Source organism: Podarcis melisellensis (assembly GCF_964234715.1).
Source record: "Podarcis melisellensis genome assembly, chromosome: 12".
NCBI lineage: Eukaryota > Metazoa > Chordata > Lepidosauria > Squamata > Lacertidae > Podarcis > Podarcis melisellensis.
This window is the reverse complement of record NC_138544.1, coordinates 8302998-8447176: the sequence shown is the minus strand read 5'-3', so window position 1 is coordinate 8447176 and position 144179 is coordinate 8302998. Positions and strand designations below refer to the sequence as shown.

The following is a 144179-nucleotide window of genomic DNA, read 5'->3' as shown; positions in this document are numbered from 1 at the left end:
CACCCAGCAGGGTTTGGTTTAAAAGAAACTGAAATATAGCTTTCCAGGTCTATATCAGAAGTACCACTTCAGATTTCATTTGCGGGTGGGTGGGCGGGCAGGGAGGGAGACAAATATATTTCATTTGGGGGAAGTTTCAAAGGAAAGTGTCCTGATCCAAATTGGAGCACTATACAGGCAGAACAACTGGATGCGGGTGGCGCTGTGGTCTAAACCACAGAGCCTCTTGGGCTTGCTGATCAGAAGGTCGGGGGTTCGAATCCCTGCGATGGGGGGAGCTCCGGTTGCTCTGTCCCAGCTCCTGCCAACCTAGCAGTTCAAAAGCATGCCTGTGCAAGTAGATAGATAGGTACCACTGTGGTGGGAAAATAAACAGCAATTCCGTGCACTCTGGCTTCCGTCACGGTGTTCCGTTACTCCAGAAGCTGTCTAGTCATGCTGGCCACATGACCTGGAAAAGCTGTCTGTGGACAAACACCGGCTCCCTAGGCCTGAAGCGAGATGAGCACTGCAACCCCATAGTTGCCTTTGACTGGACTTAACTGTCCAGGGGTCCTTAACAAACTGAAGCTCTCCCTGATACGGCAAATGGCATTTCACTGCTTAGATAGTTGGGCAGGGGAAAGGGCATTCATGCCACCCTGCTCCCCTTCCCCCGCCAAAAAAAAGGCCCACAGGACTTTCAACCTTTTAAAATGGCTCCATGTGCACAGAAAACATGGGCTCAGGACTTCAGCTCAAAGGATTCCAGGTAGCAGTTGATGCAAAAGTCCTCTGCCTGAGAACTTGGAGAGGTGCTGCCATTTAAGAGTAGGGTTAAATGGACTGAAAATCTGACCTGGTAATGGCATCTTTCTTATGTTTGAAGAGCACTTGTAACCACCAGAGATACTTGGGAAGATCTGCATGTGATCTGAAAAACTGAGTTTGAGTGAGTGCTCCCCCGATCCCAGTGCTAAGCTCTATTTTCGTGGGTAAAATGTGTTCATGTTGAGGTTTACCTTCTGGTTCTCCAGTTGTGGAGGGACCAGTGGCTTTGGTTATCCATAGTGGGAGGGAGGCCTGGGGCCTAACTTTTCCTCCTCAAAGTACCACAAATAGTTGCTGAACAGGATTCCAGAGTCTTTCCCCCAAGATCCCTCTTGAAGAGTATGCATAGAGCAAATTAGGATTGTGACCATGTTTTACAGCCATAAGCAAAACCCTTTCATTTTAATGGCGCTTGTGCAAGTGAGATTCTTAGCCAACTGAACCCCAAATTATTTCCATGAACAGAGCTGAATCTGCTGGTTTTCTATTCAAGCATGCAAGGGGCATCTTTTTCATGTTGTGCGGAGTCCTTCAATAAACAGATGGAAAGCTGGGCAATTTTTAGCTATATAAAGAAAAACATTTCATTGGAATCCATATATATATTCTCAACAGGGTGGTTGTCTTTGTTGTTTTAATGCCCAGAATGAAGACAGTGGCCGTTATGGAACTAATAAAGGCGCTCAGCTGCATTCTATGCAATGAGATACACAACAGCCTTAACTTCACCCAAGAGTGCAGGTCTCCTTAGCAGAGGCAGATTTAGGGGAGCACAACCTGTTCAGTCACACGGGGTGTGGAGCCTCAGGGATGTTGCAACTATGACATAGAATGGAAGGTGAGAGCGGCCCTCCCTGAATCTTGGTGTTGCACAGGGTGCTGCTGAAATTTCAGACTCCAGGGTCCTCCACCACCTTCAGGAGACAAAATCAAAGAAGAAGAAGAGGAGGAGGAGTTTGGGTTTGATATGCCGCTTTATCACTACCCAAAGAAGTCTTAAAGCGGCTAACATTCTCCTTTCCCTTTCTCCTCCACAACAAACACTCTGAGGTGAGTGAGGCTGAGAGACTTCAAAGAAGTGTGACTAGCCCAAGGTCACCCAGCAGCTGCATGTGGAGGAGCGGGGAAGCGAACCCAGTTCACCAGATTATGAGTCCACCGCTCTTAACCACTACAGCATGCTGGTGTAGTGGTGTATTCCTGGTGTAGAGAGGAACACAGAGGACTTCGGTCCAAGTGTCAGGTCCACAGTGCACATTTAGGAGCCCCCTTTGACCATAGACACTCTTAACCACTACACCACACTACCTCTCTCAGAGAAGCCCCCACTTCGCTTCCTTGCTTGGGTGACTCCACCTTGGCTACAAGGTGATCCACAGCTTTTCTTGCCTGCTCACCTTATATTTGTGCAACAGAAGCACCTGGTAGCCTCACACCACTGTAGCAAGTCAGCCTTAGACGATATAAAGTCAACAGGACCAAGGGGAGCTTCCCGCTCATATCGCCTTGAGCTGGTCAACTCTGAGAGGTCAGTTGGATAAATGAGACGCCACCATTAAGATGATAGTGGCTTGATGGCAGAATGTTCAGCCCTTCACTGCACATAAAATTATACAAGGATGGTTGGTTTACATCTGACTCAGTAGACAATGGGTGAGTGTGCCTTTTGGGCGTGAAGCCAACTGTTGGAAAGTTCTTTTTTACCTGTGCAGAAGTTCAGTCTGCTTGTTGAGTAATACTCTGCAGCTCACTGGAAGGACAGATTCTGAAGCTGAGGCTCCAATACTTTGGCCACCTCATGAGAAGAGAAGACTCCCTGGAAAAGACCCTGATGTTGGGAAAGATCGAGGGCACAAGAAGAAGGGGATGACAGAGGACAAGATGGTTGGACAGTGTTCTCGAAGCTACAAACATGAGTCTGGCCAGACTGTGGGAGGCAGTGGAAGACAGGAGTGCCTGGCGTGCTCTGGTCCATGGGGTCACGAAGAGTCAGACACGACTAAGCGACTAAACAACAACAACAATACTCTGCAATTGACAAAGTGACTCAATTAATAGCATCTTCTTCTGGACTTGAGTCCCAATCCAGTTTGAGGCTAGAGCTGGTGCTTTATCATTGAGAACAGAAGCTGAATTAACTAGGGGTACGCTGAGTCCTTTGCAAGGTAGATCTCTTGCGTTACTTCAGATTTAAGCAATTATTTTAATTTAATAATTTAAAGGCCACTTCAAAGAGCCAGCACAAAGCCCCTTCACTACCTAGTAGGTTTTAATTATTTATTAGGTACCTGTGGAGAATTGTCAAAACCCTTAAGTATTTGTTGTGAACTTGGAGGCTCTCGGAAAGAAATGTTTGCTAATCGCAGGCAAGGATCATGGTGGGGGGAGCAGTTAGAAGTGTAGAACAAACAGTTTGATTCCTAGTGGTGCTGTGTGCCTGTAAATCTGAAAAGAGCACAATGCCATCCAGCCTTTAAAACATATTCATTTGCATACCTGAATATCTAAATTCTGCTTGCATGCTAATGTCTTTTTCTCTGCTTTCTTCCGAAAACTCCACCTATACCACAGGGATGGGCATTTTTCAGGCTTGCAAGTTCTTCTTCACTAAAACCTCAAGACCCACCAGCTAGAGCCAGGTGCAAAAGACATGCAGAATTAAACAACCGGGTGTCTGAACACAGCACCAATTCAGTCATCCAAAACTTTTGGGGTGGGTTCATTTCTAATCAGTATCTATCAGGGATGTCCAACTCCCAAGAGACTGTGATCTACTCACAGAATAAAAAACTGGCAGTGATCTACCCAGGTGGTGGTGGGGGAGCAGGTTGAAGTTGTTAACCTTTTTTTAGGGGGGATAGGAAAAACTCGATCACAAGAAGATTGTTCAGGAAAAAATCAGCCTCAAAGCAAAAACTCTGTCTTCTGTTCTAGCGATTGTGCACAAATGGAGGATGGGGCAGGGCTGGCTATTCCTCTTCCCCCGCAACTAAAAAAAGAACCCGCGATCTATCAATAGCTACCAGGGATCAACCAGTCGATCGTGCTTGACCGGTTGGACATCCCTGGTGTATAGTATCTCAAAAGACATGCAGAATTAAACAACCGGGTGTCTGAACGCAGCACCAATTCAGTAATCCAAAACTTTTGGGTTGACTGCATTTCTAATCAGTATCTATCAGCGATGTCCAACTCCCAAGAGACTGCGATCTACTCACAGAATAAAAAACTGGCAGTGATCTACCTGCGGGGGGGGGGGGGGGAGCAGGTTGAAGTTGAGCTTTTTTTAGGAAAGAAAGTCAAAGTTGTTAACCTTTTTTTAGGGGGGATAGGAAAAACTTGATCACAAGAAAATCACGCAGGAAAAACTCAGCCTCTGTCTTCCGTTCTAGCACTTGTGCGCAAATGGAGGATGCGGAGAGGGGGCAGGGCTGGATGTTCTTCTTCCCCTGCAACTAAAAAGGAACCCGCGATTGATCAATAGCTACCAGGGATCGCGGTCTACTGGTTGGACATCCCTGGTGTATATCTCATAGCTTCCTGCTGAAACCCCGTAACTCTTTATACCACTAATGTTCTGGTTTATTTTTGTCCCCCTTTTGTTGTGCTATAGACCTTCCAGACAGCAATGATGTGGTAGCGTTGGGGGGAACAAACTGAAGGCGAATAAATACAGCTCTGATGTGCTATCATTGTGTCAAGAACATGTTGCAGCATACACCCACAGTAAAACACCAGTCTTATGCATTTTAGTAAGAATCTATGGTGAATTGGACGAAATAAGATTGAACTGATTTTTATTTGTATACGTGGACATACCATACACAAGAATGTTTTGTTATCAATTAATTCCAATAAAAAAAACCCAAAAAACCAAAACAAAACACCAGTCTGGAATATAAAAATGATGTTGCTAAAACTGGAAGTGAGAAGAAACTTTTGCTAATCTTCTGCAAATCGCCCAGAAATCCAACTGGCATAGTCAATTCAACCCATAGAAATCAATAGACTTAAGACATTTTAAAAAGTCGGTCTACTCTGTATATGAATTACTCCAGCATCAGTTATTCAAGTGCAGGCCCAGCAATCTCAGGTTCCTTCCAGACATCTACAAGAATGGTTTTTTCATTTGGGCTTTCAGGAGCTACCACCATATGAACTGTATTCTGGGAAGATGGGTGCCTGGATCTTATTTCAAGCAAATGATCCAAACTGAGCATTACATTGGAGATTAAGAAGGAAATTTCCCCAGGTTTGATTAGCCGCTAGCTGAATGGCAGGACCTTAGCATCTTGTACCTCCTTTGTTCTTCCTTCTTGTTTAAATTTCCTTCCTTCTCTTCATTGAAGGTTTCAATTATATGGGCTAAGGTTTTGGTTACGTGGGTAAATTAGGGAGTGGAGTCTATTGCACACCCACTCACAGTGAACAAGGCCTAACCTAGGAAGGTGAACAAACTAGGCAGGTCTACGTTCTGGGATTTAAAATAGTCCACAACTTTATTGATTCCAGATGTGGGTTGGGTTTGGCTTAGGCATTGACTTAGACATCCCTCTCAGCCCCCCATTGGAAGGCAGAGTCAAGCCCAGGATTAATGGGTCGTCAGCAAGACACAGATCTACACGGATGGCTCTCCCAAGCTGCTGAATAATAATAATATAATAATCATCATCATCATAATAATCCACCTATACCCCACCTATCTGGCTTTGTCTTCCCCAGCCACTCTGGGTGGCTCCCAACAGATTATTATTATTATTATTATTATTATTATTATTATTATTATTGAAATAAAACATCAAACATTAAAAACTTCCCAAAACAGGGCTGCCTTCAGATGTCTTCTAAAAGTCAGAAAGGAAGCTCTATGGCCCATCTACTGCATGCACGCCTGTTAGACTAAAAGGATTCCACCCAATGCCTTATCCTTCAAACTTGTGACTATTGCAATGGGGAAGGGAAAACCTGCAAGTGGGGCCAGTCCATAGGAAAATTCCTTCCTGGTTCTGAAAATAGCAACCATTATCAAACCACAGCAAAGCCAATAAACGCAGTGCCCTAGGAAGGAAAAGGTTAGCGTACAAAACACACAGCACTAATGAACAGGGCAGGAAGGGATGTTATTTGGCTGGTCCCTGTGATAGGGCACAGATGGCCTTTATAGGCTGGGGGCAGACAGAAGTGAAACCTGCGCCACCCTGGTCCTCTCTCAAGCTCCGCCCACTCAGCCTCACTGGATTGGCCAGAATTCAAATAGACGGATGGCAGGAAAGCCCACCAATCCAAGCGGCCAGCCTAGGGAATTCCCCATCTGCCAGCTGCCGACCCCAAACTTGCTCCCTAGGGGCTGGAACCCAGAACAATGGGCTGCAACAGTCACCCACCCTGGTAAGCAGCCATTTTGGAAATGTTTTAGCCATGGTTTCTTGTGGGTTTTTTTTTTTTTGTGTGTGTGTGTACTGTGTATACACACACACAAAACACACACACACACAAAAGTATATTGGGATGCGGGTGGCACTGTGGGTTAAACCACAGAGCCTAGGACTTGCTGATCAGAAGGTCGGCGGTTCGAATCCCTGCAATGTGGTGAGCTCCCGTTGCTCGGTCCCTGCTCCTGCCAGCCTAGCAGTTCGAAAGCACGTCAAAGTGCAAGTAGATAAATAGGTACCGCTCCGGCGGGAAGGTAAATGGCATTTCCATGCATTGCTCTGGTTCGCCAGAAGCAGCTTAGTCATGCTGGCCACATGACCTGGAAGCTGTACACTGGCCAGTAAAGCGAGATGAACGCCGCAACCCCAGAGTCGGTCACAACTGGACCGAATGGTCAGGGGTCCCTTTACGTTTATGTTTACCATACACAGTATATCAAGTTATATGTTATATAACTGGACAGCTTAGTTTATCAACTTTTATTTTATATGACTCAGTGGAACAGCTCTAACACTTAAACAAGATACATTTTACAGTTCCAAACTTTGGTCTGCTCCAGTGTAGAAATATTTGGGACTATTGCAATGCTTCTGCAAACCGATCAAGATGGTGTTAATATTGGCAAAGTTTCCTATTTATTAATAAGTTATTAATCCTATCCATTCAGTGTACAGATTGTGCTGGATGATCCCACAGAGTGCCAAAGGACCATTTATCATCCTCCTGCCATTTTAGCCTAATTCCCAAAGCATCTATTTAGTTGGGAGTTCTTCTTCCACATTTGAGCCTCTGAACAGGAGCAGGGACAAAGGACTGAGCCCAGATGAAGAGGGCAACAGTCATTTATCTATGGGACTGGATTCTTGGCTACTTACAGTTCATGACAGGCGAGTGCGATTGGTATCCACTTAGGTTTAGAGAATGCAAGGTTTGGTTCTGTGTGTTCATCTTCAGGCTTAGAAGTGTTTGCAGGGAAATGTGTGAACCCAGTGAGCTTGAAGTCACAGCCTGCAGCACGGCAAACTGGCTTTTTTCTGAAGCTCATAATGTGATAATTAAATTGCTAACAGGCACCTTAGTGATGGCATTTGCTGAAGATGTGGAAGCCTCTTCACAATGGTACCTATCTTTAGGAGACTCATCAGTAGCGGCATAGAGATTGGAATAGACTTTTAAATATATATTTTCTCCAATGAGTGCATTAAATTTTTATGTGGAGTGAAATGGGACAGGACTTGTTTCCTTTCCACTGCACAATGATTTATTACCCAAAAAGACCGCAGAACTAATTAGCAGAGTAATTAATTAATATAAATTTGCATATTTGCATTTGCAATTAGTGCAGCCGACTGATTAGTCTGAAAATGGGAAGTTTGACTCATTAGATGCTAGTGTCTGCTGGACCGGAAAGCGGCTGCCAGATGAGGCGAAAAAGGGTGGAATAAGCATGAGCATGTGTGTGTGTTCATTGTGTCTTTTGTTCGAAAAATGGAGGGTGCTTAAAATATCTCTTCTTAGACCTCTGAGCTTGGTATCAAATTCAGTTTGCTTCCATTTGTCCAACCCCGTAGTTTCGTTTCTCTTTCTCTCGCAGTGGAACGACACTGTCTCAAAGTTATCTATCTGTCTGTCTGTCTACCTATCCAAATGTCTCTTCTGCCTTTCCAAACAATGGTGTCCATGGCAGCTAACGACAAATAAGGTAATGTGCATAGAATCATAGAATTGTAGAGTTGGAAGGGACCATGAGGTTCATCTAGTCCAACGCAGGAATCCCAACAAGATAATACATAACAGATGGCCATCCAACCTCTGCTTTCAAATCTTTCACAATCAAACAGCTTTTATAGTCAGAACGTTCTTCATTTTTGGGTGCCAGCCTCCAGAGCAGGATAAAACAAGCTTGCTCCATCTTTCACATGACAGCCCTTTAAATATTTGATGATGGCTATCATATCTCCTATCAGTCTCCTCTTATCCAGACTAAACGTACCCAACTCCCTCAACTGTTCCTCATAAGGCTTGGTTTCCAGACCTTTGATCATCTAAGTCGTCCTCTGCACATATTCCAGACTGTCAACATCCCCCTTAAGTTGTGGTGCCCAGAATTTCACACAGTATTCCAGGTGTGGACTGACCAAGGCAGAACAGAGTAGTACTATCCCTTCCCTTGATTGTGACCAGGGCCGTAGCTAGGGGGGGGTGAGATGGGCCCCTGCCAGGGGCACTGGTGAGCTCCCCCCTGTGCAAAATTGGCTCAAAATATGTCTAGAAATAAAAATATTGATTACTGCCTCATTAGAAAAGGTTTTAAATAGAGGGTGAATTGAATGGGTGGCAGGGGTTGGGGTTGGAGGAGAGGTGGAAAGAAGAGCTAATTTGTCCATGGCTAGGGGGCGCAACCTGGACAGTTCTGCCAGGGGCGCAAATGTTAGAATTCCTGCTCCATGATTGCAGTCATGGGATTGTTGTCTTTCACATGACGGTATACGTTTTGACTCCACAGAGTGGGAAGTGATGGAGACAGGATGTTTGTGTTAAAGTGTTCCATGAAGTGGGACTATTGTCCTTTGTTCTTTTTATCTTTGCTGCCTGATGCTAGAGAGAGAGGGAGCCATGTTGCAGTGCTCCATGTGTGTTTATATGTAAATAAAGTAGATTAGCCAAAATGCCAGGGTCTCTACCAGGGTCCTTCTTGAGTGTAGGCTGAATTCCTGACAGCAAAATTACCTAGCTACAGCGCTGATTGTGACACTGGACTTCTGTTGATGGCTGCCTAGAATAGCATTCACATTTTTTGCTGTTGCATTCATGTTAAGTTTGTGCCTCTACCAAGACCCCCGGATCCCTTTCACACGTACTACTGGCAACCTGCATGTCCCCCATCTTATATCTGTGCAGCTGGTTCTTCCCACCTAAGTGTACATTTGTGCCTTCAAACACAACGAAGTTGTTTCCTTCATCTGTGTTTCAAGTTGCACACCAGAGAGATGACCAGGATGTTTTCATCTGATGTGCATTACCTGTGTGCTTGGCTCAAATGTACGCACCACAGCTTTACTCTGAACTGAATGTGGCTTAAGTTTCCCTTCCAGATTAAAGCTGTTTTGAAGGTAAATGCATAAAACAGCAGCATTTCTCAAGAAACTGCAATATAGCTCTGGATTTTGGGTAACATCATGTTGGGAGCACACTGAAGCCAGAGCAAATGGCAGTTTCTACACAGCCTAAGATAAAACGTAACCCTAAAACAATTTTACAAAATATAGAAACAGTACATAAAAATCTAGAAAGGTCTCCAAAACAGTAACATTCTACAAGAAGGAGTGCAATGCATTCATCCATCATTGCAACTCAAAATCCTTTGAGTTTGTCTCCGAGGGAATGTGAATGCTTGGTGTTATTTGACCGCAGGGTTTTAAAATTACAAAATCTAGGTACAGGTTTTATTCTCCCATTATCTCCTTCTCCTGAGGAAAATAGCCTCAATATTAATTTAAGCTTGCTGACGATTATTAGAGATAAGATACGTACTCAGTACATTATCAATCTCGTCATCTTTAGACCCTGCGAAAAACCATCACTTTGATTCAGGTGCTACCATTGTGCAGCTAAGGAATTGTTCAAAATATGTTACATTTTCTCTCTATCATTAAAGCGGAAATGTTTTACCAATAAAAATGACAGGGAAATCACAGGTTAGGAGTGGGGTGCGAAGCACAAAATATTATTAAATCACGGAGCAATGCAATTGGCAATATTAAGAGTACAGAATCATGTTTAAAGCCCTGGAAAATTCTCAGGGATGGAATATCCTCGTATACTTCATTCAGTTCATTTCCCCAAGAGCTTAGTCTCATAGCTGGACAAACAGAGTAAATGTTTAAAAGAATGATTTGGGCAATTGTTTGTAGCTTTTTAAAGCTACAATGGAAATGTTTGTGACTGATGATTCATTAGAAAAATTGCTTTGTGTTCGTTTTTTGCTCCCAAATTATTTACTCGGCTTGAATGAATGACTAGCTCCAATATGATGAATCAGGTTAATAAAAAGATACTTAGTGAATAATGTGCATTGTAAGACTTAGTTTTAACCTAAGAGGAAATTCAGGTTAAAAATGTATTTTTTTGTTGTTATGCCTTTGTTTAAGATACTGCTTTGTTGTACATATAAAGCTGTTCAAAATATGCATGGTTTGGGATGTATTGTTTTGACTTGGTACTTTTTCATTAAGGGATGTCACACATTTGACTGACTGAAAGTTCATATCAAGAAAAATGTGTGCGTTATGAGTGTGGGTAATAGGAAAAGATTATCCCTCTAACGTGGAATCAAATCCTTTTAAAAATAGGTGAATGGATTTGAGCCCCAGTTCCGTATGCTAGCCTGTGGTTTTGGAAGCAATTAGATCTTTTGTTTGTCGAAGTTTATTTCCCACTCCAATATGTTATCAGTTCGAAAGGATACATTTGGTGAAGTGATAAATCTCTCATCATGGATCACTCTTGTCTTCCCAGGGACCAACTTGCTCTGTAAAAAAAGCCCACTCTAGGTAATGCCAACCTGATGATGCATGCTGGAGGGTGAAAAAATATGTTAATATGTAGATGCCGTTGTTGTTTGTATATTTACAGTATTGTTGTGGCGCTCTTTGCAGTGCAGCACCCAGTGCTATCCTAAAACTGTCTCTGGACGGGCCTTGTTATTTGTCCCCAAGGTCACCTTGGGCACCATTTTCCTTATCCAGGGTCATGAGGCCACCTCCAGTTTCCCCTTTGCATTGGATCATATAACACCGCTCTTGAAAGACCTACACTGGCTCCCAGTATGTTTCCGAGCACAATTCAAAGTGTTGGTGCTGACCTTTAAAGCCCTAAATAGCCTCGGTCCAGTATACCTGGTCTCCACCTCCATCGTTCTGCCCGGACACTGAGGTCCAGCGCCAAGGGCCTTCTGGTGGTTCCCTCACTGTGAGAAGCCAAGTTACAGGGAACCAGGCAGAGGGCCTTCTCAGTAGTGGCACCCGCCCTGTGGAACCCCCTCCAACCAGTTGTCAAAAAGAAAAATAACTACCAAACTTTTAGGAGACATCTGAAGGCAGCCCTGCTTAGGGAAGCTTTTAATGTTTAATAGGTTATTGTATTTTGGTGTTCTGTTGGAAGCCGCCCAGAGTGGCTGGGGAAACCCAGCCAGATGGGCGGGGCATAAATAAATTATTATTATTATTATTATTATTATTATTATTATTATTATTATTATCCTGCATAATACTCTTGGATCTCTGCAAAAACCTACTGTGCACTTTGTGAAACAGTACGCACCTGTCCTTCAGTCCTGAGTTCTCCAACCAAAAAAAAATGTGTAGAAATATGTGTATTTGAAGGGAAAGTGTGCATATGAGGCATATGTTCACAAAAATGCATTGCGAGGGTTTGAAGTAGATGACTCTTGGGGTCCCTTCTGACTGTACGATTCTATGATTCTATGACATGCATCCCAAAATGAGGATTAAAAAAAAACACACCAGTTATTCACAAATGCGTTGAACTTAATTTAAGAATGGAAACTGAAGAACTGAAAAAGTTTCACTCAATCCTGCTGTCCACATTGCATACAGACAAGTCAAACATTGTAGCCCGTGAACTTTCATACTGGTGGAAAAATAAACTTTCCCACCACAGTGGGTGCAACAGACCTCAAATAGAGGCACCTGGAAAGTGTAGAAACATGAGTTTCAGACATATAACTTTCAGATTAGAGTCAATGCACCGTAGGGGTTGTTTGTTTGGCTCCCAGCTTCTCAACTCATTCCTGGACAAAAGCTTCATCAAAATGTCAAGCTTTTAAAGATACCAGCTGCATTCGCACACTGTCAAATGTCCTCCACACCCTAGGGAAAGCATTCCTCCATCAGCGCTGGGTTAGGTCACAGAAACAATTGCAGTGGCAAATCGACATACAGCTCTTCTTACTACCAAATAAGCTACAGTAGATTTTCCTAGCTGCAGCAGCAATATGAGAGCTATGGCTTTCCAGTCACATTCACAGGCTCATGCTTAACAGCCTTTGTCTCTGCCAAGCACCCTCTGTGTTTAGATCCCTACGGAAAACAACTTGCTAACAGGAATAAGTTGGAATCCTCCTCTTGCTTTGAGACTTACAACTTAATAGGAATCAGATTGTCACAGAAAACCCCTTGAAATTCATCAAGCCTAATTGCTTAAATATGAGAAAGGTGGGATGTTAGGAGAGGTGAATCTAGGTCACTGTTTGAAGAAGGAGAGAAAGTTGTGGTTTCCTTATTTTGAAAATTCGGTTAGGGGTGTTTCTGAATTTCCTTCCCCTTAATTCCCTCCCAAATTTAGTGGGTGTGTCTGATTTACCTCTGTGTACATATGTTTTCCTTCTGCCATTCTTCCAGCTTGGTTTTACGGATAGGCATTTGCCATTCCTTTTGCCCATATGAATTTCTTACCTAAGCTATGCGTACAACTGATTGATGGCTGTAAGTGGCTATGCTTTGCCTTCATGTTCAGAAACTGTAATTCTTGCATCTGGGAGGCCATTGTGACAACAGGATGGAGGACAAAATGGGCCATTGGCTCTTCTTATATTCTTGTGATCCTGTGCACTGAAGGAACGACTTTTTATCTTTGCTTCACCATGCAATTGTTTTCACTACTTACTTAACAGAAGGAAGTAGATCCACTGCTTCTCGATTTAATTTTAGAAATTCTCCACATAAAATCAGAAGACAGAGGGAACAGAAGAAGGAAGAAAACAGAATGGAGTGAATTTTGTCCACATTAATGTAACCACATTTACAGACAGTTGAATCTCTTGTGCTTTCTGTTTAGGTGCTCTGCGGGGACCTGAGGCAGCTGCGTGTAATGTTCAGTAGTCATGTTTTCCTAGAGGTTTTAGGATACTGAAATAATTCTGACTCAAGTTTTATTTTGCACTCAATCTTTCTCCCCCTACGAAGATAGACCATGGTTGGGCAGTCATGAAATATTCTGGTAGGCCTCAGTACTTGCTTGATACCATAATTTCGTAATCCTGGGGCTGGAAAACAGGGACACTTGGAGGATATGTAACTCTGATTGGACTGCTTCTGTGCTTTGCCCTGGGTCTCTGAAACACCCCACATTTGGGAGAATGAATGTGCGCATGGATCAGCTCCTTGAACCAGAAAGCCACTCCAGGCTGGAGTAACTCTTGAACACGGCTCAGATTACCTCCAACCAAAGCATACCACTGAGGCATTCATTGTGGTAGGTGGATCTTACATTAGGCTAATGTAGAGACTACACCCTTGTGCAAATTAATTGAAACAAACAATGAATTTAGTAGTACAAAACTCACATATATCTGTGCAAAACTCACATATACGTACATTTGTAACAGATATGATCTCCGCTATTTTTAAGCAGCATTTGAACACGGTTTGGGCATGGAGTCTACTCGTTTCGAACAGTCACTGTTGATTTTCGGATCCCTGGACCACACTTGAATCAGCTTCTCCATAGTCGTACAGTCCACAGCACAGAGGTGACTTTTGCATATAGCCCACAAATTCTCAATGGGATTTATCTCCGGGGAATTCCCTGGCCAATCAAGTACCTGTATTTGCTGCTCTGTCATGAATTTCTTCACCACTTTCAATGTGTGACAGGGGGCTAGGTCCTGCTGCGATATCCCACTACCATCAGGATAACTCTTTTCCAGCTCTGGAATAACTCTCTTTTGTAGAACCTCAATATATTGTGGTGAGCGCATCATTCCTTCTATTGACTGCAGGCTTCCGACACCATAATGATCAACTGCCTTTTCGTCTTTGTTTTGAGTACAGGATTACGAGTAAGATAGAAAACAAGCTTTGTTTCAATTAATTTGCACAAGGGTGTGAAACTCTACTAGTTTTGCATGAATGGTCTCCAAAAGGCCACTGCAATTCTCTCTCTATAAATGGACACATGATGTATCAAACTGGGTAAATTAAATATTGTGTTTGCTGTGTCAGTGCTTCCATGGGGCATTTGCCCCAAACCACTCGGAAATGTTCCTTTTTCCATTTTGGCTGGACCAGTCGTAGCAACTGGAAGAGAATTTGGTCTCCATTCTCAGAACTGGCATCCTTTAGGCTAGGCCTGCAAATCCTATTCCGCAGGAGGGAAGCACCACCTGATTGTTCAACATCCCTCAAATGTTAGAAGGGCATTTTCAAACTTTACAAAATAAGAGATAACCACAGCAGCATCAGTGAAGATGTACTGGAGGTGTCAAGGGCATGGCCTGATCTCATAGGTATTTTCCGTCTGTGTCATTTGTGTTTCTATAATGAGCATATTCAGCCAGGTATTATATTCTAAGCCACACAAAAAAAAAATATTCCCTGGTAATTGAAACTTTGCATCAGACAATCTTATGTTTCAATATGTCAAAAGTACACAAAACATAAAACTGCTGTAAAATCCAGACTGGAAAACCCCAGGCCAAACCATATTCCTCAAAATTGAAGCCAATTTAAATTCCAAGAATAAGTAGCTGACAAAGATAATTTTCATAGATTAACATTTTTCACCTGAGTTTTATATTTCTGGAAGAAATATACACCACATTGGTTATGCATTGATCAAACTTTTATTGTGCCAGCTGTACTTCACAGACCTGAAAAAGTGATTCAAGCAAAACAAAAGAGAACATAAAAGCACAAGTATAATGGTTTTAAATCCCAAAGAGGCAATTACAAGTTTGATTCCAGTGATGCAGCTGGACTACAATGGAAGCTAAACACTTTACACATATTAAGTAGATATGAAGGCTAAGACTAGGATTGTAAATAATGAATCTACTCTGCAATTATATTGGCAAAGTGCAGCCCTTTTAATAAGTTGGGAAAATATGGTGGCAAAACTGGCATAAATCCACATGCCAGAGAAAGTTTCCGATCTGCTAAAACAGGTAAAAGTAAAAAGCCCATACATTGTGCAATAATTAATCATTTATATAAAACAAGTAAAAGAGGGAAATCGCAATCGTGTAATTGAGGGATGCAATTCTTTGCTTGCAAAACCTTGGGAGTTCTACTGATTTTTAATCCAAAAATTGGATTTATATGACAAGATATGTTAAACAAGCCAATATGCAGGGATTTCAAAAGGTAAAGGTAAAGTTAGCCCTGGCCATTTGATTCAGTCGTGGACGACTCTGGGGTTGTGCACTCACCTCGCTCTATAGGCCAAAGGAGCCGTCGTTTGTCTGCAGACAGCTTCTGGGTCATGTGGCCAGCATGACTAAGCAGCTTCTGGCGAAACCAGAGCAGTGCACAGAAACGCCATTTACCTTCCTGCCGGATCGATACCTATTTATCTACTTTCACCTTGATGTGCTTTGGAACTGCTAGGTGGGCAGGAGCAGGGACCGAACAACAGGAGCTCACCCCGTCGCAGGGATTCGAACTCCTGACCTTCTGATTGGCAAGCCCTAGGCTCTGTCGTTTAGACCACAGCACCACCTGCGTCCCTTATCAAAAGGTAGAAAGACCTAATTCTTACATTCTGAAAGCCCCGTTTTCTGTTCTGCTGTTCTGCACATCCTTTACGTTCCTGCTGCAGTAGGAAGAGTCTTTAATGTGTACCACAACCCAACTGAAAGAAATAGCCCAAAAAAGAAAGTTTGGAGATCTTCATATATAGAGAAGGATGCTATGAGAGCTCATGCTTGATTCTGAAGAGTACCTGTGCAAATCGACTATGGTCTTTATGGAGCCATAGAGTTGGAGGAATGAAACCCAATGCAGCATCTAATTCAGCCCCTAAAACAAAATGTTAGATGCCCAGAAAGACAAACTATTCAATGTGGCAAACTGGTCCTGTGGTCAAGGATGCAGATGGAGGATCACGTGTCCCCAAGAGAAAGCAGAGTAAGACATTAGGAGGCCCACAAATCAGGAAAACTATCGGATCATATTTCTTTCAACGCCTTTTTCTTTCTGCTTACTCCCCTCTTTCCCCTTGTTATTGTTTGAAGTTGCTGTCCTAACAGGGTATAAGATCTGTTGCTCTTTCAAGCCAAATGCATAGTGTCAGGGAACTGACATCGGAGCCAGAAGTGGAGGCAGGGCTCCCAAGCAATGCTGGAGAAGGGCCAAGCAGGGAGAGAGGGGACTCATCAGCTGGGGAAGGAATCAGCGTAACACCAGGGATAAAGAGGGGCGGATGGGGGAATCGGAGAGAGGGCTCTAGGACTCTTCGCTGGAGACCAGCGGGGAGAGCACAGGTCCTCCGCTACCCACACCCACCCTGCGCAGAAGACTTCCGCGCAGGGAAAGTAGGCGGAGACTTGGCGTCAAAGAACTTCTTTGCTGGAAGAAGTTCAAGAAACGCCCACTGACGGATTCTGCTAGCGACTGAACAGCCACGAAGTGAAGGGCTGTCCAGCCAGGAAAGGTTTAACCAGGCTACCTAGCCAGGAGTGGTGGCAACTTACGCACGAGCAACCCCATATAACCATTACACATAGTTTTAGGTCTAGATATTGACTCTCCTTCAGTTCGCTTGGTCTGTTTGTGTTTGTGCATGTGTGGCATTCATCTCCACAGTTTAGGATGATAAAAAAAAACATTTTGTTTCTCTAATTCTCGGTGCATCTTATGTGCTTTGTGCATTGCCTGATGCTACTCTTTTATGTGGCAGATTAGAAAAGGGTCCTCTCAGGGTTTCTGGCAAGACAACAGAACCAATGTGACACACTTTTTGTGGGTTTTTGTGAACATGCTGTGCATTTTCTGCATTAGCTGCTCATACGCTGGAAATAATTTCGGTTCTGGTTTAGAAAATGCAGCCCGTTGTATCTGCTTGGCATTAGTCAGTGGCTAATAATGCACATCCAAATAATCTTTAAGTCTTTGGGTCCCTCAGTCTGTTCAGAAATCTTGTTGACTTTCTTTAATCCCCAAAAGCAACCTGAGCATGGGTTCAAGGCAAAGTTATTTCCATTAATTTCAGAGGTGGAATTCAGGGCTTGGTAGTGACTGACTTGTGCTGGACAGCCTACCTAGCTTTATTAATGGGGGGGGGAGGGGGAAGGCTAGCCTACCTAGGTGTTATAACATTTGAGTCTCAGTATTTGACCTTTGGATGCGGGTGGCACTGTGAGTTAAACTACAGAGCCTAGGACTTGCCAATCAGAAGGTCGGTGGTTCGAATCCCTGCGACAGGGTGAGCTCCCGTTGCTCGGTCCCTGCTCCTGCCAGCCTAGCAGTTTGAAAGCATGTCAAAGTGCAAGTAGATAAATAGGTATCGCTCTGGCGGGAAGGTAAATGGCATTTCTGTGCGCTGCTCTGGTTCGCCAGAAGCTGCTTAGTCATGCTGGCCACATGAGCTATACGCCGTCTCCCTCGGCCAATAAAGCGAGATGAGCGCCGCAACCCCAGAGCTGGCCACGACTGGACGTAATGGTCAGGGGTCCCTTTAGCCTTTACCTTATTTGACCTTTACTTGTGTTAGGTTAACAGAAAGCAACAGGAATGCTATGAAAATTAAATTTCACTTTATTTATCCAATTTTATTTTAAATGAAGGATGCATCAACCTTTTTTTAAACAGTAAAAACCGCCACTAGCCTAGAAGTTCTTTGGCTGAGGTTAATCCTTCTTCTGGCTCTTTACTAGTTGGTCTAAAGAGAAGGAAGAGGCTGTGAGGGGATCAAGCAAGCTCCCTGTTGACAAAGTCTGGACAGGGCAATTCCCTGCCTTCCTGCCAGTGGATTTTTTTGCAAGAAAATATTTTCAAAGCCATAACCTGAGGGAGGGAAGTAGCGTACTTGGGAGTGGAGGAATATTTTTTTTAGTGCTTTGAGCAGTTGTATCTAAAGGTTGGATGGAGGGTGTAATGGAACCTGAAGACAGGAATGCCATTTTCCATCAGCCCAGCCACCCATCCACCATTGCTGGGATTTTTTCTTTTGATGTGCACCAGATGCCTAAGACCAAAATCCTACCCTCGCTTACCTGGGTGTAAGCCACCAGGAACTCGATAAAGCATTTCCCCGAGTAGTTTCCCTTGTGCTGGACAAGGGATGGTTCTCTGTTCATATCATGAGCAGCAGTAGTACTTTCTCCTTTAATGAAAAAATTGTCAGAAGCAGAATATTTGATAGATTTTGTAAGAGTGCTATTCTGTCTCTTTTGGGGAGATTGAAATTTCTTCCAGCCTCTGAATAGCAGTGAAGAGTGTGTCTTGTACTCGTGTAAACTGTGGGAATAGTAAAAACATATCCGTAATCTTCTGCTCCAGTGGGGAGTGGCTTCCGTGTTGCGTTGTACTTGCTCCTTCATCCTTCCTTCACTGACGTGAATAAGTTCCCTGAACATTGTGACGTTAACATATGAGAGTGCTGGAGGTGAAATAGTTAAACAGGTTACCCAATCAGAACCCAGGGGGTGGAGTCAGAGGGACTATAAAACCAGCTCTGGGAGGGGGAGTTCATTGGGAGTTGGGTGGTTGGTTGGAGTGGGAGTGAATTGGGATAGAGTCTGTGGATAGGTTGAGTTAGTGTAGCAAAATAAGCTGAGTCAGGAACAGTTAAGGGCTAGGAAGACAAGTAAATATCTGAGAGGTGGTTTAGGGAGTGAGATGGGTAGTGGAAGTTATAGGTCTGGAGAGGCACCCCATTAATGTAATTGACTGATACCGTTTATGAAACCACATGTTTGTTAAACTGCAACAAATAAACAGAAGTTTATGTTCCAATTTAACCCTGACTGGACTCAGTATTGTACCAGGTAGGGCCTGGGTGGTGGCAGTGAGAAATAAAGTGGTGGCACAGGGATCAATAGACGGTGAAACGTCCAGGGACCCTGTGTGATTGCCACAAACATTTGCAAATAGCATTGCTTGATCTGTTTTTTAAAAAATGGGCATAAGTTGAGCAGCAGTTATTAAACACTGTCTTACATTGTGTTGCTCCTTTGTGGCTGTCGAGTAGAAGTTACAGGGGAGACACCCCCAGAGTCTGTCAATGGTGGGAGAGCCACATCCTGGGATGGTATAGAAGGGAACACCCAAGGGCTTGTCCCTGAGTGAGATGGTCTTTGATCTGCCCATATCAGGTAAAATGGTTCAATGAAAGTGGGGAGGCAAAGTGTTGCGTTTGGCCCAGCCCAAGCAAGCCTAGAGACATTTTGTTCTTAGATGAGAATAAAAAGAGCAGCAAGGGGGGAAGTAACATCATGGCATGCGACATTGTGTTCCTTTCCTTGATCTGCCAGAAACATGTCTGTTACTTACATAACAGTGTGAGTGTCTGGAGGCGGTTGGAGGAGGGATGGCAGCTAACAGATTGAGGTGAATCCTGACAAGACAGAAGTACTGTTCTTGGGGGACACGAGGCGGGCGGGTGTGGAGGACTCCGTGGTCCTGAATGGGGTAACTGTGCCCCTGAAGGACCAGGTGCGCAGCCTGGGAGTCATTCTAGACGCACAGCTGTCCATGGAAGTGCAGGTCAATTCTGTGTCCAGGGCAGCTGTCTACCAGCTCCATCTGGTACACAGGATGAGACCCTACCTGCCCGCAGTCTGTCTTGCCAGAGTGGTGCATGCTCTAGTTATCTCCCGCTTGGATTACTGCAATGTGCTCTACGTGGGGCTACCTTTGAAGGTGACCCGGAAACTACAAGTAATCCAGAGTGTGGCAGCTAGACTGGTGACTGGGAGTGGCCGCCGAGATCATATAATACCAGTCCTGAAAGATCTACATTGTCTCCCAGTACATTTCTGAGCACAATTCCAAGTGTTGGTGCTGACCTTTAAAGCCCTAAACAGCCTCGGCCCAGTATACCTGAAGGAGTATCTCCACCCCCATCATTCAGCCCGGACACTGAAATCCTCCTCCGAGGGCCTTCTGCTGTTTCTCTCACTGCAAGAATGGTGTTACAGGGAACCAGGCAGAGGGCCTTCTCGTTGGTGGCGCCCACCCTTTGGCACACCCTCCCATCAGCTGTCAAGGAAATAAACAACAATTTGACTTCTAGAAGACACCTGATGGCAGATGTATTTAATGTTTGATGTTTCATTGTGTGTTTAATCTGTTGGGAGCCGCCTAGAGTGGCTGGGGAAGCTCAGCCAGGTGGGCAGGGAATAAGTAATGTTATTATTATCACTATTATTATAACGAAACAGAATCACATTAAAGCCACATGCTCTTGCAGTTGCAGATATGCTGTTGCTCTGCTCCAGTTATTGGCTACAGGCATGAAAATCAGCATGCAGTTCCCAGCATCAAGGGCACCTCCATTATTTCAATGGGGTTGGGGAGCTGCACATACGTGTGAACATTTACTACCATTGGGGGTTGCCCGATGACAGGGCCTTCTTAGTGGTAGTTCCTCATTTGTGGATTGTCCTCGCTAGTGAGGTGCATCAGCCTCCCTTGCTATTAACTTTTAGGATAAATTTAAAACCATTCCTGTTTACGTAGACATTTGATGGCTGAAAGTCCTGTCCCTGGAAACCCTGAAATTATTAGTTTGCTAGTGAGTGATTGCTTTTAGAAGGTTGTTTTTAACTGTTTTTAGAAGTTCTAATTGTGTTGTATTAGTAGCGATGTGGTTGCTGGACTGGGCTCTTTTGGAGGCAGGATGGGAGCTAAATGAAACGAGCAAACAAACAACCTATTTCCATTAACAAGAAACAGGCATATCATATGCACAATCATTATCTAATTCATGGTACGCGAGTGGCGCTGTGGGTTAAACCACAGAGCCTAGGACTTGCCGATCAGAAGGTCAGCAGTTCGAATCCCTGCGACGGGGTGAGCTCCTGTTGCTCAGTCCCAGCTCCTGCCAACCTAGCAGTTCGAAAGCACGTCAAAGTGCAAGTAGATAAATAGGTACCACTCTGGCGGGAAGGTAAACGGCGTTTCCGTGCGTTGCTCTGGTTCGCCAGAAGCGGCTTAGTCATGCTGGCCACATGACCCAGAACTGGCTCCCTCGGTTAATAAAGCGAGATGAGTGCTGCAACCCCAGAGTCGGCCACGACTGGGCCTAATGGTCAGGGGTCCCTTTACCTTTATATAATTCGTACATCAAAATTATTAACAGAAACATTTTGAAACATCTCATAATTTGAAGGGACTAGCTCCTGATCGGGACGCGGGTGGTGTTGTGGGTTAACAAACCACTGTGCTGCTTGGGTTTGCCGATCGAAAGGTTGGCGGTTCGAATCCCTGCGACGGGGTGAGCTCCTGTTGTTCGGTCCCAGCTCCTGCCAACCTAGCAGTTCGAAAGCATGTCAAAGTGCAAGTAGATAAATAGGTACCACTCTGGCAGGAAGGTAAATGGCGTTTCCGCGCACTGCTCTGGTTTCGCCAGAAGCAGCTTAGTCATGCTGGCTGCATGACCCAGAAAAACTTTCTGTGGATAGATGCTGGCTCCCTTGGCCTGTAAAGCGAGATGAGAGCTGCAACCCCAAAGTCGTTTGCGACTGGACTTAATTGTCAGGGGTCCCTTTACCTTTTTTAGCTCCTGATCTCAAACTAGTCACTGATGCAACTATGTCACTCTTAAATTGATAAGCACACAGGACTACAACTCATCCTTGAAGCAGACATGCCCCCTAAATCACCATGTGGGTCTTTTGGCTCCAGTGGCTCCAGCTAGCCCAAAATTATCCCATGCTGGCCTCTGTAGGAGTGCTGGCCTCTTCCGAATAAATTGTGGCGCAGACTGGTTTCCCCCATTTGCTAGAGACAGTAGAGCTTCTTAGCTAAACACCTCAGCATCTAGAGTGGTGTTCTGCATAATAGAGCTTGCAGTGGATGAAAATAACAATATACCCTAGAAGTGCATATGCTCTTCAACATATGCTCTCCCGTTCTCCATACTTTGCAAGTGGAGTTTTGTAAGCAAGGTGTGTCAATAGTACTTAAGTAAAACTGAGGCCTAAAGCAATTAAATTAAAAGCTAAAAAGATCTGGAATCGTAAAAGCCAACACATTTTAATTGAACATAATTCTATTGAAGACTATTAAATTACCTCAGTGGAATAGAAGCACAAAACACATGCTAATGAGCTAGCGAGTGAAATTTTTAAATGGGCGAACTGAAAAATTGCAGGTACCCCCGTGTAAGACATGCCGAGTGCTGATGATATGAAAATATGAATAATTTATGTCTTCTTTAAATGTGGAATGTAAATTTGTTTGGAATTAATTTCTGTTGGGAAATCACTACACAGTAAACATGCCTCTCTCTTAGGGCGCCATCTCTCCCCCCCCCCTCGCTTTGCTAAATATTATTATTAGTATTGCTATTATTTTATTATGGTATTGTTTGGGGATGAAGGCGAAATGACAAGGGCGCCTGGCAATGCAGTATTACGCTAGGGGGATGCTAAAAAGTAAAGTAGATTTATTTCTTGGCTAAACGCATCACAGTCTGGATAACATTGAGCCAGATTCTCTGCTGTTGCTTGGCTTGTGTAGACCATGTTGAGAGCATTAAAAAAAAACCCTACCGAAATGCCAAGCCCTCCTCAGCTACCATAAGAACTGGCGTGGCTACTACTTTTCGATTCCCATAAGTAAGGGTTGGTTTAATGAAAAAGAAAAACAAAGAAACCCAGACTAGGCTCCAGTAATTCCTGGCCAGAAAATATATGATGACTTGGTATTTCTTTAACACAATCCTACTGTTCCTTATGAACATGGGTGCATTTATATTACAACAAACGTCAGAAACTTGGTTACTGTTGATCTCAGTGGGGAACTGGTGCATCTGAAGACCTTTGGTAAATGATTATATTTCATCTTCGGTTTCGTTATTTAGTGAGAAAGCATAGTATTGAATGGGACTGGTAGGGAAACATCTGAAACATGCCATGTGACATGACACAACGCTTTCTCTCGTTTAAATCTCAAAGCCAAGCCAATTAAGGGAACAGATTTCACCCTCATTTCCATCTTTCAGTGCAAAAAGGTTGCCATTTATCGTTGCTGATTTTTAAATGTCTGGAACAAATCGTGTTGTACAGACATTTCTCACAATGCCTGGTAAAGTCTATATAGGGCCAAGAGAATAGAAACCCATCTTTATTTCCATCATTTTCTGGTAAATGACATTCACCATCATGGAAGTCTCAAGGTCAAAAGCCTCCATTTTTCAACACAGACTTTGTTCCCTGCCCACCAGGGGGAGCCCTCATTGCTGGTGGGGCAGGGAGGCTGTGGGGAGGCTGAAACCCTTCCCAGCAGCGGCAGTTTGTGTGGACTGCTAGGCAATGTGGACTGGCTGCGCAGCAACTGGAAGACAACTGCAAGTAACTCCCTCCTTATTTAGTTTTTTGGAGGTGAGGCTTAGGAAGGGATCAGAGTGAAAACAGTTCCCACTGATCTACTAAAGTCTTGGTCCAGATGGCAGGGTTGCTAACCCACCCTTCCTTCCTTCCTTCCTTCCTTCCTTCCTTCCTTCCTTCCTTCCTTCCTTCCTTCCTCCCTCCCTCCCTCCCTCCCTCCCTCCCTCCCTCCCTCCCTCCCTCCCTCCCTCCTTCCTTCCTTCCTTCCTTCCTTCCTTCCTTCCTTTCTTTCTTTCTTTCTTTCTTCCCACCCTTATTTCCTTCTTCCTTCCTTCCTTCCTTCCTTCCTTCCTTCCTTCCTTCCTTCCTTCCTTCCTTCCTTCTTTCCTCCCTCCCTCCCTCCCTCCCTCCCTCCCTCCCTCCTTCCTTCCTTCCTTCCTTCCTTCCTTCCTTCCTTCCTTCCTTCCTTCCTTCCTTCCTTCCTTCCTTCCTTCCTTCCTTCCTTTCTTTCTTTCTTTCTTTCTTTCTTTCTTTCTTCCCACCCTTATTTCCTTCTTCCTTCCTTCCTTCCTTCCTTCCTTCCTTCCTTCCTTCCTTCCTTCCTTCCTTCCTTCCTTCCTTTTTCTTTTTTTACGTACACTCCACTTTTAAAGAAAAAGAAATCCAAGTGTCAGACATGCAATAACATAAATTTAGAACCCTATTAAAATACTCAACATCCCAAAAGCAAAGGAGGCCATCTAAAAATCATAATATGCAATTGCATAAATTGCAGTTTTCAAAACCAGGTCAAGGTATTAGTTCTATTAGTTCTGTGAACCGCCCTGAGACCTGCGGTTACAGGACCATACAGTCATACCTCGTCTTGCGTTCCGCTCTTGTTACGGACTTTCAGCTTATGAACGCAGCAAACCCAGAAGTATTTACTGTTCCCCACCCGCGCATGCGCGCTTCGCATATGCGCAAAAGAGGCGCTCTAGTTGCGGACTTTTCAGGGTGTGAACAGCACCCTGAAATGGATTAAGTCCACAACTAGAGGTACCACCATATATAAATTGAATACATAGTAAATAATAACAATAATCTGCAACCCACAGGGGATGAGGCTTGTCTGATATTTTTTGGGAATCGCTTTCCACTCTTGTGGAGGCGTCATTGAAACATTGTTGTTGTCTTACATTTACAAACTTGCTAGGTCACTGTTTTCTAGGGCTGGAATTTTATCCAATGTTCTCGATTGCCTTAAGTATTGTTGTTCCCTATAAGCAATGTCCTCTTGGTGTGTTCAATTACACCATCCTAACTTGATGGCGGTTGCCATAGGCACTGAGCAGGATCCATAGCTAAGGTTAGACGGGGTAGGCTTCTCCTTCCTCACTGGGGGAATGCAAAAAAACCTGAGGCTGATATGACTGTGACTCACAGACAAGCTGGCAATGGCAGCCCATGCTCTCGGCTCACATTGTGGTGGGCCAGATTTCATCTTCCTCCTCCTCACCTTTTTCCAGCGTGGGGGCAAAGTGATTACATCACTCAGTGGGCAGGCATTCCACTGTCTGGATCATTGACCTATGTTATGTAGTGATGTATGGAAGTGAAAGCTGGACCATAAAGAAGGCTGATCGCCGAAGAATGGATGCTTTTGAATTATGGTGCTGGAGGAGACTCTTGAGAGTCCCATGGACTGCAAGAAGATCAAACCGATCCATTTTGAAGGAAATCAGCCCTGAGTGCTCACTGGAAGGACAGATAATGAAGCTGAGGCGCCAATACTTTGGCCACCTCATGAGAAGAGAAGACTCCCTGGAAAAGACCCTGATGTTGGGAAAGATGGAGTGCACAAGGAGAAGGGGAGGACAGAGGATGGGATGGTGGGCCAGTGTTCTCGAATCTACCAGCATGAGTTTGACCAAACTGTGGGAGGCAGTGGAAGACTGGAGTGCCTGGTGTGCTCTGGTCCATGGGGTCACGAAGAGTCGGACATGACTAAATGACTAAACAACAACATGGCCAATGGTGTAGGCTGTTGCTAATAAAATGGTGTCCGTTTTTATCCCATCTACATGCCTGGTGAAAACCTTTCTGCTTTGACAATCCCTACACGTGATTTAGTTGCCTGCTTGTGGATGGACCCATTTTAGACTGCAAGTGGCGGCTCACAAAGCCAAATTCTCCTTCCACATAGAAGGATTTTGCCATGGCCTCTACCTCACATGCAATTTTTCTATATGTAGGAATGTATATGTGTGGTTTTTCTTCTTCACCTGCAATCTGAAGCGGCAAAGCCCAGAAACAGGCCTGCCAGTTCTATTTATGAGAACTGTCATGGAAAAAGAGTTATGGCTATACACGGAAGAAGGATTGCAAATCACTTGTCCTCTTCAGGCCGTCATTCTTCTTACTCACTTAATTTTACATGTACATGACACAGCTCCTTTCAAACCATGATTTTTCCGTTTGCCGGTCCCTGACAGCGACAGCACAGAGCCGACGAGCACAAAGACTTTCAATTCCTCCTTTTCATTATTTTGGAACAACTGTTCCCCCCTTTTCTGCTGTTTTCTGTTCATGGACCATTAGCAGCTTCCAAAGGCAATATCCTTTCCCTGTCACACTATGCCATGGGGGGCCGTTTGAACAACTTCAGACGAGGGCATTAAGTACAATTCTGGAAGGGAGTCAGAGCATAACCAAATAAAAATAATAAAAGAAAGCTTGTGCGAGCAATTTGGAATGCTGTCCCGGACTGAATTCATTTTCAGCATAGCAGAGAGCTACCAATAACTGATGATCAGCACTATTCTCCCAACTCCAAACCACCTTCCTTAATTGTAAAGCACTTCATACCCTAAGAAACCTCGCTTCTCATTTGATTTTCCTTTTTTGGAGCTCGACTTAGCCGAAAGCTGAGCCCGCTAACCAGTAGGAGGGGAAGAAAATTCATGTTTCTAATTCAAGGCAAATAAAAATGGCCTCCTTGGCGCTCTCCTTACCCTCTTGCACAATGGAATTGAAGTAACTCACGACTTAGGATTGCTGAAGGGAAGATCCAGAGGGGGGTGATAGTAGTTGTGAAAAACAACAGCTATTCAAACAGACTCTGAGGAGGGTGAAATCTTGGCCCTGCTGAAGTCATTGGAAGTTTTAGCTTCCACTGAGCCAGGATTCCATCTGCTTATCCAATGATCTCCTTCTGTTGGGAAAGGAGAAAGAGAGCTTCTCTCTTCTGGGCTTGATTCTCTCCATAGCAAAACTCTAGAAAGGTCTATATTTGTCTCAGGACCCCTTTTGAAGCTAGAGAGAGTAATTGTCCACAGGTATATATTCAAATCACCGCTGAGTTAGTGCTGGTTGTTGTAACGTCATCTTTCATTTTAATTTCCATCGTGCAACTTCTGTAATTTCCTAGCAGAGAGAAAGAATCCATAAGAATGCTATATGTTTATACTAGAACATAGAGTAGGGTGGGTATCTTTATCATTATTTATTGAATTTATATACCACCCTATATATATATATATATATATATATATATATATATATATATATATATATATATATATATGCTTTCGTAGATTTTCACGGGTACAGGAATGCAGGTTTTGGTGTCCTCGGGTGTCTTCCCGTGTAAAAGTTGGGGTGTCTAGGCGACGTTTCGACGAGGTCTCACTCGTCATCTTCAGGCTGGTGCTTTCGGCTTCTTGTTACTGGAACAGAGCAGGATCTCAGTGTTTGAGTTCCTATAAATACTGTTGAGGGGGTGTGGTGTATAGCCTCCAATGTTCTGGGCAGAGAGGAAGTTCCCAGGCTAGTGTGCCTTTTCTTCTTTTGTTCCTTAATTACTTGAGGGATATCTTGAGTGATTTCTTGAGTGATATCCTGAGTACCACTTAGGTGGGTCATTAGGTGTGGATTAGTTGCTAAAGTCTTTGTGTCTTGACCTCTTGAACTTTGTGAAGAGGGCTAATTTCCAGATGTCTGGCAAGCGGGATTAGCCCTCCCCACAAAAACTGACACCAGATCCAGAGGCACACAGAACGCCATCACCAATCAACCACACCAGACCCAAACCCAGACCCTCTCCACAGATAAATTACAGACACCATCCAGTAGCCAAACCATGGTGGCACCTCCGGATGCTGCACCCCCCTGCAATCCCTACACAGATCTGGCTGACACAGGCCACAAAACCACAGCTCGCCCCTATACACGAAGCCAAGCCAGAGCACAACTAAGTGCAGTACAGCCATCTTCTCAGAAAAACTCTTCACAAAGTTCAAGAGGTCAAGACACAAAGACTTTAGCAACTAATCCACACCTAATGACCCACCTAAGTGGTACTCAGGATATCACTCAAGAAATCACTCAAGATATCCCTCAAGTAATTAAGGAACAAAAGAAGAAAAGGCACACTAGCCTGGGAACTTCCTCTCTGCCCAGAACATTGGAGGCTATACACCACACCCCCTCAACAGTATTTATAGGAACTCAAACACTGAGATCCTGCTCTGTTCCAGTAACAAGAAGCCGAAAGCACCAGCCTGAAGATGACGAGTGAGACCTCGTCGAAACGTCGCCTAGACACCCCAACTTTTACACGGGAAGACACCCGAGGACACCAAAACCTGCATATATATATATATATATATATATATATATATATATATATATATATGGACATGGGTGGCACTGTGGTATATAAATTCTGTATCCAGGGCAGCTGTCTACCAGCTCCACCTGGTATGCAGGCTGAGACCCTCCCTGCCCGCGGGCTGTCTCGCCAGAGTGGTACATGCTCTCTAGTTATCCCTCGCTTGGACTACTGCAATGCGCTCTACGTGGAGCAACCTTTGAAGGTGACCCGGAAACTACAACTAATCCAGAATGCGGCAGCTAGACTGGTGACCGGGGGTGGCCGCCGAGACCACATAACACCCGTCTTGAAAGACCTACATTGGCTCCCAGGACATTTCCGAGCACAATTCAAAGTGTTGGTGATGACCTTTAAAGCCCTAAACGGCCTCAGCCCAGTATACCTGAAGGAGCGTCTCCACCCCCATCGTTCTGCCCAGACGCTGAGGTCCAGTGCCGAGGGCCTTCTGGTGGTTCCCTCATTGCAAGAAGCAAAGCTACAGGGAACCAGACAGAGGGCCTTCTCGGTAGTGGAACCCGCCCTGTGAAAAGCCCTTCCATCAGATGTCAAAGAGATAAACAACTACCTGACATTCATTTTTTTTTTTTGCGTTTTAAAAAAGATTTTATTAGTTTCAATTATTTGTACATTATATCCATATTTCAACACCTCTCATTCATTTTGAACTTCCTACAGCGTCGTTGACATTCATTCGTATTTAGATCTTTAAATCACATTCCATCCTTTCATATTGCCATTCCTACCACCCTTTATACATTATTTCAAATAAACAATACTTGTTGGTTCTTTACAGTGCCTCTTTAAATTCCACTAGCGTTGTATTAACAAAACATTTGTTCTCCAGATAACCCACAAATTTCCCCCAGTCTTCAATAAAGTTTTGGTCCTTTAAAAATCTTATTTTCCCTGTTAATTTGTCCAACTCAGCATATTCTGTCAGTTTTGCTCTCCATTCTGCAACCGTTGGGATTTCTTCCTGCTTCCACCTCTGGGCTATCACAATTCTGGCTGCCGTAACCGCGTACTGGAAAAGTTTACAATCCTTTCTCCTAATGTCCTTACCCACAATACCTAATAGAAAAGCTTCTGGCTTTTTTACAAAGGTATAACTTAACATTTTTTTCAGTTCGTTGTAGATTTCCTCCCAGAAGCTTTTAACTTTTTTACACTCCCACCATTGATGGTAAAAGGACCCTTCCTTTTGTTTACATTTCCAGCACTTGTTGTCTGTCTTATACATCTTAGCCAGTTTTACAGGTGTCATATACCACCTGTATAACATCTTCATCATGTTTTCCCTAAGTAGTGTACAGGCCGTAAATTTTATATTCACTCTCCATAACTTTTCCCAGTCCTCCATTTGAATGTTATACCCGAAATCCCTTGCCCATTGTACCATCACTGACTTCACTTCCTCATCCTTTGTGTTCCACTCCAGCAATATTTTATACATTTTTGAGAGATTTTTATATTCGTTGTTTATTATCTCTTTTTGGAATGTCGATTCTTTTCCCTCATATCCCCTTTCCTTCACCTCTTTTTTAAACATCTCGTTTATCTGGAAGTAATTTAACCAATCCCATGTGAATACTTTAATCTGTTCGTATGATTTAACTTTCCACTTCCCTCCTTCATTGATAACCATATCTTCATACTTCCCCCACTTTTCTTCCATATTAACTTTTTTTACGGTTATCATCTCCAACGGTGATAACCAGTGTGGTGTTTTCGGCTCTAGAATATTTTTGTATCTATCCCAAACCTCTATTAGTGGGCCCTTAAAAATATGACAGCAAAATCCCTTGTGCACTCTCTTTTTATCCCTCCAAAGGTACGCGTGCCACCCAAATTTGTTATTATACCCTTCAAGATCTAATAGTTTTTTATTCTCCAGCTTTACCCATTCTTTTATCCAGCACAAACATGCTGCTTCGTAGTACAGCCTCATGTCTGGTAGAGCGAAGCCCCCTCTTTCTGTTGCATCTGTTAACAATTTAAATTTGATTCTGGGCTTCTTCCCTTCCCAGACATATCTGGAGATCGCTTTTTGCCATTCTTTAAAATTTTTTATTCCTTTTAATATGGGTAGCGTTTGGAACAGAAATAACAACTTGGGGAGCAGCATCATTTTCACCATGGAGATTCTTCCCCAGAAAGATAATTTCATCCTGGCCCAGACCTCTAAGTCTTTTTTAATTTTCTTCCACACCGGGATGTAGTTATTTTGGTATAGGTCAATGTTTTTGTTGGTAATCCAAATACCCAGATATTTTACCTTTTTGACCACTTCTATTTCGGTTCTTTGTTGCATTATTTCAATTTTGTCTTGATCCATATTTTTTACAATCCTTTTTGTTTTACTCTTATTGAGTTTGAATCCTGCTAATTTCCCAAATTTCTCGATTTCATCCAGAACTACCTGACATTCAGAAGACATCTTCAGGCAGCCCTGTTCAGGGAAGATTTTAATGTGTGACATCTTAGTGTACATTTGGTCTTTGTGGAAGCCGCCCAGAGCGGCTGGGGAGACCCAGCCAGATGGGCGGGGTACAAATAATAAATTATTATTATTATTAAACCACAGAGCCTAGGGCTTGTTGATCAGAAGGTCAGTGGTTCGAATCCCCGCGATGGAGTGAGCTCCTGTTGCTCGGTCCCTGCTCCTGCCAACCCAGCAGTTCGAAAGGACGTCAAAGTGCAAGTAGATAAATAGGTACTGCTCCGGCAGGAAGGTAAACGACATTTCTGTGCACTGCTCTGGTTCGCCAGAAGTGGCTTAGTCATGCTGGCCACATAACCTGGAAGCTGTATTCCAGCTCCTTCAGCCAATAAATTGAGATGAGCGCTGCAACCCCAGAGTCGTCTGCGACTGGACCTAATGGTCAGGGGTCCCTTTACCTTTATCCCACCCTATACCCAGAGGTCTCAGGATGGTTCACAGAACAAAATAAAGAAATAAATCCACAAAATATATAATCAAAATAAAAACTACAATCCAATAACCAATAAATTTCCTGTCAAAGAACCAGCTAAGAAATATGTCCTCTGCTCGAGAGCCACAAGGTAAACAGCTCCTGCTAGGTCTCTGCATCTTTGTTCCAACATATTATTTGCATTCTGACAATCACCATGCTTTACTTCTATCCTTCCTTGTATCTGCTCATCCCATCCCAAAATGCCCATAGGTGCCTAAACTGCCTAAACTGCTGCTCCAACCACTGACTGTCTTCTCAGGGGCTCTCATCTGCCTTATTCTGGGTAAGGCCATTACTTGCATCTAGCCCCAGTATGTTTACTCTTGACTGTGTGTCTCCCCACAGTCTCAGAAAGAGGTCCTCTAACTAGAGATAGATGATATAGATAGATGATATAGATAGATAGATAGATGATAGATAGATAGATAGATAGATATAGATACATAGATAGATGATAGATAGATAGAGATAGATAGATAGATGATAGATAGATAGAGATAGATAGATAGATAGATAGATGATAGATAGATAGAGATAGATAGATAGATAGATGATAGATAGATAAAGATAGATAGATAGAGATAGATAGATGATAGATAAACTTTATTCGCATTAGCCAATGGCCATGGCAACATAAAACAAGCAATATATACAAATAAAAAGACAGCGATGGGTAAAAAGGGCAATCAAATGACCAAGATTATCGTTCAGATAGTGGCCCTTAATCTCATTGCACCCTCGATAAACCTAGCAACCTTTACTGTTGTCTGATCATTTTGATCTGATAAAAGAAAGAACAATGTGTGGCCTCAGATGGGCGGCCTGGGATGGTAAGTAAAAGTGGGGCAATGATCTCATTCCTCAGATCTTTATAAAGGGGACAGGACAGGAGAACATGAGCCACTGTTTCCAGATTGCCATCTCCACAGGGGCAGAGTCATTTCTCAGTTGGAATCTTCTGGTATCTGCCCTCAAGTTTGGCAGAGGGCATCACATCCAATCTGGCCAGTGTGAATCTAACTAGAGACATTGGGGAGTGGTGGCTTCTCCCCCATGAAGGGATGAAGGAGGAAACAAAATAAGGTCTATATGCCCCCCTTCAGAGTCTTCCACACTTTCACCATGTGTGGTCATACAGCTTTGGTCCTGGATGTCTTGGCTCTGTTTTTTGGCTTCATGTGTTTGTGCATCAAGTTCTGGACCACATACTCCACAAGATTTCGGGCCGAAAGAGAACCAACACCAAGAGACCAACACACAAACCAAAACCAATTATGGATCTTGAATTTACTGTCAGTTGGATTTTGGGTCTCTTTCTGACCCCCACATTGCAACAGGGGAAAGAGCTGGGGTTGCGGGTATCTACCACCTAGTCAGATGAACAATTTAGTGAAAGTAAGCTCTCTAGCAGAAAACAATAATACTAGAAATAGTTCTTGTCACCCACCCCCTAAAACACAGTATGCTCTAATGATTTTCCATATCCTTAGAGTTATATTTGAAATGAATTGTTTGCAACCACAACCTTCACATCAACATGTGGAAGAGTCTATGGCTGAGGAGTCTGCTAATGCCATATGCATAGGGTCTGTGACCTAAGTTCAATAAGAATCTGAACAGATAATTTGTTTTGGTAAAGGCGTAGATTCTGGTGACGGTCGCAATTTTGCACATATTCAAGCTGCAGTTTGATGTCAGGTTGAGGGGTTTTTAAACAATATTTTTAATCATAGTTCTGTATTTCATGCTGAGTTCCGTGCTTTATTAGCTGTTGTAGAAATGTCTGAGACTGTTTCGGTGATTTTTAAAATATATTCTCTCAGTGGATTCAGACAGTATTGCCATGTCACTGCATTGAGACCTGGCAGCCATTTTGGAAAAGCCATTTTTGACCCGGGGTTGTGATGATCTGAGATGGAGGTGAAATCCAGACATCTAGTGCTGCTTATGATCCTTTGATTCTGCAGCTCATAACCTGCTTGGGGCTGTCAAAAGTTTGAGCAAGACTTCCTTTTGAAGCAAGCTAAGCTATTTTTTTTGCTTCTGAGGAAGTAAGCAGCAACAGATCAAAATGCTTTCTTGACTCAGTGACATCACAACCACCCCTCCACGTAATTTGTTTAACGAATTTGCTAGCATACCTTCCAACATGATGTGGCCTAAATCCAGGATGCCATCTTGCAAGGCATGTGACCTGCAAGATGCAGGGTCCCCCCCAAAGAGCTTTTTTCAGACACAGTGCCCCCAAACACATGTTTGGGGGAACTGCACAATATCAATGCCCCCCAGCACAATTTTTTGGGGCAGAGATATTGCTTGGCACCCCAAAATGTGCATAGTTGGTTGCCATGCCCAAAAAAGGTGCAGCCTGAAACCGTGTGAGATTGTGGGTGTCCTCTTGTGAGAAAAAAAATGCAATGTACTGTTTTTTCTGGGGGAGTTGACAGGTATGTAATGATAGATTCTGGTAGTATTCCACTTACAACACAACTCAGATTGTATTGGTTCTGTTTCAGCACAACCCGTTTTCACTTACTACTTCTCTGTATCTTTGATTTTCCATGAAGTATACTACACCAAGCTTAGAGTATTCTAATCCAGAGGACTCAAACCAATCTAAAATAAAGGCAACATTTTCTTATTCTTACCCTGGATCATTCATTCTGACTCTAAGAGGAAACCCCAATCCTGTATTATTATTGTTATGTACTGAAGTTCTCACCCTGCGCCAGCAGGGGGATACTGTAGATACTTATGCAAATGAAGGATCGAAAGTGACGTTCAGTGATTGGATAGTTTGTATGCAAATGAAGGATTGAAAGTGACGTTCAGTGATTGGATAGTTTTAGAAAGTTGCTACAGTTATGTTGTTCTGGAGCTCTATATAAGCAGGCTGACTGAGCTCTTCAGTAAAGTTCTGTTCCAGCTTACAAATAAAGAGCTGCTTTGGAAGAATCACTGTGTCGTCTGATATGTTCACCCACAACTTATCAATTATTATTATTATTATTATTATTATTATTATTATTATTATTATTACCCTGCCCATCTGGCTGGGTTGCCCCAGCCACTCTGGGCAGCTCCCAACAGAATATTAATAACACGATAAAACATCAAACATTAAAAACTTCCCTAAACAGATGTCTTCTAAAAGTCAGATAGTTGTTTATTTCCTTGACACCTGATGGGAGGGCGTTCCACAGGGCAGGCATCATTACCAAGAAGGCCCTGTAGCTTTACTTCTTGCAGTGAGGGAACTGCCAGAAGGCCCTCGGAGCTGGACCTCAGTGTCCAGGCCTGACGATGGGGGTCGAGATGCTCCTTCAGGTATACAGGGCCGAGGCTGTTTAGGGCTTTAAAGGTCAGCACCAATACATTCAATTGTGCTCAGGAATGTACTGGGACACCAGACTGACAATATACACATGTGCCCATCTGCGAATCTAGAAAACGACTCTTTCCTTAATGCTTGTTGACCATCAGGAAGCCCTAAAGCAGCCTTTCCCACATGGTACCCTTCAGGGGGGTTGGACTATAACTCCCCTCTGCCACAGCCAGCATGCCCAATGGTTAGGGATAATGGGAGTTGCCATCCAAAACTATATATCTATGTGATTTTTGGCTCCGACTAGACAATACAGTCAAACCTCATTGAATGTAAATCCTTGACATTGTGGTAAGCAGCTGTGATGGGGAATAAATAATAGTGAGCCTGTCCTCACTACAGTGGTGCTGTGATTAATCTGTATCATCACTATACACACACACACACACACACACACACACACACACATAAACAAGGAGCGGTCAAAACCACTGCTGCGTCCTATGTCTTCTTCTGTTTTAGACCTTCACTTGCTGCACAACATGTCAGATTTTGTTGGATATCTTCAGTTATCCTCTTCTTATGATACATCTTTTGGAATGGAAAGAAAGAAAGAGCTGAAAATATTACACACACCCACACCCCAAGAAAAAAACCCTGTGTAAAACTGATGGACTGAAAATGAAATATGGCTCGGCTTCAGGCACTTCCCCCCTCCTTTGCCACGATAATTGTTTCTACAAAAAGAAACTACTACTCTGGCAAAAAAACAAAACAAAAACCCGAATCTCTGTTTGCTTGAACTTGCCATAAACTATTGCTAGTAATTAGAGAAGCCAATTGCACAGAAGCTCTGTTTGATTTAATTGGCGTTAAAAAAAAAAAAAGCTATAGCACAATAATAATAAAAAGTAAGACCATTTGGAACACAGGTTTTGGAGATCATAATTTCTTTTTTGTAAACCAAACTTAGAAGTTCATACAAGATTTTAACTTATTTTATTCAGTGCTATTTTTTTTTTTAAAAAAAACCCCACCCTCTAATTTGGTAGAATGTGTTGGGAAGTAGGACAAATTTTGTCTCGCTCCCTGGGTGCTGTTGCATCCTACAATGAAATATTTCATTGTTAAAGATGATTGTTTCGGGTACATTGTACAGTGGTACCTCAGGTTAAGTACTTAATTCATTCCGGAGGTCCGTTCTTAACCTGAAACTGTTCTTAACCTGAAGCACCACTTTAGCTAATGGGGCCTCCTGCTGCTGCCGAGCCGCCGAAGCATGAATTTTGTTTTCATCCTGAAGCAAAGTCCTTAACCTGAAGCACTATTTCTGGGTTAGCGGAGTCTGTAACCTGAAGCGTATGCAACCCAAGGTACCACTGTATATGTGTGTTGGACCTGCTGCCCAAGGAGTGTCTATGTAGTTCAAATCAAACAAGCATCTCACAACCTTTCCCCTAAACCAATGTGATATAGTAGTTAGAACTGGAGTCACCAACTTTTGGGTCCTTTGGGTACATCTGCAAACAGGAGGCATCAAACCATGCTGCATTCAAGCAGACTTCAGCCATTATGTTGCATACAAAAACAAAAAACTTGTTTCAAGCCGAATTTCATCTGGCGTGGCATGGGGGGGGCGGGCCTTTCAGGTACTTGGAAAGGTCTCTGCAGGCTTATGTACACCCATGGGTACCATGCTGGCAAACCCTGAGTGGAACTGGGACCTGAGAGATCTGGGTTCAAATCTCCACACAACCTTGAAACTCACTGGGCGACTTTGGGACAGTTACCTTCTCTCAGTCTAAGCCACCTCATGAGATTCGTGCGAGGATAAAGTGAGGAGGGGTAGAAGGGGTTTTTAAATAATACTAATACTAATAAATAATACTAATACTAATACTAAAATGTATGAATTCTGGTGCTGGAGGAGACTCTTGAGAGTCCCATGGACTGCAATAAGATCAAACCTATCCATTCTGAAGGAAATCAGCCCTGAGTGCTCACTGGAAGGACAGATCCTGAATCTGAGGCTCCAATACTTTGGCCACATCATGAGAAGAGAAGACTCCCTGGAAAAGACCCTGATGTTGGGAAAGATGGAGGGCACAAGGAGAAGGGGACGACAGAGGACGAGATGGTTGGACAGTGTTCTCGAAGCTACCAGCATGAGTTTGACCAAACTGCGGGAGGCAGTGGAAGACAGGAGTGCCTGGCATCCTCTGGTCCATGGGCTCATGAAGAGTCGGACATGACTAAACGACTAAACAACAACAGTACTAAAATACTAATACTACTAATAATACATCAATTAATAGCAGTACACAGCACCCCATTCCCCACTTTTCCTTGATCCCTCCATTCTTTAAAGTCAGCATGTACAAATATGTACTGAAAGAGAGAACATGATAGCAAAGAATTTTAATTCTAAAATATGAAGTTGCACTAACTGGGATTTAAGGTGACTTTGGATGTTATACATCAAAGATGGCCGTTTCCCTGAATTCTTCCCCCTCGTTGCATACTGTTTAGGCACTCATTCCTGTCTTGAGATGTTCTCACCCCCACTCTACATCATTGTCTGCTTCTTTATTTATTGCAAATTTTTTTATCTCATCCTTCCTGTAAGGAGCTCAGGGTGTCCTACAAGTCCCCCCCCCCCCACTTTATTCTCACAAAATCCTTATGATAGGCTGAATGAAAGCCTAAAGGCCACTCCATGAGCTTCCTGTCTGGGTGGCGGAATTTGATGTGTTGCCTCCTTGGGCCAACACAACACCACACTGACTCTTAGTGTAAAGGTAAAGGGACCCCTGACCATTAAGATCAGTCACAAATGACTCTGGGGTTGCAGCGCTCATCTCGCTATATTGGCCGAGGGAGCCAGCGTACAGCTTCCGGGTCATGTGGCCAGCATGACTAAGCCACTTCTGGCGAACCACAGCAGTGCACGGAAATGCTGTTTACCTTCCTACTTGTGCTTTGACGTGCTTTCGAACTGCTAGGTTGGCAGGAGCAGGGACCAAGCAACAGGAGCTCACCCCGTCGCGGGGATTCAAACCGCCGACTTTCTAATCTGCAAGTCCTAGGCTCTGTGGTTTAGACCACAGCACCACCCACATCCCTTGTAGGTGGTAGCAAACAATGGGATGTGGGTGGCACTTACCTGACCTCTTGACAGGTTAGGGTTAGTGTCACTGCTGCTTACCAGACAAAAGAGGGGGAAGGACAAGGTTGTGGGGAAGTTGGCAGTATGCAAACACATTTTGTACCATGCCAACCTTCCCGCCATCTGCTACTGAATATAGGGGAATGATGTGATTCGCCTAACAAAATATTACGGGGAGAGAAGGGAGAGTTTGACATGGAGGCTACCATGTTGTCTAGGTCCCTCCTCTGCTTTCAGCTATTTAAATGAAGGAACTTTTGCTACCATCTTTGACATGTCACTTGTTGAGTTAAAAATAAGCCGATCCGTGTTCCAATTCACCTCGACGAGCCTTGCATTTGCTCTGCTGTGCTTCTGTAAAAGTATCGGCGTTCATTATCTTGAAGACTGGAGCAAGGGGGGGATTTGATCCTGCAGTTGTCCAAGCGAAGTGTAATCTCAGTTTCAGAGGCACAAGTTATATTTGTCTGAATGTGGTTCTGTTACTACCAAGGTATTGACACAGTGCATCTGCCCCCGTCTGTCTCCATCTGTTAACATAGTTTGAGCAGTACACAAAGTGAGTGCAGACAAGCATTCTTATTCCATCTGTTAGCTGTGCAATTTGTACACACATTTTACCTGGGGGTGGGGGGAATCCTATTCTTTTGTTCCTTGCTAATAGTGTGATGGGGGGAAAAAACACCAGTGCCGTAATTTCCATTTATTCTGGAGTACATTTTTGTCGTATGTCGACCCTAGTCCATCTTACTCTATTGAGAGGGCTTTTATAAGAAGGCATATCTCATTCTTGCTAACGTTTGAACTCATAGCAATAAGGGAGTGGACTGACAGGCCAGAGTTTCAGTTACCGATAATGAGCTTGTGTTAGCTGAAGCATGCAAGAGAGGTTGCTGGTCTTAGAATATGCACATACTGTAGGCATATTGTGACATCATGTGGCGAAACAGACCCACATACATTATTGCTGATTTATGAAGGTGCTTTTCATTGGTAGCTACTCCGTAAGAGATTAACATATTGTATGTGATTATGTCCACTTCCTCCATTTTAGTATTGATAATACAGTCTAGCATTTTAAGAATGTAAATGAAGGACCTATTTAGGCTGCAATCCTAAAGTAGGAAACACATAGCATTGAAATCAGTTCATCAGATTTCCCCCTCTGCTACTGGAGCAATTTCTGTGGCTCTGACCTCAGTAGGGCTGAAAAGGGTGTGTGTTTGGTGCAGACGGGGAGAAGGAATGGATCGAGAGGGCCCATAACCCACGCAGTCCCCCCAAAACCACTCCCCAAACCAGTAGCTAAGCTACAGCAGTCCTGTGGCAAACAATACACCGAGCATTGTATTTTCTGCCAAGGAATCATGGACAGATTCTCTGTAGGAAATGATGTTCTTTCTTGGCGTCATTTCTGGCCCCCTGGATAGATCCCTGGAATCTTCCCGTCTTTGCTGAAGTTTCAGCTGGCTCCTGCTTCATCCCTCTTCACCAAAGTAGGGTTTTGCCTCCTTCAGTGATGAGGGAGAGGAATGGGTGAACAGCTGGTGGAGAGCCTTGCAATTGTCCTTTTTGTTGACGAATGTTTCGACAACCACCTTGAGGCTTTCTAGTCATTTGGCTTTGGTGTTCAGCTGAGTGGGGCAAGTGTAGAGCAGCTCATCTGGTTCAGCCCACCCACGTTATTGTGAGTCAAGCCCAAATTTCACCAAGGCAATAAGCCGGTCCTAGTACAATTCTGCCATGCCATCACAAATTGGGTCCTCCCTTAAAGAGGGCACGTGTTGTGGTGAGACCTGGCAACCCAACCCTGTGTTGTGGGTGGGAATGATTGGATAGCCACAACACCCAATTGGTATGTCCCTTGATGCAGGGTTTAATCAGGCCAATGGGATGCAGGCTAAATGGATCAAGGGACCTATTTATGCCCATGCACGTGACCCAGAGCTTCCTCTTTCGGCTCGGGCATCGGAACACCTGCCCACCTCTCCCTACTTTTAGGGCTTTGCTGTTGACCTTGCTATGCCATTGTGTGTCGTCTGTCGTTGGGACAGAGGCATGGCAGGAATTTTCCCCACTTGGCTGATTGGCTGGTGCCATTTGGGTTTCGCCTGCCGCGTAGCAGATCATCACAACTTGTAAGGTTGCGGATAGGCTCTGGTTCAGGTGATAGGGATGGGGGAACGCTCTCGCCATCCCTATGTGAAGGGTATTCCGTTAAAGGAATCCAGGGACTCACTGGTTTGGTCAACCCTGTGAGGGGGTTGTGCCCATGCCTGAGTCCAGGGGGACATCTGGGTGGTGGACATAGCCTGTTCCCAGCTTTCCACCTATCCAGGTGTTCACCCTAGGCTGACCTATGCTGGTGCCCTGGGTCAGCGCTACCTGCAACGGTGCAGGGAGCTAGTCGAACCAGAGCCTATGCAACCAGTCACTTTCTATAATCAATAAAGTTGTGGCCTAAATTCTGCCAAAAACCATACCAAAATTTGAGTCTTGTCTGAATTTATTTAAGGAGGAGGTTTAAAGGTCTGAACATGCGAATACTCATTGAGAGAGGGCCTATGTGTGGAGCCTCTGTTATTATCAGGAATACTGAAATGGTACTGTCCCAGTCACAAGAATCTCTGGGACCAGCAGCCCCCCCCCAACATTGAGTATTCAGCACATAGGCGCCGACTCCATGGGGCCTGAGGGGGCCCGAGCCCCCTCAAAAATTCGTTTGGGGGGGCTCTGCCCCCCCAATAATTTAAGAAAATTATTTTTTATTTTCCTTGTTTCACGATAGTTACCTTTTAAAATACATTCAGTAACGAGTTAAAACAAAGCCACTCCCGATCTAGAGAGGGGGTGGGGTTGCAGGCTCTCGACCCATCAACAATCTCGCGGGGCTGGCGTCAGCCCCGCGAGAAGCGGGGATTCCCCTAGCTCATTAATATTCACTGCCCACGGTGGCAGCCAATCGGCTGCCGCAAAGGGCGGGCCCTCACAGGTTCACTTAAGGTCGGGGCAGTCCGGGGCTCGCCCCTTTCGTTCCCCCAGCAGCAGCGGTTTGGAGGTCTTGGGCCCCCCCAATATTTTTTATAAGTCGGCACCCCTGATTCAGCAGGGATGTGAGGCAATCGAGATCAGGGATGGGGAAACGTTTTCACCCTGAGGGCTGTGATGCTGTCTGTAATTCACCTTCCAAGTGAAACATACCAGAGGAGCAGTGAGCCTATCCTCCACCCAGACAATTGAGGCATTAACAGAATTCCAGAATATGTAACAGGCTGGCAAAAACAGGGTGAGAAGCAGGAACAGGGAGGGGTGAGGGGGTGTGATCTGGGAAGTTTGTTTGTTTGTTTTATTTACACTATTTTTAGCCAGCTAAATGAAGTAATAATAATAATAATAATAATAATAATAATAATAATAATAATAACCTTTATATTTTACATGGTTTTATTTTGTTATAAAATGTTCCGTGACTATTTGTGGTGTAGGATGGTATGGAAATCTCTCAAGGCAAACAAGTAGAGTATTGTTCTAGATTGGGGAGTGACCCCCATCAACTCTAGAATTATTTTTTTAAAAAATATATATATGAGTAGGATTTTGATTAATTGGGATATGGATGAAAGTATAAGCTGCAGAACTGTGCCAGAAAAGGAATCCGTGGGCTGGCTTATGCAAACCAGCCAGGTTGGCCTAGTGAAGAGCAAATTTGTTAAACATGACAAAAGGAGTTGATGGACCACCTGAGAGGAATCCTTTGACCTAGAGAGACAGATGTTGCCATGGTAACTGGCTGTGAGGTGACAGGAAAAAAGAGTTTTTAGCAGGGTGTTCTGGGAAGAAGAAGGAAGAAGAAAGACATTCATCTTGGGCAGGTTGGCTGAAGGCTGGCTGCACTGCTTCTTGAAATGCCCATGCTGTAAGATCCTGGCTCAATCTCTCTCTGCATGTTTATAAAGTTTGAGTGAGGTACATACGAAACCATCTACTGAGCGAGTGCATGTTCAGGAAAGATATCGGAAACCCATCCAATTTTTGTACTGTTAAAGTTTTAAACTGCCCTTTTCTGATAAATTCTTTTTTATTGAGTCCAAAAGTCTATGAACTAGAGTGGTCTAGAGTGGTCTAGAGACTAGGACCAAGGAGATCTGGATTCAAGTCCCCAGTAAGTTATCAAGCTCATTGAGGCTGTAATTTGTACAGTCAAACCTGGGAGTGAGTCCTATTGGATTCTCTGGGACTTACTTCAGAGTAGATGTGCTTAGGATTGAACTGTGACTTGGGCTGGTCACCATTTTTTGGCCTAGCCTACCTCACATGTGAGGGTAGGGAGAATCTTGTGGAGGAAAGATGGAGTTGAAAGTGATGACAGTCAATAGTTCTGAATCATTCTGGTATATATAGACCATGCTTTAGCTTCGCTATTTCCTAAAGCTCGCATATTTAAACCAGCTTCTAGTCTAAAAAAATGTGGGTATCGTGACTCAGTGCCTGGTTTGAAATCGTCTGCAAAGGCGTATTGAAATACTGGTTTTGTAATGAAGCCTTAGGTATGAGGAATAAGACTCTGACACATTAAAGAGCTGCCTGGTGAATTATTTTGCTGCTTTGCAAGTTGCCATTACGCTGTAAACAGAAATAAAACTGCACTCGTAGAAGCTGTCATCATCAACAAATTCAACAACGAGGACAACAAAAACAACAGCAAAAAATTTGAATCGGAAGGGGGAAAATACTGCATGTTTTAGGCTAAATATAATAAGTGTTGTAACAGTATCACAATAATTTCAAAGTATGAGAAAACCAAATATTTCATAATGAATGCAGCATATAGCTTTTAAACAGGGCTAACATATGGGCCACTAATGTGAATGCAAATGCAAATGAGGTACTTTTGATTGCCTTGAAATAAAGTCAGCAGAATCGGAGCTTCAAAAAGCAAATTGTGCAGCTTTAACCACCTGAGTGCCACAAACGGAATCGTGCTCTTGCAGCATTTCCCCGTGAAATGAAGGCAATAAACAATAACCAAGGCCATTTATTTCAGGAAACCTGTTCTAGATTATAGGAAGCCTGCCTTTGTCCTCCCTTTCGAAATGACCTTTCCAAACCATTCTTGTAAGCTGTGCCGGAGTTACATTGCTGGGTCGTAGGGCAAACATGTGGCAATAGCAAGTTGCATCTGCCTGCCGATTCAGCCATCATTTTAAGGAGGCCATGAAGGGCACAGGGTGTTGGAGTATGAATTTCATACTGTACATTGGTATTCCGTTCACTGTTAGCTCCTCTAACTGGAGAACAATTTGGCAGATTTAGGGCCCAGTCCTCTTTTTTACTGGTACATAATGGCCTTCCATGAGCACTGACTTGGGCTATACATTTAACAAATGCTAGCATATAAAGTTCACTGACATGGAATCGGAAATGATGAATAGTAGGGATTTGTTCATTCTGTGGAGTGGCGTTATAGCACACATGGGGATAGTTGTGCCAAGGGTTTTGCTGGATAGATGGCGGCTAATGGATTGAGGTTGAATCCTGACAAGACAGAAGTACTGTTTCTGGCGGACAGAGGGCTGGTGGGTGTGGAGGACTCCCTGGTCCTGAATGGAGTAACTGTGCCCCTGAAAGACCAGGTGCGCAGCCTGGGGGTCATTTTGGACTCACAGCTGTCCATGGAAGCGCAGGTGTATTCTGTGTCCAGGGCAGCTGTCTACCAGCTCCATCTGCTACGCCAGCCAAGACCCTGCCTGCCTGCGCCCTGTCTCACCAGAGTGGTACATGCTCTAGTTATCTCCTGCTTGGCCTTCTGCAATGCACTCTACATGAGGCTACCTTTGAAGGTGACTTGGAAACTACAACTAATCCTGAATGCAGCAGCTAGACAGGTGACTGGGACTGGCCGCTGGGACCATTTAACACCAGTCCTAAAGGATCTACATTGGCTCCCAGTACGTTACAGCTCTGAGCACAATTCAAAGTGTTGGTGCTGACCTTTAAAGCCCTAAACAGCTTTGGCCCTGTATACATGAAGAAGTGTCTCCACCCCCATCATTCAGGTCCTTCTAGCAGTTCTCTCACTGCGAAAAGTGAAGTTACAGTACAGGGAACCACTCTAACGACGTTCTTGGTAAGTCACACCTTCTCTGTGGAATGCCATCCCATAGATGTCAAGGGAATAAACAACTACCTGACTTTTAGAAGACATCTGTATAGGGAAGTTTTTAATGTTTGATGTCTTAGTGTGTTTTTAATATTCTGTTGGGAGCTGCCCAGAGTGGCTGGGGCAACCCAGTCAGAGATGCTGCATATAAATAATAAAAAATATATTTTTAAAATTTATTATTTATTTTATTTATTAAATCTCTATACCACCCACCATCCAAGGATCACAGGGAGGTTTACGATATAAAAACACAAAAACACGTAACATAGTGCAGACTGTCATGTGGTCCATGAAGACCAGAGAATCCTGAATTTTTACTGCTCTGTCTTTTGCGTGGACAAGCGGAGTCCCCAGATCCCGAGCGCCCCCCCCCTGTCATGGGGAATAACGACTCTAGACAACGTGCTATGGGATTAAATTGGCCACAACTTTATTAAATTTCAAATGTGGGTAGACCTTGGCTCAGGCATTGGGCGTTCTCCCTCCCCAGTCCCCAGCCGGGGACCTAGGGAGCATCAGGGTTATCCAGTGTGTATGGGGGGGATGGGCCGGCTCTGGAGAACATATGTTCAAGCAGAGATAGCCGCCCCCGTTACGCCGCCGCCGCAGGGGAGAGCAATGATGACCTTTTGTCGTACGGTCAAATCCTCCCTTCAGAAACCCCTTTAACGGGGAACTCTGGTATTGCCGCCACAAAGAGGAAGATGGACTAAAGGATTCCGCCCAAGGCCTGATACCACCAAAGTTGTGACGTTTTGCTACAGGAAAGGCGAAACCTGCCAATGCAGGGAAATTCCTTTACGGCCCTTTGACAGTGACCTTAACGTAGCCGTGCCTGCATACCTGTGAAGAAAAGTTAACCTGCAAAACCTGTGAAGAAAAGTTAACCTGCAAAATAAGGCATTAACTGAGGGTGGGTAGGGTGGGAGAAGCTCTGGAGCCAAGTGAGGATTCCCAGGTAAGATCCTCCCTCTATTGTGTGGGCAGGTAATCCCTCCCCTACCTGGCCTGGTCTCCTTGGCAACTCTTCCCCCACGTGGGATTGGACAACTGACTAAGGTAGGCAGAGACCTCCAGGATCCCACCTGAGGGAAGGCAAAGCCAAGCCTATGCTGATGGAGCCACTCCAGATCCAGGGGCTGCGCGTGTCCACGCAAAGGCCGCCCCCCGTTTTATGCAGGGAGCGGTCATTGGGGTTCACCCATTAACAGTCCTCATTCAATCATTAAGCATGTTCTGACAGACAAAGTGTGAGAACCGTAAAGAAGAATGACTTGAGTATGGTTTGAAATGAAATATATCAAAAGGTCAGCCCTGTATTATCAACCTTTGTGGACAATAATATGGTGTGAGCCTTGCAGAATTGCCAAGCTGATGTGGATCAGTAGGTTGTGCAGACACATTCCATTGGCTCAGCTTCGAAAGCAAAACAACATGAAATATTTTGCACTGAAGCCACAGCCCACCCTGGAGAAAAGCAGTATGTCATAAACAGGAGAAGAAAGCCATTCTTCATCACTTTGTTGACTGCATGCAGCTACCTTTTGCTCAGTGAGAAGGCTCCAACTTTAATTACCTTGCTGATATTTATACTATGTCAGTTGTCTGGTCCAGTAGATCCATATTTATTCCTGGCATCAGATACTAAAATATGCTTGATTAGTCTTGTGGCTTAAAAGTGGTGATGATCTTCCACCTTTTCACTCAACTTGAAACATGGGACCCTCTTTGTTTTATATGTCCATGTTGACAAACATGCACTATGTTAAAACAATTCCCCCCCCCTTCCAGTAGCACCTTAAAGACCAACTAAGTTAGTTCTTGGTATGAGCTTTCGTGTGCATGCACACTTCTTCAGATATTTGTTTTGACTATGGCAGACCAACACGGCTACCTATCTGTAACATGCACTATGTTGTTGTTTAGTCATTTAGTTGTGTCCGACTCTTCGTGACCCCATGGACCAGAGCACGCCAGGCACTCCTGCCTTCCACTGCCTCCCGCAGTTTGGTCAAACTCATGCTGGTAGCTTCAAGAACACTGTCCAACCATCTCGTCCTCTGTCATCCCTTTCTCCTTGTGCCCTCCATCTTTCCCAACATCAGGGTCTTTTCCAGGGAGTCTTCTCTTCTCATGAGGTGGCCAAATATTGGAGTCTCAGCTTCGGGATCTGTCCTTCCAGTGAGCACTCAGAATAGAAAGATTTGATCATCTTGCAGTCCATGGGATTCTCAAGAGTCTCCTCCAGCAACATGGATTGGATTGGATTGATCTTTATTATGGCCATTGGCCCGTCACATGACAGTTTCCCATACCAATCCAGCAACATGCACTATAGATGGTTTCTTTGGAGAAAAGAACCCTTGTGTTTAACTACCTTCATTGCATGGTGACTGCTGGGTGAAAAGGGCTATTACGGGTGTGCTGTGGCACCCTGGGGTGTCTTGAATGACTGTCAGGGCTGCCACGGGCAACACTGGCCTCTGTCACTCCTTCCCTCCCTCCCTCCTCTTGTATCTCTGCCTCCCAAAGGCTTGCACAGCTGTTTGTTGCAGTAGCCCTTGCTACAAGCTTCCCAGGTGAATGGTGCCTCTGTAGCTGGCCAGTGGGTGCTGTAGCTGGCCAGGCCCCTGTGAGGAAGTGTGAGGAAGACCCTCTCTTTGGGGCAGGTCAGAGACCAGGGGCGGCGACAGCAGCTGCCCAAAGGACTCCCGAGGAGAGGGGAGAGCTAGGGAAAACGGTATCAGGCTGAATGTCACTCTGCTTAAAGTGAAAGAGTGTGTATGTATGTGTTTGTTTGCAGGCAGTGGAGAAGAAATGAGTCGTTTAACAGAACGTGCCATATTATATACGTTAAAGAAGATTTGCATACTTGAACTAACTTTGCCCAACTGAAAGCACCGAAGTGATGGCTGACAATTCTCAAACTCCCCATGGCTCATCCTTCCCTAATTTAAATGTCACACACCATGTCAAGTATAGCTGGCTGTTTTTGTTGGTGAATACATTGCAATTAATTTACTCAGGTTCCCCCTGGTATGGCTGTTACAATTGGAAATCTGTCCAGGTGGAGAAAATTATGCACTCATAAGAAAGACCTAACCCGCTCTCCCACGAGAAAGAAGAAGAGAGAATTATTGGCGCATAATAACTTGATTCGTTGTGGTGGAAAGTCACCCTTGCCAATTCCACATCCTTTTATTTATTTATTTTGGCCTCTCAGAGCAAAGCCGGTTTAAATCATTTTTTAAAAAATATTTTGCACCATCTAATTCAGGCACACCCACTAAAATCAATCAGCTTCAATCCTATACAAATTTTCCAAGTTTAAACCTCATTAAACTCACTAGGACTTAACCGCTCTGCAAACATACAGAGGATTAGGTTGTTATAGTGTGATCCTATCATATTTGACTATATATATATATCCATTTGTGCTCAGTGGGGCTTACACTCCAGTAGCAATGGTTTTAGGATTGCAGCCGAATAAAGCATTTAACTGACTTAGTGACCAGAATTTCGTTGAGATGTAGCTGTTCAGTCATGTGTTGATGACGATAAAAAATTAAGAAGTGAGATTCTTGGGGAGTAAGATTTTAACTGAAAAGGCAGACCTGCTAAATTCATTCCAGAAATGAACTAGGTTTTGAATTGCCAGTTAACTGGCAATTGCTTGGGAAAGTGAGAATTAGGTAGGCTCACCTCTAAACGTGAGCTGAAGTTCTCCCACATCCTTACTGTAGACTGCCTGGTTTTGCTACAAAGACATGTTAATTGACTCTACAAACCTTCAGAACATATGGAGCATCTCCACCCCCATCATTTAACCTGGACATTGAGGTCCAGCTTCGAGGGCCTTCTGGTGGTTCCCTTACTGTGAGAAGTGAGGTTACAGGGAACCAGGCAGAGGGCCTTCTTGGTAGTGGCACCCGCCCTGTGGAACGTCCTGTCAAGGAGATAAATAACTATACAACCTTTAGAAGACACCTGAAGGCCGCTTTTAATGTTTGATGTTTTGTTATATTCTTTTATTTCTGTTGGAAGCTGCCCAGAGTGGCTGGGGCAGCCCAGTGAGATGGACAGGGTACAATAAATTGATGATGATGATGAAGGCCTCTGCTGAATCAAACAGATCAAAGCAGTTCTCATCCAGCATTTTATTCTTAATGACCAGCCAGATGCCTATGTGAAGTCCACAAGTAGCATGTAAGTGTAAAAACACTCTCTCACTCAGGTGTGCCAGCTTGGCCCCACGACGATGGGTGCCCAGGGCTGTGGGTGCCATGTAGCATGCATAGCCTGGCACCGAAATTTTTTGCCCGGCCCCTTCATGGGGAATTTTGTGAGTGCTTGGGCACCGGAACACTGACACCAGAGCAGCGCATGGAAACGTCATTTACCTTCCTGCTGGAGTGGTACATATTAATCTACTTGCACTGGCATGCTTTGAAACTGCTAGGTTGGCAGGAGCTGGGACTGAGCAATAGGAGCTCACCCCGTCGTGGGGATTCGAACCGCCAACCTTTTGATCAGCAAGCCCAAGGCTCAGTGGTTTAGAGCACAGCGCCACCATCATGAATAGCAGCCATTGATAACTTAATCATCCATGAGTTTCTCAAATCAGCCTCGCTTTCTTCTTGTTCGGGAGCCAGAAGGAAAGTAACAACCTTGCCCATTGCTGTTCTGGGAACAGAAAGGAAGAAAAGTCCGAACAGTTTTGGGTGGTGTTTCTCTGTGTTGTTTTTTTGTTTTGCTTTTTTTTTTACAACTCATAAAAGCCACATCTCATTTTGTCACATCATAAAGGTAAAAGGTAAAGGGGCCTCTGACCATTAGGTCCAGTCATGACCGACTCTGGGGTTGCGGCGCTCATCTGGCTTTATTGGCTGAGGGAGCCAGCATACAGCTTCCGGGTCATGTTGCCAGCAGGACTAAGCCGCTTCTGGTGAACCAAAGCAGTGCACGGAAACACCATTTACCTTCCCGCTGGAGCGGTACCTATTTATCTACTTGCACTTTGAGGTGCTTTCGAATTGCTAGGTTGGCAGGAGCAGGGACCAAGCAACAGGAGCTCACCCCATCGCGGGAATTCGAACCACCGACCTTCCGATCGGCAAGCCCTAGGCTCTGTGGTTTAACCCACAGCGCCACCTGCGTCCCTTGTCACATCATACAGTTATTTAATGCAATATACTATATGTTTATACGCAAACCTTTGTGTATGCATTATAACAAGACCAGATTTGGTAATCCTTACACACTATCTGTGGAAAGTTTGCACACACTGTTTTTCTGTGTTACATTTAATGAGGAACACTGGCATTTATTTTTATAGTTTATTCACATGTCACTGCTCCCGTCAACTCCTTGTGACAGGATCACCCTGTAGAATTAAATTTTCAGCATTAGGGGAATTTGGGTAGCTTTTTATAGTTGGATAATAATTTATCGGCTCCACTCCCATAGTCCTTTCCTGCCTGGCTGCTCAGAAAACACAGCCTACCAGAGAGTGGTTAACAGAAATATTTTTCAAGAGCAGATGGGATGTACCTTCAAAAACCAGGATTGTCCCAGTGAAACTGGGACATCTGGCAACCCTAAAAAAATTCAAACTAGATGAAATAAAAATTATGGGGTAGAGGAGCAGAAAAATATGTCTTTGCATTGATTAGCAGGCAATGTAATTAATCTTCTTCAACTCCCTTTTCAGCCCTTAGTGTAAAAATGAGGAGAAATTGGGATCTTGTTACCTTGCCAAGCATTAATTTGTGAACCATAATTTCAAAGTAGTACATTTTAATGAACTTAGAAGGTAGGATTCACTATTTTTTTTCTTCCAAATACAATACAAACTAATTTAACGATACGGCCTGAGGGACTTTAAGATAATCAGAAGTTTGGATATAGGAAGAATATTCAAATCCAGAAAAGTAAATGTTGGGATAACTGAGGCCTTCCATGCTCTTTAGTTTGAGATACCAAAGGCAGCCAAGACTGACCCTCCTAACAGACAAGTTGAGGTAACCCAACTCAAGTAACAGATATTTATTTACTGATAAAGTTTAGTAAATGGTCAGTGATTTGGTTTATTATTTTTACCACCATGAGGAGGCACCATTTGGATATGCTGCCTCAGACACCAAAACATCTTGGACTCTCCCTGCCTTGAGCAGCTGTGTAGAAAGAAAAAAGCAGAAACACACATTTTCTGTTGCGATTCTTTAGGTCATTGGGGCAGTTCTTACGACTAAGTTCTGACTGCTGTGCCGCCATTAAGGCTGCAGGGTTATGCAAACTTTTGTTGTTGTTTAGTTGTTTAGTCGTGTCCGACTCTTCGTGACCCCATGGACCAGAGCATGCCGGGCACTCCTGTCTTCCCCTGCCTCCCGAAGTTTGGTCAAACTCATGCTGGTAGCTTCAAGAACACAGTACAACCATCTCGTCCTCTGTCATCCCCTTCTCCTTGTGCCCTTTCTCAACATCAGGGTCTTTTCCAGGGAGTCTTCTCTTCTCATGATGTGGCCAAAGTATTGGAGCCTCAGCTTCAGGATCTGTCCTTCCAGTGAGCACTCAGGGCTGATTTCCTTCAGAATGGATAGATTTGATCTTCTTGCTGTCCATGGGACTCTCAAGAGTCTCCTCCAGCACCATAATTCAAAAGCATCTTACAATGCAAACTTACCTGAGAGTAAACTCCACTGAATTCAGTGACACCAACATCAGAGTAAACCTACTTAGGATGGTGCAGTAAAGTCAACAGCCATGAGGTAGAGTAGTCCCCTCGTACCTCCATGAAGGATCCACTGTTTTTCCAAGTTCTAACCCAATTCGATGTCCTAATAGGATATCATGGCTGATGCTATCAAAAAATACTGAGAAGTTCAGAAGAACCAACACATCTAAGCAATGAGCATCATATGATACTGGTGTCAATCCTTCTCTGATTATTTTTGGTCCTTTTTAAAGTTGTAAATTCTTTTACAGGTGACATATGACACCTTCAAAGCTCGCAAAAATTTATAAGTAAAAATCCAAACTTTGTTGGAAGTGCAAGCAGGTAGAAGTGCATGTTTGGTGGGGCTGTGGAAAAGTTTAAAATTCTGGGGATGTATCCATGAGGAGTTGAAAAAAAATGTTTAAAATTTCTATAGAAAAAAACCCAGAGTCATATTTATTGGGCCTAATTGGAAAGCATATTCCACAAGATAAAAAAAGGTTATTTCTGTATACAACAGCCGCAGCCAGTCTTGTACTTGCAAAGAATTGGAAAGGAAACACTATAGCCACAAAAGAGGAATGGATTTGTAAATTATCTGAATTCACTGAAATGGCAAAACTAATATAAGGTATCAGACTAATCAGAAATTAAGGGCAGAATGGAAATGCTATGAAGAGAACATGACTAAACACTGGTCTAAGGACAACATGTTGTTATGTATGGATTAAGCTTGTAAAGGAAAATCAGAAAAATTTAATCGCATTAATAATATTGAGGATGAGATACAGCGGTGCCTCGCAAGACGAAATTAATTCGTTCTGCGAATTTTTTCGTCTAGCGAATATTTCGTCTTGCAAAGCACGAAATCCCATAGGAATGCACTGAAAATCAATTAATGTGTTCCTATGGTGAAAAAAAGTCCAAACAAAGCCAAATTTGGTACAAGAGTTTATTAAGTGCTCTTTAAAGTCACACATACTGTAAAGAGCATTTCAAAATTCAAACCCAGATTTTTAAAAAAAAAACAGCAGAGTGGCCCAATGGTCACAGAAAATCAGAAAAATGCAGAAAAAAAACCACAAGCTTCCAGATTCTTGCAAACCCCTCCCCAGCACCAAGTCCTTGAATTCCAAACACCCCAACCCAAAATCCAACCCCCCCAAAAAAAGTTTTAAAAGCTTAACTTACCAAATGGCTGCAAAAGAAGTTTTGGAAAAGCTTCAAAAATCACCAAAGTCTTTAAAAACCTCAAAAAAGGCTACTATGTACACTGCGTTCTATGAGTTGCTCCTCGAAGTCAAGTCGCAACTGTATTAATGGTGTTAAGAAAAAGGAAACAAACTTGCAAGACATTTTCGTCTTGCGAAGCAAGCCCATAGGGAAATTCGTCTTGCGAAGCAGCTCATAAAACGGAAAACCCTTTCGTCTAGCGAGTTTTCCGTCTTGCGAGGCATTCATGTTGCGGGGCACCACCGTATATAAGATGCAATGTAAATAAGAACTTTAAGAGACGACGAGCTGTGGGAGAGGGAAGTCACAGGGGTGTATTATTTTTTGTTATTTTTATTTGTATTTTTGCATGTGAGTTTGTCAGATGTTTGTTTGTCTGTTTCTGGAGGGGGGGGAAGCTGTAAATTCTTGCCTTTTTCGGAAAAACCCCCAAACCCCCAGAAAGGTAATGGAAACAGTTACAACGAATTACCTTAAGAGGAATGAACAAGTTTTCAGAAATCTGATAAATATTCATTTGTGTGCATTTGAATGAACGCGAGTACAGGTGTGTCTGCATAAAGTGTAGGTGATGTCACTGAGGTGGAGCTGAGGGCAAAATCAATTCTTTGATGAGCAGCTTCACAGATTATTGTGGTGGAACGATTCTTGGGAAAGGGCACGGAACAGATGGCTCACATTTAAGCAGCGCATTCATACTGAGATTGATAAATTTTAGTGTAGCACACTGACAAAGTTACTTCAGAGGGTGAAAAAATAATTCTCAGCAAAAATAATAATAATCAAATCACCCCCAGTTTGCCTGACAACACAATTACGCCATATGCACTCGCAACAAAGGAAGGAAAGTTGCTGACACTTCAGAACCTATACTGAACGTGGAATGCCTGGTGGGAACAGTTTTAAAGGTGCTGATTTATTTGTGGTTACTGCGGTTACTTATCTAACTTTAGTTCAGTATATTAAGTTTATTAATCTGTAACACGGCTTACTTATTCTGAGGTGAAAATGACCTCTGGTGGCAGAAAATAACATGTCTGTTCAGTGAATAAATTATCATCACCTCTTGCTCCAGTTTTCCCGGCAATATTTGCCTTCAAATTATGGATTTTTTTTACAGGGACCTTTTAAACCATTTTTGTTAGTGTGAAAACACACTCACACCAATCTGCTCTGAGGTTCTTCAGGACTTGTGCTCAAGTTTCGTTAGGGTTGCCATATTTCAAAAAGTTGTTGAGCTGCTGCTGCTGCTGCTGCTGCTGCTGCTTCTTCTTCTTCTTCTTCTTCTTCTTCTTCTTCTTCTTCTTCTTCTTCTTCTTCTTCTTCTTCTTCTTCAAAATCTGAATAAATAAGGAATTTTGGCGATTTCTGCCCAGACACTGCTTCCAACTGCCGTATTCCGGACATACAGCAACCCTACACAACATGCTATATGGTCATTTCATACCCACTAGCTGCCTATCAGGATGTTAAATAGAGCTGAATAATTTCGAAAGGTGGCTATGCCATACGTGGTGCAACCAGAAACATAGTGATGGCAGGCATTTTATCGAATAGTCTTAGGAAATGCTTGTATCCAGTTAACTGAGGGCCACACCACATGGTGTCATGGCATTTAACCAAAAATGGGGAAATAGCATTTGGGAGCAGAGAAATGGCACAGGACTGGGGATTCATTCAGCCCCAGCCTAAGTACCGTACCTTTTTGTGCCTGAAGAATTGAGTTTTAAATTGTGCTTTGCTTGTGCTTCAGAGATGCTGGCACATCATGAGCCAGTGTGGTGTAATGGTTAGCGTGTTGGACTATGACCTGGGAGACCTGGGTTTGAATCCCCACTCAGCCGTGAAGTTCGCTGGGTGACTGTGGCGTTTGCCCTCCTAGGTGGGTCATAAGGAAAGGGTTAAATGAGTGTGAAGTGATTGGCCGGTGGGAACCCAAGGGGAGGAGTTAGAGTTACAGTTGGAGTTGTTGGGAAGTCAGTTGGGAGTTGGAGAAGGAAGAGGGAGGATAAATCTGTGGGTTGGTCTAGTTTTGATGTGTGAGAGAAACTGTTAGGAGGAGTCAGATAGGCAGTTGGGATAATCAGTTAGAAGTTATTAGGAAGGTATAGGCCGGTATAGAAATTAAGGATAAGAAACTGACAAGAAAATTATCTGAAACCATAACCTTGTTCATGCTTATAAAATAAACTTGCTTATTTGATTTAATGTTAACAACTGTCTGGACTCCATGTGTCCCCGAGAGAAATGGGTTGGTGGCAGCGGGAAAGCAATCACAGTGGTGGCACAGGGATAGACCGTCAAACATCCGGGGACCCTGTGTGATCGCCACAGTGACCTTGGGCCAGTCCCCATCTCCTGGGTCTTTCTCTAAGCAGATTCCAGACACTGGGGGTGGGCTGCTCAAGACATGGCCCAAGCACTTCGTGCAATTTCACCCGTTTCCCTCCAATTTACACCAACCATTTCAACTTGCTACATTGAAGGGCAGGCCCTGGAGGCATTTTTAAGTTGGTCAATGTAAAAGCCATGGTCCCGGGAGTTGAGGGGAACCAGCGGACAAATGGTGTGTTGTGCAAGCCCCCCAGCAGCCTCTGGTTTCTGCTCCCATTCAGTCCCTGAAATTGCTTTTCTTGCTCAAGAAATGCAACTGTTCTGCCATTGCACATGTTTGCATCTCTTGTGTAGCTTGGGCTAAACCTGTAGTTGTTATGTACTGAGTTGAACAGGATCCAGAATGCAGCAGTCTGATTGGTCCCAGAACAATAGGATTCAGAATGCAGTAGTCTGATTGGTCCTAGAACAAGAGGATTCAGAATGCAGCAGTCTGGTCCCAGAACAATAGGATCCAGAATGCAGCAGTCTGATTGGTCCGCAGGAGCCACCCAATCCAACTCCAGGTGGTAGGGAATCCGCAACCTGATTGGCCTACAGGAGAATCCTGGAATTAGCCAATCATGTGGGGCCCATTGTGTAAATAATGTACATAAAGCAGACATTTTGGGGAAACTGGCATTCCTCACTACTATGAGCTGAATAAAGAGCATGAAATCCACACTCAGTACTGCTTCAGGAGCCAGGGCTATGATCTTTGCAAAGGAATGCAATGAACAGCAAGTGTCGAAGTGCCTTCAGCAAAGTGTAATGAGAGAGCCTTATCCGACCCTAACCCCAAAGGAAGTGACCCAAGTTGCAGGATGCTGCAAGAACACAAGAGTGTCTTTATTTTCGTTTGGATAAGGTCGGGAGGGCATGGCTTTATTTAGTGTGCCATTTTGTTGCACAGAATTGGTATTGTGAGCGGCTGCTCTGAATGTTTGGATCAGCAGTAAATGATGGTTTGTTTGGCTCATTTGTTAGGATCCAAAAGTGTGAAACTGAGAGTTCCTTGAGGTTATAGACTTCGGGGGGCTAAGACCACCAGCCTTACAAACGCCAATCCTTATTAATCCTTTTATTCTTAAAATTAGCTACGATTCTCAACATTTGGTCATAACTGCTAAGGCTAATGTCACGGAATTGTGAAAACGTGTGTGGATCGGTGCACCGTACATGATCAACGTTTGCACTTATAAATAAGACTGCAGCTTTAACTAACTTGACATTCCCCTGGAAAAACATTTGCTACAACATACCTCCAGGAATGAGTTGTTACTCACAATGCTTTAAAAACCGCCTCTCTTTTTTTGCATAGAGTTCCAGAAATAGCTCTGATGGGAACGTGTTTGCTTCAAAAAGCCAGGTCATCATCAACAGTACTTTGGTTTATTTGCATAGTAGGTGTACAATTCTGTGTTTATGTGAGCACATGCATTTATAGACCAAATTGTTTGCATTTCTTTCAGAGGTAATCAGGAGGCAGTGTGCTCTCACAGCAGCGGGCAAGCTTGTAAAAAAATAGGAATTCTTTCTTAAAAGAAAATATCCTGAAGCTGAGTGTGCAGAGTGAAGTGGGATTTGAGCAAAAAATGCAGAGGGCATCATGGCTCGGCTTATATCAATGGGCGTCTTTCTCATTGGCTTTCCAACGACGTCAGTTTGCCAACATATTTGTCTGGCGGAGGGCCACTGCCTTTAACAGCTGCGTAACAGGATGTAACAGGCTGACCGTGTCATAGAACTACAGTATTGACAGAAGCTGTATCTGGGGGAAAAAATTTTTTTTTTACACCACTATCTATATTAGGAAAATGTTTGCAGTCTGCTGTTCAGTCTATCACTCCTGCTAAAAACACACTTGGAAAGTGAGGTCCAACCAGACTGGGAGGCAGAATGGGGAGGCAGATTTGTCCGATCAGAGAAAGCTTGATGATGAAATGACCTCTGGGGTGAATTGACGGAACAGCCAGGTTAAGCCTCAGGGGTATGGGAATAAATAGCTTTTGGCCTAATTTTACTGCTTTTTTTTTTTGTTGGCCATTTTTAGATCAGTTCTTCTTCTTCTTCATTCAATAAAGCTGTGGCTATTTTAGTGCCCTGATCTCTTCATTGCCCTCACAACTGTGCAATCTGATAGCTAGCTGTTTCTGATCTGCGTCTACGCCTGAGAATTACAGATTTGGTTGGTTCCATTTCAGATGCAGACTGAAGAACCTTCTTCTCCCCTTCTAGATTTGAATCCAGGTCTCAGAGGCAGACTACATTGGTACCTCGGGCTCCATACGCTTCAGGTTACAGACTCTGCTAAGCTAGAAATAGTACCTTGGGTTAAGAACTTTGCTTCAGGATGAGAACAAAAATTGTGCTCCGCGGCGCGGCAGCAGTAGGAGGCCCCATTAGCTAAAGTGGTGCTTCAGGTTAAGTACAGTTTCAGGTCAGGAACGGACCTCTGGAATGAATTAAGTACTTAACCTGAGGTACCGCTGTACATCACACTTGCTCCAAAACTCCTGCCTTCAGCTGCCAACAGCACCTAGCATAGCATACATAAAAACCATGTTTTGGCTCTATGAAATATATACCACAGAAACCATCTATTCTAATCCCTCTGACCTTAATGACCTTAATCTTACATTGATGGTGATGGTATCTTGGCTCTACAACATACAATATAATAAATGAGCTGGCTTAGTCAAATGTCTGTTCTTTCTCCTTCCACACAAGATCTGTTTATATTTGGAGTGAATCCCTCCTCGATCTTGCTGTTATCTAAATGATCCCAGATAAAATACCTTTGAAAAACAGGTTTTGCTTCAGACATGGAGCTGGGCGTGGATTATGAAAATGTCACTGCAGGATAGGCAAATGTTTGTCTTTCACCCTTTTGCTTGCTTCGTTTAGGAGCAGCAAGACAAAAAGGCTTCAAGTATTTTAAAGGCTGCAAGAGATATCACTCCGACTTGGGAAACTTTACTGGCTGGATATCTGTCTGTATAAAAGTCTTCGGAAATGTCACCCGGGCATCACACTCCAATAGGTAAAGGTCTTTATTTTGGATTCTGTGTTTTATTCCCCACCCCACACACTATGGGTGTGATTGTGTGAGTGGAGAACACTTGTAAAAACGATTGGGTCACGATGTGATCTTTCAGAATTACCAACATCTCAAACTTAAATTAAAATTTGATGGACAGTAAAACTGGGGGAAGCAAGTGAAAGTTTAAATGTCTGGGTATGACTGTTATCTTGGGTGCTATATTACCTCTCTAAACAGTGAAAATTAGGATATCTATTATGTTGATCCTGTATCAAGCAACCTTGGCTGAAGCACAGCGGAACCTTTTATTGGGGATCATCCAATACTATTCTGTTCATTCAGGAGAAACTCCCATTGAAAACAGTAGGATTTACTTGGTTCAGGTCAGGCTGCAGGAGTCATTCGGATGCTCTTGTAATACTGTATCCTCTTTACCGGTTGTGTAATTGTGGTTCAAGAATGAAATTTCCACATAGCAGGTGGTAACCTCTCTCAGAAGAAGTGTGTGGATCATCGCTTGAGGTAGCTGGGAATGTTATTCCTTGTTCTCCAGACACCTGTGGGTGTGCTGCTTTCTCTGCTTCCGGCATACAGTGGTACCTCGGGTTACAGACACTTCAGGTTACAGATGCTTCAGGTTACAGACTTCGCTAACCCAGAAATAGTACCTTGGGTTAAGAACTTTGCTTCAGGGTGAGAACAGAAATTGCGCAGTGGCAGTGGGAGGCCCCATTAGCTAAAGTGGTACCTTAGGTTAAGAACAGTTTCAGGTTAAGAACAAACCTCCAGAACGAATTAAGTTCTTAACCCGAGGTACCACTGTACTCTAATTGTGATCATTCGGGGTGATCTTTTAATAATGATCAGGTATAAAAAGGTAAAGGGACCCCTGACCATTAGGTCCAGTCATGGACGACTCTGGGGTTGTGGCGCTCATATCGCTTTATTGGCCGAGGGAGCAGGCATACAGCTTCCGGGTCATGGGGCCAGCATGACTAAGCCGCTTCTGACGAACCAGAGCAGCGCATGGAAACGCTGTTTACCTTCCCGCCGGAGCGGTACCTATTTATCTACTTGCACTTTGACGTGCTTTTGAACTGCTAGGTTGGCAGGAGCAGGGACTGAGCAACGGGAGCTCACCCCGTTGTGGGGATTCGAACCGCCAGCCTTCTGATCGGCAAGTCCTAGGCTCTGTGGTTTAACCCACAGCGCCACCCGTGTCCCATATCATGGCAGAGGGTTTTCCCATGTAACATTTTAGTCTTTAATGACCCTCTGGTTTGTTTGGTACACGTGTTTTGTGTACATGCAGGACAGGTGCAGCCCTCCATATGTTGCTGAACTACAGCTTCCATCAGTCCCAGCAACCATGGCTGATGGTCAGGGATGATGGGAGTTGTAGTGCAACAACATTTGGAGAGCCACATATTCCCCATGCCTGATGTGCTTTCTTGTGTTAGATATTATACTGCGCATGCAGTGAGGAGGCACTTTGCCTGCTCCTCTCTTTCACTTCTAAAATGACTGACAACTGGCTGTTGGGCACTTGTGAAGTGCTGCCCACTGCTCTTTGACAGGTTAAAGTCACATGACATCATTATAGTGAATGATTGGCCGGTGGAGGTCCCACCCACCTGTCAAAGTTGGGTGAGTGAAGATAAAGATCTGGCCCACTAGGTCAGATTTTACATTTTGATTGCTGTAAACAGCTTCAATATATGTTTTATGAAACACCAGTGGCGTAGCGTGGGTTGTCAGTACCCGGGGGCAAGGCAAGTAATCCCTAACCCATGGATTTGCGCCCCCTAACCCGTGGATTTGTGCCCCCTAACCCTACCTCCTAGATGTTGCGCCCGGTGCGGCCGGCCCCCCCTGCACCCCCCACGCTACGCCGCTGTGAAACACAGTGGTAGACAAATAATTTTTTTAATGAATAAAAGGTCTCCCTGCCCCTGTTCTGTCACTCTGCTCATCCCAAATTTGTTTTACCACGTTTTCAGAACCATAGTAACAAAGAAACAGCTTGTGTTCCCTTGATCGCTTTGTCTTTTACCTTTTTTTAAATTTAAATTTTTATTTGCATTTTTAATACAGAAACAAAGAACACACGTCCCACACCCCCTTCTCTCCACCCACCAGTTATACAACTTTCATACCAATCACGACATACAACTAAATCCCAAGTGACTCCCCTTCTACCTTTTTTCTGGTTTTTTTTACTTTTCTACTAAATCCTGTATTTCAAATTTTTAGTCTTCATATTTCTTCCTCTATTAGCTCCTGTTCTACTGGATTTACTCAAGACCTGCGAGATTAATTACTTATTTATACTGGTTCTTAAAATATCCAATAAACATTTTCCAATCCTCCCTATATCCTCTTATCCTATTTGTTATACCTGCCAATTCAGCACCCCCAAGCATTTTAATATGGTCACCCTTCCTTGGCGGGTACCATATTTGTTTCTCACCTTTGTGCCAATAAGATTCCAGCCACAGTGGTGGCATATAATAATAATTTCTTTTGTTTTGGGGGACTTCTGTTGTTACCATTCAGAAGAGGAATGTCTCAGACTTATTTGGGAAGTTTGTTTTTTTAATATCCTTTTTAATTCATTGTAAATTGCTTCCCAGAATTCCCTGATTACCTTACTGGACCACAACATGTGGGGAAAAAATCCCTCTTTTCCAACATTTGCCTTTTTCTTTTTTAAACATTTGCGCTAGTTTGGCAGGTGTTAAGTACCATCTGTGGGTCATTTTCATCATATTTTCTTTTAATGCATAACACGCCATAAAATTCATATTTACTGTCCATAAATTCTCCCATAGCTCATAATTAATATTATGACCCACATCCTGTGCCTACTTAATCATACTTGATTTCACAATTCCTCTTTTGTTTCCCGCTCTAGCAGCAGTTTGTACATTTTTGAGAATACTTTTACTTTTGTATCTAATAAATCCCTTGTAAATTGGGATTTTTGTTCTGCAAATCCAATTTTTTTATCTATGTTACTTTGTTAATCTGATGTATCTGTAACCAATCCATTAATATATATTTTTAATTCCTCAGGATTTTTCAACTTTAGTTCCTGTCCTGTAAGATCTAGAATTTCTTTATATGTTAACAATTGTTTATCCATATTTGTTCTTTTCCTTGCAGTGGCTTCAGTCAGGGATATCTACATTGGTGTTTTCTTTTCTAATAGTTTTTTGTACTTTTCCCATACTTTGTATATATTTTTTCTGATCACATGGTTTGTAAAGGTTTTATAAATTTTTGCCTTCCCATACCATAGGCAGGCATGCCACCCAAATTGTATATCATGTCCTTCCAAATTTAACACTCTGATATTTTCCAACAATATCCAATATTCTATCCACCACAGACATGATACCCCAGAGTAGGGGTATCTGGAAGTCTAGTAGAGTGAAGCCTCTTCTTTTTTAATACATCAATCATGACTTTGTGTTTTATTCTGGGCTTCCAGAATAAATGCCAGATAAACCTTGATATATTTTTCTGCCACGCTTTGTAGCATCGAGTGTTGTTAATTATTGGGTTATTTTGAAATAAGAATAACATTTTTGAAAGGACATTCATTTTAATAGCCAAAATCCTGCCCAGTAACAATAATTTCATTCTTTTCCATATTCCTCTTTATCTCTTTTCAAACCTTTACGTAATTATCTTGGCAAATATTATAGCTGTTTGTTGTTAACCAGATCCCCAGATATTTAATTTTTTTTCTCTACATTCCACCCACACATAGTTTCTAGATCCTTGTTTTGCTTGGTTGTCCATATTTTTAACCATCATCTTGGTTTTTCCTTTATTTAATCTGAAATAAGCCAGTTTTCCAAATCTATCTTTTCTATCACTTCCAGTATGCTCTCTCTTGGCTGTTCTCAAAGTTAATATTAAGTCATCTGTGAATGCTTTTAATTTATAGTTATGCTGTCCCACTTTTATTCCTTGTATTCTATTGTTTTTCTTGATATTTATATTAATATTAAAAGTACTAGTGGAAAATAACAGCGGAGACAATGGACAGCCCTACCTCATCCCTTTGTGCATCTTAGATTTTTCTGAAATATTATTTACTATAATATTGGATGTTTAATCTTTATAAATTGATTTTATGCCCTTTAGAAAGGTTTCACCAAATCTCAGCTTTTTGACATAGATAGCCACGAGACGTTATCAAAGGCCTTTTTGGCATCCACAAATATTATTGCCACCTGCTTTTCATTATGAACACAAAACATTTATGACGTTCCTAACATTTTCTTTCATTTGTCTCCCAGGAAGAAAACCCACCTGGTCTTCATGTATCAAATTTCTTAGAGTCCTTTTCAATCTATTTGCCAATATCAACGTAAAAAGCTTGTAATCGTTATTTAATAATGATATTGGTCTATAATCTTTAGGTTCCATTAGGTCTTTATCATATTATGGTATCACAGTAATATATGCTTCTTTCTAGGACTCTGGCATCCTTCCTTTCTCCAATACCTCTGATTTGTTTTACCATGTTTTCAGCACCATAGCAACAAAGAAACAGCTTGTGTTCCCTTGATCACTTTATTGTCATTTTATTTTAACCCCTTTGGCTCTGCTGTTCAAGTTGAAGTCAGAGTAGTGAAATCACAGCTAAGAAGCTAAAATTGTATATGACTGACACCCTTCTTTGGAAATTAAACCCATGTCCAGACTTTAACATTTCAAAATTTTACTTGCAGAAACATAATATTTACAGTCACATGCTCATCCAAGCATGGGCTTACAGTCTCTTCTTTTAACTTCCAAACAACTGTATTTTCCTCCCTTTCCAATGTTCAGCACTTTCAGCCTTCGTATCTCAATCACAGCTCCTGTGAGAGATTTCTACTTTTACCTTCTTCTCCTGCAGCTTTGCTCTCTTTCTTTCAAGACGAGAAGAGGCACTCCAACACTCTATTCAACATAGCAGTGTTCACAGTGGATTATAAAACACAGTCATCTTACTTCACATAAAATGAAGTCTCTACTTCACTAGATACCTCCCATGTGACCAATGTTAGCCAATCACATGAGAACTACTAGAGAACTCTCTAGAATTGAATTACCAACCAATCATATTTCAGCACATAGTAATGGATACAAGCATTTACAATTTCAGTGAATTAAATTACTTTACTTAAAAGTCCACACCTAATCTCACAGGAAGATTTTTACATCCAGCCTCCATTTTATTTATTTGAAATGTTTATGGCCTACTCTTCATTGGAATGCATTAATTTTCCAATTCACTGCTGCATGTCATCTTCTTCAGTCCCCTGCATTTTCCTTTGCTATTCTTTACGATTGCAGGACTGGAGACTGTAAGGTTGTTTACAAATTCTATGGTGCACCATGATCTCCTGTGAAATCCACCCTCACATGAATGATTGTGCAATTTTAAGACTACAAGACACACAATGCACTGTGATCCTGAGAGAAAATGCAGACTAGGAATATAAACCCCACACGGTGCTGTCCAAATTTTGATTGGAATCGTGTCTTTTCTGTGGAAATCCATTGGGGTGAGGCCAAAAAAGATTGGCAAAACAATTCCTATGAAGATTTTGTATGTGCCTACACTCAAGGCCCTCAGCTGAAATTTGGCTTCAGAAAGGATGCAGAAGGGGCCAGATGACCCCTTCTTGAATTCTCTAGCCAGTTTCTGCTTCGTAGAGAGAGGAGTTGCAAATAGATAGATGATAGACAGACACACCTGTAGAGACTGTACTTGTTTTATTCTAATCAAAATTAGGAGTGCCGTTTGTAGAACACAAGGACTCAAAATTGCGAGACTGGTAAGTCCTTCTCAAGTGCCACTATTTGTGCTGGTAGTTGCCAGCTCTCAAAATGGAAGTTCCACAGCCTGTCTGCATTCAGAATACCAAGTTGTGTGTCCTCTACTGCTCACTGTTGCTTTGCAATGCAAATTGGAGGGTTTTGTATCACTCAGCACTATATCCATGGCAACTGAAAGAGAAAAAAGAAGGGGTTTTTTTGGGAGGGGGATAAGTTTGCATTACTTCCTTAGTGGAGTTTAATCCTTCCCCTTTGTGCATGGGCCAACAGGTCAAACTGTTTTAAAGGGACATCAGTGTCTTACTTTGGAATCGAAGCAGAGAGGAGTTCCTGTTTTAGAATCGGCTTCAATTCTCTCTCCCATTCCCTCCTCCCGCCCCACTGCCCACTTCACTAATACTTAGATGACTTGTTGTTCTCCTCTTCCTTTTGCTGAGAGGGCAAGCGAGGAATCATCCATCGTAGCTGTCGTCTCAGAACGCCAGCATTTGGCAAAAAGCCCCTTTTGGCCTTTCATGGAAGGCTTTTTAATTCAATGGGGTTTGGGGAGGCAGGCCAGGAGCGCAAGTTCCTGTACCTTGGCTTTTCAATCCAGGGATCTGTGGAAAAACACAGAGGCGCCAGACTAGCAAGGACCGTCCTATTGTATCCCTGCAGAAGCGGCAGAAACCAGCACAAATTGGACTTCGCCATCATCTAAGGACCCTTGTCTATCCTGGTAAACTTTGAGATTCCCTTCTTCATATAATTAATGTCTGGATTAAGTTCAGGGAAGGTTTTGCTCGTTCTTTGATATCTTGAAGTTGTGCTTGTCGCAGAGATTTTTGGCAAAGGCAGTAATATCTAATGTTTGAGTTCTGACAGACGGTCGTTTCCTTACAATTTGCAGAGGAACTTGCTTCCAAGTTAAATGCACAGGACTAGAAACTTAAATACTTATTTGGGAAGAAACGTTAGTTGAAATCCTGGGGCAGGGGTGGGGATAATTATTATAGTACACGATAAAATATTTTTTCCTTTGGGTTCTGAGGTTTAAGAGGCCAAAGCCGAATATCCCGAGCTCACTTCCTTTTTTATACCGAATCCTAACCAGTTTTGGGGCTGCTGCGATGTTTGTTTTGCTCTAGCACACTCTTGACTTCAACCTGCACCTGATTTTCTGGATCTATAAATATATGTAGAACTCAAGAGAAATTATATCCTGAGTTTCTGCATGTATAAGAATTAGTAGTTTTCAGACTTGGGCTGGCATCCTCACATGGGAAGAAAAGATGTATGCTGTCAAGAGTTAGCATTAGAAGTTAATGCAATTGAAAGTTACTGCTTGGCCCTGATCCTTTAAAAATGCAGATAGAAGTCAATCTTCTTATGGTCGACAGCTGACCATAGAAACCCAGGAAGGGAGGTACATATGTACGGTAAGTACAGTGGTACCTCAGGTTAAGTATTTAATTCGTTTCGGAAGTCCGTTGTTAACCTGAAACTGTTCTTAACCTGAAGCACCACTTTAGCTAATGGGGCCTCCTGCTGCCGTCGCACCACCGGAGCACGATTTCTGTTCTCATCCTGAAGCAAAGTTCTTAACCTGAAGCACTATTTCTGGGTTAGCGGAGTGTGTAACCTGAAGCGTATGTAACCTGAAGTGTATGTAACCTGAGGTACCACTGTACACCTTTTAAAGTTGCTTCCATGAACTCAAGAATGTGCTAAGTATCGCCAATCATATCTACCTGCTAAATTTGACGCATTTAAATGCTGTCTCTCTGCCAATGTCAACCCCGTTCCCCTCTTGGTGCAGAACATACAAATGACTGATTTTTTAAAACATACTTTTGCCTCCGACTTTGCTCATCTGAGGAATCTCTGCCACTTTATGAAGAGAGTCACATGCTGATGGCCCTCCATAGATTGCCAGTAAAGATATTTAAGATTTATTGGTGATACTGTTCAAGTCTAGGATCAGTTAGGACACTTCTGTTGATGTGCTTGTTAACGTGACTTGCGATTGTCTTTGTTTGCTTATCGGAATCCTTATTTAAATCAGAAGTCTGAAGTTGTTTGCCTTGGTGCACTACTTAGACCAGTGATGGCCAAACCTGGCCCTCCAGCTGTTTTGGGACTACAACTCCCATCATCCCTAGCTAACCGGACCAGTGGTCAGGGATGATGGGAACTGTAGTCCCAAAACAGCTGGAGGGCCAAGTTTGGCCATCATTGACATAGACCCTACCATGCTATACACGTGAAAGATGCATGGGAATGACAGGGCTATGTCTAGCTGATGACGACATGCAAAGCTTTGAAGGGCCCATGACTTCGTCACCAGGGAGATTTCAATATGGTGGCTGCAATTGAGTTAACAGGGTGCATCTTCCCTTAGAACATGCTCTGATCTGTTACTCCGGCTGCATTATGTGTGGAGAGGGGTATGTGACTGAGGGCACATGTCCTGCTACCATGTTGAGTGGAGCAAATTCAAAGGGTCTCAGTATACACATAGGCCCTTGTATACAATTGGAACAATTGCACAGGGGCCCTGTTCACACAGAATACCTTTGCAAGCACAAGTTTGTGCATGCGCTTGTACCTCTTTGAAGGTGTACTACTCTGTGCACACGTGTCAGATCAGAGCTGGTGGGCTGTTGGAGTAGCCCTCCTTAAAGGTAAAGGGACCCCTGACCATTAGGTCCAGTCGAAGACAACTCTAGGGTTGTGGCGCTCATCTTGCTTTATTGGCCGAGGGAGCCGGCGTACAGCTTTTGGGTCATGTGGCCAGCATGACTAAGCCACTTCTGGCGAACCAGAGCAGTACACGGAAATGCTGTTTACCTTCCCGCCGGAGCGACCTATTTATCTACTTGCACTTGACGTGCTTTCAAACTGCTAGGTGGGCAGGAGCAGGGACCGAGCAACGGGAGCTCACCCTGTTGCAGGGATTCGAACTGCTGACCTTCTGATCAGGAAGCCCTAGGCTCTGTGGTTTAGACCACAGCGCCACCCGCGTCCGTGCATGCAAATAGACTACATGTGGAAGGCAATCACTGAGATGAGCATTTGTTGCCTGCACTTGTGGCCAATTAAGTGGTTGGCAGCCCCTGTCCTACTTTTCTTGCTCTGCTCCTTACATCGGATTTATTTGTTTGTTTATTTATTTATTTTTAAACAAAGGAATAATCATAAATAATAAAAAAATGGGCACCCCTCCCCAAGACCATTCCATTGTAACTATCCAACCTCCCCAAATTTCAACACCTCTTGCAATGGTTTGACCCCTTTCCGTTTTAACAGTACAAATTCTACAAGTACTTTCCATATCTCCTCCAAGTCATTAATAGCTATATCCCACAACCCTTTATACCATTTTTCCATTTTATATTCTGCTTGCCCCTTCCACTTCCTAGCTATAATAATTTGTGCAGCTGTCAATAAATTTGTGAGCAAGTCCTTTATAGCCTGCGAACCTTCCACCCTATCGTAAATTGGCTTTCGGTTAGCTTTAACCCAGTGATTTCTGTTATCTGCTTAAACACCCTTCCCCCCCCTCGAAATGTACATATTTACACCTCCACCACATGTGAACATAAGTCCCGGTTTCCTGGCATCCCCTCCAATTTAACACCGAATATTCCTTGTTTATTTGATTTAATCTTACTGGTGTACATCTTTTTATCATTGTAATTATATTTAACGCAGCACAAGATTCAGGTTCAGACGCTGTCAAGGAAAAAGCTCATTCCAGTCCTTTAGCAATTTTGACAAACCTTTTTATCCACTTAGCTAATATTTCATAATTCATCCAGTCGTGTTTCATATGCAGTTCGCTGTATCATGGAGTTTATTTCATATAAATTATACACAGGTTTTACTAATGCACATTTAGTTCAGTCTTTGTTCCACCAATCTCTGTAGCCTTGAGTTCAAACGACAAATAGTCTAGTGGCACCTTAAATATTACCAGATTTATGGTTGCTTAAGTGTTCATAGACTAGAACCCACTTCACAATAAATCTGTTGCTGTAACAAACTAAGCATTTACCCTGCTGGAAGTCATCTCAAACCAGAGGCAGTAATTTCTGAATTGCAGTCATATTGATATGAGTCTCTGGCTGGCTATAACTGAGATCTCACTGTGCTATCAGATATAAATGTTAATATTTGGCTTTTTAAAAACAGATTAAATGATGACACTTGCTCAATAGTTTTCTGACTAGTAGGCTTGTTAGTCTCTTGTAGCAAAACTGACAAAGAGTTTTGTGGCTCCTTAAATATTAACCAGATTTGTTAAGGCATAAGGCATGGTGCTCTGCTTGTGTTGTGACCTAAAACGCCCATCTTCCCTTGTCATTGGCCATTTCTTGCTGGGGCTGATGGGAATTTGATTTCCCCCAGTCTGGCTTGAAAAGAGAGCTTTTAACTCTTTGCAAACACCAGCCACTTCAGTGATATCCAGCAGTTATACAGCATAACATTTTTTAATATATTGTTTTGAATAAGCCACAAACTCCAGCATTTGCGTGTTCAGACCCAGAACCCCCCCCCCCAAATAAATTCACACATGACTCAAATTTTTGGTTTTGGTTTTTGGCAGAATTTAGGCCACAACTTTATTGATTACAACAAGTGACTGGTTGCATAGGCTCTGGTTTGACTAGCTCTCTGCCATGCAGGTAGTGCTGACCCAGGGCACCAGCATAGGTCAGCCAAGGGTGAACACCTGGATAAGCGGAAAGTCGGAAATGGGCTAACTCCGCCACCCAAATGTCCCCCTGGACTCAGGCACGGGCACAACCCCCTCTCAGGGGTCAACCAAACCATTGAGTCCCTGGATTCCTTTAATGGAATACCCTTCACATAGGGATGGCGAGAGCGTTCTCCCATCCCTATCACCTGAACCAGAGCCTATCCGCAACCTTACAAGTTGTGACGATTTGCTACGCGACAGGCGAAACCCAAATGGCAACAGCCAATCAGCCAAGTGGGGGAAATTCCTGCCGTGCCCCTCTCCCAATGACAGATGACACACGACGGCATAGCAAGGTCAAGTGCAAAGCCCTAAAAGTAGGGAGAGGTGGGCGGGTGTTCCGAATGCACGTGCTGAAAGAGGAAGCTCTGGGTCACGTGCATGGGCATAAATAGGTTCCTTGAACCATTTGGACTTTGTCCCATTGGCCGGATTGTACCCAGCTTTGAGGGGCCTACCAATCAGGTGTTGTGGCTGATGAATAGAATGCACCCACAACACAGGGTGTTGGTTATCTAGGTCTCACTGCAACACGTGCCCTCTTTAAGGGAGGACCCGATTTGCAAACACCAGCCACTTCAGTGATATTCAGCTGTTATACAGCATAATATTTTTTATATATTGTCTTGAATAAGCCACAAGCTCCAGCATATTCAGGAAGATTCTTTACTGCTTCCCTCTTTAGGGCCTCTGAAGGTCCACAATGTTCTCTTGCATATTGCCAAATTATATAGAAGGTGGGAACCATTTTACCAACTGATTTTCTAGGCTGAATGTTGCTTTTGGAGAGGAATTAAAAAGGAAAACCCAAATATGATGTGTGGAGCTCAATACCACACACAAAAATGCACTCATCTGAAAGGACACACTGACCTGAAAAACATGCATCCTGTCAAATCTGTTGTTAGAGGTTAATATATTTGAAATCTAAGATCAACATACACAAATTCAGCAGTGATAATTTAGATTTAGTATAGCTTTATTTGTTCTTGCAGGTGAACAAAAGTTCACCTGCAAGGTGGGTTCAGTGAGAGGCATGCAAAAACAACAACCCATGTCCAAGGTGATGTACACTGCTGCAAACTCCTTAAATGAAGGGAGGAATATTAATGTGGCTATTTATTATTCTTATTATTTACTTGATTTCTTAGCTGTCCTTCACCCAAAGGCCCCAGACTGGGTTACAACAATTTAATGATTGAAGCAAGGAGGAATCAGTCACATAATTTTGGTATGGGTCTTGCTACTTCCCTTGCCATTTACCTAATAGTCTATATTTTATATAGCTGTCTACAGCTATATTGCGTTCTATTAAGATATACATTTTCCACATGAAATGGCTGATTTGCAGAGCCACAGAGCCATGACGTTCTTCAGATTTCCACTCCGACCTGAGTTGACTTTTTCAGTCAGCTTCGGTTGGTTATACATATTTTGCAGTGGAACTGTGCTGGGGTCAATTTGACCCCTTCACAGAATTGAAGTAACTCATTCAGGTCTATCCCAAGTCATTTTAGGTTGAATCTTTAAGTATCCTCAATATGAACCCTTCTGTAGATCCTTCTCTTCCTGTTTATGAATGGTTTCCTCAGTGTCATGTTACTCTCTTATCAAAAGAAGACCACTGGATTTTCATTTCATGTTCACCAGCCCTGATTTAGAGTTTTGTGGATATTTAATGTACCTACAAGGGACATGGGTGGCGCTGTGGTCTAAACCACTGAGCCTCTTGGGCTTGCCGATCAGAAGGTCAGCAGTTCGAATCCCCGCCGCGGGGTGAGCTTCTGTTGCTTGGTCCCAGCTCCTGCCAACCTAACAGTTCGAAAGCACACAGAAAGTGCAAGTAGATAAATGGGTACCGCTCTGGCAGGAAGGTAAACGACATTTCCATGCGCTGCTCTGGTTTCAGTGTTCCGTTACGCCAGAAGTGGCTTAGTCATGCTGGCCACATGACCCGGAAAAACTGTCCGTGGACAAACGCCAGCTCCCTTGCCTGTGAGTGAGATACGCACCTCAACCCCAGAGTCATTTGTAATTTATGCAAGTATCTTCTCCATTCTTTTTAGTACAGGGGACAAGGAACTTGGTGAGCACACCAGAGCAGTCATCTTCAAGCTTTTAAGACACAGAACTCAAGCATGGTTTCTTTTAATTTCCTTTATCTCTCTCTTCCCAACTCTATGCACCCACTCACAATGCATTATCCAGAGGAACTGTTTTTGTAAAGCACTGCTGTGCAATACCACATATACCCACAACCCTGGGCAATGGTGATCTGGTGTAGCTGTTTGTATGTCCTTTCTTAAGTGTCAAGTGTTAGGGTTGAGCCATTTGTCTTTTAGACCATTCCATTATCAGCCTCCAGGATATTCTGCTCGTATTAAGATGAGCCAATAATCTCCAAGATTCTTTTGCTCTATCCATAGAGCCTTTATCAAATGAAGAGCACAGCAAACTACTCCACACTCCTGGACTGAAATTGGGGCCTCTGGCAGTGCTTTCACAATTTTACCCTCTTGGAGCAATAAGTTGCTGGTTAATTTAAATCTTCTCCCCCTCTCCAATTCCCAGATTTGCTTTTCTAGCTCCAGCTGCTCATATTTATATATTTTATGACTTTGGCTCATATATGATGATACGGCCTTTATAGCTTTATGTCCCTATATCTTATGCCTGCATATGCTGGGGTTTTCTTTTATATTGTTTTCCATGAGCACCGTCTATTATTTCCGCAAAGCCCTTTTCTTTTCAGCAGCATAATGTTCTCTGATGTCCGACATCTGATTGTATCTTGGCAATAGGGATTTTGCTATTAACACTGGATCAAATCTAGTATACACAAGTGTTGTTTCAGAAAAGAGAGCCAATTTCTTTTTATCCAGATGCAAATGCCTCTAAAAATAGACCAACCTGTGCCACAACATGCTTAAGATTCTTATACGGTTAGTATAAGATTCCAGGGCACAGTCTCTGTAACATTTACATTTCTTAGCACATGTCTTAATGTTTTTAGTTGTTGCGTGTCAAGGTCCCCAATACACCCCAAAGGAAAACACAATTGACACTTAATTTTTGTTTAAATTTTTTTGGCATAATTTTGGCCACAACTTTATTCAAATACAGCAATTGTGAGTGGTTGCTTAGGCATTGGTAGCACTAACTGCCCCCACACGGGGACAGCTCTGACATTCGCACCCCCCCCCGAAGTCAGGAAGGGTAAGTCACCTGGGGAGAGAGACGGGACTGGGAACCATGCCTCATCTCTCCCCAGCATGCTCCCAGGGGCTTGCGTGGCCCTAGCCCCTTGCCAGGGGGTTTCGGACAAAAGCATGGGGGAGCCCCTGGGTTCCTTTAACAGTAAAACCCTTCAGCAGCAGCAGCATTTTGGGGGACAGGCACAGCCGAATCCATACCCCTCCAGCAACCAATTCCACACCAATGCCTAACCGCAAATCTTACAAGTTGTGACGATTTGCTACACGGTAGGCGAAAACCAAGCGGCACACACTAATCAGCCAAATGGCAAAATTCCTACCGGGCCCCTGCGTCAAAAACAGACGACCCCATGACAGGCAATAGCAAGGTCAAGCAAACAGCCTAACATTAGGGAAGGGAGGGCAGGTGATCCGAAGCACGCAGCAAAAGAGGACATGCGTTGCTGCGTGCCTTGTATTTAACAAATAGGGCTGTCAATCACTAAATGGCAACATGTCATTTTCCCCAGTAACAGCCCGCCCCTGCTTACGAGTTGGCCAAACCATCTGCCCAGAAACAGCAAGGTGTCTTGGAATCCCCAACCGCAACATGTGCTCTCCGTGATGGAGAACACGCTTTCTAAAATCTTCTTTGCTACTGCTTCTGATCTGCTAAGATAACTCTTGTTGACAACCCACTGACTTTTCTATGCTGATAATTCTTAATACTATTGATGTAGTTCTGCTGTCACAGGACTGATTCACACAATCCTTTCTATGTACAGAAAACGAACTTGGCAGGCAACGTGTAGATCAAATTTGCTCGTAAGGCAAGTGATTACCCAGGACTCTATAAACGTTTCAGTCCATGTCAACATTTTCTTGCGTCATTGCTACAGAGGTTTCTAGTTACACCAGGGGTTGTCAACCTAGTCCCTACCACCCACTAGTGGGTGTTTCAGGGTTCTAGGTGGGCGGCAGGGGGTTCTACAGCACAGGCTGAATCCTCCTTCCATCAAGCACTGGTGGGCGGTAAGGAAATTTGACCATCAGGAAAGATGCATTAGTGGGCGGTAGGTATAAAAAGGTTGACTACCCCTAAGTTACACCAAGACAGTACACTACAGTTAAAAAACAGGCAGGCAGAAAACATTGTAAGGACCCTCTGAATTCCACTTTAGATAGCTGGTTATTCAGGTTGATGACATTGTCCCATTTAGTTTTCTGATTCTCCACTTTTCTAGAACTCTCCTTGTACTAGCTGCTTTATTCACACTACATTTTTTCTTAAGACGTTTGCATCTCTTGTGCATCCTGGTTGAGGCCAAAGTTCCCATTCCATACCCTCCAACATTTCTCCGATGATGATGATGATGATTCGACCATCTGACTGGGGTAACCAGTTGCCCCAGTCACTCTGGGTGGCTTGCAACATGTATGAAAACATAATTAAACTTTTAAAAAACTTCCCTATATAAGGCTGTCTTCAGATGTCTTCTAAAGGTTGTACAGTAGTACCTTGGGTTAAGTACTTAATTCGTTCCAGAGGTCCATTCTTAACCTGAAACTGTTCTTAACCTGAGGTACCACTTTAGCTAATGGGGCCTCCTGCTGCTGCCGCGCTGCCGGAGCACAATTTCTGTTCTCATCCTGAAGCAAAGTTCTTAACCCAAGGTACTATTTCTGGGTTAGCGGAGTCTGTAACCTGAAGCCTATGTAACCTGAGGTACCACTGTGTACTTATCTCCTTGGCTTGGGTGGCATAACTCCATACCTTCCACATCTCTCTGGTGAAAATAGGGACGTCCTAAGGAAAAATGGAATATTCCAGAATCAAATCAGAAACCGGGATGACTTCTGTAAATCCGGGACTATCCCTGGAAAATAAGGACATTTGGAGGGTCTGTCATTCTTCCTTCCCACTTTGCAGTTGTTTTGAGGCTGAGGGCTTCTTCTGTAGGCAATTGTCATTTCCAATGTATCATGAGGCTGATTCAGACACAGAATTAAACCTTTGCTTAGGTTACATTAATGAGCCTTCAAGGAGCCTCTATTCTTTCCTAGTTTTCAAAAGCCCATAGTTTGCCGCTTCGTTCAAATCAATAAAGTGTGGTTTGTGCTTGCTTCGCAAACCCACCTTAGAAACCAGAATTTTACGTTGGTGAGTCTCAAACTGAGAAAGGAGGGAGTTGGAGGGAGTCTGTGAGCCAAAGGCGGCATGAATCTTCATTCACAAAATATCAGATCAGCCTAGTGAATTGGCGTGGTTGTCCCATGGATACTACGAGCACTTTTTCCACTCACTGAGCCAAGTGGTGTAAGAGCTTTTTATCTCAGCCAGCTTTGGGCGGCTGACATGAAGTTGATGGTATGGGGATTCCGTATTTCTCCTGATTAGCCTCAAGGCTGCCGTTTAGTGAGAGTGGGCAGTTGACTTCCCCGTGTTTCTGACCACAGGAGATTACTCTTCAGGAGCGTTTTACACATCTGGCAAAGCTCACTGGTTCTATGCTCCAAGTTAATTAACAATGAAACAATTGTTTAGACAATTAAATGGACCCAACTGCTAGGGTATGTACACCAGAGGGCACAAATACCTGTGCTTCAAAAAAGAAAGGAGGAGGGAAGGAAGGAATAGAAAATGAAAAAAAGAGGGGGTTTCTGTTTGTTTTTTGTTGATAACTTTTCTATAGATTATATGACACATTAAAAAAGAAAATGCATCATTTTTTTCAGTGTATCCTTCAGTGTATCTTAAGAGCAAGCTCTGCTTTTTTACCCACAGCTCTGATGCTCAAGCAGATCTTACTCTCCACAACTTCTTCAGCTTCATCCAGGGTTGTCAATCATTCATTCATTATACTAAACTGATCTTCGTTCCATCTTTTTTTTTAAAGCCATTTCATTTTTACACTGAGATGTTCTCAGAATCCCACCACCATGGAACCAATATTGACACTGAAAAGAAGAGAGGACTGCTTTCATCAACCCAAATGTCATGGACGCAACTGGGTGAAGATTTTCCAGCTCCAAAAGCTGTGGTAGACAAGCCTCTTTCTCCACCACAACTTGGTAAGAGGTTCAATGAGGTGTTTTAAGATCTTAGTATCTAAAGATCCCTTATCTTCCTCACTTGGGAGCCAATTTGGTATGGAATGAAAATCAGAAGCATTGTGGTGGCCATCCTATTCATATTTAACTGGGCATAAGTCCCACTGGACTATATGGGGCTTACTCTAAGTAGACATGTATTGACTTGTACTCCGTGTCACGTTGGTGGACTCCATGACATGATTCTTTCCCATACTCATGCTATCCTAGTTTCTGGAAGGAGTGAGACTGCAGTGTGAAGGAACCTCCTTAGGGCCTGTAGATGCTCTCATTGTGCAGTGATGTTCTTGTGCATTGTCTACAGATGAAGCCTTCAGACTCATATTTCAAACAATACATAACAGTTATGCAGTAGATAGTTGTGTTGCTTTATTGGCAGGGTGGGGAAAATCAAGCAGCCACAGTAGTTGTTTGGTCACATTCTAGCCAAATAGACATGAGAAGACACAGGTTCACATCCCCAGTAACTATGAAACTTTGTGGTTGGTCCTGGGCCGGATACAATCTGTTTGCCTAACCAACCTTGCAGATGTTGTGAGAATAAAATGGAGGGGAAGAAAGAACTCTGAGCTCTTTTGAAGAAATCTGGGGTGGGTGAGAAAATAAGTAATATTCTGCTGTGTCTAATTTTTAGTGGACCACAAAGAAAAGAACCTTTGCAACTGGATGGACTCTGGTTTCTAGTAAGTATGAGCAGTCCTGAATAGCATGATCAATTTTAAAAAAACTAATCCTTGCAATTGTATGGATAAAGTTTCAATATAAAGAGCCAACTGTACATCTAATAATGAGATAATTGGAGTGGATAAAAATCTCATTCACACACACACACACACAGAGAGAGAGAGAGAGAGAGAGAGAGAGAGAGAGAGGTTTTTGTTGTTTTTTTAAAGGAAATACCTTGTCTCTCTTAAACAATAAGCTTCATAACAAATGATCTAGTTATAAACGTATTGGTACTAGACACATGGATACGTTCTATGTAGATGAAGAAACATGGATATTTACCAAACACAGGTATTTCATTTCCATCCACACACTTTAGTCCAAGCGTCCAGATTACGTCTCCCAGTAGCTTCGTTTATGGACACAGGGGACCAAATGGGATTCTGAAACACCCCACAGACCAAAGACCATAGAATGGGACATATGTCCATCAGCATTCCTCAACACAAGTTATCCACCAATGTGGCCAAGGCCAGCTCTGTCCCCACGCCGCATCAGATATCAGACAGGAATGCTTCCAAAAAAGCAGTATAATCCCCCAAACACCACCTTTTCCACTCCCTTACTCAAGGGTGGGGCATAAAATACTGGCCAATAGTAGTCCATAATGAGAGGATCCACATTTGTTTTCTGTTTTCTTAAAAAGAGTCTCACAGCAGACTCTCATTTCCATCACCCAAATTGCTTGAAATCCCCCCATTTTGCTGATTGTCAGTGGGATAACAACATGAGGAAGCATCTTGGCTCAGCCTCATGAGAAAAAGACTCTCAGAAACAGTTCACTAGGGCAGTAGTCTAGTTGTATGAATGGGTCGCTGCCCCAACAACCTGAATCTGTCCCCAGACGGCTGCCACCTGCCTGCTTTCTAACAACCAATCCAGGAGTGAGTACTACCTTTTCATCTCCTCCCCCTTAGTCTCCGCGTGACTCTTCTTGTATTCAGCAGGGAGCACCTCTCACTGATTCAAGCTCCTCCTAGTGTGAATCTCTGTGCTTTCTGTGTTTCCAGTCCCCATGGACGCCAGCCAGCACTGCACTGGGGGGAAAACATGTTTTATTCATCCTGGTCAATGAATCAGAAAGAACTTTTCAAAAACTATCCTTACCAGAGTTCATAAGAACAGGAGCATCTTATAATGCAGAAGCAGGTTAAAAGCACCCTTCAACATTGACCTTGAATGCTGTTTTAACTCCTACCACCTTAGTAGCTAAAGAAGGGAAAGGAAGGGCATTGGTGGAAATTATGGCTGCCCTGAATCTTTCTGAGCTGAAAGGGTTTATATGCTACTCATAATAAATTTGGGATTTCTGAAAGGAGGGAGGTAGTTTCCCAAGAGCGCACACATTTCCTAAGTAACCTGTATCCCTAATAACCAGCAGCCTTTATTTTTTATGAAACTTTTATTGGCATGTTGTCTAAATATATGGTTACCAGACATCCCCGTTTCCCGGGGACAGTCCCTGGATTTACAAATTTGTCCCTGGACAAAATCCGTCCCCGGATTTCATTTAATGTCCCCGGATTTATATTTTAAGTGTTGTGGATTTATTAGTAGGGAAAGAACGTTGCGTGATTGGTCCAACGGCATAAAACACATCATATGGGGACTTCTGGGAGGCAAAATGGCGGGCACCATGGCAGCAAGCCGCTCCTGAACCAAACAGAGGGCTGCTGACTGCCGCTGCTGCTGCCACTGCCGAAGGGGAACTGGGGACGCCTGGCATGTCAACTGGGGGAACCGCTGACACCCCCCCATACCCCCGTGACCCAAATCTAGCTGGGAGCAAGAGCACCCAGCCAACAGCCCAGCAGTGCTCCAGGGTCAGGAAAAACCCGAAGCTGATGCAGGGAGAAGGAGGAGAGGAGAAGGAGAAGGAAGAGAGAGAAAGAGGAAGGAGAGAAAAAGGGAGCCACTGAGAAGGAGAGGTAGGAGAGCACCAGGAGGGCAAGGACATGTGGCTGAGCCCAGGCCTGGCCCAGCCCGAGCCTACTCCATGGCAGCTAGCACTCCAAGAGAGCAGGCTGGGGTGCAGAGGAAGGCTGTGTGACAGAGGAGACCACAGAAGAGATTACTTCTTAAAATAATAATAATAATAACTTTTTTTCTCTTTTCAAAAAAAAAAGGGTCCCCGGATTCTTTGAAAAAAAATCTGGTAACCTTACCTTAATAGGCAAACTTCCTAGATTAATGGTCACCCAGGAACTAGGAATATAAAAAATAATAATGTTAAACTAGCAAGCAGAATAATATAGAGAAACTCCATCAGACTGGCAAACTTCCTAAGCAGTCGCAAAGAATCTCTTCTGTTAGAAAGGATCCTTGCCACATCTGTTTTGTAAATAAGTGGATCAGAGTTCTGGATATTTAATCTTCTCTCTTGAATGGCAACAACCAGTTTCCCCACCTTTCTTTTAACAGCTTATCTGAAAGCGAAGATCTGCAAGAAAGCCAAGGCAAAGCAGGAGGTAAGGCAACACTTGGACTTTATTTGACAATAATGTGGTACAGGAAGGGTGCCTAAAGTAGGTCATTAGAAATCCTTCATGAAACATTGCACCATTCATTTAATCCTGATTCAGAGCAAACATTTGCTTAATCAGACTAACACTGACTCTTTAGAAATACATGTAGAAAGAGCAGAGGCCAAAGCCATGGGGCAAATCTGAGCAAACAAAGACAGCGTATTACATCAATGACTTGCTAACTAGTTTTCTGTCCCATTTCTAACCGAGCTCACAATGTTTTCAAGAGATTTCTTTCACATTCCATGTTCCTTTTTCTGCTGTTTTTGAGTTTTGGATAATGCCTTACATTGTACCACTTTTAAACTGCAAATTGATAACCGCGGATACAATTAACTTCATGTCAGTGGAAACGTGTTCAGTAATTCAAGTTGCTAGTCACGTTGCGTTTTTCACAGTAACGTTGTCACTATATTCATATACTGAACTGTTTTATAGAGTTATTACTTCAAATCCAATGTATCACCCGAAGTGCTTAAACAGCCAGATGTAGTCACACTCAGCTTCTGTAATTCTGTCCGAAAATCAACTTATTCAGCTTCAGGGATTCCAGCTGTAAAGCTGCATGGTCTGGAATACATTTACAATGCTCCACATGTCATCCAAGTGTGCAAGAAGTTTCAGGGCGTGTGGTCTGGAATTTGGTTTTGTAGAACCAAAAAAACTCTTTCAACTAGGCTAGATCTAATCTGGAGGTTGCAAGGGCCAGTGCAGCGTGGGATCTTGGTTGACTGATGGCTGGTGCTATTCCTGAAAATATATCAGTCATCTGCACACCTAGTAGAATGTGTTTCAATGGCCAGACTTACTTTTTATAATGCCCAACCTCTTATATAATTGGCTGACCCTACCATTAGGCAGAGTGAAGCAGCCACCTTGAGCAACCTGCTTTTAGGTGCCACGAAAGGCCAGCACTTTTTATTTAAATTATTATGCTTTCATTTTCACTGCCATGGAGGGGAAGAGGTGTCTGTGGGATTTTCTGCCTCTGGCACCAAAATAATTTAGCTAGCCATGGGTACTATTCACTTGACTTGGAGAGCTGGGCATCCTTTGCTCCTGTGCTTCCGGAAGCAAAATGCATTGGGCTGGCCCTATCCCAAAGAATTCTGGGAACTGTAGTTTGTTAAGAGTGTTAAGAATTGTTGCTGTGCAAGGGGAAACTACAGTTCCCATGATTCTTTGGGGGAAGCCATGTGCTTTCAATGTGCTTTGAATGTTCTTTAAATGTATGGACCTTCCCAAAAATATTGGGGGGGAAAGTCTTCTTAGAATCATAGAATCATTGTATTGTATAGCTGGAAGAGACCCTGAGAATCATCCTAGACCAGTGATGGCCAAACCTGGCCCTCCAGCTGTTTTTATATTATAACTCCAATCATCCCAAGCTAACAGGACCAGTGGTCAGGGATGATGGGCACTGTAGTCCCAAAACAGCTGGAGGGCAAGTTTGGCCATCACTGTCCTAGACCAACCCTCTACAATGCAGGAATCTCAACTAGATCACACATGACAGATGGCCATCCAATCTCTGCTTAAAAACCTCCAAGGAAGGAGAGTCCACGACCTCCAGAGGGAGACTGTTCCACTGTCAAACAGCTTTTACTGTCTTCCTGATGTTTAGCTGCAATCTCCTTTCTTGTAACTTGACTCCATTGGTTCGAATCCTACCCTCCGGTGTAGGAGAAAACAAGCTTGCTCCATCTTCCATGTGACGGCCCTTAAGATAGTTGAAGATGGCCATCATATCTCCTCTCAGTTCCTTCTTTTCCAGGTTGAACATACCCAACTCCCTCAACAGTTCCTCATCAGGCATGGTTGCCCCCCCCGCATGTGCTCCCGCTTGTCAATATCCATCTTAAATTATGGTGCCCAGAACTGGACACAGTACTCCAGATGGGGTCTAAGAGTGGTACTATTACTTCAATTGACTTGGACACTATACATCAGCCTAGAAAAGCATTAGCTATTCTTCATATTACAATACTATTGTTACCCATTTTATTTGTGGCAATACATACTACCAACACACAAATATATTTACAGCTGAAAAAGACATTTCCCATATCTCAGTTTCTTTGTTTCAATGGATGGATAACTTTTGTCTTCCCTTTATCTGCTTTGCAAAAAATATATACCTGGTCATGCAGTGAAGTTCAAATCTTGATTTTAAAAATCCTGCCTGTTGGACTTAAGGAAAAAATAAATATCAATGAATTCTATTTCTTTGCAGCTCCCTCAGGAATGGCCCAAATGACCGTGCAAAATTACATGCGGTAGGTTCATGTATGGTGTTTGGGTGCATGTTGGGCGCTATTCACTTCTGTGCTTCAAAATTCAAAATTAAGTGAAGGCAGTGCAATTAATTGTGTAGGCAAGCTTACGATGTCTGAACTGTAAGGTGGCAGGAAGAATATTTGTTAGCTTAATGATGACATCTACATTTTCCTAGTATTAAGCTAAATGTGATATGTATAATTAGCCAGAATTGTATGTCGGTGTAAATGCGAAATATTCACGCTAAAATATGGAGCAATCTTTCATGCTAACACAAGCAAGTAACAAGGAGTGGAAGAGGCTTCTGCACTCTGATGCATAGATCTCTCCAACAGGATGTGAGTAAAACCAGGGTTGAGGCGCACAGTCAGATGTTCTTACATGTAAACAACCCATTGTGTAACGGTCACATGAGGGAGCAGTCAGACGAACCTGGCTGTACACATAGACAGCTGGCAGCCCTTTCTCTAATTCTAGTAGAAAAAAGACAGTCACGGAAACCGAAAACTACACAAAACAAATGAAATACCATGAAAATCCCTGAAATGAGAAGTAATCGATTAGAAATATTATCTTATAGAATCAAACTAAATAACAAAAATCACAAAGTTTAAGGAAAAAATTAGAACAACCTAGAATTGAATAAAGCCTTAATGGGATGCTGGATACAAACCTCGTTTCACTAAACTATTCAGTTTGCACCTGTTTATCAGCTCCATCTGGTATGCAGACTGAGACCCTACCTGCCTACAGACTGTTTTGCCAGAGTGGTGCATGCTCTTGTTATCTCCCACTTGGACTACTGCAATGCACTCTACGTGGAGCTACCTTTGAAGGTGACCCGGAAACTACATCTAATCCAGAATGTGGCAGCTAGACTGGTGACTGGGAGCAGCTGCCGAGACCATATAACACTGGTCTTGAAAGACCTACACTGGCTCCCAGTACGTTTCTGAGCACAATTCAAAGTGTTGGTGCTGACCTTTAAAGCCCTAAATGGCCTCAGTCCCATATACCTGAAGGAGTGTCTCCACCACCATCATTCTACCCGGACACTGAGGTCCAGTGCCAAGGGCCTTCTGGCGGTTCCCTAGCTGCGAGAAGCCATGTTACAGGGAACCAGGCAGAGGGCCTTCTCGGTAGGGGCACCCGCCCTGTGGAACGCCCTCCCACCAGATGTCAAAGAGAAGAACAACTACCAGACTTTTAGGAGACATCTGAAGGCAGCCCTGTTTAGGGAAGCTTTTAATGTTTAACAGACTATTGCATTTTAATATTTTGTTGGAAGCCTCCCAGAGTGGTGGCTTCCAACAAAACCCAGCCAGATGGGCAGGGTATAAATATATTATTATTATTATTATTATTATTATTATTATTATTATTATTATTATTATTACTGTACCATTCTCTAATTCTATGAAATCCAGCAGTGTTCTGCCCACTGTGCCAAGCTCCCAGCTACCTTGTCCCCTCCCCTCGGTAACTGACAGTGACATGTGCCATTGGGAACCCAGGTCAGCAACACACACGGTCTGTGCCACCCTGCTACTGCTTCCAGAGACTTCTCTGTGGCAGCCCCCAAATTGTGGAACTCCTTTACAGCGGTGCGCCTGGCCCCATCATTATTCAGCTTCTACCAAATGCTGAAGACAAACCTCTTTTCCCTTTGACAGTTAAGGTATTTTTGTGGGACCAACCTGTGCCTCTTTGTTTAATCTATACTAATTTTGCTTGGATTTTTTCATCTTTTTATAATGGCGCAAACCATTTTACCTGTTTTGAATTGTATGGCTGTATGGTAAAGGGCTGCTTTAAAAGATTCTATAAACAGACAAAACTAAACAAAGCAGGGAAATGTAGGTAGCCAAGTCCTTATTAATTCTCTTATCTTTTTATGAATTACCTTTTACTTATGTTTCCAGGTGATCTAGAAAAACAGACCTCTGGGGTGGAGGGCATTTGAGGCGGGGGTTGAGGAGAGTGCAGCTCACACTTTCATAATCCATTGCAGACAGCAAACTAGTTAACAAGTCGCAGCTAGAAATCTTGACAAAATAAAGATGTGAGGGTGTTCCTTCTGGTATTGCTCATTGCATGTTACAGAGATAGAGCTTTATTAAAAGCAGTTATATCTTTCTAGAAAGTAGGTGGTTAGAGAACGTGTGCTCCCCAAAGATTTCCAAAGCTACACCATCTGTCAAAAGCGAAGATACGCTGCCACCTTTATAATTAGCATTTACCGGTACCTAACACCTACATTCTAACACCTCCTGTAACATACTGTTCCTGAGAACAAATGTGTTTGCCACAGTATCATACATGCTCTTCTCCTGAAGAGCTCCGCCAAAGTAACATTTTGAACTAAAAGAAAGATGCAAATGTTTACTCCAGAAAGAAATTATAATGACATCCCAGAGGACCTTGAGTGTAAACAAATTTCATTGTTGCTTTCTCCCACTACTATAGATCCCTGCATCAGTTTTCAGAAATGCCGGTCCTTTCGCGATGGAATAGTGCTGGCTCATCACATTCTCTTCCCAGTGCCCCCAGAAGGTCAGTGTCAACTAGATTTCAATGTTTGCGGCTTTCACGGTGCAAGGCACACGCCTCAAATTTGGCTATGCGGGACAGGACGTTTTTTCTGGTGCTTTGTTTTTCTGCGGAAAATTTTCTGTTTCACAAGTTCATTCGTAGCAACGAACGGCTGCCAATTGCAAATAAATATTGGGCATACTTGGCAGTTTTGAAGTGTTTGGCTTTGTTTACTCAATCCAAGTAAAATAAACATGCTAAATTACATCACTCTCAAGGGCAGCAGAAAATGTTCTGATGCAAACTGGAAAAAAAAATCTGATGCAAATTGCCCTCCTTTCCAACTCAGAATTTCCCAGAAAGACCACATTGGTGCTCAAAGAAAATATTTGTTTGTTTGTTTGTTAATTTCATATAATTGACATGCCGCTTGATTGTAAAAACAAGGAAAAGGTAAAGGGAACCCTGAACATTAGGTCCAGTTGTGGCCAACTCTGGGGTTGTGGCGCTCATCTCGCTTTATTGGCCGAGGGAGCTGGCGTACAGCTGGTCATGTGGCCAGCACGACTAAGCCGCTTCTGGCGAACCAGAGCAGCACACAGAAACGCCGTTTACCTTCCTGCCGGAGTGGTACCTATTTATCTACTTGCACTTTGATGTGCTTTTGAACTGCTAGGTTGGCAGGAGCAGGGCCCGAGCAACGGGAGCTCACCCCGTCGCGGGGATTCGAACCGCCAACCTTCTGATCGGCAAGCCCTAGGCTCTGTGGTTTAACCCACAGTGCCACCCAGACCCACCCAAAAACGGAAAGTGGTTGGACCTAAATAGATATGCATGTTTTGTTGATGATGCAGAAGCCACCCACATGGCCCATTCCAGATGGATGTGCATGTGTGCAATTCAGTTGCTTCATCTTCCAGCATCAGTGTGGTCTGCCATGGTAAATGACAGTGGTCAAAGCTAGTGAGGATGTGTGCTTGAGCATTTTCCTTTTCAGTGGCTTCACAGCACATGCCAGATTCTCATGGCTCAGTTGCCCCCAAATTCCTCTGAGCTTCAGACCCTGGTTTAGTTATGATTCGCAATGTTCAGAATGTTCTCTGGTTCTCTCCAGGAACAAATTTTTGAAACTTTTAATGCTCACCTTAAATAGGTAAAAAAAGGTAATGGTAAAGGACCCCTGGATGGTTAAGTCCAGTCAAAGCTGACTCTGGTGTTGCAGCACTCATCTTGCTCTCAGGCCGAGGGAGCCGGCATTTGTCTTCAGACAGCTTTCCAGGTCATGTGGCCAGCATGACTAAACTGCTTCTGCCACAACGGAACACCATGAAGGAAACCAGAGCGCACGAAAACGCCATTTACCTTCCCGCTGCAGCGGTACCTATTTATCTACTTGCACTGGCGTGCTTTCAAACTGCTAGGTTGGCAGGAGCTGGGACAGAGCCACAGGAGCTTACCCCATTGCAGGATTCGAACCACTGACCTTCTGATCCGCAAGTCCAAGAGGCTCAGTGGTTTAGACCACAGCGCCACCCGCGTCCCTCAAATACAAGGGGAGCGGACCACCACAGACCTGAAAGTTCTCCTGGATAGATTCCAATTTGAGCTAGAGAAGAATTGAAGTCTTCTTTCCCTGCCACCCAGCTCCAAACCCTACCCTCATCTGAGCCACTTTCCTTTCCTCCTGCTTCAGCAGAATGGAGAAGGGGATGTTTTCTCTCCTCCACTCCTGTCGGCACTTAGCGTCCTGCTGAGGCAAGATACCAGAAAGTGTCATTTCCCCAAGTGTTACAACTGCACTGAAACTATATATCCCAGCAGTCCTGGTTCCTGCTCACAGCTGTAGTAGCATGCCGGGTGCCAGAGACGGGCATGACAGTGAGAGAGACCTCCCTCCCTTTCTCTGTTCTACTGCTGTTGTTGCAGTAGATTGAGGTCCAGCGCCAAGGGCCTTCCAGCGGTTCCCTCTCTGTGAGAAGTGAGGTTACAGGGAACCAGGCAGAGGGCCTTCTCGGTAGTGGCACCTGCCCTGTGGAACACCTCCCAGCAGATGTCAAGGCAATAAACAACTATTTTACTTTTAAAAGACAATTGAAGGTGGTCCTATTTGGGGAAGTTTTTAATGTCTGACGCTGTATTGTTTTTAATATTTGGTTGGAAGCCGCCCAGAGTGGCTGGGGAAACCCAGCCAGATGGGTGGGGTATAAATTATTATTATTATTAGCCAGTAAGCAAGTCGAGAGAAGGGATGGGATTAGACAGAAGGGAGGCAAGGAGATGGGGGAGAGGAAAGGATCTGAACTCTCACCAGGCAACGTTGAGAGAGATATCCCAATCACATAACCAGGGATGCAACAGGGCCTGATGTGGTTTGACCAATTCCAACTGAAGATGAGGTTGAGTTGACCAGCAATCCAGAAAATTGGATTGAGTTGCATGAAAGAGAAGGAGCCAAAGGGCCCTTTCGATGCCTTCCCTCTTAATAGGAGAAGTCTCTCCCACTCTGAAATCATTTGGGATCTTCTCTCTATTCACTTCCAGTAGGGTGTATTGTGTTGAGATTTCCATTCCACCTTAAGGAACAGATGTGTGTCACATGTCTGTTTACATTCCAGCACAGTATGCTAGGAACTTCTGTTGTGTATAGCTTTTGCTTTGCCCATTCTCTCTGAGATGACATGAAAGAGACATGTTTCTTTGTCCTGATTTATGATGAATAAATCTGTAGTTGTAGTATGCTTCCACAAGCCTCACGCCTATTCTGTGTGTGCAGTTCTCTCTGCTGATAGCATGCCCTGGATTTGAAGCCCGGGTCGCTGATTTACGTCGGAGCATGGGCCTATGGAAGGAGACGGCACAGCTGGGGTTTGCCAGCTGGCCTCCCAGCCCTCTGCATGTTGGCCTATGTGTTAGTTTTCTCTGTGTGTTAAGAAGCCGAATTCTTTGAAGGGTTTGGCTCATGCACTGGCCATGAGGCAAAGTCTTCCTGGAGTTGCAGTTCCAGTGCCCTTGAATGTGACCAGTATTAAACTGAAGGAGCTGCACATTGACCATTGTCTACATTACACCCACTGATTGACTGTGTTTCCAGTTTGATTAATTTCAGGGATGAAAACTTAATACATAATGAAACTCCAAAACATTCCTAGGAATCTTCATGACATGAAAGAGAGTTGTACTTAAGTGAGCGTTGGATGGGTGCCAAGCAAAATTATTGCCAGAAACTCTTGACATGAGTAATGATTATTGAAAAGGACATGTGCATTGTTACCTGGCTTGAATCATTGGGATGAGGTGAGCTATAAGCCCAAATAAATAAATAAATAAATGTAAACAAATTACTCTTGTAAAGAGAAGTTTATTTATCTGGGAACAAATTTAAAGTTTACAATGTCAATTTAGATTTGTTGGGTGGTAGCTTCTCATAGGCCATTTTGTACTTGTCTAGCTCAGAGATGGGATGCAGGTGGCACTGTGGGTTAAACCACAGAGCCTAGGACTTGCCGATCAGAAGGTCAGCTGTTCGAATCCCTGCAATGGGGTGAGCTCCCGTTGTTCGGTCCCTGCTGCTGCCAACGTAGCAGTTCAAAAGCACATCAAAGTGCAAGTAGATAAATAGGTACCGCTCCAGTGGGAAAGTAAATGGCGTTTCTGTGCACTGCTCTGGTTTTTACAGAAGCAGCTTAGTCATGCTGGCCACATGACCCGGAAATACTGTCTGCAGACAAACACTGGCTCCCTCGGCCTATAGAGCAAGATGAGAGTGCAACCCCAGAGTCATCCGTGACTGGACCTAATGGACCTCTAGCTTTACCTAGTTCAGAGATAGCCAATGTCATTACATCCAGATTTTGTTGGGCTCCAACTCCCATCAGGCGAAACCAGAGATGATGGTAGATGTAGTACAGCAACGTGTAAAGAGTACCACATTGATCACTGCTCATCTAGCTCCACAATACGGACATGAGCTAGGAAGAGGAAGAAGGAAGAATGATATCCAGTTAAATCGTGCTCAGAATAGGTCCATTGAAATCAGCAGAGTTACATGCATTGATTTGACTGAGTATGATTCATTCTGGATATATTTTAGCTTAGTGAAATGAAATACCATATCAATCCAGCAACATAATTTATGTGGTTGTTTTCTCTATAGTGTCACTGAATGGTTAGATTTCTCGGAAAAGGATCCAGTTGAGATTCTGCTGGATTTGGGGTTTGGTACAGATGAGCCGGATATCTGCACTAAAATCCCTTCCCGGTTCATCAGTTGTGCTTCCATAGCTAAAGGAATCAACATCCGTGTCTTCATTGAAGCTCAAAGAAAACGAATGGATATAGAAAGCCCCAATTTATGTGGTAAGTAAATGAAAATAATAGAATAATAGAAGGTTTTGCTGAGGGGGGAAAGATCAGGAGAATAAATCTTATTATAACCATCAAGCACTTTGAGAGGTTAGTCCAGTGGACTATTCATTGAAATCAATTGAGGTATCTGCACTTAATAAATATGGCAAGGTATTTTTGGACAGCAGCCAGCTTTGAGTGTCTGAAAGGGTTTTCATTATGGCCGCCTCTGATTCAGAATTGCTTTCTATGTAAGTCCATTCAATCAAATTATAGCAGAAAATAATACTCTGCTTCGATAATGAAAGGAGAATCTGACCCACTATATCTATACTGTATAGTATACTGAATTTGTAGCAGTTCCTGTGAGGTTTCGAACACTCATTGGCTGAGCTAGGATGGTGTCAAAAAATGTTCAATCAGAGAAAGAAGCTGTTAGAATGTTTGAAATCTAGTTTCTGTAAGAGAAGAAGAAGTTGTCAGTATGGCTTGCGCTAATATGAAGTTCAATTTGTCAGGCTACTTAGTTTAGGGCCAAGTTGAAATGCAAGAATACAATCTAATGCTGGAATTAAGAAGAATAGAAGATGGAGAATTCACTGCTTATCCTCCTTAAGAGGTCAATTACAATAGATTAACAAACACAACAGGTCAAAAAATGTTACTTTAGCCATGTGGAAAATTTGCTTTTCTGTTACTAGCAAATTTGTATAGTAGCTGCTGTTTAAATGGCACAACCACTCAGACAAGGACTGATCGTGTGGGCCTTGACCAAAAGCTGAAGTGGTTGGGCCATTTATATGTTATCCCTTTCTACATAGGAGCAGCTCTCAGAAGACTGATTCTTTGGTAAAAAGGCTCTTTAATATGAGGTGCTTTGTTAGCTTTTAGTTTGTAGAATGTGTGTGGCAGGTAGGAATGGGGAGAAGTTTGATTCAGTTCACATTTAAAGGCAGATCTATCAAATTCATACTTTTGGAAATAAATGAGAACCAAAGCACAGCCATTCTTCAACATTCACACTTGTTCAAATTTTGAGATACAGTTCTCCAACCAAGCAATGTTTACCAAAAAATAAATAAATCATCTGTTAGGGAAAGGCATGCATTAAAATTAATATACAAAAATGCATTGTATAAGGGAAAGTTGATTGAAAAGTGTATACAACAGTCAAAGCTGCATACAAACATGTGCTTATTCAGAGATATATTCACTAAATGTTGATGAATTTTCATGAGGATTATGTGTGCGTGCAAAAACCCCACAAATTGCTGCAGAAATGTGGACGACTGAATTTAATATGGGGGGAAAATGAGAAACTGAAAAAACTGAAATCAGCACATCCTTCCATCTCTGGGGCAGGTAAAAAATCCTCCCTAGGTGATAATAATATGACTTTGCCCATTTCTGATTTTCAAAGAACCCCTTTTTCTTTTATTCTAAATACCCTAAAACTGACACACAGGTTTAATGTAAATGTGATAAGTGTTAAAGAAAACCTGAAGTGTGTGCTTCAGGGGTTTATTGCTGAGTGAAGCATGGTTAATGAAAAGTCCAAGTCTCTGATTCACCTCTGCAAATACCCAGATTAGACTCAATTAATAGTTCTCCCCGAGATATCTTTATCATGGCAAAGGTTCTCTCCTGAGGCCATTTCCCTCGCTGCAATCCATAAATGGTTGGACCATGGGAGTCCTTTTAATAACAGCATGTTTCCCTCTGTCAGGGTTGCTGGTGCATGTGTTTTAAGGTTACACATGATTAGGAATGAATGAATCTGCCAATTCTGGTTTCTTACAGTTTCATACAGTTCTTCATTTTTCCATTTTTAAGTTTAGTTCACTCCGTTTCTACATCGGTCTACATTTTTAAGAAGTTTGCACAAAAAAATCATATGCATTTTATTCAGTTTTCCTAATATGTGCAATTTCATAAGCCATTTATCCCAATTGAATGTATTAATTAATATATAACACATCATCATTAATTTATTTATTTCGTATGCATTTTGGGACCCATTTCGCCCCAAACACACATAGTTTTTGTACACATTTTTGAGGTTGAGAACTGCACCACAAAATTCAAAGAAGGGCAAATTTCAAAGGAATTTCAGTTCTGATTCATAAACTAGAGCTGCCAAACGTTTATCCTACACATAATAGACATATAACTATGTACAACATGTGTGACAGCCACAAAGCTCTGTGGCAGCAACCACATTGCAGTGTTAACAATACAATCTGAGTTTAGAGATTTAATGTTGTCTGTCTTCAGCTTGTTGTATGAAGCCTGGGAGCTTTCTAGGTTTGGTCTGCAACTAAACAAATAAATGCATAAGTTTTGTTTTCATCTGTCTCAAACGTCAGGACGTTTTCGGCAATTGGAAGTCCTGGATCATGTGACTAGCGCCTTTTCTTCTTTGCTGAATGACATCAACACCCTGCATCATAAGTCGGAAGAGAGAACCGGAGAGGAGAAGTGTGCAGTGGGCTCTCCGAAGCGGAATCTTGTGGTCACACAGGCAAAGAGGAGGAGAATAGGTCAGCTCCTGAGAAAAGTGTCCAGGCAGACAACAATGCATGGCCCTCAAGTGTACCGAAATGCCGGCACATGCCAGGCCAAAGAAGACAATTCTTCTGTTGATGTGGACATGCACATGGCAATGCGGATTGGCTTGTCTGAAAATCCTGCCTTGGTCCCTCTGAAAGAAGAACCATTTCCAAGTGAGAAGGAGGCAAAGACTCCACAATCCATAGCAAGTAAACCTCGGGTGTTGCCTCACCTTCCAGTGAAACTGCCTCATCTTCCTTCCACCTCTGAGATGCTCATTAAAGACAGACCACGCAAAGAACCCAATATCCTTTTGACCCATACGCTCAGGAGAGTGTCTAGCTTGAACTGCAAGCCTTCAGATTCCTTTGAAATGGAGGAGGTAAGACAGATTGCTATGTGTTGTACATAGACAGGTGATGGAGGCACAGAGGAAAGTTGGTTTTAGTGTACATCTTATTTTAAAATAGTTCTATGCCACTTTCCAGTCAATGCTTGCCCAAAGTGGCTTATGGCAGTAAGAAAAATAAAGTAAACCATAAAATAGATCATTGTTACAAAATATATAGGTTAAACCACAGAGCCTAGGACTTGCTGATCAGAAAGTTGGCGGTTTGAACAGGTGAGCCCCCGTTGCTCGGTCCCTGCTCCTGCCAACCTAGCAGTTTGAAAGCACGTCAAGTGCAAGTAGATAAATAGGTACCACTCTGGCGGGAAGGTAAACGGCGCTTCCGTGCGCTGCTCTGGTTCGCCAGAAGCGGCTTAGTCATGCTGGCCACATGACCCGGAAGCTGGACGCTGGCTCCCTTGGCCAATAAAGCGAGATGAGTGCCGCAACCCCAGAGTCGGCCACGACTGGACCTAAGGGTCAGGGGTCCCTTTACTTTTATATAAAAGAATAAAACTCATCCAATGAATTAGAAATCCATAGGCCATGGAACATAACTCTAGACCCAGCCCATCCAGTGTCAATTTCATTTTACCAGTCTTCAGTTCATCACATTTCTGTATCAATTTGTGATTTTGTCAGGAAGTCCTGAAACAATCCTCCTTTTTGTAAGTAATTTCTCCTAATATGATGACTGCTTATGCTGTTTTCACCAATATATGCACACTTAGGCACATTCCTCACCCCCCAATATACCAATTTTTTTACACAGTTTTTTTGTTTGTTGAAGTGTGTACATTTCAAATAATAGGTGAGTTTTGGTTCTGGGAAGGGCAAGTCAGGAAGAAAGGAAACCATATTTCTCCATTCAGTAGTGGAGAGTGGTGACTGGAAGATTGGAAGTTGGTTACAAATCTTGCCAGCTTGTTCACTAAGCAGAAGTTTAGAAATAGCATGTCATTTGGGAATTGATGTGATACTAGCAACATCCTTGTTTTTAGATGCTAACCTGTGAGCGTTATAGTATGACATAATCACTGAACGATTATTTCCTATCATTAGCTATGCATGCTAATTTTGGGTCGTTATGGGTTCGGGTGTTTATGAGAGATGTGTTTATGATATAAAGTGTGAAGAGGGCAATATTTTCAAGCAGTTTGAGAAGAAGACACCCTCCCAAAAAACCCCTCAATATACCATCCCAATATTTCATTCACTTTATTGTGCTCAATTCTAAAGGTCCTTGCAGAAATATTTAAGATTCTTCATCAGAAGGTCGGCAGTTCAAATCCCCGTAACGGGGTGAGCTCCCGTTGCTCAGTCCCTGCAGGAGCAACCTAGCAGTTTGAAAGCACGTCCAAGTGCAAGTTGATAAATAGGTACCGCTCTGGCGGGAAGGTAAACAGCGTTTCCGTGTGCTGCTCTGTTTCGCCAGAACCTGGCCACACGACCCGGAAGCTGTACGCCGGCTCCCTCGGCCAATAAGGCGAGATGAGTGCCACAACCCCAGAGTTGTCCGCGACTGGACCTAATGGTCAGGGGTCCCTTTACCTTTACCTTGAGACTGAACCAAGAAAAGTGCTGCCAGTTGTTATACAAGCCCTTGGTTCTCTGGCCAGTGACTGGGGCCATGCTGATTTCCCTCCTCCTCTCTGTAGCCAGCTCCTGCAGAGCTACAAGATATGGAAGACAAGTGTGCATAAAGACTTGGATGCAGCAGACTGAGAAAGGACATCTCTGCATCAGACTAAGTCGTCTGCCTCCCTGTCACTTGCCTGTGGGACATGAAGGTGACAGAGATGACCAGGGCATAATTTGATACGGAGATGTTTCAACAGAAAATGAGAGGGGCCCCTCAACTGTAGCAATTGCCTTCTCTGCAGTGCATTGTTCATAGTCTCCACTCTGGGTAATGTCCTGGGGCAGAATGAAAGCCATAAAGTCCTGACCATTCATATTCACAATATGAACCATGATTAATTTTTCTCAGCCCTCATTGGGCTGTTTTGGGGGAGGAGGGGGTGCCCTTAGGGTTTTTTTTAATGCACTTGTGCTCATCCCTCCTTCTTGTTTCTCAGTGTTTTGCATTCTGGCAGCACTTACCCATGGAGGCCAATCCATTTGGGTGAATAAGGCCAGTCACCACCTGCATTCTTACTTACAACTAGTCCAGAGAGTGGCCCTGTCAGCTTCCTCCTCCTTATTCCCAGTTTCGTAAATGTAGAACTCAACAGAGAAGAGGATGGGGACAAATCTAGAATTACTTGGCTCCACATATCCTTGGCTCTCGCATCCAACAGCTGCAGGTCTCCCACCTTGCCAGTCTCAATGGGCACCAGCCTAACATTGGCACCCAACACTTGATTTTTCTATTTGAGAGAGATTTCCAATAGGCAAAAATGTGCTTTGACCTTGCAATTGTATCACGTGGAACAGATCTGTGTTATAAACTCTAACTTACAGCCCCAAACCCAAGTTCTATTTTCAAAGGCGCATCAACAACAGAAGAACATTCAGCGTTGCTTTGTTCAGTGTTGTTTTAATTTGAAATCCTAATGTCAAAGTGAAGAAATATACTTTTAATAGTGAACAAAAACGAGCTGCTTTAAGGAGTGTTTTTACCCTCTCCTGTCGCAGATCCAGAGCTTTGAGGATGAATCTTCCTGGGGAAATCCTCTTGAAAGCACTTCAGGTGGGTATTAGCAACCATAATTGCTCTATAACATTTTGCAAATTTGCCGTATGTGAGAGCCTTGGAAATGGAAATGCCAGAGATATGGACTGAGTGGTCAACCAATAACATTCCCTCACAACCTGATGTCTTTATTCAACATATAAACCCTCTCTGTTTTGAAGGAGAGTTTCATATGGATGGATGGATGGGATTCTTGTAAGAGACAAGTTGTAAATGGGTAGGAGAGTGGGATGGAAGTAAACAAAAGAGATTGCAGGAAGTATCTTCTTTTCAGTAGACTTTCATTGTTGGCATTCCTAAGATGCATTTTCTGAGTAATTCTTATCTGCTAGAAGGTAGGAAGTACAGCCTGAGATTTCATGGTTGAGTTACACCAGAGATAGGTGGCTTGCTGTTTGCACCATTAGCCAGTCTGCTCTGCTACTAGCTCTGCATTGTTTTTTGTTCTATATAAGCAATGTCGTCGTCATATTGGTCAACCGTTTAGATCTGCTCTTAGTTGCGTGCTGTGCAAGGTTTCAACTGCATCCAAAGTCTCATGAAAATCTATGTGTGAATTGTGGTAGAACTGGGACCTCCTTGTGGAGGTGTCAAATGCAAATGCCTAGACAGCCTTCAGTTAGCATCATAAAATACCACCAGGTAATAATGTATGGAGTGGGACATGGGTGGCGCTGTGGTCTAAACCACAGAGCCTAGGACTTGCTGATCAGAAGGTCGGCGGTTCAAATCCCCACGACGGGGTGAGCTCCTGTTGCTCGGTCCCTGCTCCTGCCCACCTAGCAATTTGAAAGCACATCAAAGTGCAAGTAGATAAGTAGGTACCACTCCGGCGGGAAGGTAAATGGTGCTTCCTTGCTCTGGTTTCGCCAGAAGAGGCTTAGTCATGCTGGCCACATGACCTGGAAGCTGTCTGCGGACAAACGCTGGCTCCCTCGGCCTATAGAGTGAGATGAGTGCCGCAACCCCAGAGTCGTCCACGATTGGACCTAATGGTCAGGGGTACCTATACCTTTAATAATGTATGGATTTCATATGTGTTAGTTACAGCAATGGGGGCCGGCCTGCCTGCCTGCCCATGAGGTGGGGTGAAACTGCCACCTTGGGGGGGGCAGAATCTGAAGAGGTGGTAGCTGTACAGGAACCCTGCCCAGTCTGCTACTTCTTCTGGTGGCCGAGAAGTGGCACTGGTTTTTAGCCAGATCTCATGAGATCTTACAGAAATCTTTGAGATCTGGGCACCACTGTTGCAGGTAGGAAGAAAGAAGGGAGACTTTGGCGGCCCAGCAGCATGGCAGTGTAGTGGGAGGTGGCTGTTTCACCTCAGGTGGTGAATAATAATAATAATAATAATAATAATAATAATAATAATAATAATTTATTTATACCCCGCCCATCTGGCTGAGTTTCCCCAGCCACTCTGGGCAGCTCCCAATTGAGTGTTAAAAACAATACAGCATTAAATATTAAAAACTTCCCTAAACAGGGCTGCCTTCAGATGTCTTTTAAAAACAAGATAGCTGTTTATTTCCTTGACATCTGATGGGAGGGCGTTCCACAGGGCGGGCGCCACTACCGAGAAGGCCCTCTGCCTGGTTCCCTGTAATCTCACTTCTCACAATGAGGGAATGGCCAGAAGGCCCTTGGCGCTGGATCTCAGTGTCCAGGCTGGATGATGGGGGTGGAGACGCTCCTTCAGGTATACAGGACTGAGGCCGTTTAGGGCTTTAAAGGTCAGCACCAACCCTTTGAATTGTGCTCAGAAACGTACTGGGAGCCAATGCAGATTAGGTGGCCAAAGTATTGGAGCCTCAGCTTCAGGATCTGTCCTTCCAGTGAGCACTCAGGGCTCATATCCTTAAGAATGGAGAGGTTTGATCTTCTTGCAGACCATGGGACTCTCAAGAGTCTCCTCCAGCACCATAATTCAAAAGCATCAATTCTTCAGTGATCAGCCTTCTTTATGGTCCAGCTCTCACTTCCATACATCACTATTGGGAAAACCATAGCTTTCACTTTGTTGTCAAGGTGATGTCTCTGCTTTTTAAGATGCTGTCTAGGTTTGTCATTGCTTTTCTCCCAAGAAGCAGGCATCTTTTAATTTCGTGACTGCTGTCACCATCTGCAGTGATCATGGAGCCCAAGAAAGTCAAATCTCTCACTGCCTCCATTTCTTCCCCTTCCATTTGCCAGGAGGTGATGGACCCAGTGGTCGTGATCTTCTTTTTTTGATGTTGAGCTTCAAACCGTATTTTGGTCTCTCCTCTTTCACCCTCATTAAAAGGTTCTTTAATTCCTCCTCACTTTCTGCCATCAAGGTTGTGTCATCTGCATATCTGAGGTTACTGATATTTCTTCCGGCAATCTTAATTCCATCTTGGGATTCATCCAGCCCAGTATTTATTGCTGTTTTACATTATTTAGTATTATTATTATTTTAAGGCTTCAGGATTTTTTTTATTACTGACGTTTTTATTTCTTCTTTTTTTGAAGAAAAAAAAGTACTTGGGTATACCTATTAGGAAAACATAGTACTGAAATGTAATTCATACTCTATTACCTTACCTTTTTTTAAAAAAAAAATGTATCTGAAGAAGTGTGCATGCACATGAAAGCTCATACCAATAACAAACTTAGGTAAAGGTAAAGGGACCCCTGATCATTAGGTCCAGTCGTGGCCGACTCTGGGGTTGCGGCGCTCATCTCGCTTTATTGGCTGAGGGAGCCAGCATACAGCTTCTGGGTCATGTGGCCAGCATGACTAAGCCGCTTCTGGCTAACCAAAGCAGCGCACGGAAACGCTGTTTACCTTCCCGCCGGAGCGGTACCTGGTTATCTACTTGCACTTTGATGTGCGTTCGAACTGCTAGGTTGGCAGGAGCAGGGACCGAGCAACGGGAGCTCACCCTGTCGCGGGGATTCGAACCGCCGACCTTCTGATCAGCAAGTACTAGGCTCTGTGGTTTAACCCACAGCGCCACCCACGTCCCACGATAACAAACTTAGTTGGTCTCTAAGGTGCTACTGGAAGGAATTTTTTTCATTTTGTTTCCATCATAAAAAAAAAGCAGAGCTTTGAAATGAGTTTTTTTTTTGTCCCGAGACTTCAGGTATGGGATGAGTTAATTATTCCAAACAATCAAGTACCCCCCTCCCCCCTCTAATTCATGTACTTTAAATCTGGCCATATTTATAAGAGTTGGTTAGGGGCACAGACTACGCTGTATGGTAGATCTAACTGAGCATGAAAAAGGAAGATACAGACCAAGTATTTTAGTTACGAAGACATGATGAAAATACTTTCCAATGTACCTGGGTCCCTTAGCTCTAGGACCAGGCCCCCATCCTCGTCCAGTTGCTCAAAATTTTGTACAACACACACACCCTCATGCAGTGAAATACCATTTCTTGGCTGCTGTGAGCTGTTTCTCTTAGCTGTTCCCTGTGCCAGGCATCCTGATGCTCCTTTCGTCTTTCCTTCCCCTTGAGCCGAATGCAGAGACTTAATTCTAAAAGACACTCAAACCCCAAGCATCTCTAGATAACTTCCAAGGAATACCGGAGTGTTTTCGAGCAATGTGTGTGTGTGTGTGTGTGTGTGTGTGTGTGTTCTACACAAAATATTACAATTTTTATTAGGCAATTTTATCATTGTTATAAATAAGTAATTGTACTGGGGAGAAGGGATAATCCTTATTTAATTAAATTCATCTATACTCCCAGGTTGGCAGCAACCAGACATATGTGAGACTAATACCCACAGCCTGCCTTGTATGCATGTGCAATTAAAAATTCACTCTACAGTAGCACTGGCAGTTTAGTGTTGCTTTTGGCATTTACAAATTCTTTTATTTTGTGACTTTTTTCCCACCATACACATATGCTGGAGCAGATGTTGCTTATTTGTTGTTTATTCAAATCTGTAAGCTCTGGCAGCAAACGCCATTGTTCTGTAATGAAGCTTTGCTCACTGTCCTGTATTAGGGAGGCCCAGCAAATGTCTGACGGGCACTTAGGAGGATGTACGCATTTTACCAGCAATTTATACATCCATTTGAGGATCCTGGCTGCGGGGCAGTGCAAAGGAATGGAAAGGCATAGAGCATAGGGAAGATCAGGGCAGCCTGGTCGTAGGGGCCTTGTCTTTTATTTTCACCCGAACTTACGTGGTGTGCAGATTCGCGGTTCAGCACCTGGGAACAGAGTTGTTATTGCACACCAGTGCTTTCCCCTTTTCAGCTGGCTTTTGGGGAGGACGTGAAGGTGACTAAGATAGCAGGTGGCTGAAAATTCAGCAGCAGCAGCAGCAACCCTTAATTGTAACAGGTATGGCATTTGTGCGTGTTGGTGTCCATCAACACCAACGCCAGTGTGGTGTAGTGGTTAAGAGCAGTAGACTCGTAATCTGGGGAACTGGGTTCGCGTCTCCGCTCCTCCACATGCAGCTGCTGGGTGACCTTGGGCCAGTCACGCTTCTTTGAAGTCTCTCAGCCCCACTCACCTCACAGTGTGTTTGTTGTGGGGGAGGAAGGGAAAGGAGAATGTTAGCCACTTTGAGACTCCTTCGGGTAGTGATAAAGCGGGATATCAAATCCAAACTCTTCTTCTTTGGGCTTGTCCCCCTATCTCTTCTCCCCTCCACCCCAGGCAGCTTTTTCCAAGGGGGCCCTGACCAAAGAAGGAACGGCTGATCCCCAAACCGGCTCTGCTCATGCAACAGCATCCGTTGGCTGAAAAGCCCCCTTAGCAGCCCAAGAGGCAATCAATCAGAGAAAGTAACCACCTCCATCTGGCACACGGTAGCCTGGATACTCACTTCCGCAGCCTTTTGCGATTCATCTTGTCCCAACAAGTGGTGCCAGGGACCAAACCGCACTCGAGTCTTTCCAGCAGCTGGGTACGTTTACCTCCCCAGCCTGCTGAGCTGACATATTAGCTCCCCTGACTTATTGAGTGGCAATGCTTTTAATTATCACACCTTCCCTTCCTCCTCCTCCTCCTCCTTGCGATCTCTTTCACGTACAGTTTGGCACCATGGGAATATCTGCAGAAGGCAATCGGCATTTTTCTTAATTGACTGTGTTCCAATAGTGTGAATCCTGTTTATTATCCTCCCGTAAAGTACATATGGGAACGATTGCTTGATGGCGAGAAAGAGTGCCACAATCATTTTCCCTGTTTCTGATGGCGGCGGGCAAGTTGTGTTGGTTTTCACAGATGGTAGCTGCTTGCCAAAAGCTAACGATGGGAGCAAAAGGTATTATGTGTGCACTTATTATTTAAAATCTCTCTTCCCCTCCCCCCCCGTCACATTTCTTCAAATCACGTCTCTTAAATTTCCTATGAAGTCCTATGGTTCGCATAGTTTATCTGAAAATTTCTGCACGTTGACGAATAATGGGCAGGAATAAATAGAATGATGTTTAATGCACGGCCCTTACCATTTGATAGGATCGACTGTTGATTTTTCTTTTTAAAAATCTGGTATAAGAGAGAGCACCACAACATTTCATAGTTCTCTGTCTTTCTCTTTCCCAGTTGTTACGACTTGTCCACTTACACCCTTGCCTAATATTTTTGAGCTGTAACATAACCTCATAGAATTATGGGATATAACTGTATTGGCAGATGCAATTGTAATAGGCTGACGCTAAACATCTGAAGGTTGAGTATCCCAGGTCACCATCAAACATCTGGAAATAGCAGAGGGATGCCAATTTGCAGTGATTTCCTCATAAGCCTGCCTCCCACCTAGAGCCAGGGTTCCAGATGTTTATTTGCCACATCTCTGGGAAGACTGACATGGAAGAAGGAGAATGCTCCAGCAGGATAGAAGCAATGAGTGAGAAGAGGGATAAGCATAGCCCTCTTGCCTGCATCTTCTCCTCAAGAAATGGGCCCATGTCCTCCTTTCCACCAAGAACCTCAAGGTGGTGGTCATGGTTCTTCTCCCCATTTTGTTCTAGCAAAAACCCAGGTCAGGCTAACTGGTTCAAGATCACCTAGAGCAGCCTTTCTCAACCTGTGGGTCCCCAGATGTTGTTGAACTACATCTCCCATACCCCTAGTTAGCAAGGCCAGAGCTCAGGGATGATGGGAGTTGTAATCCAACAACATCTGGGGACCCACAGGTTGAGAACCGTTGACCTAGAGAGTTTCATGATTGAGTGGGGACGAGAACCCTGGTCTCCTAGGTCCTAGTCTGTCACTATGACCACTTCACTGATCCCCAGTGAGAGGGTCACAACATAGTTCTCCCTGTGGCTTTTATGGCATGCTCTCGTCACCTGTAGTGGTATCATCTGCAAGGTAGCAATGTCAAACATTGATGTAGGCAGAACCCAATGACTTTTACTCAGGGTAGACCCACTGAGATTAATGAACACGCTAGCTCTATTCATTGCACTAGGACTACTTTGAGTAAAACATCATTGAACACCATCCACAACTTCCCCATCTATGGCTGTCCAATGCCAGAGTCATCCAGACCATTGGGTGAGCAGGGATACAAACTTATCAAAGGTTCTCTCCCAGTCCTGCCTGCAGGTGCCAGGGAGGGATTCATAGAATCATAGAATCTTAGAACTGGGAGAGACCCAAGGGTCATCTAGTCCAACCCCCTGCCATGCAGGAATCTCAGCTAAAGCACCCATGACAGATGGCCATCCAACATCTGCTTAAAAACCGACAAGGAAGGAGAGCCCACCACCTCTAGTGGGAGTCTGTTCCACTGCCAAACAGCTCTTACTGTCAGAAATTTTTTCCGAATGGTTAACTGGAATCTCCTTTCTTGTAACTTGGAGCCATTGCCTCGAGTCCTACCCTCCAGAGCAGGAGAAAACAAGCATGCTCCCTCTTTCATGTGACAGCCCTTAAGATATTGGAAGATGGCTTTCATGTCTCCTCTCAGTTCTCTCTTTTCCAGGCTAAACATACCCAGCTCCTTCATGCACTCCTCGAAAGGCTTAGTTCCTAAACATTAGGAAGAACGTCCTGACAGTAAGAGCTGTTCAGCAGTGGAATTTGCTGCCAAGGAGTGTGGTGGAGTCTCCTTCTTTGGAGGTCTTTAAGCAGAGGCTTGACAACCATATGTCAGGAGTACTCTGATGGTGTTTCCTGCTTGGCAGGGGGTTGGACTTGATGGCCCTTGTGGTCTCTTCCAACTCCATGATTCTATGATTCTATGAGTTTCCAGACTCTTGATCATTTTGGTTGCCCTCCGCTGCACACACTCCAGCTTGTCAGCATCCTTCTTAAATTGTGGTGCCCAGAATTGGACGCAATGTGGTCTGACCAAAGCAGAATAGAGTGGTACTGCAGTGGACGCTCGAGTTGCGAACGTGATCTGTACGGGAGGTACGTTCGCAACCCACAGCATTCGCAACCTGCAGCGCTGCGTCTGCGTGGGTTGCAATTTGGCGCTTCAGCGCATGCGCAAAGTGCGATTTAGCGCTTCTGAGCCTGCGCGACCGCCGAAACCCGGAAGTAACCTGTTCCAGTACTTCTGGATTTCAGCGTGTCCGTAACCTGAGAAAACGCAAGCTGAAGCGTCTGTAACCCGAGGTATGACTGTATTTCTTCCCTTGGTCTGGACACCTTACTTCTGTTGATGAACCCGGGACCTTCTGCATGAACCATCGCCCTTCTTTAAGTTTGCATCGCCCACTGAACCATCGCCCTTCTTTAAGTTTGCAGCTTCAGCGGCCGCTATTTAATGCCAGCTGTTTCTTCCTACTATCCACTGCTCCTCTGAAACAATCTTCCTTTTTTCTCGTGTTTCATTTACATTACAGCCTTCAGGACCTTTTCACTCTGTTCACCAAATACTCTTCATGTTACAGTCTTCAACACGATCATCACGTGATGGCTTTAGAAGGAAACAAATGTGTATGCCGTCTCTCTGTGTGTATGAAAAAGTCTACCGTCTACAGAGAGGTTAACTGCATCGCTGAGCATCGTAACAAAGATTTAGGTGTTACAATGCACTGGGAATTTGCCAGCCTTAGGTCTGATGTGGAAAAGGTCTGCATCCTGTCTAAATGAATTCATGTGTGACTCTCCTAATGTCACCGGCAGCCTGCCATGGGTCCCAGGGTCCCTCTGCCACATTACCATGCTGTTTTGCTCGCTAGTCAAAATGAGCATGTCACATTGTCACTCAATGATACTGAGCTTCCAACTTTGCCTTCCCCTCTCCTCGCCTGCAAATAATCCCAGGCCGCCTCCCTACGATCCCGGTTGCCTCATGTTGGGAATGTGAGGGGAAAGATGTGGCCGTGGACGCTCACAAAATCCTAAAGAGTCGAAGTGCTTTGGGGAAAGCCTCGAGCTAATCTCAGACGTTGCTTTTCCTCTGCGGCAGAAGATTGACGTATCGGCCTCTTTGCAGAGCTCAATCGAGGTCTGGCTTAAATGAAATCAAGATAAAAGGAACCGCCGTCTCAAATATTAATCACCTTCCTTGACTAAGAACATAAGAAGAGGCCCACTGGATCAGACAAGCAGTCTGTCTGGTCCAACATCCAGTTTCCATAGTGGCCAATTGGCCAGGCTAGAAGATCTCTGGTCTTCGGTCTCTGGTCTTCAGTGGCATGTGGCCCCTGAATCCTGAAGGCTGCATATGGCCGTCCTGGCTGATAGCCAATGATAGGCTTATTCTGTGCAACAAAGGGACGCGGGTGGCGCTGTGGGTTAAACCACAGAGCCTAGCACTTGCCGATCATAAGGTCGGCGGTTCGAATCCCCGCGACCGGGTGAGCTGCTGTTGCTCATTCCCTGCTCCTGCCAACCTAGCAGTTCGAAAGCACGTCAAAGTGCAAGTAGATAAATAGGTACCGCTCCAGTGGGAAGGTAAACGGCGTTTCCATGTGCTACTCTGGTTCGCCAGAAGCAGCTTAATCATGCTGGCCACATGACCCGGAAGCTGTCTGCGGACAAACGCCGGCTCCCTCAGCCAATAAAGCGAGATGAGCGCCGCAACCCCAGAGTCGGTCATGACTGGACCTAATGGTCAGGGGTCCCTTTACCTTTACCTATGCAACAGGAGTGGGGAATCTGTGGCCCACCAAATGTTCCTGAGCTGCATTTCCCATCAGCCCCAGGCAGCAGAAGCAGTAGGGGTGGTGTGTGGTAGTCACAGCTTAGCCACCCATAATCATCATCATTAGTTAGTCTGCGGGTCTCAGGGCAGTTCAAAATTCCAATATAAAAGCACAAAATGTCTGATAAAAATGAGAACGAGAACTGAAGAAACCTGCCCACTCTCCCTTCCCACAAGCACATTTAAAAGGGCACTGGAGGTCAACTAATAAGGAGCCTACACAGTCAGGCCAGGATCATACCAAATCAAACCATTGGTCTAGTTGGTTCAATCCTGTGTGCCCTGACTGGTAGGAATTCTTTGGGGTTTCAGGCAGGAGTCTTTACCTCCATGGATTGAAGCTGGGACAAGGCATAGATCCAGTCCCTGAGCTGTGGCTCTGGCACAGCAGTTTACTTGTGTGTAAAAAGTGAACGCAACACATGAACTGGCTCTTATGTTTCTCTGGAACTCAATGAAAGGACAGCAGATTGCATTGCCTCTCCATGACAAAAGCCAACCATCCCTGCTTGAGAGTCTTGAATTGTGCAATGCTGTAGCACCCGTGGCCTACTGTGGCCACACCTAACTTTCTTGTGTTCATTCTCACACGCACATTGGACATATAGAAGCGGATGCATGGACTCAGAGCTATCTCCTCTGTCTCTTCACTCATTGAATGATCAGCCTGATGACTGGGGAGTGGCGATTTGTGTTGCCTAACCCAGTACAGTGGTACCTCGGGTTAAGTACTTAATTCATTCTGGAGGTCCGTTCTTAACCTGAAACTGTTCTTAACCTGAAGCACCACCTTAGCTAATGGGGCCTCATGCTGCTGCCGCGCCGCCAGAGCACGATTTCTGTTCTTATCCTGAAGCAAAGTTCTTAACCTGAAGCACTATTTCTGGGTTAGCAGAGTCTGTAACCTGAAGCGTATGTAACCTGAAGCGTATGTAACCCGAGGTACCACTGTACCGTGTCTACTTTACAATTTATTTATTTAGTTTGCTGCTGCTGCCAAAATGGGGAGGATGGAGAAATTTTCTGGTGGGGGGAAATTAGACTCCCCCCCCCCCAAAAAACCCCTGGGGTTAGCCACCTGGGCTGTAACATAACGTTGCTTCGTCCTGTCTTTTCTACAGTTGACAGTGAATAGTCTCTTCCTTCCATGAAGACTTTTCAGTTGTGGAATCCCCAACAACCCCAGTTCTCCCAGAACCGTTTTTATCCCGCTTCCATCTCTTGGAAACTGCGGGGGGTGAAGGTCTGCCGCAGCACCAATGGCATTTCTGCACTTCCAAACGCTCACAGCTTTGTGTCTCATTTCATTAGAACTCGACACAGATGTCAGCCGGCTTTTTCACTGTTTGGCAAGGATTAGAAACTGGACTAAAGCCAGTTAGTGAGATGAAGATAATATGAACAACTGGGAAGGCAGGACACTGTGAGAACATGACAAAGATGCATTACATACAGGAAATGGTCCAAAGCCATTTTTTAAGGTGGTTTGGGAGCTTGGGGTTCTGTGGATAGCCTCTCCATTATATTGGAACCAGTGGCAAAAATATGTTAAGATGCTTCCAATCCTTCTAAAATGGGTTTTAATATTATGCTTTTGCCTCTGAGAGACAGAATCCAAACTGGTCAAGGTGACTGCAGGTGTTTTTTGAAAGACCCTCGATTCCTCCCACCCTGAACTATACTTATCCTAGCCCTGCACCAGCATCGTAGCCTCCTATCCAATCTGCACAAGAGGGTGGGGAGATAGACAGCATCGCAATGGGGGTCATAGTTATTATTTTTGCTGCTGTTGTTGCTGTTTATTACCCACCCTTTACTCTAAGGTCCCAGGATGGGTTGCAGCGTTAAGACACGACATTACTAATATAAGGATGCAATTTTATATAATTTTACAATAATAATTATGTTATTTTATATTATATAATTATATAACCGTTAACCCTTTATTGTCAAAAGAGGACACTTGCAGTAGTTTCTATGGCTCTGAACACCGACAAAAACCAGTCCGGCATTCAGGCAGCTATTCTCTGGTCTGTACTCGCAGCAACCACTGAATGAATGAATCTTTATTTTAGTCAAGTAACCTTTATTGGCATCACATAAGAACAATCAGAATACATTCAGAATAGATAGGCCAGTGCGATCTCGTCGCCACTCCAACGGCACTGTCACCCACCAAAGGGCAGAAGAGGTGAGCAATCTGCCTCATCTCTGTGGGTTTCCAGCAAGGGCAGGATCCTGTAGCCTACTTCGGCGACCAAAAACCAAATAGAGGAACTTAGCTACTGTCTTGGTGAGCCCCTGGTCTCTCCCCTGTATTAAGAAGTGCATAACCTCCTTCTCTGTTTTCCATGTTGGAATACATAGATGGTCTAGAAATTGTTGGCGGAGATCATCATACATTTTACATTTAAGGGCCATGTGAGCTAGAGTTTCCACCAGGCATTGCATGGACAGATCCTATCTCCTTCTGCCAAACCTGCAAACCTACCCCAAGGAGGTTAGAAGGATTAGAATTGAACCTAGCCAGCGAAAAGGCCCTTCTTTCTTGCGGATTAAACAAATCTTTATTTGCGTCAGCCATCGGTCATACTGTAACAATAAATTGACAATACGATATACAAATAAAAAGTCAATTATATAAAATACATTTTAGGGTTTTGAATCAATAGTCAAATAGTGGATCTTATTCTGATTGCCCCAGCTAAAAACCTTGCAACCTTTGCTGTCACCTGCTGATCTTGATCTGCCAAGAGAAAGGACACTGTGGCAGTGGTTGGGCGACTTTCTGTTTGGTCACTTTCCTCTTCCAGCTTTCAGTTTTTCTTTCCTCTGACTACTGGAGTGTTTGTGGGAGAGATTCCCCCATGAATTCATAATACAGTGGTGCCTCGCAAGACGAAATTAATCCGTTCCGCGAGTCTCTTCGTCTTGCGGTTTTTTCGTCTTGCGAAGCACGACTATTAGCGGCTTAGCCGCTATTAGCGGCTTAGCGGCTATTAACGACTTAGCGGCTTAGCGGCTTTAAGAAAAAGGAAAAAAATTGCAAGAACTCGCAAGACGTTTCGTCTTGCGAAGCAAGCCCATAGGGAAAATCGTCTAGCGAAGCGACGCAAAAACTGAAAAACTCTTTCGTCTTGCGCATTTTTCGTTTTGCGAGGCATTCGTCTTGCGGGGCACCACTGTATAGGGTATGTATCTGCCCCTCTGCAAATTTTGGGCTTTCCTTCAGCATTCTGATACCTCTCTCTTGTTTTTCAGGTGGCTCTGTTCAGACTCCATTTCTATCAGCCCTCACACACCTGAGTTTGCCATTAGATGGAGGGATATTTTTGCATACCTATGCATACCTATATTTTTGCATACCTATGCTAGCCACCATTTGTCGATACTTGGCTGCAGATATGCAACGGCAATTATATTTGACATCCATCTTGTGATGCAATTGTATTAACAACTCATTCCTTGGGCCAGTTTAATTTCTCATTTCTTTTCCAGAATTCCAATGCTGAATTTTTAGATTGGATCTCAATTTTGACATTGGGAAGTTCCACATATTTCGAGCTTTGCAAAATGTCATTTTGGCATTATTACAAAGAATAGTAGTAAAGAAACAAAACTTGAGCAGTTGGATATAAAATCCCCTGGGCTTCATTAATTTGATGTTAGTTGGTCTAAGCCACTTTAATGACTAGGCTGAGGGGAAGTTCTGTTGTGTTCACATTTTACTGCAAAGCTACTTAATCCACACTTCCAAACCAGATTTACAAAATTCACACATCTCTGAATTTTGCGAGGCAATTCTCCGAACAAACAATTTGTGCAAACATTCATATGATAGGAAAATAGTTGCATTAAAATTCATATTTTAGAAAATACCATTCAAAAATGCATTATATTAGGGGAAATTGCTCACAAAGATTATTAGCCAAACCTGTATACAAAACTATGCTTGCAAGCAGAAATTTGCACTAGAACGCTGACAAATTTCCAAAAGAAGATTTGCAAATTATTGTGAACTGAATTCAAGATTGGAAAAGGGAGAAAATGAGAGAAGCAAAATTGACCAATCTTTCCATGCTAGAGTGTTTAATTTAACACCGCACTATCTACTGTGGTGCGTCAGTTCCTCTACGAGTCCATGATAACACACACTGAGTACATTGTCTTCCACCTTAATATGTTTTGCAATTTAGTGGCATATAAATACTTTTATAAATAAAGAAATAAAATGTGCAGTTTTCTCAGATGTGAACCCAGCCAGGTTCAGTTGGTTTTGCTCTTAAATTTGCATGCATCTGATTGCAGCCTTAGTCTTTAATTTTTTGGTTCGATTGCTATTCCTACATTCAAAAGGAACAGAGGCATTGTAAAAAGAGTTTATCTGAGTGTTCACGTATTTCAAGTTTTACACTGGAGGTTTGTCTGCTGCTGCCACCTACTGGTCAGTTTAAGATTTGAAGTTAAGGTTTTTAAATTGCTCTGTTACGTTGATTTCCTTGGTCTGTTGCATTTAGTAGACTAGCATGGCTTAAATTAGTTTTGTAGCTTTTATATGTCAGAGAAATTCTGCTGACCTTTTTGGGAGCATGATTTTGCTGAGGAAAAGCAAACCTGGAAGGCTTTAAATCTCAAGCATCTCGCCAGAAGCGAGGTGTTTATTAAATTCAAAAAATGGGTTTATATCTGAATATAACCAGGTAGGGCAATTTTCTACCAGGATTACTAATTTCCCAAAGAGACTGCAATGTGTGGCACAACTGCATGTGCACCGACTCAGAAGTAAGTCCCTCAGAATTCAGTTAGGTTACTCTCATGTAAATCTGCATAGCCCAAACGTTCCTTGATTAAAAAATGTCTGTTGTTTGAAACACCTTGGGCCCTATTTTTCCAGTAAATTTTATTTCTACACCATCTCTGTGATCGGTTGCCTTTGTTTTTAAAGTGAAGATCTGTGTCCTCCTTTGGTCTTTGCTTTAGCAGCAGCAGCAGTTAAAATTAGCAGGTAATTTATTAATGTTACTATCGTGATCTTTGCTTTTACAGCCTTCCTTATGCCCTGTAACAAAAAAAAAAAGTTACGTAATTGTATTTACCTTTCCTGCTGTGGCCTTTGGACATCTGGAATTAATAATAAACCTGAAACAGATCCACAGAGCACGACAGCAGAATGACTCCTTAGCAAGATCAATGTGCAGCTTTTTAAAAATGTAAAGCTTCAAATGGAACGTCACACTTGAAGAAGAGTCAGCGGTGGTAAATAGCTAGAGTTTAGCATGTGTGGGTCCCATGCACATCCACCTCCTCATTTATGGGATGGTCTAGGGTTGCCCGGCTTCATTCTAGTGATGGCACCTATTGTTTAAAAGCTGGAGGGCACTGTGTGTTTGTGAAGCCTATTCTGGTCTGGCAGAAGTGTCCATTATGAATACAGCGGCAGTCAGGGCACCACTCTCCTTTAACATTTGAAACATTGCGTGAATTGTGTTCTTAATGTTGTGCGCCACCCAGGGATCTTTGGATCAAGAGTGGTGTACAAATCGAAGAAATATAAATAAATAAATAAATTCCACATTTTTCGCTCCATAAGACACACTTTTTTCCTCCTAGAAGGTAAGGGGGAATGTTTAGGGAGCAAATGTGGTCGATCGCTGGCTCCCTTTCCGGCCCTTTGCCCAGGCCTCCATTGTTGAATGTTCTGCAGACTGAGGCTGTTTGTTTCCCCAGCAACATGTGACTGGCTAATTAGATTATCTGTCTAGAAACTGTAGAAACAGCTCCCTCTCGTTTCCTAAAGAAGCTGCAGAACTGTGAGTTGAACCCCATAAAACAGGATTTTCCCTTTTTGCAAAAGAAGTTGCATAACTTTGAGCTAATCCTCAAAAAAATGGGGCTTTCCCCCTTGCAAAAGAAGCTGCACAACTGTGAGCTGACCCCCCCCCCCAAAAGGGCTTTCCTCCTCTAAAAACTAGGTGCGTCATATGGTCAGGTGTATCTTATGGAGCGAAAAATATGGTAAATAAATGAAGGCTCAGCACCTACTTGGATGACTAGGCAATGACACAGGATCAACAACTGGAAGGTAAGGAGGCGCTGTGGATAACAGGTCTCACCCATGTGAAGTTGGAATTTTAATAATAATAAATTTTATTTATGCCCCACCCTCACCGGCCAGAGCCAGGCTCAGGGCGGCTAACAACAGTAAAATTACAGTAAAAACATAATGGGGGGGGCAATTTAAAATACAGGTTAAAATGCAGTTTAAAATGCAGCCTCATCAAAACCATAAAGGGAGGGAAACATAAGGTTCAGACTGAGTCCAAGCCAAAGGCCAGGCGGAACAGCTCTGTCCTGCAGGCCCTGCGGAAAGATGTCCAGTCCTGCAGGTCCCTAGTCTCTTGTGACAGAGCATTCCACCAAGTCGGGGCCAGTACTGAAAAGGCCCTGGCCCTAGTTGAAACCAATCTAACCTCCTTGAGGCTCGGGACCTCCAAAGTGTTGTCATTTGTGGACCCTTAAGGTCCTCCGCAGGGACGCGGGTGGCACTGTGGGTAAAACCTCAGAGCCTAGGACTTGCCGATCGCATGGTCGGCGGTTCGAATCCCCACGGCGGGGTGAGCTCCCGTTCTTCGGTCCCAGCTCCTGCCCACCTAGCAGTTCGAAAGCACCCTTAAGTGCAAGTAGATAAATATAGCGGGAAGGTAAACGGCATTTCCGTGTGCTGCTCTGGTGCCGGTTCGCCGGAGCAGCTTCGTCACGCTGGCCACGTGACCCGGAAGTGTCTGTGGACAGCGCTGGCTCCTGGCCTCTAGAGTGAGATGAGCGCACAACCCTAGAGTCTGTCAAGACTGGCCCGCACGGGCAGGGGTACCTTTACCTTTACCTTTAAGGTCCTCTGCGGGGCATACCAGGAGAGGCGGCCCCGTAGGTATGTGGGTCCTAGGCCGCATAGGGATTTAGTGGTCAAAACCAGCACCATTGTAGCAGCATCATGGGATGAATCTGCAGAAATGCGGCTCCTCTGGCACCTCTGGAATAATACATGCCCACATGACCTGCCTTCCTCCTACATGCATAGCCATTGGAAGAGTCTGGTTGCATGCAAACTGCATATTCATAAGCACTGTTCATGCCTGTGGCGTTTGCCTGTTCATTTAGAAAATGTTTGAACAGGGGGGAGAGATAGGGTTAAAAATGTAGACCAATAGGAAAGCTGGAGGCGGAGCCTACCTGTGTATAAAAGGCCTTAGCCCGAGGTTTGAGTTAGTTGTTGTTGGGAGTTGTTGATGGGCAGTTGGTTGGTTTCAGTGGGTTGGCTGGTTGGGAAAGGCATTTGGAGAAGCAGTTGGCTGGCAGTTGGAAATAGAGAGACAGTTAGGGCAGTGGGTTCTTGAGTGAGGGGAGGTAGAAGAGATAGAGAGGGGAAAATAAGACTAAGAAAGTAAAGAGCAACAACGTTTGGAATGCCGGAAAGGTTTGTGTCTGAAATAAAACACACTCTTCTTTATTAATTGAAAACCTGACTGAGGCTGAAGTGATTTTACTGGGGAGGACCTCGTTGGTGGCAGCGGATTAGTGGTGTACGGGTCAATGGTCTGTGAGACGACCAAGGGCTCCGTATGAACGCCACAATACCCCACCCCCTTTTGGCAGTATCCCTGATTGCTTGGACACAGCCTAGGCACAAACAGTTTGTACTTCCCTTCCCTTATTACAGTGGTACCTCGCAAGACGAAATTAATTCGTTCCGCGAGTTTTTTCTTCTTGCGAGTTTTTCGTCTTGCGAAGCACGGTTTCCCATAGGAATGCACTGAAAATCAATCAATGCGTTCCTATGGAAACCGCCTTCAGACCAGGTCCAGGGACAGTCTGTCCCCCGACCTCTTCTGAAGGCTGGGGGGGGGGACAAGGGCTTTTCTTCCCACCGCCAGCCTTCAGAAGGCTGTTCTGAAGGCTGGCGGTGGGAAGAAAAGCCCTTCTGCCCACCTCCCTCCCCGCAAGCTCCGGGGACAGGAGGGCTTTGCTGCCGACCGCCAGCATTTTAAAAGCCCCCGGGACAGCGGAGACTTCTCCGCTGTCCGGGGCGATTTTAAAATGCTGCCGGGCGGCAGCGAAGCCTCCGCTGTCCCGGGGCGATTTTAAAATGCTGGCGGGCGGCAGCGAAGCCTTCGCTGCCGCCCGCCAGCATTTTAAGATCACCCGGGACAGCGGAGAAGTCTCCGCTGTCCCGGGAAGGCAGGCGGGGGGGGGGAAGCAAAGACTTTTGCTCCCCACCGGCCTTTGCTCCCGACCGCCAGCATTTTAAAAGAGGTCCCCGGAAATTTCCCTATGGGCTTTCTTCTTGCGAAGCAAGCCCATAGGGAAATTAATCTGGCGAAGCACCTTGAAAAACGGAAAACTCTTTCTTCTTGTGAGTTTTCCGTCTTGCGAGGCATTCGTCTTGCGAGGTACCACTGTATCTCCCTCTTTCTTCAGGCTGGCCCTCCTCCGTTTCTATCTGGTGCTAGGGACAAACAAAGGAACACCCTCTAGTGATTGCCCAAGGACATACCCAAGATAATATGCTCCAACTTTAGAACAGTGGACCAACACCAGCTGATGACATGGTTCCCCAAATCTCTTTTCTGATGAGAGCAGCTTTTGCATCTCATTTGGAAACCAAGGACCCAGAGTCTGGAGGAAGAATGGGGAGGCACACAATGCCAGGTGCTTGAAGTCCAGTGTGAAGTTTCCACAGTCTGTGTTGATTTGGGGAGCCATGTCATCAGCTGTTGTTGATCCACTGTGCTTCATTAAGTGCAGGATCAATGCAGCCATCTACCAGGAGATTTTGGGAGCACTTAATGCTTTCTTCTGCAGACGAGCTTTATGGGGATGCTGACTTCATTTTCCAGCAGGACTTTGGCACCTGCCCACACCACCAAAAGTACCAAAACCTGGTTCAATGCCCATGGGATTACTGTGCTTTATTGGCCAGCAAACTCGCCTGACCTGAACCCCATAGAGAATCTATGAGGCATTGCCAAGAGAAAGATGAGAGACATGAGACCAAGGAATGCAGAAGAGCTGAAGGCTGCTATTGAAGCATCCTGGTCTTCCATAACACCTCAGCAGTGCCACAGGCTGATAGCATCCATGCCATGCCGCATTGAGGCAGTAATTGATGTAAAAGGGGCCCAAACCAAGTACTGAGTACATATGCATGCTTCTACTTCTCAGAGGTCCAGTATTGCACTATTATCAGTCCTTGTTTTGCTGATTTCATTTAATATTCTAATTTTCTGAGATTGTTAATTTGTGGTTTTCATCAGCTGTATGCCTTGATCATCACAATTATAACAAATAAAGGCTTGACATATCTCGCTTTGCATGTCATGAGTCTATCTCATATATTAGTTTCACCTTTTAAGTTGAATTACTAAAATAAATGAACTTTTCCACGATATTCTGATTTTCCGAGTTTCACCTGTAAAATAAATAACATGGAACTAGAAAACCTCTCTCTTTCTCTCTCTCGCTTGGCTGTCATGAGTTGCAGTTGTCATTTCAATTCCTTTCCTTCTCACCTTTATTTTTCTAATTATAGATGTGATAGTGACAAGAACAAACAGTTGCCAGTCTGACAGCAGTGGATTTCTGGAAGATCCTTCAGAACCCTTACCTCTCCAGGTGAGTAGGGACCGAGAAGCCTAAACCTAAAAAAAAACTAAATCAAACTGTAATTTGGAACATAGGTGTTCTGCTGATCATGAGGTGGGCTTCCTTGTTGATATGCTAAATCCAGTTTTGGATGTCCATGCAAAATATATCACTTCTCGGTTGCAGGAATTTTCAGCGGCTATTTTCTGACTGATAAAAGTGCCTGCCTGGATGTTTTCCCTTCTATACTGAGATGTTCTAAGCCATGAGTAAGCAAACTAAGGCCCGGGGACTGGATCTGGCCCAATCGCCTTCTAAATCCGGCCCATGGATGGTCCGGGAATCAGCGTGTTTTTACATGAGTAGAATGTGTTCTTTTATTTAAAATGCATCTCTGGGTTATTTGTGGGGCCTGCCTGGTGTTTTTACATGAGTAGAATGTGTGCTTTTGTGCTCCGAGCCCCAAAACCCATCCCCATGAAAATAAAGACACAGTGGAGACAGAGTTTAGTTTAAAGGTTAATGGCCAAATTTTGGCCACAACTTTATTGAATACACAAGTGTGACTGGTATTGGCTTAGGCATTAGTATCAAGATATAACTGGCTCCCGCCCACCCTGCAGGAAGCCTGGAAAGGTAAACAACCAGCAGGGGGAGCTCCATCAATGTACGGTGGTACCTCAGGTTACAGACGCTTCAGGTTACAGACTCTGCTAACCCAGAAATAGTACCTCGGATTAAGAACTTTGCTTCAGGATGAGAACAGAACTTGTGTGGCGGCAGCGGGGCAGCAGCGGGAGGCCCCATTAGCTAAAGTGGTACCTCAGGTTAAGAACAGTTTCAGGTTAAGAATGGACCTCCAGAACGAATTAAGTTCTTAACCTTAGGTACCACTGTATATTGACTGGTGCTCACCCCTGGGGTTCCCGGGGGTCCTGGCATGGGCCTAGCCCCTCTCCGGGCTTCAGACGAGATCCAGACACCCAGATTCCTTTAACAGAATATCCTATTAACTGGAGCGGCAACTGATGGCCACACCTCCCCTCCCCACATTCCCCTAAACCAATGCCTAACCACCAAACCTTACAAAGTTGTGACGATTGCTAAGAAGTAGGCAAAAACCACGTGGTCAAAGCCAATCTGCCACATTGGGAAAAATTCCTACCCGGCCCCTGGTCCAAAACAGGCGACCAACCAAAGTCCAAAGCAAGGCCAGACACGACTAATGGGTGGGTGTTCGGCAGCGCGAAGCAAGAGAGGGTCCCCACGTTGCGCTGCCAAATAAATACCCCCAACCTTGCAACGTTGCCGATTGGCGAAAGGCCAGTGGCATAATTGTGGCACTACCGGCTGGAGCGGGGCAAAGCCCCAGCCACAAACCAGTTGCGGAAGAGTTCCAGAGCCATGCACAACATGGACCCTCTGTTAGAAGGATCCAACTTATTGAAAATGCATCTCTGGGTTGTGGGGCATAGGAATTTGTTCATTTTTTTCCCTTTCAAAATATAGTCCGGCCCATCACAAGGTCTGCGGGACCCCCTGCTGAAAAAGTTTGCTGACCCTTGTTCTAAGACTAAATTTCAGGTGTGTTGGTGGTGCCCATGCTAATCTTCCGAGTGAGATTCACCTTCGCAGCTGCAGAAGGCATGTGCCAACTGCAACACACACAGCACAATCCTCATGTTTACTCAGAAGTCAGTCCATAAGCTCAATGGGACTCACTGCATTCCTGCATTGCAGGAATGCAGGATCCCTCCAGCTGCATGATTCTGTGATTCTACATGGACTCAGAAATAAGCCTAACTGATTTCAGTGGAGCTTACTTCCAGGCTGGAGTCCTAAACACCCTAGGAGGTACGCCCCATTAAACACAATGGAGCTTACTTCTGAATAAGCAGGTATGGGGTTGTGTGATTAGAAGAATAGGCCAAAGCCTTCCAGTTCCACTGGCCTTCTACTGTTTGCGAGAGGCTGGGAATAGGGATGCGTGAATCTGTCAATTTATTTCCCATTTCCCCAATTTTAAGCTCAATTTACCAACATTCTCATATCGGGATGTGATTTTTTAAAAAAAATCAACAGAATTTTAGTATGTATTTCTCTTGACAGACACACATAGTTGTTTGCAATTTTGCCTACTGTATACAGTTCCCCCAAACAATTTCCCCATATATTTTGCCATTTTGTATGTTGTTTTCATATATGCATTTTTGTGCGCACACCCCCCATACAGACAATTTTGAACCCTTTCATACACTTAAAAAAAAAAAGAACTTGCAAAAAGCTAAAGTAAGCAATTGTGCTGAAAAAATGGGCTGGATTCAGACTAAACAGCAGAATCCTATATATGTCTCCTCAGAAGAACACTGAGTTGAGGTGAGGATTACTCCGAGGTGGATATAGAATTGCAGTCAAATTGAACTTGGCTCTCTTCTCTTCATCTGACCTTACACCAGATTCACTCCATAGTAATGTTAAAGTGATTTTTTTTTCTTTTAGGGCTTGTCTCTGCCTGGTAATTTGAGACTTAGCTGCAGTTCCAAGGACTGTCAAGCATTCCTGCGACAGAGGAAAGATTCTGCTCTGACTAGCCAGGATCTTCTGCCCAGTGCTAGCGTATCGAGAGCAGATGGTGGCAATGCTATCTTCTTGCCCAGCCTCAGCAGAGAACACACTTTTCAGGGAGAGGAGATATTTTATTCCATAAATGAAGAAGATGATATGTGTGAGACTTGCAGTGGTCTGTTTGAAAGCGCAGCTGAAGAAACCCTACAGCTTATGGATGAGGAGGAGTTGCAAGGACATCAGAAGAGAGAAGATAGCGGTGTACAAGGCTGCAGTTCACGACCTTGTCATACTGACAATAGCCCTTTAGATAGGAACGACCTCTCCTCCTCTAGTGAAAGGCACCAAAGTGTAAGTTCTGCTCTCACAGAGGGAAGCAGTGGCCACCAAATCAGTAAAGATACAAGAGGAAGTGAAGAATGTTTGACTGAAGTGGGGGAAACGAGAGACGGGTGTGAAGAAGGTGTTCCTGAAAGTATTGCAGAATGTGTGGAAGGAAAGTACTCTGTGAAGGGTTGTAGAAAGTTGGACTTCCTTGTTGTGGAGGATGTTGCAAGTGGATGTCAGGAGACTGGTATAAATGGGGTGGTTAGATCTTTGGATATATCTGGAGCACCCAAAACTGAGCGTGACACGGTGGCTTCACAACCAGAGATCAATGCCATCTTGAGAAGCCCTCTTCATGATTCTAGCCTTTCCCTTCACTGCTTCGAAGAGGGAGACATTAGAGCCTCGGACACATTGCCAACAGGTACGGAACTGGGAGAAGAAGGAACTGGTGCTAAAACAAATACTAGCCTTTCAAAATCTGTCACTGTTCAGATGCCTTCAAGACTTATGTCAACGATGCGGAGCTTCTCACTGGGTGAAGCTGCTGTAAAAGGTCAATATCTGGATTTCACATCCAAGGATGAGCCTCAAATTGCATCAGTACCAGGTATGCCCAAAGAGGACGAGAAGCGAGTGAGAGAAGCTTCTATTCAGACTGAAAGGAGCCACAGAAAGAAAGCAGCTCTCCCTCTGTCTCACAGTCTCCCTTCGTTTCATGGGCATGGACCTCTTGTGAAGTCTGCATCTCTAGATACAGGGCTTTATGGGAAATACAGATCTTACGGCCCGGAGCCTTTCAATGCCTGGTGTGCCCAGCATAGAGGTTCTTGCTACCCTTTGTGCTCCCATCACTGCTGTTTGCTGTGGCCTTTTCCTTTAGCTCCTTCATGCAGACATCCAGTGGCCTGCTTCTCATCTCATGCCACCATCGAACTGCAGCTTCTGAAAACTCTCAAGCTGTTGCAGGACACAGCAATGAGAAATATTTCCTCGGTGAGTATATAACTCAGTGGGCTACCCAGCAAGTGTTCTGCTTGCTTCAGCCCATGAAACCTGGGTTCAAGTAAAATCTGCTATATATTTTGGAAAGTTGTTCATCTGCTTGCCATGCATTTGGACACCTGGATCATAACCAAATTTGGCAAGATGGTTCTTGAGACCAAGCAGTAGGTTTTCATCTATGTTTGTGTATAATTGGGTGCCATTTTGAATCAAGATGGCAGACTGAACCTTTCAAAACTGCCTTGATTTTAACCACTGGTTTCAAAACAGCACTGATATTTTGCTTCCATAAAATCCCTGAGCTATGTTGGGTATGAGGTTGCTATTAATCAATAGAGGGGTTTTAAACAGCAGATTAGGAAGCTGTCTTACACAAGGACAGACAATATGCCTAGCTAGTCCAAGAATGTAAACTCTGACCATCTCCAAGGGAAAAACATTGATTTTTCACATCACTTCCTACCTGACATTTTAACTTGAGATTCTTACCTGGCTTCACTTGCCCTTCCTATACTTCTAATGAGGGAATCTGAGTGGCAAGTCTAATCACAATGTCTGTGGCCCTATTCAGACACAGATTTTATATATACCAAATGTGGGGAGACAGAACCAGGATCTCAACCCACTTGGCCAAACCTCTGAACACCTCGGTTCTTTTCAGAGATTTGGTTGAACGCTCAGAGGCTGGCAGTGGGGGCACCGTGTGTGATCCTGTTCCCCTTTCCGTACATGCAATAAACACAGAATAGCCATCTGAATAGGGCCAGGGCCTCCAGGAAAAGGCATGCATAAAAGGCATGCATTCCTACATAAAGAAAGGAGACCCATTTACATGGCATTTTGCCAGTGCTGCCTGTTCCATATTTCACACCATGCTTCAAGGAGGGTCTAAATCAGGGGTCAGCAAACTTTTTCAGCAGGGGGCTAGTCCACTGTCCCTCATACCTTTTGGGGAAAAATATGAACGAATTCCTATGCCCCACAAATAACCCAGAGATGCATTTTAAATAAAAGGGCACATTCTACTCCTGTAAAAACACGCTGATTCCCGGACCATCCGCGGGCTGGAATTAGAAGGCGATTGGGCTGGATTTGGCCCCCGGGCCCTAGTTTGCCTACCCATGGTCTAAATATTTGGCCTACATTGATTCCTTTGTATTTGAAACACAATGTTGTAGCAGTTTCCCAGGGAGAGAGTCAGATGGGGCTGGATTTAACACGAGAGATAGGATTTGGTCGTGAGATATGGCTAAGGTTCAAGTTAAGAGAGAGGGTTTGATTGGAGTTGGGAGTTAAGGAGTGAGATAAGGAGAACTGGTTCTGAGTGAAGTTAAAACACCCATCAATTCTGGACACCTGAACATCTACCACCTGAAGTGTAACACCTGATTTTTAGTACAGTAACTGAAGTTTAAGAGGAACTGTGCCTATGCAGTGGTACCTCAGGTTACATATGCTTCAGGTTACATATGCTTCAGGTTACAGACTCTGCTAACCCAGAAATAGTATCTCGGGTAAAGAACTCTGCTTCAGGATGAGAACAGAAATTGCGCAGCAGCAGCAGGAGGCCCCATTAGCTAAAGTGGTGCTTCAGATTAAAAACAGTTTCAGGTTAAGAACGGACCTCCGGAACAAATTAAGTACTTAACCTGAGGTACCACTGTAGTAGTGTGTTTAAGTCTGAAACATCTTACAGTTAGTTAAAGTAAACAAGTTAACTTCTACCTGAAAGAAGTCACTTCCTGACCCACTTTGTTTCATAAACCATTTTTGTTTAATAAAACTTCTTATTGTTTGTTTGATTATTTTCTGCCTCTCTAATCATTCAGTTTTCCCTGGTACAAGTCCCCACTAGATAAGCTGTGGTAAATTGTAGAAACTCATGTAATTGGTGTACCGTGAGGTGGGTGCACTATAATTAATTGGGGGCAATTAGCGGGAGTGGATCCGCTGTATTATTAATGGGTGGTATTAATTGGGTGGATTCGCTACTGAGGCCTTAACCCCTAGTGGTTTGAATGTGAACAATAACTATCAGTAAGGAGGAAATGGGGTTCACAACATTGAGGTGCCTTTTGTGACATCTCTTCCCCCCCCCCCCCGCCATGTCACAATTTTTCTGGAATATTCCGGCGCTTGCAAATGCCCACTAGATGGCAATGTTTCATTAACTCGCTCACAACTGGCTAAGCCCTTTCCAACTGCATGGACAGTATCTTTTTTCTTTCTGGTGAGGACTGATAGAAAATGTTTCCCCCTCAGGAAACCTAAATGATAATGGAGTGGCCTGATAAGGCAGCACTGCACCACTGTATTTGGAGCAAAAGAGGAAAAATAGATCAAATAGCTCTGTTAGTAAAAAGGTACCCCTGCCCGTACGGGCCAGTCCTTTCCGACTCTAGGGTTGTGCGCCCATCTCACTTAAGAGGCTGGGGGCCAGCACTGTCCGGAGACACTTCCGGGTCACGTGGCCAGCTATAAAGCGGTTCCTATTTATCTACTTGCACTTAGGGGTGCTTTCGAACTGCTAGGTTGGCAGGCGCTGGGACCAAGCAACGGGAGCTCACCCCGCCGCGGGGATTCGAACCGCCAACCATGCGATCGGCAAGTCCTAGGCACTGAGGTTTTACCCACAGCGCCACCCGCGTCCCCTAAGCTCTGTTGATAGAAACTCTTAATTTCAGGGCCGTGGGTTTAACCCCCACATTGGGTAAAAAAAATCTGCATTGCAGGGGATTGGATTAGCCGATCCTTGTGGTCCCTTGCAACTTAATGCTTCTATGATTCTACTCCTGTTTCACACTTCACTCTATTAAATCATGATCTTATATAGCTTAAAAACAAAACCTGAAAGCGATTACTCTGTCCATATGTTCCTAACTTTGAGATGTGATCATGCAATCTCAGGATCTTATGTTCCCTTGACCAGGGCTGGATTTAGGTTTGTTGAGGCCCTAAGCTACTGAAGGTAATGGAGCCCTTTATATGTGATATTTTAGGGAGCAGGCCAGCAGGCGGGGCCCATTCATAGCTGTCAACCTACAGATTTGAAAATAAGGGACCAGCAGCCTCAAAAACAAGGGATCAGCAGCCAAAATAAGGGATTTTAGTCAACCAGAAGCCAAATGAAGCCTCAAGTGGTGGTTCCCATAGTGCAGCAACCCGGCAAAGGGGATGCAGCAAGGAAAACCACCGTCCCATCTCCGCTGGGAAGCGCTGAGCAAAGGCGAGTCCCCAGGCAACGTGGCCGATTTGATCAGCACAAGGCATGCAAGCTCCACTCCCCAGTCGTTCTTAAACTCCTTATTGGGTGAGCAACACAGCCAAGCAACACAGTTGGAGCCTCCCTCCTCCCTGGCCGACAGGGAGGGAGGGAGGGAGAGGAGCTGTTTCCTTTGAAACCCGGAAAATTTAAAGGACATCATCAATAAGGGACAGCAGCAGGACATGGCACTGGGATAAGGGACTGTCCTGCCAAATAAGGGACGGTTGACAGCTATGGGCCCATTATAGGAGCCTACACAACACAAAACACTGTTGCTGTATGTAGGTTTTATTTTATTTGTTTTTTATCTTATATTTTGGCAATGTACATCCAGGGTTTTTTTTCCCTTTAAGTTTTTTGGGGGCCCCCAAGAGAGTTGCGCCCTAAGCTGTAGTTTGTTTAGCTTATATTGTATGTAAATCTGGCACTGCCCTTGACACATGTACCAGAGAAGAAGAATGGGGAAAGGTGGCCTCTGATAAACTGGTGAATGTCTATGAAGTGACACAGATATCTGTTTAGGTTTATATAAGGTTACATGTGTATGTGTAAAATTTGAATGTCAACCTATAACAGCTGTGGCTATATGTTGAATTTGTTATGTACTGAAGTTCTCACCCTGGGCTTGCAGGGGGATGCTGTAGATAGTTTTCAGTCAGATCCACATATGCAAATAAGTGATTGAAAGTGACGTTCAGCGATTGGATAGTTACAGAAAATGGTTACTGTTGCGTTCTAGTGGAGCTCTATATATGCAGGCTGGCTGAACCCTTCAGTTCAGTTCTGGCCTGTGAATAAACAAGAGCTGTTTGAAGAATCGCTGTGTCGTCTGATATGTTCACCCACAACTTAACAGAACTGTTACTTCTTCTTGATCTTATGTTTAGTGCACAGTCCATGAAATCGAAGTCATGAGGAATTCGTGCCAGAAGTTTCGAGAACGGCTGGATGAGATTGAGCAGCACATGACGGAGCAAGAGGCTCTCTTTGCCAGTGCGATGTCAACGGAGGGGCGGTAATGTGCCTTCATTTCACACCCCAGCCCTGCATTTGTGGCACCGTCATGTGCACCACAAAAGCACACAGACACACACAATGCATCTTATTATACACAGAAGGGCTTCTCTTAAAAATGGCGCAGTACATGCTATTGAAACTTCAGAGTGCTCTCCAAACAAAACAGTCATGACAATGGCATAAATTGCATGCAGGGTGGTTTTTCTCCCACCTGCCAGACATGTCATCGCATTTCCTACAGCTGTGCAACATCTGCAGTTTCTTTAGGGCGGCATGAGGGAAATCTAACAATTACCCTTGGTGCCATGGCAAATAGGCTGTGGTTATATAATAAGCATGAATTAATGCACCAGCTTGATCTTAAAAGACTAGAAGAGAGAGAGAGAACTGAATCCCATGGTTATGAATTTAATTTACTCAGATTATCGTGTTCCAGCTTTAATTCAGTCCTATGAACAAGCGTATTGACCCACTGTGTTGCCAAGTATAGGAAATGAATTGTGTCCAGGTGTGAATGTAATTAAACTTGGACACGATTGTCTTTCTAATATCTTTTGATGATATTAAGGGAAGCGGAGGCCTCACTGAGGGTTGCCTTTCTGTCTTTTGTCTTGTCCCCCTGCCGTCTACCACAGAGAGGAAAGAAGACAGTTGCAGGTCTTGCGGCAAGCTGTTCGCCGAGAGGTCGCTGAACTGGAAGGGCAGCTGCAGGATCGGGCTCGCCAGGTTAGGGAGGGAATTCTAATGGTACGTAACCAGAGCTCTTCAGCATCTGCCCTGGCCTCCTGGACACAAATCACAGGCCTCTTTTCCTAAAGGACTTAAGGCCACGTAACTCAAGAGGCCAAGTGTTTTGGTCAGACAAGGGACTAGCAACCAGCTAGGCCTCATGAACCCTGTTGTGTGAGGGAAATTGTGATTTGCCTGGTGTAGGAGCACCACATATAAACATGGTAGAAAGCAGGGCTTTTTTTCAGCTGGAACTCACCAGAACTCAGTTCCGGCAACTCTCAGGTGGGCGCCATTGCCATTGTCAGAGAAGGTAAAGGTAAAAAGGTAAAGGACCAGTCAAAGGCGACTATGGGGTTGTGGTGCTCATCTTGCTTTCAGGCCAAGGGAGCCAGCATTTGTCCACAGGCAGCTTTCTGGGTCATGTGGCCAGCAGAACCAAACCGCTTCTGGCGCAACAGAACACTGTGACGCAAACCAGATTGCACAGAAACGCCATTTACCTTCCCGCCACAGTGGTGCCTATTTATCTACTTGCACTGGTGTGCTTTCGAACTGCTAGGTTGTCAGGAGCTGGCTCAGAGCAATGGGAGCTCACCCTGTTGCGGGGTTTCGAACCACCGACCTTCTGATCGGCAAGCCCAAGAGGCTCAGTGGTTTAGACCACAGCACCACCCACACCCCTATTGTAAGAGAATGAGGGAAGTGTTCATGGTGAGTTCCGGCACCTCTTTTTCTGGAAAAATAGCTCTGGTAGAAAGCAAACAACAGCTCAGCAGTTAGTAGCAGCTGGTGTGGTGGGACAGAGTCACCCCTTCTGACATGAGCAAACTGGTTCAGCCAATCTGGCATTCCAACTGGTGCATCAGAAGAACCCTAACATCGCTTCCACCCTGCCCCAGTGACTCTGCAGTGGCAAAGGTGTAAAGTTGTTGTTGTTGTTATATTTTATTTATACCCTGCCCATCTGGCTGGGTTTCCCCAACCACTCTGGAGAAGGTGGTGACTCTGTGGTTCCAAGACAGCAGCTGCTACTCTGAGTAGTTCTCTTGGTTCTTTGCAGATTAGTTGCGCTGCAGAACGCGTGCTGTGGAGACCACATATTTAAGAAACGCAAAATAACTTTTGCTAGGTTTTAAAAACAAAAAAGTCCTTTTACACTAAATTACAATATCCATCCATCAGGGTACTACATGCTGCTCTTTATATTCCATACCCAACAGCTTACTTACCGCAACTTAACAGCACCTGCTATACTGCTTCACAGTTGCAAAACTAGGTCACGTTATTTGCTCTGGCCTTTAAAGAAATACACATCTTGTGAAACAACAATGAACCTTAAAATTTAAAGAGACCATTCAGCAAGTTCATGGATGCTGCAAGTTATCAGGCAACACCTGAACACCCAAACAATAGGGCTTAGCAGAAACAAAATCCAGGAGCTATTCTATACCAGTTGTTACACAGAAGGACTTCTGTTTTAGCTTTGAACTTATGGATTCTCCTCTCCCTCCTCCTCCTCCTCCATGGGTTTGGAAACTATGTAATCTCTAACTTCTCATTTTCTCCAAACTAGAGAATCGTACTATGGTTAGTCTAAACAAACCCGCTTCAAAAACCATGGTTTGTAGTACACTTCCTTTGAAACAGACCATAGTTACTGTTAATTCCTATAGACAAATAACCCTGAGGCTCATTCATGTAGCGCTAAACCATGGACTCAGCTAGACTGGCAAAGAAAAAGTGATTTATATGTGTTGCATATGCGATATATCATTGTGCCACCAAGATGGTGATGTGGAGCCCCATTTTTCTCTACCTGTTTTCCCCGTTTAAATTTACAATGCTTTAAACTGAAACGCTTCTTTGATGTGTCTGGATCCAGTCCTTGTTTAACTAGGGTTGCCATATTCCAGACAAAAGAGTTGTTGACCTTTTTTCAGAGGGTGGGGAAATCTTAAAAAAGAAAATAATTTTTTCAGCTAGAAGAAAATAGGGTTGTTTTTTGGCTAGTTTTAAGAAAATCAGCAAAAATAGCCCCACTTACAACATGGGTTGCCATTCACCCAGGTTTTCCTAGACATTTAAAGCGGACATTAAACATTCTGCCAGGACACCATTTTGGGGATCAAAATCCTGGCAAAGGCCAGGATTTTCCGGACGTATGGCAGCCCTAGTTTAACGTTATATCTGAACTTCGTCGTTATTGTTTACTAATGAGTGGTCCACCTCTCTCTCTTTTAAATCAATATATCTCTGTGTGGCACACATCTCTGTTTCCTTTGCAGCAGCTGAATCAGCTATTAGGCGAACAGTCTAACCTCTGCTCAGAACTTGGAATTCCTGATCGGACGGAAGAAAGAGAGCCTAAACACGGGCACGCTCACAGTACTCTTCCAGATGCTGCTGACGATTTCTTCTCCAGAGCTGGGTATTCCAATAATCTCCACCACAGGCCTCCGAGTAGGAGTGCAACAGTCCCCTCAAGCCCCTCCAGCTCTTTAGTCAGACAAACGGAGCTGAAGGCATCAACTGCTCTCGCAAGCGGCAAGGCCAATTCTGCGTCGGACTCCAAGGAACTTCACACCAGTAAAAAAGAAGTCAAAAGTCAAAAGATAGACTTCAAGGCCTTCATCCAGAATGTAAGAATCAAGTTGCATTCTGGTTCCTACTGTAGCCTTATTAAACTTATTAGACTTTACCGATTGGTTGGGTGAGCGTTGCTCCCGGAGAGTGAAGAAAGAGTCAAATGACACCGAGGTTGATTCAGAGAAAGAGTTTATTCTGCTCTCTGGATAGCAGAAGGCACTTGTGTGATCAACTCACAGCAAGTCCAAAGAAATGAGAAATTTCATGCAGTATATATATCCTCCAGGCACCCTCTCCCCCTTCCCCAGGAATCCAGCCATGTCAGCTTATACAGGCAGGTTGACATCACAGATATTCCTGCTCCGGTACTTTTAACCATAAAAGGGTGTTCCTCTTCCTGTACTCTTGACCATATAAGAGTATTCCTGTTCCGGCACTCTTATCTTGGGGTAAGAAGATTACCAACTCTCCTGGCGCTGTTCCTGGACTAGGTCTGTGCGTCAGAGTGTGGTCAGGACGTAAGATAAGACCGAGATGTGTCATCCAGTGTTCCACTGGAACAGTCAAGGCCATACATTGCCGTCACAGACTGATAAGGGAGAGGGCTTTGAGCACTTGTTTATGCAGCTGAGTTTTCTGTTTATACATTGACTCAAGCCTGAGCTTGAAAAGCTCAAGTTAATGCATTTTAGAAATGCTCCCTTGGAGGAAGAAAGGGGATTTTGGGTCAGTTTCAAACTGACTGCACAGAAACCCATTCCTTCACTACCAGGGGTGGAACCTCTATTCTCAAGGGCCTTTGAGGGTGGGCAGAGGAAGCACTCAAGTTTTTTGTCGAGTGGGAACCATCTTGAATGGTGTTGCACAGCTTTGAGTGTATAGGCTACATTTTTGTGGTTGGTTCGCTCTTAACTCTTCTTATTTCTCTCGTTTTCTCCATCAGCTGAAGAAATCTTTCCGAAATTCTTTCAGCAACGACGCAGCAGAAGGAAAAGACTGAGGCGGGGCAATTCCCCCTGACCTGCTACCCCGCAATGTTTTCTTGCAAGAGGATCTTTCGAACCACCTCACAGGATTGGAGAGGATTTCCCATAAATGTTCACAATGCTTTTTTTGTGAGAGAGCATATCAAATAGAGATGTTTACTGGGGGAAGTCCTGGAGGACCAGTGTTGAGAGGCGAGTGCCGAAGAAGTCGCCGTTAGAAATTTATTGAAGGCAATATCTAGATGGCTGTTTTGCTATTGAAGATTTTGTGGTCTTTAATAAGGCCCGCCTAGTCCAGCGTCCTGTTCCCACATTGCCCAACCAGGTGCCTTAACCCTCTTTCTTCTAGGACTAGTGCCAGGAACAAAGGGAACCTGGATAGTTAGCCATTTTGTGTTTCCTCCAATAAGGAAGGCTGTCTTTGAACATTTGATTTCCAGCTCCGAAGCACCACCTATTTGTAGGTATTTAAAATAGCAGAGACAAGAACTCTTCTCACAGCTATGACACCAGAAATCTTCTTCTTAATGAGGGCTGTATTTCTCCAGTATATGCTTGGAATATTAATTTTTGTTTTACTCCAGGAATGTGTTTTGTGGGTTCTTCAGGAAAAAAATGTCTAGATTTGGCCTTTTTTTAGTTTAACATTTTGAAAGTTTCCTGGCCTAATAATCAAACCCAGTAAAAAAAGACAGAAAAAGAGATACATGACCCTGCCTAAATCTCTGTGTGCTTTAATTTGGAACTAATACATATTCTGCTTTTTCAAAATATTTTTTTCCAGGCATCTTTATTGAAAGTTTAAAAGTACATAATTATATGCGCACTAAACATGGTGAGATTGTATAAATCTTTCACCTTTTACTTTCTTAAAATCTTGAGACTCCCTTTCTGCTTCCTATGGACTAATCCTCTCTTTTAGAAAATTTTGAAATCAAATGTGTCGGCCTTTGTTTGCAGTTTCCCAATATCTTATATAGTGGAATCTCGGTTTTCAAACGTAATCCATTCCGGAAGACTGTTTGAATTCCAAAATGTTTGAAAACCGAAAACTCAATACGGAAGCCTCAAAACGGAAAAATTAATACAGAGAACTCAATACAGAAGCCGCCTTGGAAGTTTGACTTCTGAGGCGTGTTCGAAAGTGGAAGCATTTCCTTCTGGGTTTCTGGCGTTCAAGTTCCTAAACATTTGTCAACAGAGACATTTGGAAACCAAGGTATGTTGAACTACATAGCTAGGGATGAACACAAGAATAAAATCTGCCTTGGGCTGGTTTCTCACTGGATATCCTACCTGACAAATCCAGATATGTCTTTGAAGAGCTGTACATATTTTTATTTTTTGACATAAATTTTAGGAAGAAAAATCAGTGGCAGGGGAACACTTGCAAGATGGTCTGAGTGCTTCTGAGGTAGCCTGGGGGCTGCCTGTCTGCCTTCTGTTGCTGTTTTTAAATAGTCATTTTGTCTGCCTAAGAGTGACTAGCTAGTGGGCAGGGCGCTTTCTGCCACACATGTTGAAATCAATGTAGCAATTCCCCCTGGGAGCGATGAGTCTTTGATATGCTGCTGCCCTCACAGGGAATTTTTACGGATACTGTGTTCAATTTTATGTGTTTTTATGTTCAAGGGGACTGAATACAACATGAAATGTATATAAAATCTGTAAAATGTAGCAAGCTAGCCACTCTTAGGCAGCTGAAATCACCGTATTTTTTGCTCTATAAGACGCACCAGACCATAAGACGCACCTAGTTTTGGGAGGAGGAAAACAAGAAAAAAAATATTCTGAATCTCAGAAGCCAGAACAGCAAGAGGGATTGCTGCGCAGTGAAAGCAGCAATCCCTCTTGCTGTTCTGGCTTCTGGGATAGCTGCGCAGCCTGCATTCGCTCCATAAGATGCACACACATTTCCCCTTACTTTTTAGGAGGGAAAAAGTGAGTCTTATAGAGCAAAAAATACGGTACTTTGTAAGGCAGCCCTCAAACTGCAGCATATGCAACACCACAAAAGAGTACGAATCTGGCAATGAACAGATCCCACAATCCCAAATCGTTGAATTGGTCTGGACACGTGTCCACTTCAGAATCACAGCTTGTCCACTTCTTTCCCCATCCTCATAGTCAGTATTGTGCTTGCTGTGATTTAACAACACATACATTATTATTATTATTATTATTATTATTATTATTATTATTATTATTATTTGAATTTCTTCTTCTTCTTCTTCCGATCACTTGTAGCTGAGTAAGATTGTCTTCCATAAACACGGTTTTAACAATGAGTCCGTAAGTGACTGTGGAGGCCAATTCTGGATCCACACATCCTTCCCAGTGGGGACATTGGTTTCCGGGCAGGAGCTGATCACGGTGTGGATTTGCCAAGCGTGCCTTCCTCTTAGCACGTTTCTCCCTTGCGTCCTGAGTTCACGTGTCTTCAAAGCCCATGATACCTTTTGTAAAGTGCTGGAGTGCTCACAGGCCAGTGTTTCCCAATTGTTGGTGTTTATACTACATTTTTTAAGATTTGCCTTGAGACAGTCTTTAAACCTCTTTTGTTAACCACCAGCATTACGCTTTCCATTTTTAAGTTTGGAATAGAGTAGCTGCTTTGGAAGACAAGAATCAGGCATCTGCACAACATGACCAGTCCAACGAAGTTGATGTTGAAGAATCATTGCTCCAACACTGGTGATCTTTGCTTCTTCCAGTACACTGATATTAGTTCGCTTGTCTTCCCAAGTGATACCCAGAGGTCTCAGGGCAGTTCACAGAATTGGCCTTCGTTTCCTGGTTTCCACTTCGGATTAACACCAGGGTCACTTCTTCCCAGATCAGTTATATGACCAACTAATTGGCACAGTAATTTAGTATACTGCCTATGCACACAATCTGGAGCAGGGGTCAGCAAACTTTTTCTGCAGGGGGCCGGTTCACTGTCCCTCAGAACTTGTGGCACACACACATGCCTTCCCTCACTCCTTCCATCGGAGACAGAGCAGCTGAGATACTTCCACTCACCGCGTTCAGACGGAGTGGGCTGGGCTGGGGAGTGGGCTCCCCGCCGGCGCTGGGTCTCGGCTTGCGCGAAGGGGCTGCAGCCACCCCGCCAGGAAGGGCCCCTACCCCAGGTGTCCATGACCATTGCTAATGTGCCACCACCGAGCAGCACAGAAGAGTCCTCTTCTTCCTCCCTCCTCGCATGCTGGAAGATGTAGTCGGGGGGGGGTCACAAAAAAATGGCGCCCGGAAATTTTTTTGGGGGGGAATGGCAATTGCGCCAACCCAAGCTACGATTGCAGAACCGTTTGCGGGCCTTTGGGCCGGATCCGAGCAAATGGGCTGGATCTGGCCCACAGGCTGTAGTTTGCTGACCCCTGATCTGGAGGGTCTCCCTCCCCTCCCCTTCTCTCTGCACCAGGATCTGAGTTAATGGCTGATTATATATCAAAACAACTTGCTTGAGTACTGTACTTCAGAATGCAGGCTTTGACTACAACTAATCCAGAATGCGGCAGCTAGACTGGTGACTGGGGGCGGCTGCCGAGACCATATAACACCGGTCTTGAAAGACCTACATTGGCTCCCAGTACGTTTCCGAGCACAATTCAAAGTGTTGGTGCTGACCTTTAAAGCCCTAAACGGCCTCGGCCCAGTATACCTGAAGGAGCGTCTCCACCCCCATTGTTCTGCCCGGACACTGAGGTCCAGCGCCGAGGGCCTTCTGGCGGTTCCCTCATTGCGAGAAGCAAAGCTACAGGGAACCAGGCAGAGGGCCTTCTCGGTAGTGGCGCCCGCCCTGTGGAACGCCCTTCCAGCAGATGTCAAAGCGATAAACAACTACCTGACATTCAGAAGACATCTTAAGGCAGCCCTGTTCAAGGAAGTTTTTAACGTGTGATATTTTACTGTATTTTCTATGGAAGCCGCCCAGAGTGGCTGCGGAGGCCCAGCCAGATGGGCGGGGTATAAATAAATAAATAAATAAATAAATAAATAAATAAATAAATAATAATTTGACTAATGAATGCTTCTGATAAAAATAATTGCGAGGAAGCAAAGGTAACAAAATGGTGCTAATATTCTGCATACATCTCTAGGCAGAAGCGTACTTTGTATATGTTCCCTCTGTTTCTCTCTCAAATACACACCCCTATGAATCAGCCAGTTTGCAAACCAGACGCCACCCACAGCAGGTTCCTGTGGAGAAAAATGTATTTGCCAGAGACCTGTCATTGGATCGGGGCAATTTGGCTGTTAATTCCACAAAATATCAAGCATAGTTACGTTGGTAGCTAATCTACTGGCCTAAGACTGGTCTGCCTTGTGGCAAATTTCACTCACAGTAAAGGAGAATAGAGCACTTGAAGTCAAACACCAATATGATAGCGCTGAGTCGGGTCCTGTAATTTAACGAAAGGCAGAAGGCCATGCAATGCTCTGTGGTGAGTGACAAGGTTCCATCAGCAGTAATGAAGTCTGAAGATTCAACAGTCAATCCAGCCTGTTCCTGTATGAGGAATTTGAGGTGGGGACACCAGATTGTCCTTTGCCTCAGGCAGCAAAATATCTTGGGCTGCCCATCACTCTGATACAGAAAGGCAAGAGATGTGGGGCGGAAGATGATGTATCGATGGTATCTCACCCCAATCAAGTTGGCAAAAATGTACAGGATTAGAAGTAAAAAATGCTGGAAATGTTTAGATAAGAGTGGCCATTTTTACCACATGTGGTGGCTGTGTAAAAAAAAGGCATTTTGGGACAATATATACAATGAACTAAAAAAAAAGTTTAGATATACCTTCCCTAAAAGGCTGGAGGCATTTCTTTTAGGAATGGTTGGGGATGAGATAGCAAAAGAAGATGAAAAACTATATCTGTATGTGTCAACGGCGGCCAGAGTTTTGATAGCTCAAGGATGGAAACATCAAGATCTGCCGACTATCGAGGATTGGCAAACAAAGATGGTAGAGTTCACAGAATTAGCCAGGCTGACGGGACAAATTTGTGAGCAGGATGACCAGACGTTCCAAAAAGACTGGAAGAAATTTATAACTTACCTTGAGAAACACCGTTTACATATAAGAACACTGGCAGGTCTGAGATAAACCTTACAACATATACCGTATTTTTCACTCTATAAGATGCACCAGACCACAAGATGCACCTAGTTTTTGGAGGAGGAAAACGATAAAAAAAAATTCTGAATCTCAGAAGCCAGAACAGCAAGAGGGATCGCTGCGCATTGAAAGCAGCAATCCCTTTTGCTGTTCTGGCTTCTGGGATAGCTGCGCAGCCTGCATTCGCTCCATATGATGCACACACATTTCCCCTTACTTTTTAGGAGCAAAAAATACTTATAGAGCAAAAAATACGGTAATTGATGGAGCATTCTATATAAGATTATAGAAAGAACCATTTATAGATATGAACAGTATGCTCATATAAATCAATGTATAAATATTATAGCATAGCATATATAGCATATAAACAAGAAAAGCAGAAGAGGGGTAGAGAGAAGTGGTAATCCTGAGAGTTTTAGGTTACTAATATTGTAAGAATGTATAAATATATAATATGAAAATCAATTTAAAAAATTGCAAAAAAGAGGTGCAGGGCGGAGGAAATAGAGCTAAGAGTGGAACAAGAAGAATTGCGTGTCGAGGTCCCCAGGTCCACCCCAATAACTCACATATCACACAGAATTTTTGTTTAAGGTTTTTGGCATAATTTTGGCCAAACTTTATTAAAATACAAACATGTGAGTGGTTGCTTAGGCATTGGGGGGGGGGGACAGATTGACACCGTGGGGGACAGATTGACCGTGGGGGACAGATTGACATTCCGCACGATGCGAAAGTCAGAATGGGGGGATACACTTGGGGGTTACGCGGAGCAGGGAACCTGCCCTCACCCCAAATGCAACCAGGAGCTCATTGCTATGGCCCGAGCCCCCTTGACAGAGTGGACAAGCAATAGTTAGCCCCCAATTCCTTTAACGGAATCCCTTGCAGCAGCAGCATTAGAGGGGCAGGCACAGCCAATCCATGCCCCTCAACCAACCAAACCATAAACCAATGCCTAACCGCAACCTTACAAGTTGTGACGATTTGCTACGCAGTAGGCAAAAACCAAATGGCCCCAGCCAATCAGCCAGATGGACAAAATTCCTACCAGGCCCCCGCTCCAAAGCAGACGACCCCATGACAGGCATAGCAAGGTCAAAGCGAGCAACCCTATTCTAGGGAGGGAGGGACGGGCAATCCGCTGCACGGGCGAAAAGAGGAAGCCCTAGCCTCGTGCAAGGAGTTTTAGCATTTCTGGCTGTCAATCAATAAATGGCAACATTAATTTCTTCCCAACAACAAGGGAAGCCCCAATCGCATCAGTGGCCAACGATCAGTTAGCCCGCGCCCAACTTTGGAGTGTCCTGGTGGCCCCCACCGCAACACGTGCTCTCCATGAAGGAGAACACGCTTTGTGGATGAAAGAACTCTGATTGGGGTGAGCAGAGCTCTGAACATTTTTGGGTCACCCTGAGGTCTACAGCCAGCTTTGGATTGCGTACGAAAAATATTAGAGACGTTTTGGATTACCTTAACTTTGCAACCTGCAGCATAAGCAGATGGATGTTTTAGAAAATCTAATCATGCTCTAATCAGTCCTCTAAATATTCTTTCTTCCTCTAAACAAAAACCCATAATAATGACGAGCATTTCTACTTGTTACATGCTTCCTTTGAAGAAGGGACAGTGTCTGCTTATCCTATAAACTCCAAGGTGTAAGCGCCATATCTTATCATTTCCACAGCTTGCATTTTCCCTAGTCTTCAGTTTTTATTAGACTAAGCTGAAAGACACACAGGAATAGCTTATATTCAATATCACTTCATATCTGTTATGTTGTAGATCATACTTTGTTAAAACAAATGGAAACAGATGTGTAACCGCTGATTAAATTAAACATCATGGGAAGTGAGCTGTGTATAAAAACTTAAGTTGTGGCCATTTCCAAGGACAAGATACTAAAAGCTACAAGGATGTGGAAAATCAATAACCTCCTCATGTTGTCACCAAGTCAACGTCGAGAGAATGTCAGATTGCATCTTCACGCTATGATTATAAACAGGGAGACAAAAAATAAAAAGAGTTTGTGTTGGCCCATATTATCATTCTATTTTAGATATTCTGAAAAGCGAGTGAAAAATCCAGGTGTTTGAAATAAGATTCATTTCGTCCGTCAATGTGCTTCCTAGTCATTAAGCTGTCTCCTGACATTGATTATTGCACCTTCTGTTGATTGCAATCTTAGGAACTAAGCTTTAGTGTATGTAATCAAAACAAATACACATTATTTCCCTATTTCCCCCTGCCTGCATCACCACCCACTTCCCATGTCGTCTGCCCTGTGCTGAATTTGGGACTGAGATTGGATGGCAGCTTCTGTCAGGTTCTCTGTCATTCTTAGGCACCAGTGATAAATCCACAGCTGAAACTGATTATTATTGCAATCCTGGAGAGAGAGGTAAACAACCTGTTAAAGCCCCACATAACAACAGGTAAACAACTGTTAAAGCCCCACATAAATCCATAGAGTGTATGATGCAAAGATTATGGGATGGAAAGGAAGCCCCAAGGCCTGCCAATTCTCCCTGGTGATTATTCTGCAGAATACGAGAAAAGCACTGTTTCATCTTAGATGAGCAGCTGAACTTTAAAGGAACAGCATCTGGACACTTCATAGTAGGAAACATTAATACTGGATTCACGGAGTTGCTTTCTGAAGCTGCCTCTCCCTGGGGGTTGCTCTTTCAGATTTCGTTATCTCTGGTGGCCTTGAGGGCATTGTAACCCCAGCGGGGTGGCCAGCGTATCCATGTCACCTGCTCATTTGCATGCCCCAAAGCCACATTTTAAAGGGAAATGTGGTATAATATATTTCAACAGGTACTAAGAAGCGATTTTGTACCAGTGAAAAGCAGCAGAACTGGCTCCCATTTGTGTGGGTGACATTAAACAGCAGCTTCAGACAATCCTGAGAAGAAGCAGGGCCACATGCATTGGAAGGGAAGGTGGTTGTTGTCGTGATGGAAATTTCCCCTCTGAAGCTGGTATTTGCGTGTATTCCTCCATCGGTGCCAATAGTAGCTGCTTTTTACTTAAGAAAATAAAATAAAAAAGCACATTCAGGGCAGGATTTAGGTTTGATGAGGCCCTAAGGTAATGGGGCCTTTTATATGTCCAGCTGTCCTTTGTCAACAACAAATTGTCGCTGTTTTTTGTGTTGAATATATGCTATATGGTAATTTATGGACCTAATAGGTATCTAAAGCCATTTGCACATAACAAAATATGTATTTTATCAAAGTACAGTGGTACCTCTGGATGCAAATGGGATCCATTCCAGAGCCCCATTCGCATCCTGAAGCGAACGCAACCCGCGTCTACGCATCTGCGCATGTGCAGGTCACAATTTGCCCCTTCCGCACATGCACGTAATGTCATTTTTAGCATCTGTGCATGCGCGAACGGCGAAACCTGGAAGTAATGTGCTCCTGTCCTTGTTGCTCCTAGATTGCATCCAGGATTTATGCACTCTGTGTGGAGCTACATTTAAAGGTGACCCGGAAACTACAAGTAATCCAGAATGTGGCAGCTAGACTGGTGACTGGGAGCGGCCACCAAGACCATATAACACCGGTCTTGAAAGATCTACATGGGCTCCCAGTACGTTTCTGAGCACAATTCCTAGTGTTGGTACTGACCTTTAAAGCCCTAAACGGCCTCAGTTCAGTATACCTGAAGCGTCTCCACCCCCATCATACTGCCCAGACACTGAGGTCCAGCTCTGAGGGCCTTCTGGTGGTTCCCTCACTGCGAGAAGCCAAGTTACAGGGAACCAGGCAGAGGGCCTTCTCAGTAGTGGCATCCACTCTGTGGAACGTCAGATGTCAAAGAGAGAAACAACTACCAGACTTTTAGAAGACATCTGAAAGCAGCCCTGTTCAGGGAAGCTTTTAATGTTTAACAGACCACTGTATTTTAATATTTTGTTGGAAGGCGCCCAGAGTGGCTGGGGAAACCAGAACTATCACAGAACTTTTAAAGAACTGCCTATGCTGGTTCATAGAGACGCAGGTGGTGCTGTGGGTTAAACCACAGAGCCTAGGACTTGCCAATCAGAAGGTTGGTGGTTCGAATCCCCGCGACGGGGTGAGCTCCCGTTGCTCGGTCCCTGCTCCTGCCAACCTAGCACTTCGAAAGCACATCAAAAGTGCAAGTAGATAAATAGGAACCACTCTGGTGGGAAGATAAACAGCGTTTCCGTGTGCTGCTCTGGTTCACCAGAGTCATGCTGGCCACATGACCCGGAAGCTGTACGCCGGCTCCCTTGGCCAGTAAAGCGAGATGAGCGCCGCAACCCCAGAGTCGGTTACGACTGGACCTAATGATCAGGCGTCCCTTTACCCTTTACTTATGCTGGTTCATATTTAGATCAGCATTCTCTTTCCTTCAGCAGGCCCAACAAGCAGAGCAAAGTGGAGACAGTCATCTCTCATCGCTTATCTCCAGCATACAGAAATCAGGTAGCCTTCTTCTAAATATGGAAGTTTAATTAAGCCTATCCAGCTTTGTCTGATTGTTATGTAATGAAAACAGAGCTCTTCACTATTTCCCTTTCTATAGTCTCTTGCCCAGATGTGGTAAGAGTAGGGAGCAGGGAGCAGGGACAGGACTCAACACTCAATAGCCTCCTTTGATTTGATTATTTTTTTTAAAAAAAAATCTTTTTAAACGTTACCAAGCAAAATGCCAGTTTTCAAAGGGCTTTGTGAAACCTCTAGCTACGAAATCATGACCATTGTTCTCCAAACAGCTTCTTGATGTGTCGATGAATGTACATTTAATTAAAACCGCAGGCTAGAGAGGCTCTCGAGGCAGCAACACAATTTGGGAGTCTTCTTGAAATATTATAATGGCAATTTAACCTGGAATTTTCACGAGACGCATCTGCACCCCTCTGCATAGAATTACCTTTGTGCAGCACAATGCTTACGCCTGTATTAAGACAACAGCTTCCCTGCAGCTTTGCATTATGTTCAGCAGAAGTGGTGTCATCCTGCAAAGGACCACTTCAAGGCAGCGTCTGGCATGTGGATACAGAAATAAAAACACCACGGACTTGAATAGTGCATATGCACATCTGAGCTCGCTGTGATTTTTTAAAGTCCACCTTGTGGAGCTAAACAGAGTTCATTCATATTCATCCACCTCTAAAGGCTGGGAGTGCAGAGCAACATAGTTCAAGAAGATAGTTCAAGAAGAGTTACCGTATCTCCCGCTTGGACTACTGCAATGCGCTCTATGTGGGGGTACCTTTGAAGGTGACCCGGAAACTACAACTAATCCAGAATGCGGCAGTTAGACTGGTGACTGGCAGCGGCCGCTGAGACCACATAACACCGGTCTTGAAAGACCTACACTGGCTCCCAGTACGTTTCCGAGCACAATTCAAAGTGTTGGTGCTGACCTTTAAAGCCCTAAACGGCCTCGGCCCAGTATATCTGAGTATACCCGAAGGAGCGTCTCCACCCGCATCGTTCTGCCCGGATACTGAGGTCCAGTGCTGAGGGCCTTCTGGCAGTTCCCTCCCAGCGAGAAGTAAGGTTACAGGGAACCAGGCAGAGGGCCTTCTCAGTGGTGGCACCCGCCCTGTGGAACGCCCTCCCACCAGATGTCAAAAAGAACAACAGCTATCAGACTTTTAGAAGACATCTGAAGGCAGCCCTGTTTAGGGAAGCTTTTAATGTTTAATAGTGTCAGGGGTTCAGGGAGAGAAGAGCAGATGAGGGAGGAGACAGTGAGCGAGGGGGAAGAATCCCAGAACGACGAGGAAGAGGATGACAATGACCAAAGGTCGTCCATGAGTCTGTCCAGTGAGTCGGAGGATTCCCAAAAGGAAGCCCCCCTGGTCAGGCCAAGGGGAGCCAAAGGGGGAAGCAGTCAGGAGCAGGGGAGCGAAGGGAGAACCCCCAGTGGGAGTTGGAGATCGGGGCCGACTTCTCCGCCGGAACGGAGTGACGGGGGTGGAGTTACCAGTGTGTCAGAGGGAGCAGAACAGGAAGGAGAGAGGGGAAGGAGATCGGGGCAAGACGTCCTGCCGGAAGGGGCGGAGAGTAGCACCGGCAGCAGTGTAGCGGTCGAGAGGAAGGTCAGAAGCAACGTACGCGCGCCAAGTTCAAATGGGGAGGCGCGCGGAAGTGAGGGAAGCCCTGGGGAGGAGCCTGGTCCCAAAGCGCGAAGGAGGGGGGAACAGGCGTCAGAGGATTCAGCCTCTGGGGAGTCCCGGCGGGAGGGAACCCAGGGGGGCAGAAAGACCCTGCGGAAAAGGAAAGAGAGGAAGAGGTGGTCCAGCACAAGCCTCTTAAACTGGTGCAGGGGCGGTACTGATTCAGAGGGTACTTCAGCGGTCTAAGCGTAACAGACGTAGAGCCACGGGGCTCGGATGTAAAGCCAACAATGTTCTTCAATAAAGACTTTTGTATATAAACCGGATTGGACTTGGGTCTCTCGTGAGCTGGGACCTCGGGTGGCTCTGACAAATAGGTTATTGTATTTTAATATTATGTTTAAAGCCGCCCAGAGTGGCTGGGGAAACTCAACCAGATGGGCAGGGTATAAATAATTTATTATTATTATTATTATTATTATTATTATTATTATTATTATTACTACTACTACTACTACTAGCACTACTACTACCTACCCACCTAAAATATAAACTGAACACAATAATGGTGTAAACTTACAGCTAACACAGGAGTAGGGAAACTGGTCTTTCAGGGACTGTTGGACTGCAACTCCCATAATCTTTGGGGCTGATGGGAGTTGGACTTCATCACCATGTGGAGAGCCTTGGGTTCCCCTCCTCTGAGCTATCTAGATGTCACTTCATACATGAGGACAGGGTTTTTTGGTGGGTTTTTAAAGGAAATAGTCCAGATCGACTGCTGTGGGAAGGGGGAGGGCAAAGTGTTCAAGCCCCTTTATCTATACCTGCCAGGATCCAAATCTGGGTCTGACCAAACTGCGGGAGCCAGTGGAAGACAGGAGTGCCTGGCGTGCTCTGGTCCAGGGGGTCACGAAGAGTCGGACATGACTAAACAACAACAACAACAATTTATTTTATAAAACTATTTGCAAACTTGCTGATTGTTTGAATAGTGTCACTATGGTTTGTCTGTTAATCCTAAACAGCGAAAGCCCCAAAAGTCAGACTTCTTCTTCTTTTTCTTTGTAAACCTAAACCTCTTTTGAATGGTTCATTTTTAGCATCCATTTCTAGCAAGACTAGGTACTTTGTGCTTTGTGGCGAGGGACTGAGCTGTTTGGGTCTTGGGAGAAGGCCCTCCGCAAATGGGTTAATCAGCTGTTTGTGGGGGAAAACAAACTTCAGGGGTGAAAAATTAGTCCTGGTGCACATCGAAAATTGCAGTTATCTGTACTGTTCCAGTAAATGCTGGCTTACAGTGTGCTGTTTGTTTGTTTGTTTGTTTGTTTGTGCTTATAAATAAAATCGTTTTAAAAAGTTAGTCCTGGTGGGTGTCATATAACACTTTTATGATTATCACAAAGACCTCTCTTTAGAAAGTTAAGTAGCCATGTAAGCACACAGTATTCTCACTGGTTATGGCTTAGCTTCACAAGAGAAGTGCTCTCCAAATGTGAAATGAGATCCCAGAAGTGTCTGGTGCAAGAAGGAGGTGAAGGATGATGGGAAATCTGGTGTAAGCCACTTCTAGCCTGCTGGCTGCATGTTGGCTGTCTCAGTCATAAAGGTTGATATATTTCTGTAGACATTCTTTTGGAAGACATGAGGTTCCAATCGTGAGTGTGCCTCATTAAGCAAGCTACTGTCAATCAGTCAGCCTCAGTTTTTGTGTCTGCAAAGTGATAGTTTCTCCTGAAAAGTATGATCTTGGGAAAGGAAAGTCAAGACAAGCAGGAGGATTGTAGGGCCATGGGACATGAAATGGGATAGTGTAGTAGTAGTAGTAATTGCTCTGGACCCCTAGCTGGAGGCTGCAGTGAATGTGAATGTCAAGCTTCTCCAGATCATCCAGAGAGGATCTGGGGCAGGAATGGGGAGTGCGCTAGGAGGAGAGTCCAGATAGCCCCATTGCACTAGGGTGCTGCCTTTCGCTAGCAAAACTGGGTAGTCGAACCCGGCCCCATGGCTCTGTGGCTCTTTCAAACAGAAAGAGCAAAGAAAACGGAGACAATGAGCCTCCGCCAATTCTGGCGCTGCTAAATCTCTGGGAGGAAATGGCCCAGGTCGAAGGCCTTTCCCTGTGAATGGTTAAAGGGCTCCAATTCATAGCGCTGCACACGTTTCCCCTGGCTTCCCAGAGGCCCAGCCTGTTTGTATGCCTTTCCCCCGTTCCAAACAAAACCTCCCTCTCAAGCGACGGGCGAAAATAGCCAATTCTGCTCACCACTGGCATGTACACAGGAGCCACAGAAGACTCCCCGCCCGGGTCCCTAAATGGCAACAGTGTGCCAAGTTTGTGTAACAAGCCAATCCGTAAACATACTCAACCACCACAGTCGTCAGAGAAACCTCATTCCTAGACACGGTGTACCTTTGCTCTGACTGTTTAGCTGCCCTTTCCAGACTGCTTCCTTACATTGCTATGTATTTTGATCGGTGATCAACTAGCTCCTGAACTTCTGGGAAAGGCACAGCTTGGATCTGCTGGACGCCAAAGTTTTAGCTGTCTAAAGCCCATGCACATAACTTATTTTCTTCATCCCTCATTGTCACCCTTGGGCAGTTTTCTGCCGTCAGACTGTGGCAGGAGGTCTCGCCGTTTCGCGAGCGATATTTTCCTCGCTGGAAGTTTTTATCTGTGCGTTTTCTCCCCTCCTGGCGACGCTAATTTGAGAAGCGGCAAGCCCCACTTCATTCAAATCTGCTAGTACGCAGGCTAAAGGTTACTCTTCGTTCCCTTCCTGGGGTACTTTGGGAAACAAAGCGTCGCCATAGCAACTGCTGCTGCTGCTCCCTAGATAAGGGCAGTGCAGGAGCACTCCATGCGAGCAGAGAAGACAATTCCTGCTCCAGTGAACACTGACTCCATATCACACCTAGCCCAGCTTCCCTGCTTGGTAAGTTCTTCAGCACTTTTGCCGGGGTGGGAGCGGGGCGTTCTTTCTCCAAAGGGAACCAAAAAAATCTGCCTGCGATGTGATAGTAATAAAAAGTCACAGATCAATTCCTCTGTGAGGCAGAAGATGGCTAGCAGATTATTCTATCTGGGAAGGCTTGGGAATAGTTATTGAGCTGTAAATAGAGAAAAAACTGGTGCCAGAAAAGAGAGGGGTGGAAATATTACAATTTTGTTTGAGCTGCACCTTTATGGCACGAAGGTATTTGGAAGTTGGACAGTTCAGCTGAATCCTAAACACATTTATGTGCAACTCTTATCCCAGGCTCTTAAATGAACAAATGTTTCCAAGTTAGTGTGGGCTCACTGGTCTGATCCTATGCATGTTTACTTGGAAGTAAGTCATACTGAGTTCCTTGGGGCTTAATTCGAGGTAAATATACCTAATTGCAAAAGTGTACACAGCTTGGAGTAAGTCCCATTGAAATCAGTGATACTTCTGAGTAAACATGTTTAGGATCTGGTTGTTAGCCTTGCAGTGTAAATCAGCTTAAAAATAAAGTGCTTTTGATTAATTGAATGTATTTTTGCTACTGGAAACAGGAGAGGACAACCTACAATCCAGTTAAGCTTAATGGATTCAGACAGCTGTAGATTTATAGTACAATCCTAAATAGTTCCAACGATGTCCTTATGTTCCATTTAAAAACGTTTACCATTGGGGTACTGTTTAAATTCTAAATCTATGGGGTTAAGTTAGTTTAATGCTAAGAATTTCATTTTAACGTTATGAATCACGTGTTTAAAAATCATTTAGAACAACTTCCAAAGGGGGAATCTTTTGTTTGAAATTGGACAAGTAGGGAAGAGAGAGATAAAATCACACGTGCTCCTGATCTGTAGCCTTCTGTGGTGGCGTCATGTCTTTTTAGTTGCCATTCTTTCAATCCTTTCTGGAAAGTGTTTCTTTCAAATCTTTTCTTTCTTTCTTTCTTTTGTTCATGGTGCGGACAAACTAATATATTCTTCCACAGCAACTGAAACAAGATGTGTTTGTGTACTCTTTAGTTTTATTGCAGTTTGTAGAGTTTAGGTCTAAATAAAATAGTATTGCTTTTGGAGAAACTTTTGAAAAAGACTACCCTATATTATTTAAAAGCATCTGAAAATTTGTTCTAGAAATGTTGCCACAATCCTATCAGATTATATAGCTAAACACCAGATATTTAAATGCTTCCCTTGGGAATGCACTATTAGCATATATTTGCGTGTGTGCTTATATCAAAACCAAAAATTACATCCCATTCTTAAATGCATTACAAGCAAGTAAGTTCCATTGAAATTTGGGATAAACTTATTTAGAATTAGGGTGTCAGTAGTGGGTGACACAGAATAGCATCTCAAGATATAGAAGTCATCTTCTCAACTAATCTAATGGCCTTGCTTATCTCAACTTGAGATAAGCCCTTTAGCATACTGGATTTAAGCCTCAAATCTTTCTCTCTTGGACCCCAATCAAGCGCCTCATTTTCTCTACCATCAGCTGGACCCACTGTGGTAATTGCCTCAGCGCAGGGAAACTGCTGTCATAGGCATGGGAAATCAACAATAATAATAATAATAATAATAATAATAATAATAATAATAATAATTTATACCCCGCCCATCTGTCTGGCTGGATTTCTCCAGCCACTCTGGGTGGCTTCCAATGGAATAGTAAAATATAATAACCTATTAAACATTAAAAGCTTCCCTAAACAGGGCTGCCTTCAGATATCTTCTAAAAGCTGGTACTTGTTTTTCTCATCTGGTGGTGGTACAGGGCGGGTGCCACTACCGAGAAGGCCCTCTGCCTGGTTCCCTTAGCTTCTCGCAGTGAGGGAACCACCAGAAGGCTCTCAGTACTGGACCTCAGTGTCCGGGCAGAACGATGGAGTTGGAGACGCTCCTTCAGGTACACAGGACCGAGGCCGTTAAGGGCTTTAAAGGTCAGCAACAACACTTTGAATTGTGCTCGGAAACATACTGGGAGCCAGTGTAGGTCTTTCAAGACTGGTGTTATGTGGTCTCGGCGGCCGCTCCCAGTCAACAATCAAGAAATGACCACAGCACAACACAGCAACCAAACCTGGATGAGTGTTTAGGATGAGTGAGAAAGGAAACGTCCATGTGGGCTTCCGTGTAAGAGAAGTTCCTGATGAACCGTTACAAAAAGTTTTGAAGTATGCTATTCCGAATAACTGGGGTTTTTATGGCTTTGCTGCATAGTTGTGTGGCTGTGGAAAGAGGGGCATTGATAAGAGCTGGGCAGTTAGGGGTACAGAGAGGAATATGGCAAGGGATGGAAGAAGACACCCACATGAAACTCTGAGGTAATTGTAAAGGGACCCTGCAATGCAAAATCTTTTGCCCAATGGGGGCTCAAACCCATGACCATGAGGTTAAAAGTCTCACACTTTACCGACTGATCTGAGCTTGTATTTCCATTTATAGTGAAGAGTAGAAACTTTCATTATTATTTTTTTTTAAAAAAAGGTGTTGAATTCCTCACAAATCCAAATTCTATAGCATAGACAGTCTAGGCATGTGTAGCCTTAGCTTTTGGCTAGTGGGTCATAGAATCATAGAGCTGGAAGGGGACCCAGAGGATCATCTAGTCCACCCCCCCCCAATGTAGGACTGTGCAGCTGTCCCATACGGGGATCGAACCTGCAAACTTGGCGTCATCAGCACCAGACTCTAACCAACTGAGCTATTCATGCTCCCATCTCATGGATCACTGGCAATGCATGCAGCATTGTGCCTAGAAGCCTTGGCTCCCATGAGTCCATGAACAAGAAGATCATCCATTCTAACTGGCGAGATGGTGAATTACAACTCTTTAACAGGTGGTTAAATAGGGATGTGGGTGGTGCTGTGGTCTAAGCCACTGAGCCTCTGGGCTTGCCGATTGGAAGGTTGGCAGTTCGAATCCCCGCGACGGGGTGAGCTCCCATTGTTCGGTCCCTGCTCCTGCCAACCTAGCAGTTCAAAAGCATGCCAGCGCAAGTAGATAAATAGGTACCGTTGTGGCGGGAAGGTAAACAGTGTTTCCATGCGTTGCACTGCTTTCGCCAGAAGCAGCTTAGTCATGCTGGCTACATGACCTGGAAAAGCTGTCTGTGGACAAATGTTGGCTCCCTCAGCCAGTAAAGCGAGATGAGTGCCGCAACCCCAGAGTCATTGCGACTGGACTTAACTGTCAGGGGTTCTTTACCTTTACCTTTTTAACAGGTGGTAGGTCCAGCAATATTTATTTGCTACCTCATGACATGGGCCATCAAGGCTGGGATAAGCAACAATAACCATCTCTCAGACTCGCTGATGTGGTCCAAAGGAAAGCAGAGCAATACATTTGGCACTAGCCTGGCTGTAGAAGCTGCCGGAAAGAAGGCGCACCCAACCATCTAAGGGACTCCCCTCCACATTTGTATAGGGTTGACTCTTGAAAATATCCCACAAGGCAATGGTGGTTTAGGACCAGAGTTTTCCTTCTCTTAGATGAGCTACTTTCCTAAGCTGACAGACCTCATCTGTACATCTCACATCCCTGTACAGCATGTGCAGAAACCGCCTTCTTGGCCACCGGACCCACAATTGCTCTCATTCGCTCAATCTGCCAGAGCTTGTCTTTGCATGCAGGTGAAGTCCCTAACTCACCAAGGGGTTGGGACCCTTTGGCTACCGTCACCCGGTTTAGCTAGCCAATTCAAGCCATTCGTCAGCAATTTATAGGCAAGACAATGACCATGTACATATGCAATAAACAATCTTTTATAGAATTCCTTCAAACCATAACAAGTCCAAAATGAAATCTTTAGTATTAAAGTCGCTGAAAATCTTTAAATGAAGCGAGGTACCAGACTTTGTACGATGAAAGACAAGCTGTGAAGCTTTGTGTATTCAGCAAATATGATGTCCAACACTGAACAGTGATTCCGGATATAGACTACTGTTTCGTAGAATTCTTCGTCAGTGTGGTGGGAGGATATAGAATTGCTTCATAAACCCATCTTATTTTGAAATGAAATGAAATGAAAATATCCAATGCTGTGGAACAGTGCTCATGTAATAATGTGGTCACATGAGCAATGACTAAACGTTAAGACTAAAGATTTCATTTTGGACTTGTTATGGTTTGAAGGAATTCTATAAAAGATTGTTTATTGCGTATGTACATGGTCATCGTGTTGCCTATACATCGCTGATATTCTCTTTGCAACACAGGGGTTGGTTTGGTTACTTACTGTTGTACCAATTCAAGCCATTCCCAGGGTGTGGCCACTGTCGCATTCTGACAGCTTCTAGGAGCCATTGGTGAGAGTTGAGTGCAAGATGAGGAACAAAGGTGGACAGTCCCCCACCTGAGATACTACCCCTCTCTAACACCCCTTACGCACCTGTTGTGATGAGAATTGTAATCCATAAATATCTGGAGGGCACCATGTTGGCTATCCCTGCTTAGTGGTTTACAGTATGAAATACAGTATGAGTAGAATCCCTTTCCATGGAGGCGCAGGTTACAGCAACAGCCGAGGCGACATTTTTCCACCTTTGCCACATCAAGCAGTTGGTCCCTTACCTCTCCTGCCCTGATCTGGCCACAGTGATCCACGCAACGGTCACCTCCAGGCTTGACTACTGTAATTCGCTCTACGCGGGGCTGCCCTTGAAACTGTCCCAGAAACTCCAGCAGGTGCAGAATGCTGCAGCGAGGGTCTCCTCACGGGGTCTCTGCTATGGGAGCATATTCACCCAGTGCTTTACCAGTTGCACTGGCTCCTAGTGGAGTATAGGGTCAGGTTTAAGTGCTGGTTTTCAACTTTAAAGCCTTTTGTGGCTTAAGGCCCTGGTATTTACGGGACCGCCTCTCCTGGTATTATAATAAATAATAATAATAATAATAATAATAATAATAATAATAATAATAATAATAATTTTATTTATATCCCACTCTCCTCAGCCAAAGCCAGGCTCAGAGCGGCTAACAACAGTAAAACGATACAACATTCTAAAATCATTTCATTATAAAAGTATGCCCCACAGAGGACCTTAAGGTCCATGAATAACCATAGTTTAGAGGTCCCAGGCCCAAAGGAACAGTGTTGTAGCGTGGGTTGTCAGCACCCGGGGCAAAGCAAGTAATTTGCACCCCCTAACCCGTGGATTTGCACCCCCTAACCCGTGGATTTGCGCCCCCTAACCCTAACCCCCAGGTGTTGCGCCCGGTGCGGCTGGCCCCCCCCTGCACCCCCACGCTACGCCACTGCTAAGGAAGTCAGACTATCCTCCACCAGGGCCAGGGCCTTCTCAGTGATGGTTCCAACCTGGTGGAATGCTCTGTCCCATGAGACTAGGGACTACAGGATTTAACCTCCTTCCGCCAGGCCTGTAAGACAGAGCTATTCTGCCTGGCTTTCAATTTGAATTTAGCCTGATCTTTTATTCCCCTCTCTTCCCTCCCCTCCCCTTTAATGAAGATTACCCGCTCTGGGACCCCACAGCTAATTCTCCCCGGCCTCCTAGCTGGCCCAAATATGACTAATTTAGCCAGCTAGCCCTGGTGGCCATTTTTGTGGCCACCAGGGCTAGCTGGTGGCCTGAAGCGGCTTAGTTATGCTGGCCACATGACCTGGAAGCTGTACACCGGCTCCCTTGGCCAATAAAGCGAGATGAGAGTCTCGACCCCAGAGTCGTGGACGACTGGACCTGATGGTCAGGGGTCTCTTTACCTTTACCTTTAGCCCGCTAGCCCTGGTGACCATCTAATGTTTATTGGATGGATTTTCCCCCAAATTGATTTTTGAACTTTGAATTTATTGTTATTCACGCTTTTATATTGTATTTTATGCTTTTTTTGTTGAATCACAATTAAGTGTTTTAAATTTGTTGTCAGCCGCCCTGGGCCTGGTTTTCTGAACTGGGAAGGGCAGGGTATAAATGAAAAAATATTATTATTATTATAAGCTGAAATAGGCCTTAATGGCTTTGCAAGACAGTTGGCCATTTTTGTCTGTCGTCAACACAACCAAATACAGACACATCCACCCCCCTAATTGCTTTAAAGAGGTGAGGAATTCACAGAAAAGTCATATCATTACAAGATACATGTGGATGTGAGCGCGCATCATTTTCTTCTCTAGGAAACTTCAGTGGAAGTTTTATGTTCCTAAAAGTTGTTGGGAACATAAAGGAAGAAATAGCCAGTGTTGACATAAAGACAAGCTTGGCTAATATCACAGCCTGTCCATCGCCCTGCTCCAGACACACCCTGCTGCTCCCCCCCCCCCGACGGCTGTAGGATTATAACTCTGATTTTAGCTTGCGCATATGTACAGCAGGCCACGAACTCTATAAAATATGCATAGCGCCATTTATGAAGCTCTGGCACACCAGCGGCAGGAAGCAGGTGTTTGTCACAGTCATACACAAGTCCATGGTTGCCTTGCCGTAGTTGTAGTGTTAATTCCTAGATCACTCACTAAGGACAAGTTACTTTATCACCGTACTTTACTGGTGGGAAACAGATAATGCCAAATATCAGTATAATAATGCAGTTAAATCCCGTTTCAGCTACTTTATTGCAGTTAACTACAGGCATCACAGTCCTGGGAAATGGTCAACTTGTTATCAAAATCTTT

At 44.1% G+C, this 144179-nt stretch overlaps 2 protein-coding genes across 2 annotated transcripts in view; both read left to right on the top strand.

Moving 5' to 3' along the window:
• Positions 1-63370: 63370 nt before the first annotated feature.
• ITPRID1 (ITPR interacting domain containing 1) lies at positions 63371-124102 on the top strand. Its single transcript, XM_081931203.1, has 15 exons — positions 63371-63742; positions 73857-74031; positions 74705-74753; positions 77218-77264; positions 79555-79597; positions 82065-82151; positions 86284-86486; positions 88841-89406; positions 92050-92104; positions 110794-110876; positions 113346-114734; positions 118896-119023; positions 119661-119772; positions 122043-122396; positions 123287-124102. Exons 2-15 carry the CDS (start codon positions 73878-73880, stop codon positions 123341-123343), a joined length of 3327 nt encoding a protein of 1108 aa, XP_081787329.1. The 5' UTR covers positions 63371-63742; positions 73857-73877; the 3' UTR covers positions 123344-124102.
• Positions 124103-137089: 12987 nt separating this feature from the next.
• The window catches only part of PPP1R17 (protein phosphatase 1 regulatory subunit 17), an 18509-nt gene continuing 11419 nt past the window's right edge, over positions 137090-144179 (top strand). The window contains exon 1 of the mRNA XM_081882802.1: positions 137090-137500. The gene's annotated coding sequence lies outside the window, so the exon portion shown is untranslated. The remainder of the gene's footprint in view (positions 137501-144179) is intronic.

What these genes read in the sequence shown, in the direction of transcription:
- ITPRID1 (XM_081931203.1), top strand. Translation starts at nt 73,878, where the DNA reads ATGTTCTCAGAATCCCACCACCATGGAACCAATATTGACACTGAAAAG. An exon ending in ATTCCTTTGAAATGGAGGAG is followed by an intron (nt 89,407 to 92,049) that starts GTAAGACAGATT and finishes CTCCTGTCGCAG; the next exon opens with ATCCAGAGCTTTGAGGATGA. An exon ending in GCGATGTCAACGGAGGGGCG is followed by an intron (nt 119,024 to 119,660) that starts GTAATGTGCCTT and finishes CGTCTACCACAG; the next exon opens with AGAGGAAAGAAGACAGTTGC.